The sequence below is a fragment of the Miscanthus floridulus genome, chromosome 15 (assembly GCF_019320115.1).
Source record: "Miscanthus floridulus cultivar M001 chromosome 15, ASM1932011v1, whole genome shotgun sequence".
NCBI lineage: Eukaryota > Viridiplantae > Streptophyta > Magnoliopsida > Poales > Poaceae > Miscanthus > Miscanthus floridulus.
Window position 1 is genome coordinate 64144278 of NC_089594.1, and position 144179 is coordinate 64288456.

Genomic DNA, 144179 nt, shown 5'->3' on the forward strand with positions numbered 1-144179 from the left:
CGACGTGGGAGGTGCTGCCGCATGGCCATGGAGGGTAGAGGGTAGAAGAGAGGGAGAGAGGGGAAGCAGTGGGGCCAAGAAGCTTTAGGAGTTCGCCCGCGTCCTTATCCACTTGCCGCCGGGGTGGAATGGGTGGCGGCGCGATCGAGGCGACTGGCCGTGATGTGGTATTCTTGCCGCTGTGCAAGGTAGATGACGGTGATGACAAGGTGGCCCCATGCGTCAGCGAGTGAGAGGAGAGGAGAGGGAGCGGGGCACGTGCGGCTGGGCCATGGCTGTTGCTGGCCCAACGCGGAAGAGAAGGGGAGGAGCAGGTGCGCGCGTATACAACTGGGCTAGGCTAGGCTAGTGCTGGCCCGGTGCGGGGAGGGAGGCGGGTGCGCCACGGGCCGAAGGGAGAGGAGGAGGAAGTTTGAGCCCATGAATCCTTTTCCAATTTCTAATTCCCTTTTCTTTTTGCAGATTCATTTATAGTATGGTTTTGAATTGTGTTTGAATTCAAATTTGAGTTGGTTTTCAAATAGGGGTTTACCACCATATGTTCAACAAGGTAACCAAGCAACCGAGCATTGTCACACAAGAAATTTTTATTCTAGGTTAATTTGTTTAGGTTTTAAATAAATGATTCCTAGGTTAATTTAATTTCTATTTGTGTTATGATTATTTGTTCTTATGGAAAATTTTAAAAGGTTCAATTTTTTAGTGATTTTTAAATGTGGTCAAAATTTAGGGTGTTACAACGCACAAGCTTCATCCGAGGGTGGAGATTAGCTTGGGGATGCTTGGCATGGATTGTGGTGACATAGAGTGGCTGGTGGGCCCATAGGTAGGGTCAGCCGACCCCCCCCCCTATGTGGGTCCACCAGCTCACTTTTCTTGAATTTGCTCATATCTGCATAGAAATACTCAAGTACAAGTGGAACCTATTATTTATTAAAATATGCTCATGATATGCTTATCTCCCTTTGATCCGAGGTTGTTGACAGTGATTTTGAGTATATAAAAGTGTGACATTTTCACCGTCAACAAGATCCCCCAAGCTTAACCTTTGCTCATCCCCGAGCAAACAATTAAAACTTAGCCTTGATGGATTAGGAGTTGCTACTATGCTTCACATTTCAATAGTACCATGTGTACAACAATATATTTCTCCTTGGATGAAAAAATTAGCAATGTTGAAAACTCACCTGTATCACCCTAGTCCTCTATGGGGCTTATGGCCTTTACCTTGTCTTGGGTGGTTGAGAGATAGAAGAGTTTAAACTTGAGCACTATTTTTCTTATCCCGCATAAGTTTCATATCGGAGGTTTTTGCAATATTTTTCAAAAGAAAACTCAATGTTCCTCATATGGTACTCTCATTCGCTCAAAAGGTGTATGATTCCTCACCAAGGCATATTTCAAATTGCCTTCTTGTCCTACTTCTAATGGTATATGTGGAGTTTTGGGTAGGATAAAAATGTAGCATACTCACCTCGCATATGTTGTAAAGCCAAAGCTTGGTTCCAAGGAGAGAAGTGTCATACTCTTAGATCAAGATGTGCATGTGTGTGGAACATGGTGTATGAAAAACATGATACTCCTTGATATAATCTCTCCCACTTCTTCATTATTATTTTGAGACATGGCTATCATCCTTCTTTTTCTTCTTTTTTCTTTTCTCTCTCTTTTTTTCATACTTTTGCATAGCCATATGTCTCATCTACTAAAATATATCTAGAGAGAGATCAAACTTTAAAACATGGAGTATTTATTTGGTGGAAATGGATGGCATGTTTTTGCGTACTTCCAGTGTAGAAGCAGCATATATATGTGGTGTGTACGTGATCTTGATCTTGGGAGCATGATAAGTCTCTCAACATGGGTCAACAAGACTTGACAAAACTCAATACTCAGCAAGTAGCATATGTGGAAGGTTTGTATCATGAAAGATCATATATGGCTTTGGTAGGAAAATATCACCATTGAGGAACAATAAGGTTTTTATTATTTTTAAGAATAAAACTTCGATAATCATACTCATTTCGAACAATATTATAGCAGCCCTTGTCTTTGCTATATCATGTCTCACAACAACTTAGACTTAGTTTAGCACTTGCAACCCACAAAGTTTTAGGTCCATGATGGTTTCATATGAGCTAAGAATTCCAAACTTAGAGAAATACCAAGTTGTATACTAGGGACTAGAGAAACATTAACAGAGCAATTATTCATCATTTCCAAGAGAGGATAATCATTCATGAAGCATATGAAAGCTAAAGGGAAATATTTTTGGTATTTTTTTTATATGTAGATTTTTTTAGATGCAGTAAATAAATGAATTAAACTAAACTAAGATGCAAATGCAGGAAAAATAAAAACTTACCTTGGTGGGGGAGGGAACCTCCCCCAAGCTGATCTTTTTGCTCATGGTTGTGGTGGATTGAGTGGATCCATCCCATGGTATGCCTAGAAAGCTCCCAAGTTGTGGGCTTGCTCTCGTTGCATAGCCATGATGAACTGGCGGTTTTGGGCGGCATCACCTCATGTGGCTTGCTACTCCACATGCATCTCACCCATTTGATGGGTGAGTTGGTGCATGTCCCGCCTCAAGCCGGGGTAGTCCTCCTCTTGTGTGGACGAGCAAGAAGCTCGTGCACGTCATGTGTGTGAAGGTCATAGTGGATGTGTCCCACTTGAGCTCATGCTGTACCTAGAGCTTGATGTTATATCCTCACCTACAAAGCACAGCCCTGGACCTTGGGATGCGCCGCCTTGTGCACATTTTGTGGCGTTTGTCATGCTGCGTGTCATCCGTCGTCTTGTGCTAGTTCTTGCAAAATTTCCTTGCACCTCTCCTTGGTCCAAATCAAGGGTTAGTTGACCGACCCTATACAACCAAATATCCTCACATGGAAGTGGGATAGTGGTTGTATGGCCGAGATAGATCATTTTCACGGAATTATTTGGACCTTTTACTAGCATGTGAGCTTGCTTAAAATATTTTTTAGTGATTAAGCTCCTAGATGTGGAAATGAATTGCACAGAATTATTTAAGAACACACTCGATGTCTCAGCAATTATAGAAATTAAAGAAGTAAATTCAACTAGTCCTTTTCTTTCCAACACACTTAGCCAATGTGCAACCAAAGCTTTCATAGGTGCAATATGAATTTTGCGAACCATAGCATACATCACTCTTAAATCATCATTTTTAACAATTCTGACATCTTCTCGTGCAAAGAGAGTTACACCTATCCAATGATGTAGAAAACGTAGAGTTGGATTATGAATGTCATTGGTTTGTGGTTGGTCACAGTTATTAAGCCCAGTGATGTCATGCTAAAATTCAAGCTTGTTAAAGTTACGAGTGAACTCAAGATCTATGGAGCAATTTTGAGCAAAACCTAGAACAGTTTTTAGTTCTTCCCATTTGAGACTATAATCATAATTGCACATTCGAAAGTAAATCCCTTCATGAGAGGCTTGTAAGGTGCTCAAAAATTCCAAAGTGAGGGTTTCGCTCCCTAGATTATGAGTGAAATCCCAAAAGGCTCCCCATCCAATGGCAGTAAAGACAGAATCAAATTCTACGCCCATTCCTCTTTTAGTGAGAAGTGATGAGTCGAATACCTTAGTGTGTTCAAAGGTGCGTGTTTGGAGCTTGGCGAAGATGTGATACTCCTGTGGCATGAACCATAGTCTCGTCTCAGAGTCTTGCACCCATGTTGGAGAAGTATCTTCTGCTTCCATGTCATCACTTGGCGGTACATACTCATGCTCACCAAAGTAGTTTTGACTACTTGGTGGCATTGGCCCATACACGCCATAGTGTTGACCTTTATAGCTTTCTCCATTGCTTGGCAGTATTTCAGTTGCTCCTGAGTTGTGAGCAGATGCTCCTTCATCTCGTGACCCCGAGAGTTGCATCTCGATGCCACGAGATGATCCTCCCCCTCGTGAGCTCTCATGAGAGCTACAGGAGCATCTAGATGAGCTCCCTCCTACAGCTTCCTTTAACTTCTTTGCCACCTGCTTGAGTGGGTTTTTCATCCTGCACAAGAGAAAATACAAGAACACCACTAGAACGATAGGGTATTAGCGTTAGTCGTTAGTCGTTTGTTGTTCTTGCAAGGCATGGTTGCCTCCACAAACCTTCTTGGAAGAGCAAGACAAGCTTAATAATGCAACTAAAAGGGGAAATATTTTTTTGGGGTTTTCTTGATTTTTGGCTAACTAAAAACTAGACTTGGGAAATGCTTTTCACATGAACATGAGAGAGAGGGAACTTGAGCAAGAAGAAGCATGAGGGAATGAAAGTTTCAGGGTGGAGGAGAGACAACCCTTCATGGCTTGATATAGCCATGAAGGCTGGTGGGGTGAAGCCACCAAGGGGGCGTTGAGCGACCCCCAAGCTCCTCAAATTCAAATTTTGGCATCTCACACTTCTCTAGATTCTAGACAAAAGCAAAAGGCAAAGTTGAAAATTTCAAAACCCAAGGTGAGGTGGTCGGCCAACCAGCCCTTATCCCATCTCCTTTCACTTTTTGTTGTCATGAAAAATGTTTTGTTCCCCATGCATGAAAAGTGAGACAAGTGTGTAAGAGTGTGGTCGGCCGACCAACATCTTACACAATTTGCTTTTGCTTTTCTTTTTGTCTTGTCCCCACTTTATGCAAACATGCCTCCCAAAGTACAAGATGTGTAAGAGGGTGTCATAGGGGGGGGGGGGTCGGCCGACCCCCCTCTTCCCTTGAAAAATTCAAATTTTATCAAAAAAAAATAATTTCTCAAGTAATTTTATTTGGAAAGGAAAAAAGGTTTGTCAAAAATTCAAACATGAAAATTCAAAATGAAAACACAAAAAGTAAATGTAATTAGAAATAAACATGAGATAACTACCAATTACCTTTCGGCGAGGGCTCCGGATTTTAAGTCCCTAGAGCCGAACTTCTTTGTCGGTGTTCATTCTTTGGGTGCCTCGGTCAGTCCCGGGGATGGAGACCGGGGTGGTGGCACCACCTTCTTCTGCCAAACCCATTTGGGTTTCAATCGTGGTTGTGGTTTCACCTTCTTCACATTAGAGAGAATAACACATGGTTCTACTTCCCTTACCTTGGTAATTGAGCATTGCTCAACTTTTGGCTTGAAGGCAAAGTTTTCCTGAGTTCCATTGATGTTGAATTTGATTTCCCCTACTCCTACGTCGATGTGTGCATTGGCAGTGCTGAGGAATGGCCTCCCTAGGATGAGTGGAATCTTCTTATCCACCTCCATGTTCAGCACCACAAAGTCCACAGGGATGAAGAAATCTCATATCTTGATAGGAATATCTTCAGCTATTCCCATGGGGTAGCTGACCGATTGATCCACCACCTGCAAGCACATTGGTGTAGGGGACAAGGTAGTATGATTGAGTTTATCGAATACTACCTGGGGCATGACGCTAACGCTTGCTCCCAAATCGCATAGCGCATGATAGAAGTGTTGTGTCCCAATTGAGCAATTGATGGTGGGACACCCCGGGTCTTGCTTCTTCAATGGGAGTTGGTTGAGTATCGCTACGCTACACCCCTCGGTCAGCTTGATGACTTCGGTTGTTGGCATCGGGCGTTTGTTGTTGAGGATGTCCCGTAGATACTTAGCATAAGTTGGGACCTGCATTGCATCAAGTAAAGGAATATTGACATATAACTTTCGAATTACCTCAATGAATTTCCCGAATTGTTCATCGGTGGAAGGCTTCCTTGGGTTGTTTGGAAATGGTAACAACACATTTGTGTCATAGTACTCGTGTGGAGCCGTCTTCCCATGGAACTTGGTGTTGTCATCTTGTGTGGGCAGCTCATCCTCTTCCTCTGTGTCATCCGTCTCATCCTTCCTTGATGATTTTCCTATCATGTTAGGATCTGGCGGATCATGAGTGGCCTTACCTCCCCTCATGGTCACCGCACTCACATTTGCAACTTTATTGGGTTGACCAGGGATCTTACCTTGTTCGAAGGATGGGATAGCAGCTGCTATTTAAGCTAATTGGGTTTCTAACAATTTATTAAAGCTCAATTGAATTTTGATAGCAGAGGCAAAACTATCCATCTTAGCATTTAAATTTTCTAAGATCTTGTCATTAGCAACTAACTTTTTATTAATATTTTCATTGATTTTAGCTTGGCCTAGCACAAGATCTTTTAATGATGGTTGGTTATTAAAATTATTGCCATTCTAAAATTGCCATTATTAAAACCATTACCTCCATTGTTACCTTGATAGACGGGCCGTGAATTCCATCCTCCTTGTTGTTGTCGATATCCATTAGAGTTGTTCTTGTTGACAAAATTCACATCTTCCCTTGTTTCAGGGCAATTGTTGCCCAAATGATCATCTCCTCCACATATCTCACACCATGGATCAGCTTCAATTGCGTGTACGGTGGAGTAGTGTTGGATCGCCTCTTGATCTTTCTTGAATGTGGCTCTCTCATCAATCTTCTTCATCAGGGCATCCATCTTGGTAGAGAGTATGCCCACCTCGTTAATGGTGTGCATCCCTCTCTTCTTGGGTTGGAGTCTTTCTTCACTCCATTCTTGATTGGGAACTATCTTGTTGATGAGTTCCCCAGCTTCTCTTACTTGGACTGATAAGAAAGCTCCTCTAGCGATAGCATCAAGGTGACTACAGGCTAATGGTGTCAAACCATGGTAGAAACCATGAATTAGGAGCCAATCTTCGATTCCATGATGTGTGATGTGAGTAGGCTCAAAGGTGACTGGAGGCATTCCCATGCTTTAGGAATTGACTTGTCCGCTTGTTGTTGAAAGCTTGAAATATTTCCACAAAGGGCGGCGGTTTTGCCCAACAGGAAGAATTTCTTGAGAAATGCGTTGGCACACTTATCCCTGGTTTTGACAGCTTCACGGTTAACATAGAACCATTGCTTCACCTTCCCCAGCAATGAGAATGGGAAGAGGCGAAGATGGATGGCGTCTAAGGTGAGTCCTTTGATAGTGAAGGTGCCACACACCTCAATGAAGTGTTGACGGTGTGCGTTCGCATCCTCATGGGGCTTTCCATAGAATGGGTTGGCTTGCACCATGTTGACAAGCATGAACTTTATCTCAAATTGGGCATCTCCCAAGTTGACTTCAGGTCCCATGGCCACATTAGCGGCCAATGGAGCCAACAAAGTTAGAGATTGTCTTTTGAGCCATAGCTTTTTTTGGAGGTGGTGTTGAGCCTCCTTCCTTGAATGGGTCCGAATCTAAGATGAACTTTTGAGGGGGTACTAGACGACATCTAGAACTCCTCAGAAGCTTTTTAGGATTTTCAACAAAGTTGCTCGGCAATTGGAAACCGCTCATACAATGCCTAGCTTCACAATAAAGAGAAACATAGGCAAGGGTAAGCCCCTACAACTATTTGATAACTAATTTGATGATAAACTTAGGATTCAAGTTTATTAAAATTCCTTGGCTATTGCTTTCCCCGGCAATGACGCTAGAAATGCTTGTTGATATTTCTTATGCTCGAGTAGAGTATTCCACAAGTGCACAAAATATACCGTTGTAGCACTTCACCCAAGAGTATTCTAGGGTATCGTTATTTATTTTATCCCAAGGGAAAGCGGTTGTGTCGGGTTCATAAACTCGAGGTCCCTCATGGACCTGCTTCCTAGCAAAAGCTTGGCCCGGTAGACGACGTTGCGAATGACGTGCAACTCTTGGGCTGGCCCAAATACCTAAATGATAGGCCAGAAGGGTGATCCAATCTTCGACCAGAAGGCCTAGCCAAGAGGAACGACAGCTACTTCTGACTCCGACCTGCCTCTTCGACCGAATGGCTTGGTCGAGAAGGAACAGTGCTCGCTTCCGACTCCGGCCTGCCTCTCCGACTGGAAGGCCTGGCCAAGGAGGAACGTCGCTCGCTTCTGACTCCGACCTGCCTCTTCGACCGGAAGGCCTAGCCAAACACTGCTTCTGACTCCAACCGGCCTCTCTGATCGGGGATGCACCGAACCTTTGCTTATAGCTCTTCTCCAACTGGCATAGTCAGAGCCGACTAGGACCAACCGACCGGGGACGCCCGCTCGGTGAGGACCCAGGAAATGGACAGAGCAAGTAAGGCAGCATGCTCAAGTCAACTGAATACCAAGGACCATACCCTGTACACCTATAGTACTAACAGGACATGTTAGAAGGGTGCCCTGCAACCTTCTAGGCATGTTAAAACCCAAGCAGTGTTGTGGGTTTGATGTTTTGCCCTACAGTGTTATGGGCGCCATCAATCCCCATACCAGGCAAACACGGTAAGACCCCCCACATGCCTCTGGGCATCAACAGTGTTATGGGCGCCATCATTTGCTATACATGATGAATGCGGTAAAAACCTCCCACATGCGTCTGACATAAATAGTATTGTGGGCGCCTAACATCATCTCGTACTCAACAGCATGAGCAACAAGACTTAGTAGTAGACATACTCTCTCTCTCTCTCGCTTGTAAGGCTATCCCTTCATCTATAAAAGGGGATGCGCTCTCTCTAATATAGAGGATCGATCCATCGACAACTCTCCAAGGGAGGTCTCGAACAATTTGAACAACCAACGATCGATTCATCCTCTGCTAGCTTTAGACACTCTAAAGCTACATAGAACACATGCTCGAATACTTAGCACACGTAGGAGCTCCCATCACTCTTGGCCCTTCAGTCCATAGTCCGACCGTACCTCTTGCACCCCCATCTTTCTCCCTCTTGTTTGTAACCCCATAGCAAACTTTGAGCACCTAGGCTCAGGAATAAAGTCATCGACCGACTCAAACTAGACGTAGGGCATGTTGCCTAAACCAATATAAACCCTATATCATTGAGTGCTAGGCCACATCCAATCACAACGTATGGCAAAACTACAAATATTTACGTGTTGGTCACTTTCTGCACTGACAGGTTGCTAGGAATGATAATAAACAGGAGATCCTAATGTTTACCACAAACTAGTATCAAGTAGTCTAGGGGGTAATCGAATAATGGATAGGAAGGGTGATGAAACAAGTGCAAAGAGCTAAAAAGATAACTTAATAGGTATAGCTAGGTGGGAGAACAACGAGAGAGTACAAGGTTCCTATGTTTCTTACTTTACTCCTATGGTTTGTTTTAATCACACAGTTGCAACATAAAGATTGAGTCCTCACAATAGGTACACTAGGCGATAGCCAAGACAATAGGAGGACAAAACTCCTACCTGAAACGACCACCCTGCTTAGCTTTACTCTTTAAAGACTTGCCTTAATAACACGTGGTGGGATACAAAGACTAGACAGGGCTGTCACCACTTGCTAGCTACTACAGTCTATCAGTGCAACAAGTGGTAACCAAAGGCAAGATCGAGTATAAGCACGACGCATACACCGTCTCTCACTACTCTACTTGTGATCACATAGGCCAAATAGAGCACCTAATTAAAGGCAATGATCGCGTACAGGTGTGTTTCTAGGATCATCAACTATCATAAAGCAACTATGTGTATTAAGACTAACCACAACAACACTATACTAGTATATGTTGCACAAGGTAAATGTCATAGAACCGTCCAATTTATAAGAGCACAAGTACAATAGCAATCACTGAAGCGATCAAACGGTCATACTTGAGCCCATATAAACCCAGTAGTCCAACAAAATTGCGAAGGATCTCAAACAACCAACATACAAACCAAGATCGTAGAGATTCAATGTAACCAGTCATATGTTACATCACTGTTCACAAATATTTCTCATACATTAGAGTTCGAATAATTATTACAAACCAAGTTTGAAAGTAGCGGAAGCAAAGTAGTTTAACATCAACATCACACGTAGTTTAATACAAAGCCAGTGTCATAGTCATCTCCAATCAAAAGCACAAGGGTGAGATGATATATAGAATGACCATTGCCCATGGTCCTAGTCCTCATCCACTACAGGAGCAAGGCAGTTCTTGCAGTAGCCATGATACATAACGTTATCTACAACAATGGGAATAAAACCTTGAGTATGAGAATGTACTCAGCTAGACTTATCCGTCCAACTAATATACTAAGACACCAAGGAGTATGCAAGGCTTTATAAGTAGAGCTGGTAGACATTATTTGCAGAAAAAGCATAAGTTATCCAACATATCTTTAATTGTGAATGACTAGTTATTAATCCTATCTCATACTAGATTAGCACTATCCTATGCCAAACATGTTAGTACCATTAAGTCATCACAATAATAACCATATCCAGTTGAGTTCTTGCATAATCTCATAACCAACATTTCCATCATTTACTATGATGAAGTGTATTCCTGTCAGTTCTCACTATCGGGAGAGACGGCGATTCAAATTGATTCCTACCCAGCTGGAGAATTATTCCTAACACACACCCATACTTCCCCCGTCGGGGTTGCATTAGGTCAACTCAAGTACAATCATGGGTAGGACCAGCGCCGCACCCTCAAAGATACAACCCATCTACCAAGGGTGCTCGGGACTCTAACCCACCCTTGGGCTTACACCATTGGCTCTTCGCACATCCTTACTGCCTCTAGGGTGTGCACTTTAACTGCTCGTGTCCCCGACCTGAGTTGAGCTACTTGGCTTTGCGGTCGAAACGACTTATCCAACCAACTATGTGAGAGGCATGCGTTCAACATGACAGGATGAACCTCCAACGGCCGGTCCTTAAATGACATAGACGGAATCACTATGATACCACAACATAAGACTCCGCTCGGTCTCCATTTATTCAATAATACCAGGTTATGTTCCACGATAGCACAATATAGCCAACCGTGATCAAGTGATCACCTATAGCTCGCAGGTGATAGGAAATCACCCGACTTCTACCTGTCTAAGCATAGCTAAGCATGATAAGCGTTCTTGGACTTAAATAGGATTCATGGTAGATATTTCTGGTCAAGGAAGGTAATATGCAGTAAGTGTTTCAAAACAACTCCTATGACGTAATGCATCAATACGAATAACTTTAAGTGACATTAATAAAGTAGGGAGGCTTATAATGCTCCGGGGCTTGCCTTTCACGAACGTTGCTGGCTGATAATCAGAGCACTTCAAAAGATGGTCAACCTCAGGCTCGCCTTTGCCGGGAACCTCCTGGTGCTGCACTTCGGGGTTCTCCTTTTGTGGATCGTCGTCTAGCTCCACCAACATGATCTCCTCGGTGGCACCTATTGCATGCATATGCATAAGTAAGTCTCATGAATGCATACGAAGGATCATAGATAATGTGATATGGAAAGGTACATGCTGTGATAATGATGTTAAGTTACACCATGATAGAAATGCTAACTCCATACTAACTGAGTAGGTGCATATCTTTTCTCTATCAACTTACAAATTTCACACAATGCAAATGTCTAAGCTACACATGACAGTTATAATATTACAACATAACTGAAGTTCTACTTATACAAATGTTGTGATCTTGGACTTTATGGAAAGCTTATAAAATTGTATACAACTCTTATTTTATCACCAAAAACTAATTCACAAACTATTCTAACCAAAACAGACAATCTACCCAGTGTTGTCCAGAAATTCTAGAGAACAAGCATTTCGGAAAACTAACTTTAAATAGCTATAACTCCTAAATCCTTTGGCCTATTGCCCTAAAATTTTAACACAAGATAGATGAATAAGTTCCCTACAACTTTGTTATTAACCATTTCTACAGAAAACATTATTTTAACTATGCCACATACCAAACCACAGAATCTGTCCGAAAATCCTTCTAACTCGAATTATAAAGCAATAATATTTATACTGCATATAAGCATTCCAGATTTGACATCACCAAGTATACCAACAGTTCAAGAATACCAAATACACTGGCAAAAACATAATGGTCAAACCCAAACTATTTATTTAAATGCCTTTATCAATTTAATTGGATAATTAGGGAAAATGACAAACATATACCAAATGTGCACAATAAATTCTCAGAAAATTACAGCGGCTTCCAAGTGCTAACAATAGACTACTGTAAAAGGCTCATGCCATTTTAACATGTATAACATCCTCTATAAAAATGACAAGCTAGTAAGGCCTATTTAAGTGAAAATAGTAAACCCTATAGAAAAGTGTCAAACAATAGATTATATATTTTTTCTAGCTTCATATTAGTGACATACTACTGTACAAAATTTGCATATCAATATGTTACATATTTTTATCCCTACAATTTTCCTCAGAAAATACCATTTATTACTAGATAAATAGAAAGACCCTACTTGAACTAAATTTACAGCAAGTTCATTATTTTTCTAGCTAGAGCATGTCAATACAAAACCAACAAAATTGGAATCACAATTTTATCATTTTTCTAGATCAAGATATCTATTTTACAAGATTACTAACATTCAAAAGGCACTTATTTAAATACATTTTAATCACCAAGAAAATTACTAGAAAATGTACATTTGATATTTTTATAAAAAAACAACACTTTCTAAGGATTACAAGAAAATTTGGTTCACAAGAATTGGACCTCTAGAAGTCTACTTATGGTTTTTAAAAGTTGCATGAAAATCTAAAAATAAATGAACTATCTTTCTAACCCTAAGCCGCTGACATCAGGGACCCACGAAATAGATGGGCCCACGAGTCAGAGGCACAAAAACATAGCACAGCGCGGGACGGCCAGAATTCGCTGACGGTGAGCTTTTTCGGTGATGGCACCGAGACCACAGTAATCAGCAAGACATCTTGAACACACCGAGCTAACTAATTGGGTCGATTGGCGGAGCTAAGCATGACGGCAGCGGTCATGGCGGTGCGGCGGAGCAGGCCGACGGCGAGGCGCCAGAGGTGACCGAGATAGCTTGATCAAGGGTTATGACGAGTATCTACATACGACGGCGGTTCTAGCGTAGATCCTATCACGGCGAATGATGGACGGAGGTGTCCTAGCCACGGCGACAGAGCACGGCGGCGAAACACCGGCGAGGGCCGCGCATGGCACGACGGCTTACCATGTGCTTCTAGATATCAATGTGGGTGCGGTGATGCGGTGGGATCACGAGGGAGCTGTTGTGGTGGTGAAGGAATGACGCGGTGCGAGCTAGGGCCAGCAATGGCGACGATGACGAGCTCACACTGCTGTGGCTACTGCGTGGAGGCGAAGGAAGAGGCAGGAGGGGGAAATGCAAGCGTAGGAGTGCACGGGCGTGTGCTGGGCAGGTGAGGGCATTCTGTGGCCTAACATGGCCTAACTAGCCAGGCCAATGGCGATGCGTGGCCTCCACATGGTGGCTAATTTCTGAGCACGGTCGCCCACTGTTGGCCGAGCTGAACAGGCCATCAACGCCGGGGATGCAGCCTGACAGCGCATTTTTGTGAAGCTCGATCTCCTAATTCGAAGCTTAATAGCGCAAACAATCTTAACGAAAGTGGTAGCCCTATATACCATCTACAATTCCTCTTAAAGGACCAAGTTCTAATTCCCAAAGAATGAGGAGTAAAATCATCCCAAAGTTGAGCCAATCAAACTGGAAATCAAACATGACTTAGAAAAATGTCTAAGTGTTGGAAATTGTGTTTTTTAGATTTTTGTGAGCTCAAAAAGACCAGGGTATGCACTAAATTAGCTCATGACCCAAAAATAAAGTTGTTGCTCTACTCAAATACTACAACTTTGCTTAAGGGTTCTTTGCCATGCAAAGACTCTATGACAGTTCAAACTAGGTCAAACATACAACTTAAATTTGATGTCATACACCATATCAATGACTTAGAGACTAAACTAGCCTTAGTCATGAATACCAAAGTTGTTCCTCATGCTAATATAAACATGTTTAAGGTATTCCCAAGGTTCCACACACATTTCATACATTGGTTACATGTAAACACTAATCTAGGTAAGGCAATTAAGTAATCACACATGCAATATAAGCCAACTTAGATAGAATACATGATATGCTTATGATCATGAATGCTCAATGATGCTTGTGATCATGCAATGTCAAGGTTAAATGCATGCTTAACACCTAGGGTGTTACAACACTTCCCCCTAACAGAAATCTTGTCTCGAGATTGCACGACCTACCATTCCTTGTAGAAACTCGGATAAACCTCACGAAGATAGTCCTCACATTCCCATGTAGCATCTTGCTCATTATGATTATTCGAAATCACCTTGTAGAACTTGATGAATTTGCTACGCGTCACTCTTTCCATTTCTTCAAGCACTTTAACAGGTCTCTCCTCATAGGTCAAATTCAACTGAATCTTGATACTAGTAGGTTCAATAGCTTCTTCGGGCACACGAAGACATTTCTTGAGTTGGGAGAAATGAAAAACATTGAATATAGCTTTCATTTTCAGAGGTAACTGGAGTTTGTAGGCTACTGGCCCTTTTCATGCAATGATCTGGTATGGTCCAATATACCTAGGAGCAAGTTTTTGCTTCACTCCAAATCTTTGTACTCTCCTCATTGGGGATACCTTCAGATACACATAATCTCCAACTTGGAACACAATAGGATTTCTCCTCTTATCTGCATAACTCTTTTGTCTTGATTGAGCGGCTTCTATATGTTGTCGAATGATTTGGACTCATTCTTCAGCTTCTTTGACAAAGTCAATTTCATAATACATTCTTTCTCTAGGCTCAATCCAATTTAGGGGGGTCCTACACTTGCGACCATATAAAGCTTCAAATGGAGCCATCTTGATACTCTCTTGATAACTATTATTGTAGGAGAATTCAACCAAAGGTAACCAATCCTCCCATGAACCCTTGGAAGAAATCACACATGCTCTCAACATATCTTCCAAGATCTGATTCACATGTTCAGTTTGATTTGTGGTCTGAGGGTGATAAGCGGAGCTGCGAATCAATGTGGTACCTAAGTACTTGTGCAGATGTTCCCAAAAATGATAAACAAATTGGGGCCCTCGATCTGATACAATACTCTTAGGTACACAATGCAATCTGACAATTTGTTCAATGTATAGCTTTGCATATTGATGAGGTGTATACTTGACATTGATAGGAATAAAATATGCAGACTTGGTGAGACGGTCAACAATTACCCATATAGAATCATTACCCTTTTGGGTATTTAGAAGTCCGACAATAAAATCCATACTAATGTCATACCATTTCCAACTTGGAATGGACAGTGGCTGAAGTAACCCTGCTGGTTTCATATGAATGGCCTTAACTCGGCAACAGTTATCACATCTTGCAACATATGCCGCAATTTCTTTCTTCATTTTTGTCCACCAAAACCTAGTCTTCAAATCTTGGTACATCTTGCTGCTACCCGGGTGAATGGATAGCTTGGAAGAATGAGCTTCCTGAAGGATTTGGTTCCTCAACTCCCTATCCTTCGGCACTACAAGTCGATCTTTAAACCATAGAACACCATTCTCATCTAACCGAAAATGCTTACTTTCTTCTTCTTTCATCTTTCTCTTGATATGGAATATACCAACATCAATCTTTTGGAGCTCAATGATCTTTGACTCTAGAGAACAACTAACTATGATATTGTGTAGGACTGCCGGATGTAATAAGTTGAAACCATCTTCCAACAAAGAATTACCATGGTACTTGCGACTTAAGGCATCGACAACTACATTGGCCTTTCCTAGATGATAATGCACTTCTAGGTTATAATCTTTGATCAATTCTAACCATCTGCGCTACCTCATGTTCAACTCAGGTTGAGTGAAAATGTACTTAAGGCTCTTGTGATTAGTGTAGATATGGCAAACATTACCAAGCAAGTAATGTCTCCAAATTTTTAGAGCATGGACCACTGCAGCAAGCTCTAAATCATGCATTGGATAGTTGACTTCATGCTTTTTCAACTAGCGTGAGGCATAAGCAATGACTCAGCCTTCCTATATTAAAACACACCCTAAACCGATACCTGAGGCATCATAAAATACATCAAATAGTTTCTCAATGTCAGGTTGTGCTAACATAGGAGCAGTAGTTAGCAAAGTCCGTAAAGTGTGAAAAAGTTACTTCACACTCTGGTGTCCACACAAACTTCTCATCTTTTCTGAAGTAACCTTATCATAGGCTTGGATATCTTGGAGAAATCTAGGATAAACCAATGATAGTATCTAGCTAAACCAAGAAAACTTCGAACTTCATGAACTGAGGTAGGAGCTTTCCAATCCATCACTTCTTGCACCTTGGATGGGTCTACAGAAATTCCATCCTTAGATAATATGTGACCTAAGAAAGGTACCTTCTTCAACCAAAACTCACATTTACTAAACTTTGCATATAACTTATGCTCTCTTAGTCTCGACAATACCGCTCTCAAGTGCTCTTCATGTTCTTCTGCCATCTCAGAATAAATCAAGATATCATCGATGAACACAACCATGAACTTGTCAAGTTCAGGCATGAACACCGAGTTCATCAAGTACATGAAGTAGGTAGGAGCATTGGTCAATTCAAAGGATATGACTAAATACTCATAAAGGCCATACCTAGTGGAAAAAGCCATCTTAGGTACATCTTCCGGTCTAATCTTGATTTGGTGATAACCTGACCTCAAATTAATCTTAGAGAACACTTTTGCTTTTAACAATTGATCAAACAAGATATCAATGCGAGGCAAAGAATACTTGTTCTTGATAGTAATAGCATTGAGTGGCCAATAGTCCACACACGTCTGCAAAGACTTGTCCTTCTTCTTCACAAATATTGTGGGACAACCCCATGATGACAAACTAGGGCGAATATGACCCTTCTCTAAAAGTTCATGCAATTGAATCTTCAACTCTGCTAACAGCCATAATCATGGTTGATGCATAATGGATGGTCACCATTGAAGTCAGCAGAAAGGGGTCACACCAAAGAAGGTTGGTTGATCATCTTGCACCTAAAGATCTAGGCTAAGATAGAAAGCTCAAATGTCGTAGGTGACCCATCATAGGACATAATATCCTGGTCCATTTATTATTCAACTGATAACTTGTCCAACTTTTAAATATTGTGTAGCCTTCTGATCCAATGAGGACAACATAAGTTGCTCACTAGATGACCGATGTCATTACAGGGACAGTCACGTAGAGTCACTTGTCCACCATCTCTTGTAGTCTGCTAAGTTCATGCTAGTGACCTGATCTTCAAAGGTTATCCTTTGGATGACTTTAGAAGGGAGTCCTATTGCATCTAGTTTGATGTATAGATCTTTAGACAAGATAAGGAGAGATAACCAAGGAAGAGCTCATGTGAAAATAACACATCGGTGTAGTTTTGCATTGGGTCATAACTAGCAACCTCGATACTAGTGCACACCTAGCAGCACAACCATGTGTCGGTAGACCACAAGGAGGCCCTAGGTTCCATCACGACACCATAGTTGCTACTCATAACACCATTACTGAACATCAACCCACTCGAATTTTCATGTGGCACAAATTTGGTTGCAAGGAGCAAGCACCATGAGAAGGAGGGATAGCAAACAAAGGTAGTCACAAGGTTAGGAGTCAACAAGGAGGTGATCTAAAGATCAAAACATAGCGTAAGAGAACATAGCCTAATTGCCGAAGACAACTAGGCAGGGGACTCTTGCTTAATTTCCATATACGCCTTATGTCCACCAAAGTGATTACCAGGTAAAGATTAACATGAGATTTTGTCTTGCCGAGGAGCAACATGAGATCAAGACTGATAAACATCTAGAGACTTGAAAGAGTTGGAGACAAAATACATGAGATTCGAGGGATAGAGCCAATGCACTAGCTAGGGATTTAGTTGATAAAGCAATGACATGAACTACGAGGAAAAGGTTCCAAAGCCAGGGTAGATTGCGATTAGCATTGCACTAGATCATCTATAGAAGAAGGTGCAATGAGACCAAACAAGGATTTTAGAGCAGGGTCCTCCCACACAGGAGCAGGATAACCATGAAGCATGCGAGCAAACAAGGGAAATAAGTAGTACATGCATAGTTCCAACAACCTCCCAAGGGTACATCATGAAATAGAGACGTATGTTACGAGTTCATTACATAATGATCAAGAATAAAGAGCTAAGACATCAAGCTCGCTACTACTACAGCTAAGCTACTCTAGGGAGTGGTCGTCCTCCCAAGGCTCCACCTCTTCATCTTTGGGCTCTTCTTCCTCGGCATCCATCTCCATGCCATCATCCTCATCAATCAACACATTAGGCTCGTCTTCCACCGCTGGAGCTAGAGGAATAATTGGGTTGATTATGTTGTTGAGGCGATGAACATCAATCTGAAGCTCCTCGATCTGGCGGATGGGCTCCTGCTCCCTTTGCTCAAACTCAGTGGCCTTCCTAGCAGCCTAGAATACTATCCTGATCCTAGCTGCCTCTCTATTTTCAGCAAGACGAATGACCTTGTCTCACTCAGCACGGACACCCTATAATTCATCCCTGTCTCTGCCTAAAGCATTACCACCTGGCTGGGTACAAGTAGTCTGTGATGCATCGACGCGGGGAAAAGATCCAACAGTACCATTCACAAGCTCATCCCCAAATTCCTGACAAATCTCACTTAGAACCTCAAATGCTACCACTTGGGCACCTTCCCACGAGGTCTGCCCATCTGACTCTACACTCCACCCATGCCACTAAGGATTGTCCTCGTGGGCTGCAACAGTGTCTCGCACATCATACCACCTCTGTCCTTCAGTTACCACTTTGCTCTAAAAGTAGCGAGGCGGTTCCACATACCCAACAGAGTTCAGCACCTACCACAGTAAGGTGGGAGTCCCAAACAATGCCAGAAAAGTGTCGCTAGCAATAGGGGCTCCAGGGGCTGCCATCTGTAATAAAAGGATACAATTACATGAGACACGCATTATAGAAACGGGTTACTTAACAATAAGATCATTTCAAGGGGAAACAATGCAGAAACATGAATGAATGGTGTATCATGATGTATGCTCGTTCTGTACGTCCTCACAAACTTAAAAAATAATTCCTAATGACATATGCAATGGCATACATACGTTCTCTCAATATAATCATAATTAAACGAACTACATGTTTCGTTGTTAGTGTACCTATAGAAAATTCATTTTAGCCCAACCCAACAGATATAAATATAGAAATGTAAATTTGGGCTCTAGGTTGCAACTAAATACTTCCATATATGTATACCCATACATATACTTCCGTATCAAAGCTACCTGATGACAATTTATACCCACAATTAAATACGCACCCTACACACAAGCAAGCATGCATATACAACCGTATCAAAACTAGCTCTCCCCGACCGCACGCTCACATCTTACGGTCATGCCACTCATCAACTGACCTTCTTACCTTGGCATAGAGGCATTTGATCCATACATTACCACTCAAGTGAATGGCATCCATACAATAGCATGACGTATGGACGACGAAAGTAAAAACCCCCATGTTAGTACTTAAATAGCCACCTAAAAGCCCTTAACTAGGCATAAAGAAGATGACCACTGGCACAATTTAGATTTTTATAACACAAAACCTTTCTTTTTAAATACACATATGACAAGTTTAATGTTGAATCCTTGCTCTGATGCCATCTGTCATAGAACCATCCAATTTATAAGAGCACAAGTACAATAGCAATCACCGAAGTGATCAAACCGTCATACTTGAGCCCATATAAACATGGTAGTCCAACAAAATCACGAAGGATCTCAAACAACCCACATACAAACCAAGATCAAAGAGATTCAACGTAACCAGTCATATGTTACATCACAGTTCACAAATATTTCTCATACATCAAAGTTCAAATAATTATTACAAACCAAGTTTGAATGTAGCGGAAGCAAAGTAGTTTAACATCAACATCACATGTAGTTTAATACAAAGCCAGTGTCATAGTCATCTCCAACCAAAAGCACAAGGGTGAGATGATATACAGAATGACCATTGCCCGTGGTCCTAGTCCTCATCCACTGTAGGAGCAAGGCAGTTCTTGCAGTAGCCGTGATACATAATGTTATATGCAACAATGGGAATAAAACCCTGAGTACGAGAAGGTACTCAGCTAGACTTACCCATCCAACTAATATACTAAGACACCAAGGAGTATGCAAGGCTTTATAAGTAGAGCTAGTAGACATTATTTGCAGAAAAAGCATAAGTTATCCAACATATCTTTAATTGTGAATCACCAGTTATTAATCCTATATCATACTAGATTAGCACTATCCTATGCCAAACATGTTGGTACCATTAAGTCATCACAATAATAACCATATCCAGCTGAGTTCTTGCATATCTCATAACCAACATTTCCATCATTTACTATGAAGTGTATTCCTATCAGTTCTAACTATCCGGGAGAGACGGCGATTCAAATCGATTCCTACCTAGCTAGGGAATTATTCCTAACACACACCCATACTTCTCCCGTCGAGGTTGCATTAGGTCACCTTTGGGACAACTTAAGTACAATCGTGGGTAGGACCAGCGCTGCACCCTCAAAGATACAACCAATCTGCCAAGGGTGCTTGAGACTCTAACCCGCCCTTGGGCTTACGCCATTGGCTCTCCACACATCCTTACTGCCTCCAGGGTGAGAGGCATGCATTCAACATGATAGGATGAACCTCCAACGGCCGGTCCTTAAATGACACAGACAGAATCACTATGATACCACAACATAAGACTCCGTCCGGTCTCCATTTATTCAACAATACCAAGTTATGTTCCACGATAGCACAATATAGCCAACCATGATCAAGTGATCACCTATAGCTCGTAGGCGATAGGAAATCACCTGACTTCTACCAGTCAGCATGACAAGTGTTCCTGAACTTAAATAGGATTCATGGTAGATATTTCTGGTCAAGGAAGGTAATATGCAGCAAGTGTTTCCAAACAACTCCTATGACGCAATGCATCAATACGAATAACTTTAGGTGACAATAATAAAGTAGGGAGGCTTATAATGCTCCGGGGCTTGCCTTCCACGAACGTTGCTGGCTGATGATCGGGGCACTCTAGAAGATGGTCAGCATCAGGCTTGCTTTCACTGGGAACCTCCTGGTGCTGCACTTCCGGGTTCTCCTCTTGTGGATCGTCGTCTAGCTCCACCAACGTGATCTCCTTGGTGGCACCTATTGCACGCATATGCATAAGTAAGTCTCATGAATGCATACGAAGGATCATAGATGATGTGATATGGAAAGGTACATGCTGTGATAATGATGTTAAGTTACACCATGATAGAAATGCTAACTCCATACTAACAGAGTAGGTGCATATCTCTTCTCTATCTACTTACAAATTTCACACAATGCAAATGTCTAAGCTACACATAACAGTTACAATATTACATCATAACTAAAGTTCTACTTATACAAATGCTGTGATCTTGGACTTTATGGAAAGCTTATAAAATTGTCTACAACTCTTATTTTATCACCAAAAACTAATTCACAATCTATCCTAATCAAAACAGACAATCTACCCAGTGCTATCCAGAAATTCCAGAGAACAAGCATTTCGGAAAACTAACTTTAAACAGCTATAACTCTTAAATCCTTTGGCCTATTGCCCTGAACTTTTAACACAAGATAGATGAATAAGTTCCCTACAACTTTGTTATTAACCATTTCTACAGAAAACATTATTTTAACTATGCCACATACCAAACCACAGAATCTGTCCGAAAATCCTTCTAACTCGAATTATAAAGCAATAATATTTATACAGCATACAAGTATTCCAAATTTGACATCACCAAGTATACCAACAGTTCTAGAATACCAAATACACTCAAGAAAACATAATGGTCAAGCACAAACTATTTATTTAAATGCCTTTATCAATTTAATTGAATAATTAGGGAAAATAACAAACATATACCAAATTTGCACAATAAATTCTCAGAAAATTACAGTGGCTACCAAGTGCTACTAGTAGAATATTGTAAATGTTCCATGCCATTCTAACATGTATAACATCCTCTACAAAAATGACAAGCTAGTAAGGCCTATTTCAGTGAAAATAGTAAACCCTATAGAAAAGTGTCAAACAACAGATTATATATTTTTCTTAGCTTCATATTAGTGCCATACTACTGTTCAAAATTTGCATATCAATATGTTACATATTTTTATCCCTACAATTTTCCTTAGAAAATACCATTTATTACTAGATAAATAGAAAGACCCTACTTCAATTAAATTTACAGCAAGTTCATTATTTTTTCTAGCTAGAGCATGTCAATACAAAACCAACAAAATTGGAATCACAATTTTATCATTTTTCTAGATCAAGATATCTATTTTACAAGATTACTAACATTCAAAAGGCACTTATTTAAATACATTTTAATCACCAAGAAAAATACCAGAAAATGTACATTTGATATTTTTATAAAAAACTATACTTCCTAAGGCTTACAACAAAATTTGGTTCACAAGAATTGGACCTCTACAACTCCACTTATGATTTTTCAAAGTTGCATGAAAACCTGAAAATAAATGAACCATCTTTCTAACCCTAAGCCGCTGACATCAGGGACCCACAAAACAGACAGGCCCGCAAGTCAGAGGCACAAAAACATAGCACGGTGCAGGATGGCCGGAGTTCACCGACGATGAGCTTTTCCGGTGACGGCACCGACACCACAGTAATCAGCAAGACATCCCGAACACACAGAGCTAACTAATTGGACCGATTGTCGGAGCTAAGCACGACGGCGGCGGTCATGGCGGTGCGGCAGAGTGGGCCAACGACGAGGCGCTAGAGGTGACCAAGATAGCTTGATCAAGGGTTATGATGAGCATCTACATACAAAGGCAGTTCTAGCACACATCCTATCACGGAGAACAATGGACGGAGGTGTCCCGGCCACGACGACGGAGCACGGCGGTGAAACACCGGCAAGGGCCGCGCACGGCACGACGGCTTACCATACACTTCTAGATAGCAAAGTGGGTATGGTGATGTGGTGGGATCATGAGGGAGCTACTGTGGTGGCAGATGAATGACGCAGTGTGAGCTAGGGCCAACAATGACGACGGCGATGAGCTCACGCTGCTACGGCTGCTGCGCGGAGGCGAAGGAAGAGGTAGGTGGGGGAAATGTGAGCGTAGGAGTGCACAGACGAGTGCTGGGCAGGTGAGGGCACTCTGTGGCCCAACGTGGCCTGACTACCCAGCCAACGGTGATGCGCGTCCTCCACACGGCGGCCGATTCCGAAGCGCGGTCAGCCACTGTTCGCCGAGCCGAACGGACCATTAGTGCTGGGGATGCAGCCTGACAGTGTGTTTTTGTGAAGCTTGATCTCCTAATCCGAAGCTTAATAGTGCAAACAATCTTAACAAAAGTGGTAGCCCTACATACCATCTACAATTCCTCTTAAAGGATCAAGTTCTAATTCCCAAAGAATGAGGAGTAAAATCATCCCAAAGTTGAGCCAATCAAACTGGAAATCAAACACGACTTAGAAAATTTTCTAAGTGTTGGCAATTGTGTTTTTTAGATTTTTGTGAGCTCAAAAAGGCCAGGCTATACACTAAAATACTACAACTTTGCTTAAGGGTTCTTTGCCATGCAAAGAATCTATGACATAGTTCAAACTAGGTCAAACATACAACTTAAATTTGATGTCATACACCATATCAATGACTTAGAGGCTAAACTAGCCTTAGTCATGAATACCAAAGTTGTTCCTCATGCTAATCTAAACATGTTTAAGGTATTCCTATAACACCCTAAAATTTGAATTTCTAGAAATGGACCTAAAAAGATTTAATTTGGAATTGTTGTGCACACAAAATATAGGACAATAAAAAAAATCATTAAATTAAAATTCATCATAAGGTAGCAACATGTTTGAGCATACATGCCATTGCATTTCATTTATTTGGTTGATTGGTTTTGATTGAAAATTCAAAATGGTTAAAATTGCTTTTGCAAACAAAATTAAAATGGCTTTGAAACAAAAGAAAAGAAATTTAGAAAATGAAAGAATTTAAAAAGTTATTCTCGGAAAACTTACCCAAAATTTGTTCATTTATGTTTGAATTAAAAAGTGTATTTTAAATCATATTTATACTCGATTTGGTTCATATTTGAATTTGTTCTGAATTAAGAAAAGAAAAAGGATTTGGAAACAAATAAAAAAGAAGAAAAACCTCCTCTCCCTCATTTTGGCCCGAAGGCCCATGCTTCCTCTCCCCTTGGCCTGCTCCACGCCTTCTCTTCTCGGCTTCGGCCCACTCGGCGGCCCAGCGCGCGCCTCCCCTCCTTCTTGCCTCCCCGCACCGGCCTGCTTCGTCGCCCACGTGCGCGTGCCCGCAACCCACCAAAGCGGCCCACTCAGCGCTACCGCTTCGGCCTTTACTATGACCGCATCACGCCCACTCCTTCTCCTTCACTGTGACACAGGACCCGCTTGTTAGCGCCCACGCTCCTTTCCTTCCCCGCACCTTCTTTCCTTTCTTCCTCACCGATGATGGCGCTGCCACCTACGGCAAGTCGCTGCCATCGCGCATGCAAGGAATGTGACCAAATCCACCCGCCTCCTGCTCCCCTTCCTTCTACCATAGCACCCGCGCCTACAAAACCTGAGTTAGACCCCCACCCTCTCTGCCTCTCCTTTTTCCCATCCGCGCTCAAGCTCTCACCACCGCCACAATTCACCTACTCCCGCACCTCAATCACCGTCGCCACCGACTCCTGAAGCTCCGTTGTGCTTCCCCATGACTATAGGTACCCTCAATTCATCATTTTGGTCATGGATTGCTTGGATTTCCCCCAACCCATGCCGTTGTTTCTCTCTCTAGCCATCGTCGTTGACACCCCACCCCTCGGAACCATCCCGAACACCGCAATCTTTGTTGATCGACTCACGGTGAGCACCTAGTTCTTCCCATGCCCTCCATTCATTGATTTGTGCATTGGAATGCCATACCAGCGAACTCCAGACACCGCCGGCCATGGCGCTGCCATGGGACGTCGCTCCGGTGTGAACCCTGCCCTCGGTTGTGCATCCATCGTGTTTGTGTGTGCCTGTAGATCATCCCAGTGGGTTTGGTTTCGATCGGGGAGGTCCAGAACATCGTATTGGTGTTCGCCGCCATGATTGCCTCACCGTCGGCCATGGTGGGCTCGCCGGAGGTGCCATACAGCCGCCGGAGGTCGACCCATACATGCCTGCATCGTCGGATCTACTTTGAACGGCCATGATTATATCTTACCCTTTAGGATCATAATCAGTCCACAGCGAGCCATGGACTCAGCCCATGGTGCCACGTCAGCACGTGCCCACGTCACATGGTGCACCGAGCCACGTGTCACCCAGTCAGCAGACGTGGTCAACCCACAGTCAAGCCATGCTAATTTTGTAGATAAGCCCCTCTGTTTTCGATGAATTTACCCACAGTCCATAACAGTTCAAAATAAATACAATTTAGTCCTATTGTTATTCGTTTAGGTCCCTATAGTTTCCTGAAATAGTACATGCAGTCCAGTAGCCATGTAAATTCATATATTTAATTGTTTAATTCAAAAATAAGTTCAGTTTATTTATAGAAATGCCGTTAAACCTTATTTCATGCATAACTTTTGTGTTTTAACTCTAATTTGACCCATTCGAATTGCGTTAGGACTGCATTTATGTTTTCTACGTGTTTATACTATTGTTAGGCATGTTTTCAATTTTTAAAATTCATGGGTAGATTTAATCTATCATTTAACTAAAGGAAAACTTGTTTAAATGATGACTTATTCATTTTAACTCTGAAATAGTCCATTCAAGTTGCGTTAGATTCATAATGACATGACCTACGCATTAGTATCAATGTTTTCTATGTCAAAATCTCTGGAATTTCATGGTTTAAATCCCAACTTGAATAATAATTATGTCACTAGATTTATAAATAAAATGTAATAAATTCCACTTCAATTTTTAAAACCAAATATAAGTTTGATTTAATTAAACTTAAGTATTTTCTCTAAAATATAATATACATGCTTTTATATAATAAAATAAATAAAGCTAATGGTTTCCTGTTTTATAAGCAAAATCTTCTAGTAGATGTATTTTTTCAACCGTAGCTCCGATTAGCGTGCTTCCCGCATTTGTGTGTTCATAGCAATACGTAGATCTATTTCAAATCCTTTTTTCACTAGTTGGTGTAATGTTCTAATATAGCTATGTATGTATGTTATGCATGTCTGTTTGGATGCTTGTGTGGTGTTCTATGATCAAGTCCAGTCGGTGGGCTATACGTGGTGAGTCTAGAAGTAGTTCTTGGAAGATTTGGACCAAAAGAAGATCTGATCTGAGTTTAAGGCAAGTATAGCATGGGACCATCCTTGATACCTATTCATATTTAATCATTTAATTCATGTTGCATGTGTCTACCATGGTAACTATAGTAATTTCCCTAGCTAATTGATACCCTGGATTCCTTGATACCCTTGGGTTATTGCATTGGGTAGTTTTTGCTAGTGCACAACCAAAACCATGATCTTGTAACTTGACTAATAGTATATGCAATAAACATTAAAACATGACTTTTTAGCAACATGGAAATAGGGGGTTGTAGTGTTTAGCTACTTTCTAAATCCTCTAGATTCCTCTTCCTAAGGACTTATCTGTAAGTGATCATCCGGGACTTATAGTACAGCTGTGAGGGCTATATGGCTCTGGCTTTAGCTCAGTATGAGGACCTTTTCTAGCTTGTTAGTGGTTACCATTATGGCACAAGAGGGGCTCCGATAGGTATGATCTTAGCCTACCAAGATGGTGCACTTTGTTAGTCACTCCTTGGAGGGTGGGTTTATGCCTATTGATGGCGAAACCTTAGCGGCCGTAACTTGTTAGACGAACCTTTGAAAAGCTTCATAGTGAACCCTGCCGACCTTCCTTGGTAGTGGGTTAAGAGGCTGATCACCTCAGGTGAAAGGATAAATCATGACTCATAGTGAAAGTGTACAACATCTGTAGAGTGTAAAACTGTTATAATGACCATGCTCACGGATACGAGCGGCCTTAGAACTCTTATGGAATAGAGATGATCACTAATGGTTAATTGTTTATGCTATTCATTATTCATGTTTACCTGATCATGTGTTTATGGGCTTATGATAAATTCATTGCTACTCAATTACTTAAAAAGATGACCTATTAAAAGCTAATCGCAGTAAACCAGTGTCCACCTTTTGAGCCTCATGAACCCCATGTTATATTGCTGAGTACGATATGTACTTATGCTTGTTTTACTTTTCTATACTTTGGATAAAAATTCTAGATGGGTACTAGATTGCTAGTCTGGAGGAGTTAGGCTTGTGGTCAACCAGTCAGTTGTTCCTGTGGATTTGGAGTCTTCGCCTAAAGATCGGAGTTTTCCTTCCGCTGTCTATACTCTGAGGTTATATTCCTTATACTAATATGTTATGTAATAGGTATTGTCTTTTGATATTACTCTTATTTGTGGCTATATATGAGATTTGACTTCTTGGGCTCACATATAGTGTGTATCTAGTTTTGTCTTTAAAATCGGGTGCTACAAAGTGGTGTCAGAGCAATACTGACTGTAGGACACAAGCCTAGATAGAACTAGATGTTTTAGCATGCTTTCATCTTTGCTTAGTTCTTGCTTTCTCTCTAACCTTGTTATTTGCAAAAAGTTATGCTCACTTCAGCCTCTGTTCTATTATGAAAACCTTGTCTCTATTCTAAATCTTCTCTTCGTCTAAATAGATGGGTCATAATGAGGAGACCACCAGCATTAGAGGTCAGGAGGATCAAGCTACATTGTCCTTAACTGCATTCGATAAGGAGAAGCTTGTAGCTATGCAACAACAAGTACTAGAAGGAATGACTCAACATAGGAGTTTTCAACAGTGCTTGTCACAAGGTCAAACCAACATACAAAAGGGACCAGTGAAGAGACAAGTGGCAGAAGCTTGGAAGAAGATGAAGTCCAATGAGGGTGTTCATAGCAAGACTCTTGGAAGTCAGGATCCATGTTAGTGCTGTAAACATTATGGTTTTCCCTATTTTCAGAACAAGTCTAATAAGAGGGAAGTTAAGGTGAACTTGAGTTGTGAAGCTAATGTGGATAAGAAGAGAAAGGAGGTCTCAACAGAGCAAGTATTGGGAAGCAATCAACATTTGGATTTGTCACATCTAGCTCTGATCCCTAGTCAGATGAATCTAAACTATAAAGAATTAGAAGCTTATAAAGCTGAAACTACTTCACATGAGGTATGCATAGAGGGGTGGACTATCACCTATAAGGAGTTTCAACCTCGAAAGACCAAGCAAGATTGAAAACGGATCAGTCAAACCAAGATGGATCTTCAGAGTCACAAAGCTGACAAAACACCAAGCAACAATTCCATCTTTAGTGCTTTGTTAATTTGTCATTATGTTTATGCTTATTTTGCATCATTGTAATGATTGCAATGATCTTGTTGGGTATTCCCATAATTTCATTTAGTTTATAGGGCTAAGGTATAAGGATCAGCGTAATAAATAGTTAGGTTATGGTTTTCTTCTGTTTTCCCTATCCTGTCTTCAGAGCAGCCTGTCTTTATCGATTCATATCTCTAATCTTAGATGACCAAAAATCATGAGAAAATTCTAGACAACAGTAGACTTCAATATCATTCTCTAAGCGCAAGAATCATCCTGATAGCTATTTTGGTATGGAGATATGAAAATCACAAGGTGATGCATCTGTGCTATTTGGAAACAAGAATAGTTTCTCTTGTGCACTGTTTTCGATCCTCTAAACTGTAGAATTTGGAAAAGTGTTCTATAAGAAAGTTACAGTGGAATTGATGAGCTTTCCAATGGTATGAGCTAAAACTCTATTGGATTAATAGAATGAAAGTTACAACTGTTTTATTGCACTACTATTTTCCTGCTCTTGAGAATTCTCAGACAAGATGTCCTTGCTTATGTAGAGGAGTTTCTCTAGAATGTCAGAACATCTTTATGTTAGTTAGCTTATTTTTAAGGAAGTGCAAGCTACCCTTTTGTGTGCCCTAGTTGACTTTTCTTAAGGGGGTAGCCAAGTTGAAGGGTTTGAAAGTTGAAGTTTTCTTGCATTCTAGTGTTTCATGTGGAAGAACTAGATATCTCGATGGTTGGGGTTTTCTCTAGTCTTTCATACTATCAATCCTATCTTGTCATCTCTTGAAACTACACTAAAGAATGCTGTGAATGATTGAATCCTAATGCATATATGTTGGAAATAGATGGCCTCTACCAGGAGAAGTTCTTCACAAGATGTTGGAAGGAATGTTCCCACTTCTAATCCATCGCCATCAAGTCCCCCAACTATAGAGCAAGCTTTGATGATGCAGACTCAGCTATTACAGACCACTGCTCTAAGTGTGTTGAATAGTCCACAAGAAACACCACCTATTAACAAGCGTGGTGAATTTCTGATGGGACACCCACCGACATTCTCTCATGCAAGCGACCCACTAGAAGCTGATGACTGGCCTAGAGCTATGGAGCGACAACTGGACATAGCCCATTGTGATGACTAGGAGAAGGTGCTTTTTGCATCTAGCCAACTTCAGGGTGCAGCACAAGACTGGTGGGAGTCCTACCAGTATGGATGTCCCAACAATGCTAGACAGATCACTTGGCAGGAATTCATGAAGAATTTCAAGACGTACCACATTCCCGTAGGTGAGGTAGAACTCAAGCAAGATGAGTTTCAGGCTCTCAAGCAAGGATCCATATCAGTGTGTGAGTATCATAATTAGTTCACTCAATTGTCACGCTATGCTCTAGGAGAGGTAGATAGTGATGTTAAGAAACAGAAATGCTTTTTGAAAGGACTGAATGATGATTTGCAACTACGTCGAGAGATGGAAGAGAAGAAGAGAAAACATGATCTTCAATGCAAGTTAAGAAACACTCATCCTCGGTTCGCTACGCAACCAGAATATCAGTTACATCCTATGAATCAACTTGTGAGTATAGATCAGAATCAGTATCAGCAACCCAATGATGAAGTGCAACAGGTTAGCTCTCAAGAGCCATGTTTGTCATCTCCTACTATCACCTTCATGAAGACAAATACACCTACTAGTGAGAAAGGTTATGATTGTGGTGAGATTGAACATTATGAGAACAATTATCTTGAGAAGTTTGTCGAAAACAATCAAGGCTAGAATCAACCACAACAAGAGCCAGAATAGAATGTCCATAGGAAGCAGGTGCATGGAAATAAGTTAAAGTGAAATTACATCCTTGGAAGTTTGAATAATGTGGATATGATTACCACTCATGGAGCTAAGGAGGTCGTTTATGATTTGATTGCAGTAAGCTCAGCCACTGCTATGGTGATGTTTGACCCTAATGCGTCACATTGGTTTATCTCTAGTGCATACGTAAAAGATCATAAGATAACTATGCTTCCAATGAGGAAACCAGTGATAGTTAAGTCCCCAGGAGGAGAAATGAAGGCAAACCTCATTTGCCCAAGAGTTAGTCTTGACATAAAGGGGGTAAATTTGAAGCAAACCTTATTGTATTAGAGTTAGTGGACATTGATGTTATTCTTGGAATGGGATGGATGTCTACATGTAAAGGAGTGATCAAGTATGCCCAATATTCGGTGCTTCTAACCACACTATTAGGAGAAAGAATTGAGTATGAGGGTATTCAACCTTCACCGGAGGAATATGACAATGGGAATGATCTATTAGAAGGTGTCAACACTGAGGATAGTAAAGTGGACTATGAGTTTCCAGATGATGGTGTAGAGGAACAAACACCCTTGGAGGAGCTCTATCCGACAGATGATTATACTTATGATGATTATCCAATTAGGATCTTAGAAAGAGCCTAGGGAACTCTTATGGGAAGAGTGCTTAATGTGTGTAAAGTTCAATGGAGTAACCAATCAGAGGAAGATGCAACTTGGGAAAATGATGATCAAATGAAGATAGATTTTCCTCGTCTCTTTGAGGTGTAACACAATCACGTTAAAAGTCAAGATGGGCTTTGGACAGTCAAGAAAGACAAAAATTTTTGGTTATGCCCATGAGTTTAAAGTTTCTATATTCAAGACAGTTGTATCCCTCAACTTAAGGGGGTAGTCCGTGCAGCCAAATCTTTTTGTTCTTGAGCTTTGGAGATGAGACATATGTAACTTGTTAAGCTAGTTTACAATGCAAGTTGAAATGTTGGAATGTTTATCTGAGTTCTATTCCTAGTTCTGTCTCCCTTCCTTGTTTCTAGCCTTTTTCGAATCTTGGGACGAGATTCATCTTAAGGGGGTAGAATTGTAACACCCTAAAATTTAAATTTCTGGAAATGCACCTAAAAAGATTTAATTTGGAATTTTTGTGCACACGAAATATAGGAAAATAAAAAATTTTCATTAAATTAAAATTCTTCATAAGGTAGCAACATGTTTGAGCATACATGCCATTGCATTTGATTTATTTGGTTGAGTGGTTTTGATTGAAAATTCAAAATGGTTAAAATTGCTTTTGCAAACGAAATTAAAAATGGCTTTGAAACAAAAGAAAAGAAAATTAGAAAATGAAAGAATTTAAAAAGTTATTCTTGGAAAACTTACCCAAAATTTGTTCATTTATGTTTGAATTAAAAAGTGTATTTTAAATCATGTTTATACTCAATTCGGTTCATATTTGAATTTGTTTTGAATTAAGAAAAGAAAAAGGATTTGAAAAAAATAAAAAAGAAGAAAAACCTCCTCTCCCTCATTTTGGCCCGAAGGCCCATGCTACCTCTCCCCTTGGCCTGCTCCGCGCCTTCTCTTCTAGGCTTCAGCCCGCTCGGTGGCCCAGCGTGTGCCTCCACTCCTTCCCACCTCCCCGCATGTGGCCCGCTGCTCGGCGGCCTGCTCCGCGCCCTTCCTCCTTCTCCCGCACCGGCCTACTTCGTCACCCATGCGCACGCGCCTATAGCCCACCAACGCGGCTTGCTCAGCACGCCCGCTTCAGCCTTTACCGCGACCGCATCACGCCCGCTCCTTCTCCTTCGCTATGATGCGGGACCCGCCTATCAGCACCTACGCTCCTTTCTTTCCCCACGCCTTCTTTCCTTTCTTCCTCGTCGGCAATGGCGCTGCCACCTACGGCAAGTCACCGCCATTGCGCATGCAAGGAAGGCAACCAAATCTACCCGCCTCTCGCTCCCCTTCCTTCTACTGTAGCACCAGCCGCCTACAAAACCCAAGCCGAACCCCCTCCCTTTGTCCCTCTCCTTTTTCCCATCCGCGCTCAAGCTCTCACCGCCACCGCAATTTACCTGCTCCCGCACCTCAATCACCGCCGATGACTCCCGAAGCTCTGCTGTGCTTCCCCACGACTGTAGGTACCCTCAATTCACCGTTTTGGTCACGGATTGCTCAGATCTCCACTAACCCATGCCATTTATTCTCTCTCCAGCCGCCGCCATCAATGTCCTACCCCCTAAGAACCGTCTCATATGCCGCGACCTTCGCTGATCGACTCGTGGTGAGCTCCTAGTTCTTCCCATGTCCTCTATTCATCGATTTGCACACAAGAACACCGTACCGGCAAACTCTAGACACCACTGGCCATGGCACCACCATGGGACGTCGCTCCGGCGTGATCCCCGCCCTCGGTTGTGCGTCCATCGTGTTCGCATGCGCCTATAGATCATCCCAGTGGGTTTGGTTTTGATCGAGGAGGTCTAGAATGTCGTATCGGTGTTCGCCGTCATGATTGCCTCACCACTGGCCATGGCAGGCATGTCGGAGGTGCCATATAGCCATCGGAGGTCGACCCATACACGCCTGCACCGTCGAATCTGCTTTGAACAGCCATGATTAGATCTTACCCTTTCGGATCATAATCGGTCCACAGCGAGCCATGGACTCGGCCCACGGTGCCGCATCAACACACGCCCATGCCATGTGGTGCACCAAGCCAGTCCACGCACACCATGTGTCACCCAGTCAGCAGATGCGGTCAACCTGCAGTCAAGCCATGCTAATTTTGCAGATAAGCCCCTCTATTTTTGGTGAATTTACGCGCAGTCCATAACAGTTCAAAATAAATACAATTTAGTCCTGTTGTTATTTGTTTGGGTCCCTGTAGTTTCCAAAAATAGTACACGCAGTCCAATAGCCGTGTAAATTCATATTTTTAATTGTTTAATTCAAAAATAAGTTCAGTTTATTTATAGAAATGCCATTAAACCTTATTTCATGCATAACTTTTGTGTTTTAAGTCTGATTTGATCCGTTCGAATTGCGTTAGGACCGTATTTATGTTTTCTACATGTTTATACTACTATTAGGCATGTTTTCAATATTTAAAATTCATGGGTAGATTTAATCTATCATTTAACTAAAGGAAAACTTGTTTAAATCATGACTTATTCATTTTTACTCTGAAATAGTCCATTCAAGTTGCGTTAGATTCATAATGACATGACCTACACATTAGTATCAATGTTTTCTATGTCAAAATCTCTAGAATTTCATGGTTTAAATCCCAATTTGAATAATAATTGTGTCACTAGATTTATAAATAAAATGTAATAAATTCCACTTTCATTTTTAAAACCAAATATAAGTTTGACTTGATTAAACTTAAGTATTTTCCCTAAAATATAATATACATGCTTTTATATAATAAAATAAATAAATCTTATGGTTTCCTATTTTATAAGCAAAATCTTCTGGTAGATATATCTTTTCAACTGTAGCTCCAATTAGTGTGCTTCCCGCGTCTGTGTGTTCATAGCAATACGTAGATCTATTTCAAATCCTTTTTCCACTAGTTGGTGTAATGTTCTAATATGGCTATGTATGTATGTTATGCATGTCTGTTTGGATGCTTGTGTGGTGTTCTATGATCAAGTCTAGTCAGTGAGCTATACGTGGTGAGTCCAGAAGCAGTTCTTGGAAGATTTAGACCAGAAGAAGATCTGATTTGAGTTTAAGGCAAGTATAGCATGGGACCATCCTTGATACCTATTCATATTTAATCATTTAATTCATGTTGCATGTGTCTACCATGGCAACTGTAGTGATTTCCCAAGCTAATTGATACCCTGGATTCCTTGATACCCTTGGGTTATTGCATTGGGTAGTTTTTGCTAGTGCACAACCAAAACCATGATCTTGTAACTTGACTAATGGTATATGTAATAAACATTAAAACATGACTTTTTAGCAACATGGAAACAGGGGGCTATAGTGTTTAGCTACTTTCTAAATGCTCTAGATTCCTTTCCCTAAGGACTTATCTGTAAGTGATCATCTAGAACTTACAGTACAACTATGAGGGCTATATGGCTCTAGATTTAGCTCAGTATGAGGACCTTTTCTAGCTTGTTAGTGGTTACCTTTATGGCACAAGAGGGGCTCTGATAGGTATGATCTCGGCCTGCCAAGAGGGTGCACTTTGTTAGTCACTCCTTAGAGGAGGGTTTATGCCTATTGATGGGGAAACCTTAGCGGCCCTAACTCGTTAGACGAACCTTTGAAAGGCTTCATAGTGAACCCTGCTGACCTTCCTTGGTAGTGGGTCAAGAGGCTGATCACCTCAGGCAAAAGGGTAAATCATGACTCACAGTGAAAGTGTACAACCTCTGCAGAGTGTAAAACTGTTACAACAGCCATGCTCAAGGATACGAGTGGCCTTGGAACCCTTATGGAATAGAGATGATCACTAATGGTTAATTGTTTATGCTATTCATTATTCATGTTTACCTGATCATGTGTTTATGGGCTTATGATAAATTCATTGCTATTCAATTACTTAAAAAGATGACATATTAAAAGCTAATCGCAGTAAACCAGTGTCAACCTTTTGAGCCTCATGAATCCCATGTTATATTGCTGAGTACGATATGTACTTACGCTTGTTTTACTTTTCTATACTTTGGATAAAAATCCCAGATGGATACCAGATTGCTAGTCTGGAGGAGTTAGGCTTGTGGTCAACCAGTCAGTTGTCCCTATGGATTTAGAGTCTTCGCCTGAAGATTGGAGTTGTCTTTCCACTGTCTATACTATGAGGTTATATTCCTTATACTAATACATTATGTAATAGGTATTGTCTTTTGATATTACTCTTATTTGTGGCTATATGTGAGATTTGACTTCCTGGGCTCACATATAGTGTGTATATGGTTTTGTCTTTAAAATCGGGTGCTACAATTCCCAAGGTTCCACACACATTTCATACATTGGTTACATGTAAACCCTAATCTAAGTAAGGCAATTAAGTAATCACACATGCAATATGCTTATGATCATGAATGCTCAATGATGCTTGTGATCATGCGATGTCAAGGTTAAATGCATGCTTAACACCTAGGGTATTACAGTAAATACTAAGTAAAGTAGAGCAAGAATAATATATTAAATAAAGTAAAAGTCTTACAAAATGGAAAAGATACAAGAGCTTTACCAGACCGGAACACTAGCTTTAGGAACCCGAGTAAAGCTCGACTCTACTTCTCACTCCCACACTAACTATCCTAAGAAGAGTGGAATTAACTAAGCTTGAGCTTCTTTACTTCCTTGAGTCATGAATGGAGAGGGGGTGCCCCTCTATTATACAAGAGGTGAAGCCATGGGAGCCACCAGAAGCACCATGTCAGCGATCTGCACCACCTTCATCTTGAGCCCTAGGATCAAACCACCCTTGATTGGAGGGCTTGGATGCTCCAATGTGCAATATACCATGAATGAAAGGATGCTAAAGTCGATGGAGAGCCAAAGCATCCAATAGGGCATCGCCCAATGTAGGAGGGGTCGGCCAACCCCTATGATAGGTGGGCCACCCCCTCCTTACTTGTGGGACCTCCTAGCTTGCTCATGAGTGGGTATGAGAGCTTGTTGGCCTAGCTTGAGGTCAGTTTTGCTGAGATGCGGGCCATTCAATCCATGGTTGTTCATCTCCCATCGTTGAGAGGAAGCACAAGCTTCATCCAAGGGTGGATATTAGCTTGGGGATGCTTGGCTTAGATTGTGGCAACATAGAGTGGCTGGTGGGCCCATAGGTAGGGTCGGCCAAACCCCCTATGTGGGTTCACCAGCTCACTTTGCTCGAATTTGCTCATATCTACATAGAAATACTCAAGTACAAGTGGAACTTGTTATTTATTAAAATATGCTCATGATATGCTTATCTCCCTTTGATCCGAGGCTATTGACGGTGATTTTGAGTATATAAAAGTGTGACATTTTCACCATCAATAGGGTGTACGTACCTTGGAAATGCCCAATGAAGATTGAACAAAGGTCGTCCCAGCAGCGGATGCTGCTAGGCTCTAGCTACTCGAGCCAAGCTCTCATTGAGCTCGACAGGAGTAGGGGAATGTACTGCATGGTGAAGTCATCGTCGGACCCCCTAGCCCTCATGGCAAGGCAGTAGTCCTCTAGCCAATGGTCGGTGTTGGTCTCACCGTCGTACTTGGCGATATGTGTTGGTGGCCAAAAGCACATGGGGTAGGAGGCCGCCTGGATTCCGGCCTCGACCGCTAAGGGGCCAAATCAATCCTAGGTGGGGCTCCCTTCCCGCCGCTCAGGAGTCCATGACTGAGCCTAAGCGTGGCACCTGTCCTCGATGGTGTCGCACATGTCCCGGTCATCGCCAATCAGTTGTGCATGGGTGGACGGCGAGGGGAAGGCTTGCGCCTTCGCTCTTGTCGGGGCTTGGTGCCCCTAGTTCTTGGGCCATCTGAGCTATCAGTGGAGGTGTCATTGCTGCAGTCTCCCATCGGTGGGGCACGCACGTCGGAGTTGTCCCTGTTGATAGTGGGCATCGGCTAGGATGGCCTAGAGGCAACAGCGTGGCTCCATGATGCTGAGCTCTTGGCTTGCTACTTGAGGATGACATGAAGGAGTTGCCTTGCCTCATGAAGCCTCTCGTTGGTCTTTGGGTCCGATGTGTCAGAGATGCCCTTAAGGCGGCAGGCAGTGACGGCCATGTTGTAAGCGGCATGGGGGAAGCAGAGGACACTGGGAGCCCCTGTGTGATCGTTGTCGTCCAGCCACATAGCCCGCTGCAGCACAAGCTCTCCCTCTTGCTGATCGAGCTCAGCCTTGGTGGCCTTGAGGTCCACCTGCCAAGACACTGTTAGCCCCTCATTTTGAGAGTCCTAAGTGCATCTGTATTTGTGCCAGGATCACGCACAAATACGCACAAGATACAGAAATGGCACACAGATGTATTATAAAATACTGAGCTTTTATTGATATCTAAAATAAGGTCTTCTGCCATGAAGCGGTATTTTATTACAGTGGGGTTGTAACTATTACAACGATAATCTATAGCGTAGTGACACTCTATTTCACAGGCATCCTTGAGCGTGGTCGAATCCTAGGTTCTAAGACTCCTTCTAGTAATCCATAAGTCCTTGTGTGACTCTTAGTCCTCGTGGTTCACCTCCTCATCGTAGATGCAGTCCTCCTCGGGGTTGAAATCTGTGAGTTAACAATGGGTGAGTACATATGTACTCAGCAAGCCCTAACCATAGGGGTATGGTGGAGTGGATGGTGGTGGCTATTTGTGGAGGTGGAGAGTGATGGTGGTGATGGAATAGTGAGGTGGTGTAGTTATATTTATGGGTTTTGGGCCCTAGGAGAGTATTACCCTTCTCGCCAGTTCTTGGGTTATATTAAAGGTTCATTAATCATATTAGCACAGTTCCATTACACATAAAAAGATTCTAATCATAAGAGACCTCATCCCAGTGGTTGTCCATTCCAAGGACGTGGCTATTCAAATAGATTCAATATGCTCTGCAGAGGGTGTACGCTTTTCCCCACATGATATGCACAATCCCAACCATGATCAGTGGAAGAAACAGGCCTAACGAGATTTCGTACCCCGAATGATGCGACCTTAGATTTCCATATAATTCTACCATGGCTTCTCAGGGGTCAGAAAAACACATAGCACTTTGGATGATCACACAACATCCAATTTCAATAATTCATATAAAAGGTGCTCGCACATGGCACAACAATAATTTTATAGGGAAGACCACATTGCAACCATGATGACTAGACCACAAAAGATCACCAAGCATCTGTGTCCTCTCCTGATAGTCCGTTGCCACTCCAGCCTCATAGTAAGAATTATACTTCTATCTAACGCGGTGTGAGATCAAGTCTACCCATATAGACATGTGGCTATATGAATTATTAGGCTAGACGAGATGGCTAATGAACCGGTCCTTCCGGGCCCTCGAGTAGTCCGAGTCCTCGACATAGAATCATATCATGCGAGCTCATAACATATCACAATTCGTATATTCAAGTAGAGACAGTATAAATTGAGTTTATTAACTATTTAGTGGAAATGGAAAGCGGAGGGTTTTATGGTGGAGGTAGCAAGATATGGTGGTGGTGGAGGGGGGAGTTAGAACTTGCCTTCGTTGTTTTCTCCTTCTGGATCCTCGACGTAGTCCGGGTCCTCACTTTCTTGGTACTCATCGTCCTCTGTCGATCGTCGCTAATAAATAAGACTACCGCCAAACACAAAAACAAGAAGCAAAAACAAGCATAGAACAATATGGTGGTACTAGGTAAAATAAATAGAGCTAGATTTTAGAAGAATTTTGGAGGTGGTTTCACGGGAAACGGAGCTAGGATGGAGAGATATGATTTTTAGAAGTTTAAATATAGTTTGAGAATTTGTGGAATTTATGGAGATATTTGGTTGTACGGAAAGTGCATGGAAATTGTATGGGTAGGTTTCTGAGTGTCTCTAGTTTATTTAGGAATTTTTTGTGAATTTTTCTAAGCAAGGAAAATAGGCTTTTGAACCTCTATGTACATTAGCCGGGTGTCCCCAGCAATAACCGGGTGTTGTGCGCTGTGTGAGTGGAGTGTGTGTATGACCAGTGGGGTCCGCGTGTTGGTCTCGCATGACACTAACACGTGGGCCAACTCTATCCTTCAGCCTGGATGGAGGGGGACGGTGCCAAAGCACCGAGACCACTGGTAGAGAGAGGGACAGAGATGGAGAGATGATGGCTGATGATGGAACGACGTTAGGTTGCCAGACCCACATGACAGAGAGAGAAGGAGGGAGACAGGGGTGATGACGTCGGACGGTGATGACCGGTGCGGTGGCAGAAACATGGGAAAGGGCTCGAGCTTGCTGGAGTTGCTCCCACCGGCGGTGTCCTTGCCCAGAGTTGGGTGTGAAGTGGTGAACGGTGCTCGGGAGGCCTAGCCACAGCCGTTGCTCAGGTTTCTGACGGCGGTGGGTGCCCATGGTGATGGTGGAGGCTCGTCGGAGGAATCGCAGCGGCGTAGTGATGTGTAGGTGTGCACAAGGCCTATTATAGTAGGTTTTCTTAGCGTACGCAAGCACAATGGTGATCTGGCTGTGCTAGGACGTAGTGTGGTGCTCGGCAGAGCCTTGCTGATGATAGTCGGTGACCATGGCGGCTTGGCGGAAAGTGCTTCCCTGTGGCAATGCAACACATTGTGAGATGTAAAGGAATCTTGTGATCTCCCTTTGTCCTCCCAACTTAGCTTAATTGCTCTTTTTTCTTACCATGGAGTTCTCCTATCTGTGTCACTATACAAAACTCCTATTTTATCATTTACCCCCACATTAGTCTAGTTGGTATACTAGTTAGTAGATACATGATGGTTAGCTATCAACTTCTTTAACCATTGCTTCCTTGAGGATAAATACGATACCCTAGAATACTCCTGGGTGAAAGCTACAATAGTATCCATGCGCTTGTGGATTTCTCTATTTGCGTTAACTAATACCAACAAAGAACTACACCACACTTGAGGAATACGAGCACCACTCCAAGGGCTTAGGCCCTAGTTAGCTAGAACAAGGTAGTAGGGAGAGATGTGAGGGAGAGTATGGGGAAACACCAGGATTGTCGGTAGTCTTCCCCAGCTTGTACCTTGATGAACACTAGCTCTGTACCTCAATGGATTCTTCCGCTAAGTGAGTGTTCGTGATTCTTATGATAATAAGTCTCTTGATTAGTTAAGCTATTACTCTTATTTGCTTGCAGGTTCATCGTCTGTTCTCATAGTAGATACTCTAGTAGAGGGCTCCTGATAAAGACGGATAACCCTATATGACGCTAGAGTAGTAGTCGATAGCATAGACATGGTGTCTAGGAGAGAGACTACCTTCGTTTGCCTCGTTCCCCATGGTTGAGGGGTCGGCAGCAGGTGGTGACAACCCTATCCATCCCTCGTAATCCCCCACATTTAGGTTCGGTGTAGAGCTACAGGCCGACATCGCTTGGTAGACCAGGTGCAATCCGGCACCCGAAGTAAGCAAGTAAAAGTAGAGTTTATCTTTCCATAGACCCTAAAGCCATAGGAATCCATCTCTATCCTTGCCAACTTTATCCTTGTGTTGTCCTTGGATGAACCAGTTAGAAGAGTACACACGTTCCCTGTGGATTCGATACCCTTGAATACTCTTAGGTGAAAGCTATAGCGGTATCCATATGCTTGTGGATTTATTCATGACGTAAGAAATACCAACAATATCCAATGTGTTGCTAGTTGAATCTCTCAATTTCAATCTATTATTGGTAGCACAACTATGTTATTTGTGGTTCAAATGCATATTTGGAGTGGATGATGTAGAGATCATAAGTGTATATGGATCTAACTTGATATTCAAAGGTTTTAGATATGAGAATCTATACTTGGTTGATTTCAATGCTAGTGAAGCTCAACTCTCAACTTGCTTGTTCACCAAAGCTAGCATGGGTTGGCTTTGGCATAGAAGATTGGGACATGTTGGAATGAAACAATTGAATAGATTGATTAAGCATGATCTAGTCAAGGGCTTGAAAGATGTGGTATTGGAAAAGGATAAATTGTGTTGCTCTTGTTAGGCTGGTAAACAAGTAGGAAACACCCATCCTAAGAAAAGCATGATGAGCACTAGCAAAGCATTTGAGTTGTTGCACATAGATTTATTTGGACCAACATCATATACTAGCATTGATGGAAACAAATATGGCTTTGTGATAGTGGATGATTACACTAGATACACATGGGTCTTCTTTCTTGCTGACAAAAGTGAAGTATTTGATATATTCAAGACATTTGTCAAAAGATGCCAAAATGAGTTTGAAACTAGAATCAAGAAAGTGAGAAGTGACAATGGTAGTGAGTTTAAGAACACAAGAATTGATGAGCTTTGTGATGATTTTGGAATTAGACATCAATTCTCGATTAGACATCAATTCTCAGCCAAATACACTCCACAATCAAATGGCCATGTTGAGAAGAAGAGTTAAACACTCATTGATATGGCAAGGTCTATGCTTAGTGAGTACAATGTGAGTGATTCTTTTTGGGCCGAAGCTATCAACATGGCTTGCTATTATAGCAACCGGCTCTATTGTCACCCTCTAATGGAGAAGACACCATATGAGCTATTGAATGGAAGAAAGCCCAACATTGCATATTTTAGAGTGTTTGGTTGCAAATGCTATATCTTGAAGAAAGGCACTAGATTGAGCAAATTTGAGAAGAAATGTGATGAAGGGTTCTTACTTGGTTACTCCACTACAAGCAAAGCATATAGAGTATGGAATCTGACTCATGGCATAGTTGAAGAGGTGCATGATGTTGAGTTTGATGAAACCAAAGGCTCTCAATATGAAGATGAAAACTTAGATGATGTGAGAGGCACTCAATTGATCAATGCTATGAAGAACATGGATATTGGTGATATTTGGCGTAGAAAGGTAGTTGATGTTGATGATGACAAAGATCAAGTGCTCCCTCCACCAAGTGTGCAAGTAAATGAAAATCAAGCTAGTACAAGTGGTACTCATGATGAAGCTCAAGTCCAACAAGTGGCTAATTCATCTCAAAATCAAGCAAGTGATCAAGTTCAAGTACTCCAACAAGTTTCTATTGCAAGAGATCATCCATTGGATCAAATTGTTGGGGACATTAGAAGTGGTGTGCAAACAAGATCAAGATTGTCTTCATTTTGTGAGCATTACTCATTTGTGTCATCATTTGAGCCAACCAAGATTGAGGATGCATTAATAGATGTTGATTGGGTTAATGCTATGCATGAAGAGCTAAACAACTTCACAAGGAACCAAGTTTGGGAATTGGTAGAAAGGCCAAAGAACTACAATGTGATTGGTACCAAGTGGGTGTTTAGAAACAAACAAGATCAAGATGGGATAGTCATAAGGAACAAAGCAAGATTAGTAGCACAAGGCTATACACAAGTTGAAGGTCTTGACTTTGGTGAAATATATGCCCCGGTTTCAAGATTGGAAGTAATAAGAATCTTATTAGCTTATGCTTGTGCCCACAACATCAAGCTCTATCAAATGGATGTAAAGAGTGCATTTCTCAATGGCTACAGCAATGAGTTGGTTTATGTTGAGCAACCACCCAGTTTTGAAGATGACAAAAAGCCCAACCATGTTTACAAGTTGAAGAAGGCAATATATGGTTTGAAGCAAGCACCTAGAGCATGGTATGAGAGGTTGAGGGATTTCCTACTCTCTAAAGAGTTCAAGATGGGAAAGGTTGACACCACTCTCTTCACCAAGAAGATTGGCAAGGACATGTTTGTGTTGCAAATATATGTTGATGACATTATCTTTGGATCAACCAACCAAGATTTTTGTGAAGAATTTGGAAATATGATGGCTAATGAGTTTGATATGTCCATAATTGGAGAGCTTAGTTACTTCCTTGGTCTTCAAATCAAACAAATAAAGAATGGCACATTTCTGAGTCAAGGCAAGTACATCAAGGACATGATCAAGAAGTTTGGATTGGATGAGGCAAAGGCAATTCACATACCAATGGGGGCAAATGGTCATTTGGACCTTGATACTAGTGGCAACATGGTGTATCCAAAGTTGTATCGGTCTATGATTGGAAGCCTACTCTATGTGACCGCTTCAAGGCTGGATGTCATGTGTTAGTGTATGCATGTTTGCAAGGTTTCAAGCTTCACCAAGGGAAAGTCATTTGAAACCCACAAAAAGGATATTAAGATACTTGAATCATACACAAAATGTTGGATTGTGGTATCCCAAGGGGTCAAACTTTGAGTTGATTGGATATTTGAACTCTGATTATGTAGGATGCAAAGTGGATAGAAAGAGCACATCGGGCACATGTCAACTATTGGGAAGATCACTTGTGTCTTGGTCATCTAAGAAGCAAAATAGTACTGCACTATCAACCACTGAAGCCGAATACATATCCACCGGTAGTTGTTGTGCTCAATTGTTATGGATGAAAGCAACATTGGATGACTTTGGAATCAAGTACAAACAAGTGCCATTGCTATGTGACAATGAGAGTGCCGTCAAGCTCACCAACAATCTGGTTCAACACTCAAGAACAAAGCACATTGACATTCGCCATCACTTCATTAGAGATCATCAAAACAAGGGTGATATTTCAATTGAGAGTGTAGGCACCGAAGATCAACTTGCCGACATATTCACTAAGCCACTTGATGAGAAGAGGTTTTGCAAGCTAAGGAATGAATTGAACATACTTGACTTCTCAAATATGTGTTGATGCACCCCACTTATATGACATGCCTCTCCTCCAACAAAGCAAAGGTAAAGTTGTTTGGCATATGCATACATACCTTGATAAGGACATGTTTAGTGCATCTCTACCCATACCAAGTATTAATTAGGCTCATTCATGAAAATCAAATGATATTGATGCTTATATGGTGCCACTATTGCTTCTATGCTTGATATGATCTAGTGGTAGCATATGACATGTTTGTGAGCTTGTGAACCTAGTGTTTAATCTAGAAAATGAGCTACAAGTGTTTAACTCAACATTGGCAAGATAACCATTGAAAGATGAGTGAAGAAGCTTGTCATTGGATCAAACCAAGTTAAATATCTTACGCAAGTTGCCTACATTGAACCAACTGAACAAATGATCCTCACCTTAATATATCCATCCCCATTGATTCAAGTTGACTAACTCTACCTACATATAACCTTTTGTGGTAATTAATGTCAAAGGAGGAGAAACAGTCACGAAGATAGTAAGAAAGGGGGAGAAAACAAAGATAAAGGGGAGAAATGATAATAGAAGGGGATCAATTAATTTTTTGAGCACACAAGTAGGGGGAGCTAGCTCATGAACTTGGTTGGTGCATTTGAATGTGCATTTACATATGCTTGCTTGCATTTCACAAGTTCTAAACTTGATATACATGCTTGTGTGGTGTATGCTAGTAATATAACTTGTATGATGATTTGAATACTAGCACGCATAGGATGATAGCTAGATATATTGTACTAGAGCCTTGTTTCTAATGTTGATCTCATGAGGTATCTAGCGTTTTTGGTATATCTAGCTAACCATGGTGCTAAGGATGGTGTTAATGTGCACTCCGATTGGTATCACGCTTCAAAGGTCCATTCTTTATACCTTAGCATCATTTGGTAGCTATTACTCTCCCACAACTCCAATTCATGCATATGTGCAAGCTTTAAACCAAACACACTAGCACATATGTAGGGGGAGCTAATACTACCAAAATAGAATTTGTGGTGATTGTCCAAATCTCATTCATGAACAAAATGCTTGGGCAAGAAACTCAAATTCAAAATTGAATTTAATTCATATCTTTGTGAAGGTTGTCATCAATTACCAAAAAGGGGGAGATTGAAAGCCCTAGTTTGGTTTTGGATAATTGATGAAACCTAGTGAACTAACCCTTTGCTCTAAGTGTCATGAGAAAGGTTGGTTCACACCAAGGTGGAGCTAGGTGGCACTCAAGGATGATGGAGATGGCCACATGTGATGATGATCAAGTGCTCTACTTTGGAAAAGAAGAAAGAGAAAAACAAAAATGGACTCAAGGCAAAGGTATAACCATAGGGTCATTTTGTTTTGCCGGTCAAGATGCAATAGAGTGCATGATCGGGTTTAGGATAGATAGTCGTACTATGAAGAGGGGAAAATCATGGTAATTGCGGTTATCAAGTGCCACTAGGTGAAGTCTTTCATGCATTTGCATTAGGACCTAGTGTGTGACTAACAAACCCTTGGAAATACTTTGAAAAATGCTAACACAAGTACCTAAGTGTTGGACATGGAGTGGTGTTGGCACATGGAAGCAAGGGTGGAAGAAAAGAGAAGAAAGAAGTAGTAGGGGGCGTCGGACCCTGCTCAACGTGGTCGTCGGACCATGCTTCCCCAGTTCGACGAGCAACCCTATTCGAGCAGTGAGGCAATGCGAGCATCGGACCCAGGCCAGCCAGGGCATCGGCCCTTAGTCTCTGAGTCTGACAGCTAACCCTAGCTATAGGTTGAGAGGGAACAGGGGTGTCAGACCCTGGTGCTTGGTCCTACAGCCAGCGTCGGACCAGCGTTCGATGTTTTTGCCCTCTCTGCATACTCTCTGGACAGCGTCGGACCCTAGTGGCGCATGGTCCGATGGTGGCACTATGGAGGTCTGATGGTGCGTTCGAGTGCATGATCAAGTAGCCGTTGCGTGCGCCAATGGTCGAACGGTTTGAGTGGGACACATGGCGGCACAGCGGTGGTTGTGGTAGGGCATTGGACCCAGTCTCGTTGGTCCAACGGTCCCGTGCCAGAGGGTCCGATGGTCGGTTTGGGGCTCGAACGGCTAGTGTGGGGGTATTAACCCCTATACCCTTACGGCTAAGCTTGGGCTGGCCCGGATCGATGGGTTCAGTCCACCCGAAAGGCGACGTGCGGCCCAGTTAACCTGGTCGGAGTCCCGCACAAGGAATCAAGGCAGATTTGGCGACCAAGCAGGATCCTGGTCGGTTAGAATAGGAATCCTTATCCGGCCACATATGGCAATTGTAACTGACTAGGATTAGTTTCCAGATCTGTAACCCTACCCCCCGGACTATATAAGGCGGGCAGGGGACCCCTCTAAAAAACATCTCTCATTGACATACAGCAATACAAATCAGAAGCAGGACGTAGGTATTACGCCTTCTTGGCGGCTGAACCTGGATAAAACCTCATGTCTGTCTTGCGTCACCGTCTTGTTTGGGGCTTGCGCATCTATCTGCCGATAATCTACTACCTTGGGCATACCCCTAGGTAGACTGCCGACCATATTTCATCGACAGTGGCGCGCCAGGTAGGGGGTGTGCGTACTGCTCTCCAAGCAAACAAGATGGTCATCATCTCCGGCTCCATGGCTACGCCCAACGGCTTCACGTTCACCGTCGGCCAGATCACTTGGACCACCGGCCCTGGCGTCTCCATCGCCATGACCGCGGAGGAGGCGTGGATTCAACCCGCGCCGACGACTACTTCACCTGCATCAGCTATGGCTCCGACCACGGTGAACGCGGCTCCGACCACGGTGAACACGGCTCCGACCACGACGAACACGGCTCCGACCACGATAGATCTGGTTCCGACCATGGTACATCTGGCTCCGACCACGCCCACAGCCACGCCGACAACCCGTCATCCGCTTCCCCGCTACAGAGGAAAGCAGATCGACGACACCAACCTGCACGACCCCATCGATCGGGTCGGCATCAAACTCGCTAAAACCCTAGCTCTGGTAAGTACGATTCAAAGCCAACCTAATGAGCAGGTAATAGCTCCCCACAACAGATCTATCTGACCAGCTCGGGCCAGTCGTCCTGCATGGTTTGGAACAGATCTTGTGGTCGTATCTACTCCTGAGGGGCGCTCCGCTCGTCGCCAGCCAGCCTTCGCGACGGGTCTCCGACTCTGCGAGTACGAAGTCCCGACGGAGAACCACCAGGTCCAGCCCTATGGCCTGCGAAACGCTGCCTCCAGCTATGCGTACAACCTACGACGCCACTCGGACCTATGTCCTATCCACCGATCTCGGCCAAAGCCATGCAACATCGTCAACATGGTCCGGATTGAAGATTATCAAGAAGGATCCGTCCACACAGTCCGAGAGGGTGACTCCAGCTCCTCATCCGGCGTCGCATCCAACGCATCTGTCCACACTGAGCTTCAGCGTCACGAAGATGAAGGCGTCAAATACGATCTGGATCTACCAGACCACGCCCCGGGTTTCCCCCGATTTCCGTCTTTCCCGCCAAGACGAGGGGATTTGATCCATGTTGTCAGCAATGACGAGCCGCCAGCAGTTGGCGAAACAGAACAAGAAAAGACTGCACGCGAAGCACGCAATATTGACCGGTTTAATCGCCGGCAAATTGAAGCTGAAGCAGACCAGGAGGCACGACGCATAAGGCTCCAACCTCGTGACCTCAACAATGCTTTCGACAGGGTGGGGGACAAACAAGTCTTCAAGACCCCAAGCACCAACGTAGCCGTCGCCATGGCGACAATGCAGCGGTTGCCCAACACTCCCGAGACCCAAGCAGTCCATGATGACATACAAGCTTATCTAACAGCTGCTATGGCTCAGACCGCAGAGATGAATCAAGCCCGGGCTCCATCCGTTTCTGTCGAATCAAGCCATAGCCGCCAATACTCGAGTCGCTCACAGCCACTCAACCAACGTGGCTCGCGCAATAACGACCCATCAGACAACCGTCAAGGTGGAAACGGTGGTCATGATGGTGCTCGGGACGACAACCGCCGTCGGGAGGATAACCGCCACGACGTTCGAGGCGACAACCGTCGAGATAACCGCGACAATCGCCGTGATAACCACGGTCGCAGGGCTAATCCAGATGGCAATCGAGATCACCGCAACGGCAATAACGATCTCCGCCATTACCTCGGCGGACGTGATCTACGTGCTCGCATCAACCAGAGAGCCGACGATCGTGCATCCCATGAAAGCTATCGCCGTATGGAGTATGACACCGCCCACGGTCCGCCGGGTCTGAAGCAGTTCACTCCACACCTGCGCCAAGTCATATGGCCCAAGAATTTCAAGCTCAAGAAGCTTCAGAAGTACGACGGCAAGGAAAACCCTGAATTATGGGTCATGCTCTATGAAACTGTGTGCCGCTCAGCCATGGCCGATGAGCACGTCATGTCTAACTACTTCCCAGTCGCCGTTGGTCATGCAGGTCACCAATGGCTGGTTAGCTTGCCAGTGAACTATTTTGACTCTTGGCAGGAGCTCAGGCAGGCCTTCATCGACAATTTCATCGCTACTTGTGAACAACCCGGCAACAAGTACGATCTGCAGCGGATCCGAGATCAGAAGGATGAACCACTGCGCGAGTACGTTCGGCATTTCTCGGAGATGCGCATCAAGGTCCCATCAATCTCCGACAACGAAGCAATCGAGGCTTTCGTCACCGGCCTCCGCTTCCACGACGCCCTAAGAGACAAGCTCCTCCGGAAGAGACCCGAATTAGTCACAGCGCTTTTGGCCACCGCTAAGAAATACGTGGACGCTGACGACGCTAAAAAGATAATCGTTGAAGAAGCAGCAAGGGTTCCACGCTCCGACCACCCTCCACACCGCGACGATTACCGCAGCAATCGTGGTCGGAACGACAATTTTGACCGCCGCAACCAGCGCAACGACTCCCGCGACCACCGTGATCAACGTAATCAGCGGCGCAACCGCCGTGACGATTACAGAAGCAAGCGCGCTCGGGAAGACGACGGCGAGGTCAATACCGTGAAAAAGGGCAGCGGACGTCGAAACTACGAGGATGACTACGCCAAAGCATTGAAGGGACCCTGTCAGCTCCATCCCAAGTCGAACCACACCATGGAGAATTGCCACGTCCTCAAGACTATCTACACGCGTCAACAGGCTCCGGATACGTCCGACAAGCCTAACAACGCGGGGGAACAGCGCAACAAGGACAACGACGACGATGATGCAGATCCTCGTCATAAATACATCAAGCCGACTGATCGCGTGCACACCATCATCGGCGGCAAGGTGTCCATTGAGACCAAACGAGAACGCAAGCTGCTCGCCTGCGCTTGCTTTAACGTGGCAAAGACCGACAACCTTCTCACCGATCTGCGGCTTCCTCCGTGGTCTCACCGTGAAATCTGCTTCAGCAGGAAGGACCAATGGGCCGCCATACCCGAGCCAGGGCGTTTTCCCCTGGTCCTCGATCCTTGTATCAACAAGGTTCAATTCGACAGGGTACTGATCGATGGCGGCAGCTCCATCGATATACTGTTCAAGAACAGCCTGCCCGCTCTGAAAATAGCCCAGGCGGACCTGAAGCCGTACGAGGCACAGTTCTAGGGCGTTCTCCCCGGACAGAGCTCCACACCTCTCGGGCAGATCACGTTACCTGTGCAGTTTGGGACTCCGGACCACTTCCGCACCGATTACGTCAACTTCGTGGTCGCTGATTTTGATGGCACCTACCATGCTATTCTTGGTCGACCGTCGCTCACCAAGTTCATGGCCATACCTCATTACAGGTATCTGGTGCTCAAGATGCCTACTGAGAAAGGAGTTTTAACCCTCAGGGGCAACGTATACGCAGCTTATACCTGCGAGGACGACAGCTTCAAAATAGCAGAGGCCCACGACCTCTCTATTCGCATGGCCGAGACCATGCTCGACGCTAAGAAGACCCCGGCCGACCACTTGGAGATCCCAGAGCTCAAGGCTCCGCGCAAGAACATCAGATCCAAGGAGCACAAGACGATCTAGCTGGTCGAGGGCGATCCCAGCAAAACGGCCCTCATCGGGGCCGACTTGGATCCCAAATAGGAAGACGCGCTCGTCAGGTTCTTGAGGGGCAACATGGATGTGTTTGCATGGAAACCTTCTGACATGCCCGATGTACCTCGGGACTTGATTGAGCACTCCTTAAATGTCAACAGCAAAGCCAAACCAATCAAGCAGAAGCTACGACGGTTCGCTCGCGACAAAAAGGAGGTGATTAGGGTAGAAGTTACACGGCTTTTGGCAACCGGATTTATCAAAGAAGTGTATCATCCGGAATGGTTAGCCAACCCGGTTTTTGTACGCAAAAAGAATAATGAATGGAGAATGTGCGTTGATTACACTGATCTCAACAAACACTGCCCTAAGGACCCCTTTGGCTTACCTCGCATAGACAAGGTCGTAGATTCAACCGCCGGTTGCGAGCTGCTTTCCTTTCTTGATTGCTACTCTGGTTATCACCAGATCGCTCTCAAAAAGGACGACCAGATCAAGACATCTTTCATCATGCCTTTTGGCGCCTACTGCTACACGACCATGTCGTTCGGGCTCAAAAACGCCGGTGCTACCTATCAACGCGCTATACAGGCCTGCCTCAACGACGAGATAAAATTCGGCCTCGTCGAGGCTTACGTCGACGATGTAGTTGTCAAAACCAAGGAAGCACATACCCTTGTTGACAATCTGGAACGCACCTTCGCAGCCCTTAATACGTTCCAATGGAAATTAAACCCAAAGAAGTGCATCTTTGGTGTCCCTTCTGGCATATTGCTCGGCAACGTCATCAGTTACGACGGCATACGCCCTAACCCGGAGAAAGTCAAAGCTGTCTTAGACATGAAGCCCCCAAAAAAGGTGAAGGATGTCCAGAAGCTCACCGGCTGCATGGCTGCTCTAAGCCGTTTCATATCAAGATTAGGAGAAAAAGGACTACCGTTCTTCAAACTGCTCAAATCGTCCAAGAAGTTTGAGTGGTCGGAGGAAGCAGACGCTGCCTTCACGCAGCTGAAACAATACCTCACGTCACCTCCGGTACTTACTGCTCCTAGAGAAGACGAAACTCTCCTACTTTACATTGCGGCAACCGATCGGGTGGTTTCCACTACAATGGTGGTCGAGCGCGATGAGCCGGGCCACGCCTACAAGGTACAGCGGCCAATTTATTTCATTAGTGAGGTACTCAACGAATCCAAGACCAGGTACCCACAGATTCAGAAACTGCTCTACGCCATACTGATAACATCCCGAAAGTTGAGACATTATTTCGACGGATATCGTGTGGTGGTCATGACCGAGTATCCTTTGGGGGACATCATTCGCAATAAGGATGCGAACGGGCGCATCGTCAAATGGGCAATGGAGCTATGCCCCTTTTCCTTGGAATTTGCAAGCCGTACTACAATCAAGTCTCAGGCACTCGTCGATTTTATCGTCGAGTGGACAGACTTAAGCACGCCCGCCTCTCTGGGATCCGACGAATATTGGACGATGTACTTCGACGGTTCTCTCAACATTGATGGTGCGGGAGCAGGAGTTCTTTTCGTATCACCATCCAAGGAGCAGCTCTAGTATGTCCTCAGGATTTATTTCCCAGCATCTAATAATGCCGCCGAGTATGAAGCATGCCTGCATGGTCTACGCATTGCGGTTGAGCTTGGAGTTAAACGTCTCTATGTCTACGAAGATTCGGCTCTGGTCATCAACCAACTCAACAAAGACTGGGACATGACCAGTGAAAAGATAGACGCATATTGCAAATCAATAAGAAAGCTGGAAGGCAGGTTCTATGGCATCGAGTACATACATGTGGTCCAGGACAAGAACCAGGCAGCGGATGCGTTGTCAAAGTTAGGATCATCCCGAGCCAAAATCCCACATGGCGTATTCGTCCAAGACCTGCTCACGCCTTCCATTGAAGACGAAGATTCAACAGCCGACAAAGTTTCAGACCAGCAATTAGTGGCTACGGTTCTGGCGCCGACCACAACCGAGCCGCTTCCGACCACTAATGAGCCGGACTGGAGAACGCCTTTCATCAAGTACTTGACAGATGGTAGCGGTTATGTCGATCGAACAGAAAATGAGCGCCTGATGCGTCGTAGTAAGCAGTATCTGCTCGTCGATGGCAAGTTATGGCGCAAAAACGCTAAGGAGGAAATCTTGATGAAGTGTATAACCCAGGAGGAGGGCGAGCATCTCCTAGACCAAATCCACTCTGGCTCCTGCAGCAACTACGCGGCCTCAAGAACACTGGTCGGTAAGGCTTTCCGAGCAGGTTTCTATTGGCCGTCAGCAGTGGTCGACACAGAGAAGCTAGTCCGTCGCTGCGAGGGTTGTCAGTTCTTCTCCAAGAGAATCCATGACCAGCACATGAGATCCAGACGATTCCAGCCTCTTGGCCCTTCGCATGCTAGGGACTGGACATGATCGGGCCTTTCAAACCAGCTCCTGGAAAATTTACATGCGTCTTCGTGTTAATTGATAAGTTTTCTAAGTGGATAGAATACATGCCTCTGGTACAGGCATCTTCAGAGAAAGCTGTCACATTCCTCGACCAGGTCATCCACCGTTTCGGCGTGCCCAACAGCATCATTACTGATCTGGGAACTCAGTTCACCGGGAACGCTTTTTGGGACTTCTGCGATGAAAGGAGCATAGTTGTAAAATACGTCTCGGTGGCGCATCCTAGGGCTAACGGACAAGTCGAGCGGGCAAATGGCATGATCTTGGATGCATTGAAGAAGAGGATGTACAGAGAAAACGATAAAGCTCCTGGAAGATGGCTCAAGGAGTTACCAGCCGTTGTCTGGGGCCTCCGAACTCAGCCCAGTCGTAACACCGGCGTCTCACCATACTTTATGGTTTACGGCGCTAAGGCAGTCCTCCCACCAGATATAGCTTTCAGATCAGCACGGGTAGAAAACTTCGACGAAGGCAAGGTCAACGAAGTACGGGAGCTAGAAGTTAACAGCGCAGAAGAGAAAAGACTTGATTCTTGCGTACGCACGGCCAAATACCTTGCTGTTTTGCGCAGGTACTACAACAAGAACATTAAAGAGCGTTTCTTCGTGGTCAGGGACTTAGTCCTGAAGTGGAAGACGAACCAGGCCGGTGTCCACAAACTCGCAACCCCATGGGAGGGACCCTTCATGATCAAGGAAGTCACACGTCCAACGTCTTACAGGTTAGCTCACCTAGACGGCTCGGACGTACCGAACTCATGGCACATCGACAAGCTTAGGTGCTTCTATACTTAACTACTGAGATATGTACTCTACTTGTATTTTCGATTTACTTTACTAAAGCAACTATGATTTCTTCGACCACTCTAATGTGTCACTCCGAATTTCATGGTTATTCTAACTTAAGCCAGTACAAGCCGACCACCACTCCTTCTACGGTTTTCGGAGCAGGCCCTGTCTCCGGTTCCTCCCAACACGTGCACGGGATCCGCTCTCTACGTTGCGGGTGATCGGCAGGTCCCCCCTGGTTTGACTTGTCTGCGTCCACGTGTGCACAGGTCATAGTACCTCATACTCCGACCACATGCCAGACTAGGGCCGCACAAACTTTTCAGGATGACGTGTCGAGCAAAACGGTACAACTAAACAGAACGTTAACACGTTCCCACTTAGTTACACCAACAAAAAATTTCAAGCTTAAAGTGCGTTTTGTATAAAACAAACAAGCTTATAATGATATACAGTTACGTTATTACAAGCTTGCCTGAAAAGGCTCAAGTTTACAATAACACAACTATGTCCTCCTTCTACAGCTCTAAGCCTATTACATTGGCTGGTCGGGGCGCATGGCATTTACTGCTCGCCGCCTCTGATACCCTACTCGAGTCTCGGGGACTCTAGAGCTAGTCAAGCTGAAGGGGATGGCCCCGCCGGTGCCTGGCTGGTCGAGACCGCAGGCTTCGTTGGTTGGCTTGCAGCTGGTGGCATTTCCAGCTGGCTTGTCGATGGCATACCCTGCACAGGTGCTGTCCCACCTCCGCACAGGTTAATATCGCCAATTATTTTTGACGACAAGTCCAGCTAGGCCGTCCGAAGCTCTTCGGCCTTGTCTGGGTCTATCTCCTTCGGGTACCCAGCCTCCAAGCGTTTGAGATCGATCAGGGGGTAGTGAGCACGCACCATGCTTAGCACATGGGCACCCGTGTACTCACCCGCCTCCTTCACGAAGTCTTGGAACCATCCCCATGCTTGCTTGCATCTCTCGACCAGTCCGAGCTGAGGCGTCCTTAGCTCTTCCTCTGTGAGCGCTAGGTCGATAAGGTCGAGGATGGGCACAATGCCAGTTGCCATTTCTTGGCACCGCTTGCTCCATGTGTCCTGCTCCTCGGTAGCCTTAAGGCATTGTGTTTTCCAGTCGTCACGCTCCTTGATCACGGCCTCAAGGTGCCTCTTGGCATTGACTTTCAAAACTGAAAACAGTACAAGACATCAAACGTGATGACACGACAAGGCAATGTGGGCAATTGAATGAGAAAGGTGGTCTGGAGTGCTTACTTTTCAGGTCGTCCTTCATTCTGTTATTGTGGTCTTGGAGTTCCGACTGGTGGCTTGCCAGTTTCTCGTTGTCCTCCTTCAGGCGACCACATTCTGCAAGCGCACGGCTGTTCTCCCCCTGGAGGCGGGTCACTTCAGCTTCTAAACCTACATTACAGCTATTACTGTCAAGAACAAAATAACACAAAGTCCCGCACTTGTTATGATACGGTGAACACTTACCTGTTTTCTCCTGCTCTTTGTTTTTGAGCTGGTCGACCAGGTTTTGGTTCTGTGCTTCTCGGACTGTCCTCTCCTGGTCGGCGGCTTCAAGTTGGTGCCGTAGGCGTTCCACTTCAGCCGTCAGCTCCTTATTGGTCGTCGTGATTCCTTCTATCTGGTCGAAGCACCTTTTTCGATATCTGGCAGTTTTCATCAAGTCCTGCATTCAGACAAGCTACGTCAGACAGTTCGACTACACAACAGGGTCAAAGGACTCAAGCCAAATATACCTGGACTTCCGTCACCAGACGCTTGGCCGCCCGTTCGACTCTTAAGGTCTCTTCGACCTCTGGGATTTCCTCGTGCATGACCCATTCGTCGTTCCGATAGCGCGACACATATATATGTTGTCGCCTATCTTGGGGACGGCCCAGGACTTCTTCCACTTCTTCCTCTTCAGCCTCCTATTCGGGAGGCGGCACTGGTCTGGAGTTCTCAGACTCCACGACCACAAGGGCTTTCCCACGGGCCGTCGCGTCGGCAACCATGTTCTGGGCAACTTCTGGCTGCTGCCCCTCGGCTAAATCCAGCTTCCTGGGCGCCGTGGTATCCGCCTCAGCAGGTTTCGTGCTTGGAGCACTTGTATTCTGCTCGGTTGTCTTCCCGACCAGCTGCTCGGGGACTGGAGTCTGGTCGTCCGCCTGCTGAGGCTCAGGCGGAGTCCCTGCCATGGGCTCCTCCATGGCTGGTTGCTGAGCAGTTTGTCCTGCTATTGTTGGCGAGGACGTTCCGCACCCAGTTAGCTGGTCGGGGCGTTCGGTGGAAGCCGATCTGATGAATTCAGAGACAAATTCAGAAGACAATAGCATCCAATGCAAAATGCAAAGCTTACATAAAAAATATAGATACTTATAGTTTCGACTTGCGGAAGGATGTGGCGAAGGAACGTCTCCTCGACCGCCCCTGCTCCGCTTGCTCGGCAGTTTCCACCGGGACTTGTTCAACCTCCGGTACAGGCGTCGGAGTATGATGTGGCATGTTTCCTTCATCTGTCCTCTGTGTCGCAGTGGTCGGTGCTGTGACCACTGCTGGCCCAGAGGAGCCACCCTGCTCCGACGGTCCCACCTGCCTTCTCCTTTTTCGGGGGACGAGCCGGAAGATGTCCGCATCCTCTGCTTCGTCATCCGACAGGGGGAAGATGGCCTGACGTCGTTTGCTGGCAGCAGGACGCTTGCCAGCGGCTCTGGTCGAGGCGTCCTCTACGGTCTCGAGAACCGCCCAGTGAACGTCGTCTGTCCTGGCGCTGGTCTGGGCGGCTGGGCCGGTAGCTTGCGGCCATTCTACACCGGGGGGAGGCGACACGAACACTTCTGCTCGGTCACGGCCATTACACTGAGACACAAAATGAAGGAAAAGACAGTTATTTTCTTGATACAACATGACTCTACAGTTAAAAGGAGGCATCATTTACCTTTGGGGGAGGACGAGCCAGCTTGAAGGCGTGCTCGATGGCGTTCAGTGCAACATAATTGGGATCAGCCAGGTTGAACAGCTCTCCAATTCTGGCCTTGATCTCCATCTTGTCGAGCGGCTCCTTCCTGGTCCTCGTTGGATCAGCGCCTCCTTGGTACTCGAAGCCAGGATGAATCCTTTTCTGGCAGGGTTGAATTCTTCGGCTGATGAAGTTGCCGACCACGCTCGGGCCATCAAGCCTTCCCCACGGGATCATCCCGAGCAGTTCGGCGATCTGCTCCAAGTTTTCGGGCTTCTCCGACCAGCTACTTTTCTTCTCTGGAATCAGCCCCACATCGCACAGAGTGATGGTGTTCGGCTCTTCACGGATGTAGAACCATTTCTTGTACCACTCGTCCAGTGAGGTGTTCCAGGGGCAGTGCAGGTATTGAGCCTTCATGCCGTCACGCAGGTTCAGGTAGACGCCTCCGGCGATCTTCGAGCCACCGCTTCCTTTCTTCCAAAGACAGAACAGGTGGCGGAAGAGGTCGAAATGGGGCTGGAAGCCACCATAAGCCTCGCAGAGATGGATGAAGATAGAGACAAGGAGAATCGAGTTGGGATGCAGATTGCAAATCCCAATCTCGTAGTACAAGCAGAGACCCTGAAGGAAAGGGTGCACTGGAATCCCAAAACCTCGTTTGAAGAAGTCTTCAAAGACCACAATCTCACCTGGTTGTGGATCGGGGAAGCTTTCTCCTTCCGGCGCACGCCATCCCGCAAGTGTCTTGTTGTGGAGCACTCCCATGGCGACGAGGTCCTCGATGGTCTGCTCGTTGCTCCGTGACTTCCACCATTCCTTCGCCATGACCCCGCCTTTCTTCTGGGCGTCTCTCTTCGCCATTAGTTTGTCCTTACTAAGTGGGTGGATGCAGGAGACCGAGGGGATTGGCGATGATTTTTGGGGGAATAGGGTTTCGGCAGGAGGAAGAAGAAGGTTGTGGCGGCGGATGGCAATGGGGAATGGTGTGAGTAACTTACCAGATCTACATTATATAAAACAAAGAGCACCGTCGTTTCGTCCGCCCGAGAATATTGGGAGTCGTGCGCACGCGCCGCAGACGGTTGTTCACACAACCTCGAAATCTGCGCTAATAAACGCGCTCCTTCGTTAACAGTGTACGCGCCTCTTCGTTGATGGTGTAAGAGGGCCCACACTGACACACCTCAATACAGGTGTCAACCGACTGTTTGCAAAAAAAAAAGACAGAATGATGTACTATACCTATTTACTTTTTTGACCAGACGTGTCAGACTGGACTTGGCAAAGAATAGAAAAATAAGTACACCAAATAATAGTACAAGCAGCGCAAGTGATCGTGGATTTGCCCAGACCACTACTGTGCTTGGATACTTCCCAGACCACTTTTGTGCTCGGGGACTGCTCCGATCACGGCCGTGCCCGGGAACTACTATGACCGCCGCCGTGCTCGGGGACTCTCCCGACCACTTCTTATGGTTTTCCTCTCCTCAGCTACATGTGATTTGTACTCGCATACAGTTGAGAGACATTTATTTAGACCTTGCTACAAGGCTTATATTTCGCCTTCCAGCAAGCTCGGGGACTAAGTGGGCACACTTCACCTTGCGGTGAATGTGTTTGTTTAAATCGACCCCTGTGCTCTGAATTATTATACGGATTATTAATATGCTCGGGGACTGCCCCGACCACTGCTTGAATATTGGTTCTCCTTGGCTACATGTGATTTATACTCACATACAGTTAAGAGACATTTCTTTAGACCTTGCTACAAGGTTCATACCTCGCCTTCCAGCAAGCTCGGGGACTACATCGGTACGATGCACCTGTCGGTGCATTTCGTATCGCCTGTACGACGATTGGGTTCTCAATTTAACTGGGAATTCTTTTTAGACCCTGGCACCACGTGCCTAAGTCACCTACTACCAGGCTCGGGGACTAAGTGGGCACACTTCACCTTGCGGTGAATGTGTTTGTTTTTTGACCTCTACGCTTCTGATGTTCAAGGACGTTATGCTTCAAGACCACTTACATTTCTTATCAGAAATACAAGTGGGCACACTTCTCAGGACAGAAATCTTTTTCTTTTTTCTTAAAGAGCACCATACATTCTTCGGACAACCTACTTCTCCGGTGATGACGGTGGTCGGAGGCGTCAAGGATTCAAGCCTCGTTTGTCGGAGAAGGTTAAAATGGCGTGTCGCAGCATAATACATGATGCTCGGGGACTAGCTGTGGGGGTATTAACCCCTATACCCTTACGGCTAAGCTTGGGCTGGCCCGGATCGATGGGTTCAGTCCACCCGAAAGGCGACGTGCGGCCCAGTTAACCTGGTCGGAGTCCCGCACAAGGAATCAAGGCGGATTTGGTGACCAAGCAGGATCCTGGTCGGTTAGAATAGGAATCCTTATCCGGCCATATATGGCAATTGTAACTAACTAGGATTAGTTTCCAGATCTGTAACCCTGCCCTCCGGACTATATAAGGCGGGCAGGGGACCCCTCTAAAAAACATCTCTCATTGACATACATCAATACAAATCAGACGCAGGACGTAGGTATTACGCCTTCTTGGCGGCCGAACCTGGATAAAACCTCGTGTCTGTCTTGCATCACCGTCTTGTTTGGGGCTTGCGCATCTGTCTGCCGATAATCTACTACCTTGGGCATACCCCTAGGTAGACTGCCGACCATATTTCGTCGACAGCTAGTGGAGCTTGGGGCTCCCTATTTAAGCCCCTTGGCCGGCTCTTGCTCTCTCTCTTGGACATTTTTACATGTGATACATCCCTCTTGAGCTAAGCAATCCTCTCCCACTCATCTCCTTGCTTGATTGTGCATCCAAAGTGAGTTGGGAGTGATCCAAAGTGCATTTGCTTCAGTGATTGCATCTAGTGGCACTTGGGAATTGTTCTTGCTGCGGTTTTCTTGTTACTCTTGGTAGTTGCCGCCACCTAGATGGCTTGGAGCAGCGGAGGAGTGTTGGCATGAGTTGGCGTGGACACACCCGGTGTTGTTGTGAGGGGTTCTTGTGCCTTCCCTGCAGGAGATTCGCAAAGGCAACTCTAGTGGATTGCCTGTGACTTGTGTAGCCTCACTCGTGTGCTTCTTACGGTGCCCTTATGTAGGGCTAGGCATGTGATGCCTATTAGCGCGTGAGCCACCTAGTGAGTGTCTCGCCACAACATGTACTAAGTTGCCGGCAATCAACTGAACCACGGGATAAATCTTTGTGTCAATTGGTATTCTTGTGATTGACGTTTGCCCGGTTTGGTTTGCATCACTCTATCCCTCTCCGTGCATTACTTTTGTTGATATACTTGTGTAGAGGTAGCTTGCCTTACTAGTTGAGTAGCTAGAAGTAATTAGTTGTATCTTCTTTTCTTGATAGCTCACTAGTGTTAGAAGTAGCAACCTAGCTTGTTTGTGTGACATAGAGATCATAATCACTAGCTTGTGGTACGTGGCTTGCAACACTTTGTAGAGCAAGAGCAAAACTTTTTTATCGCCTTATTTGTGTCTAACACTTTGCTCTAGTGTTTTGTAGAAAATTTAATTAGGCTATTCACCCCCCCCCCCCCTCTAGCCATTTAGTACCTTTCAGCGTGGCAGCCACGGCGGCCACTCAACATTGCCACACACATGAGGGGAGATGAAGGCAAAGATGGGGTTTGATAGAGGAGGAGGTGAGGGTTTGGGAAGTGGAGGAGGTGGAGTGTGCAAGGGGGCGCTTAGACTGCGCTCAGATTCCATTAATTATTAGTACCCTCTACAAATTGTTCTTCAGTGGTGGCTTACGTCATCAGATGCCTCTTAAATAGAATCATTTTTCAGAGACGGCTGGTGATGTTAGCCGCCTCTGAAGAACCATTTGTAGAGGTGGCTCAATGAAGCCGCCTCTACAACTGCCTCTATAGAGGTGTCTTGGTTCACACGGCACTATAGAGGCGGCTCCTGACTGAGCCGCCTCTGTCCAAAATAGGCTCTGTTGCTACAAATCAAATATGTAGTAGTGTGATGCATTTAGATGGCTTGCTCTAGTTGCTTCTTTGTCTGTCCTGATCAAAGCAAGAAGGTCACACACACTAGGTCAACAATATAGCCTCGAACAAAGAGTACCGAAGAACGTAATGACTGATTTAATCCCTCTCTGTATCTATTATATACTCTCTATATATAATATTAAACAATGAAAATTTCTTCCTCCGAATTTCGTCCATCACACACTTTCTACCTGACTATGTGTCCCTCCACTCTCCAAAGGAGAAGAGTACAAGCCTATTGTACTAAAAGTAGAATATGTGAAGAATTACATATTAGAGTTATAACTAGTTTATTATCTTGTCTGTGATCCGAACGCAGTGGGAAAGTCAATTCCAAAATGTATAGAATAAATAATACAAGATGTAGATCCTGTTATAATGCACGGGCATTGCTTGCTAATAAATTATCAAAAAAAACAAAATATTTTTTGTCCTTCATCACTCACAACCGTTCAATGAGGATCCGACGGACCTAAATCTTTCCCGTACCAATAAAGTTAGAGAAGAGTGTTTAGATATGTGCGGAGTCGTCCAATCTCAAAACAAGTTAGAGTAGCCTAGGAACAATATGGAGTTTAATTCCAAGATGAATTGAAATGCATGACGTGATTGTTATATCAACCTTCGAGCCACAAATTGTCTAGTAATCATGAAACAAACAAAACGACTGTTACCGACAAAGCTACAAAACACTCTCAGGACAATGCATTCCTATCTATCTCGTCTTCCCCATGTGGTCTTATCCCTTCCTTTTTCACACGAAATAATGGGCTATTATTATTAGGTTCCACCAATGTGCACGGGAGAGCCTCCGATTTGCATCACGTGGTAGCTCATTTTCATAGTGGGCCCAATGTTTTTCTTCATCGCTCTACGGTTGGCGATAGAGTGCTTCCTAAAATAAATTCCACATACAGCGAAATAATTAGATAATACTCTCTTCATTCCAAACTGCTTATCAAAGCTATCACTCTAGGGTTTTTCAGCTCTGTGACATACTTCACTGCCTCTTTATATGCCTAGATGACTTCATGTTATTCCAAGAATTGTTCGCTGTGACAATCACTGTTGATTCTCATAGTGCATTGAAATAGCTGGTATAGGTGTCTTAACCAATGGCAAATCCATAAGGAGTCCAAGAAGTCGTTCGGCCTCGTTTACATCTGGCAGCTTTTCTAGAACATAGACTGCCCTCACAGACCCACACAAGTCTTTTCTACGCACTTTGTCCTCACTCATGCGCACCCGAGAAGGACTTCCCGGTTTGGTCACCTAAACTGAAATTGCTCTAGGCTAAGCACGCTTAACCTTAGAGTTCTTTAGAGATGGGCTTCTGAAAAAGAAGTTGCAACTTGTTGGTATGAGTATCCTATTAATCCTGTTAAGCCCTGGGCCGGGATGTTACATCCTCACCCCCTTAAGAGACCGACGTCCTCATCAGTCAATCCCAAGCCAGGAACGTCCCCTCTTGACCACATCCGTGTGTCCAGTGCTAGCGCATGTGCCATGTTGTGTGACCACTCTAGGACCACTCCAGCCATGCGCACCATGCCTGCGCAACTATGACACACGCGCCTGTGAAACCGCAAGAGTCGGCGCTGATACCATTCTGTAACGTCCCGCCTCTACAAGGCCGGGCCCGCTTACATCTGGCAGCTTTTCTAGGTCATAGATTGCCCTCACAGACCCACACAAGTCTTTTCTACGCACTTTGTCCTCACTCATGCGCACCCGGAAAGGACTTCCCGGTTTGGTCACCCATTCTGAAATTGATCTAGGCCAAGCACGCTTAACCTCAGAGTTCTTTAGAGATGCGCTTTCGGAAAAAGAAGTTGCAACTTGTTGGTATGAGTATCCTATTAATCCTGTTAAGCCCTGGGCCGGGATGTTACAATCTACTTGCAAGACATCCATGAAATAGTACCACCTCCAAATGTAAACACATATCCACTTATAGCGTAAATCTCATTAGCATCATATATCCTATATTTGAGTCACTATAGCCCTCCATTACCCTCAGCTACCCAGCATAGTGAATTATATAACTCATAGTGCCTTTTAGTTAGTGTATTGCTCTCCCAATGGCACACCTGTGATCATCCCAAACCCGAAACAATACGGCTTAGTAGTTTTCTCAAAGAAAATGAGATGTCAAGTCTTTTGGCGCTAGCTAGATAATAAGTGAGCCTATGATCTTGGCAGTGTTCGCCTACACGGCCGTGTAGGCCGATTACTCGCCGTGTACACGTTACTCAGCAACTTTGCGTGCAGTTTAGGCCATAAACGATATGGTACACGGTCAGTCCGTGTAAACGGTCAAAAACGGTCCTACACGGACTGCACGGGCGACACGGTTCGGAGCTGACACAGTTCTACGCAGCGAGTGAAGCGAGTAGGAGGACGTTTAGGCGATTGGAGACATTTTGGCTGCAGAACGAAAATTTTAGACCTCATCTCGCGCGCATCGGCCCAGTCAATTGTGATGACTATAAAAGCCAACCTGTTAGGATTTGGCCTTTCTATCCCCAAAACATTTCACAGCCGCCGCAATTTCCAAATCCCCTACACGGCTGCACACACACCGTCCACCGCAGCTGCTGCGCCCGTCGCTCCTTCGGCCGTCGCCGCCGCTCCAGCGGTTGCCCCCTGTTGCTGCATTCCAAGTCTTCCTCCACCCCATTCTCCATCCAGGTCGAGCTCCTCTCTGCCTCTGCTGTCTACTCCAGGTTGAGCTCGTCTGCATCTCCGGCACAAACAAGTTAAGTGCTCCATGTACTCTCTTTGATTTATGCTCCAGAATGTACATACTGTGCAGTGCATACTAGACTACTAGTACTAGAGCTCCCTTCTCCTCTCCAAAAATCAATTGATATATCATATATGCTCCAGCGTGTGTAGATGCAGACTAGTACTAATGTTCCATTCTTTTCTATAGAAATCAACTCATATATGCTGTGCTCTAGCATGTGCGTACTAGTAGGCTGGTGTTGTTTTGTTCTCCAGAAATAAATACTGTGTGCTCTAGTAAAGAATAGAGATTTTTGTTTAGAAAAAAAGTTTAAAGAATAGAGAAAGGGATTGCAAGAATTGCTTTGTATGCTACAGTTCCAGATGCATTTGTTAAATTAAATCACTTAATTATGTTAGCTGTGGCCGTGTTATTATTTTATTATGCACTTAGGCTATTAGATCTGGCATTTAGGTTCCTAATTCTGAAAGTTTGAAATATGAATATAGCAAGTACGCACTTAGATGCTTCTTGTCACCTATTGTTCTGTGGCAATGGCTCTATTCTGTACTTTACAGTTTACATGAATGTTCTTGTGCCCTGTGCTGTACAGTGTACACCTGTACTAATAATTTATAATTTGTGCTATGCTGTTTTCAGGATGTCTTCAGCTGCATCCGTTCCTTCCATAAACCCCAGCAGTAGCCTCAAGAGGAACTCAGGTGACATTGGGTGGGACTATGGAGTCCTGGTGGACCCTAACAACCTGAATGTGATCAAGTGCAAGTTCTGTGATCTTGTTGTGAGGGCGGGGATATATAGGTTGAAGCAACATGTCGGTGGGATTCGTGGTGAGGTTAGACCTTGCCTCAAGGCACCGCCTGAGGCCATAGACAAGTGCAAGAAAGTTGTTGATGACTCGAAACAAGCTAAGAAGGCAAGGCAGGAGGAGAAGCAAGATGTCAGGGATGTTGTGATCCTTGATGATGGTCCAGATGTTGAAGATACCACCATCAATGGAGAAGGGCTTGATGATGTTGGAGACTCGACACAACGCAAGTTGGGGCCTATGGATAAGTTTACATTGCCTATGGATTCTAGCTCATTGAGCAACACAAAACTGGTGAGGCAACAAAAAATCACTGAAGCATTATGGAAAGAGAGAATGCATGCCTTGAAGAGATATATTGCAAGATGGGTGTATGTGCATGGTAATAAACTGGTCCATTGCTCCATTACTGAAATAAATGTTGTAAATTTCTGGAGTCCTAACCTTGCTGAATTATTTGTTTCTAATGTCTAACCTTGAATTCTTGTAAATTTTAGGAATACCTTTCCATGCCATCAACAATGAAGAGTTTGACCAGTTACTAGAAGCTGCTGGACGCTTTGGCCCTGGTGGACAGAAACCAAATCAGCATGAGCTGCGGGAGAAATTATTGTATGAGGAAGTGGAGGACACAAAGAAATTGCTGAAGCTACAAGAGCAAGAATGGGCCAAAAATGGGTGGTCCATTATGACTGATGCATGGACAGATCAGAAGAGGAGAAGCATAATGAATATGTGTGTCAATTGCAGCATTGGTACAACTTTTTTGGAATCAAAGGAGGCCTCAGCTGAGTCCCATACTGGAGAATTCATCTTTCAGTATGTGGATAGTTGTATTGAGAAAATAGGTGCTGAAAAGGTGGTGCAAGTAGTCATAGATAATGCCTCCAACAACATGGCAGCGAAAGCCCTGTTGTCTGTGAAGAGGCCCAATATATTTTGGAGCTCATGTGCAACACATACTCTCAATTTGATGCTTGAAGGCATTGGGAAACAGAAAAGATTCAAGACCATCATTGATCAAGCAAAGGCACTAACCATCTTTATCTATGCACACCATAAAACATTGGCTTTGATGAGGAAATTCACAAAAAAAGAGACATCATTAGGCCTGGTGTGATCAGATTTGCTTCCTCTTTTCTCACCTTACAAAGCTTGTATGAGAAGAAGAATGAGCTAAGGGCAATGTCTCAAAGTGACGAATGGGAGACAATCAGTCATGTCAAGAAGACCCCAAAAGGTGTGCAGGCCACAGCCACTTTGGTGAAACCTAATTTTTGGGCTGGTGTTGCTCTTTGTTTGAGTATTTGAGCCATTGGTCAAAGTACTTCGCATGGTTGATGGGGATGTGAAGCCATCAATGGCTTTTCTTTATGGAGACATTCTTAAGGCTAAGAAAGAGATCATGGTGGGCTTAGGGAATATTGACAAGGCTGGGACTCTCAATCTATACAACAATATCATAGAAATCATTGATGAGAAGATGAAGGGCAGGTTGGATAGTCCTTTGCACTTAGTTGCATACTTCTTGAATCCCTATTATAGCTACAATGATTCTTCCATTTTGGAGAAGAGGAAGTCATGGATGGGTTCTTTACAGCTGTTGAAACTTTTTATCATGGTGATTATGACAAGCAAAATCAAGTCCTCAATGAAGATCTGCACAAGTTCAAATATCAAACCGGCCACTTTCCAAAACCTGCAGCAATGGCTGGCTGTAAGGATTATAATTTCTTCCCAGGTATGCAAGTTTGTAGTTTATTTTAGATCTAAAATGTTGTATCTAAATTTCTGGTTACATGTTTAACACTGTAACAATTATACTTGATTACTTGTGGAGCCAAGTGGTGGGGAAATTATGGAACACAAGTTCCAACTCTACAAAAGATGGCTATAAGGATTCTCTCTTTGACTTCAAGTTCCTCAGACTGTGAAAGAAATTGGAGTTGCTTTGATGGGGTAATTCACTAAGTCTCCAAATCTTAATTAGTTGTGAACTGCGATAATTTTTGTTCTATCCAACAATTTAATACTTAAGTGCACATGTGAATCTAAAATTTGTAGGTTCATACCAAGAAGAGAAACAGGCTCACTTGTGAGAGAGTTGAGCAACTTGTCTACGTTCGCTTCAATAACCTTCATTCAAAGAAAAAGGCAAAGGCAAAAAAGAACAATAAAGTAGATCCTCTAGTAGCAGCAAATGCAACTTGTGCCCAAGGGTGGATGGTTGATGGTGGAGATGATGACAACTCTGATGTTGATGCTGTTATAGGGCTAACATGGCAGCAAATTGTAGATACATGTGGGCCTGAGGAGGTAACAAAACTACGTAGGAGCGCAAGGTTGGCTCACCCGAGACAGATTGAAGAGGATGTCCAATCTGAACCTGAAGAGCTACCAAATGAGGAGGAAGAAATCGAGTTTGAGTCTGATCAAGAAGAAGTGGTCACAACTGGTTATGAGCAAGATCATGACACCGCAAATGATGATTGAGCTTGAGGCCTTAGGCCTTTTCATGAACCATTCTATCACTTAGTTAATTTATCTTTACCAGATATTCCTAAGAACTTTTAGATGTTGATGTATTATTGTGAGAACTACGTGTTTATGTGTGTGTGTGTGTGTGACTACGTGTCTATGATGCTATGCATGTGAGAACTGAGAACTGAGAACTATGTGTGAGTGTGATTGTGCCATTTAGTCATTCACTCATTTGTCATATCTGAGAACTGAGAACTGTGTTGTTAACCTGTCATGTTTGTGAGTGTGCTGTTAACCTGTCATTCACTGATTTGTATTCTTTATTATGTTGTAGGAGTAGGAATATATCGATTTATGATTACTTACATGTCAAAATAGTTATTTTTACAAATATAATACGAAAACATGTAATCCGTGTAAAACTGTGTACACGCCGTGTACACAGTATAAACGCTACACGAGGCCTTGCCGACCGTGTACCGTTTACCGTTTAGAAAAACATTGGATCTTGGAGTATCTCAATTGATCCCTTGTTATTCTTCAATTTTTCCTTAATAACATACTAGGATCATAAGGCATTGGAGCAGGCTTACAATCACTATACCCAAAGTGACTACATAATGGGATTGCAAAAGTGTAACCCAACCATTACCTTCTATTAGCATCTTATGAATAACATTAGGCACACCCAAATCTTTCATCTCAAAATTTTTGGACAAGAAGTCATTCACCTCCTTAATCACATTAAGGCTGGTTCCAAAGATGATTAGTATGTCATCCACATATATACAAACACAAGATCACATCTTCTCCCCCGCCATAGTGATAGTACACACAGTACTCAAGTGGGAATAATATTGTTTAATTAAATCAATGGATAGTCCAGCTAAGAAACGTGAGCACCGGACAATTGGACACCCAGTGATAGATGCTAGTGTTTGAAGGCGCTATGGAAATGCATTCAACAAACAGTCAAACGAAGAAGATTTGTGAGCACTGGACAATTATCACGTCATGTGTTGATAGTTAAACTTGACTGTGTAGAACGGAGCAAGGGATAGTCCAGTGATGTGATGAATATGAGCACTAGACCTTCTGTAGATAGGTCACATCAACTAGCCATTGGGGTGTCAGAAATAGCCATTGGAGGTGCACTATATAGATAAATGCGCCGAACAATCTAGTGGTGTTGAATGGACTGTCCGACCTGTGTTTTGCATGTGATTATTGGAGCACTTTTGACATTATTTGGCAACGGCTCTCTATGGGGGTTTCAGATATAAATACCCCCAAGTGGTCTTCCTGGGGCCTTTTGGAAATGAGTTCAGTGGAGGGGAGTATGGAGCTCGAGGAGAGAGAAATGTGAGGATCAAGTGAGATGTAGTGTGTTAGGGCCATATGTTGGCATGAGAGGAACAAATATGTTAGTGATCCCTGTACTTATGTGTGTGAGACAGCCATGAGAGCTGAAGTTCACGAGCCGAAGTGCTTGAGATAATGTGTGACTTCCAACGAAGGCGGTGGTCTTCATGGCGGCACCCTCCAAGAGTGATGTGGAGCGGCACTGTATTGGTGTGCTGGGGACAAGGAGACCCCTTCCCTCAGTGAAGAAACTCAATAGTGTACATGACGCCATGGTGGTTAGTATATCGGGTGGAGGTTGGGAAGTGAGACTTAGTGACTTATGACTGCTTTGGTTTGTGATCCAATATTGTCACTATATCAGGTGATAGTGGTGTCAATTGTGAGACTTAGTGACTCACGACACTATCTTTAGTTGGGTAGAGTCCAACACCGAGACCTAAATAGTCAGTGGTATAGGGAGACTATGTGGCTCCATTGTCTCTAGTTGGAAGAAAACACCATGACTAGGAGATACATGGTGACTAGGAGCGTACCAATGTGGAGATCTAACGTGGACTAGGGGTTGCACCGTGGCAGCCGATACCAAGCGATAAATCAATTTGTCTCTTTCTCGTATTTATGTCTTGCATTACTTGTTCTAGTTTAGGTGTTAATGCTAGTTTGTGTTCAGGAACTTTGAGTGTAACAACTAGGATTGCATGCTAAATTATGCTTAGAAATAGTGTTCTATTATGCAACTATGGACAATATCTTAGTGTGTTCTTTGCTAAGGACATGTTTAGAGTGATGGACCTAAGGACTCGCTTTTAGTAAGAACCTTCTAGTCCTTAGGCTAAGAACTACAAGTGTGGAGTGATAGTTCAATAGGGTAAAGTTTGTCTTGATAATTTTTAGAGCCCTAATTCAACCCCTCTTGTGGCAATCCAGTCCTTACAGGAGTTCAACGCCATGGAGAAATACACTAAGGCACATGGCAGGAAGGTCAACCATGCCAAGAAGGATCTGCCATAGGGTGACGCTAGTAGGTACTAGGCTCAGGACAACATCTTCATGATCTTGGAGGGCTCTGATGCATAAGAGTGGAAGCGCAAGCAGAAACTCATATCTTTAGAGGTCAATCTATTGATATTGCAACTCCACAATACCTCCTATGGCCCAAGTAGTATGTCTCCTATTGTCGCTTGGATCATATCGACCACGTCGCCCACCACGAGAGGAACCCTCTGCTGGTGGACTCCATTGTCTACAGCATCCGATTGACCAGGTCCTCATGGACAGAGGGAGCGCGCTCAATGTTTTTATGCCGAAATGCTCGATGACACGGAGATTCTTGTCTCCAAGCTATGGCAAATCAGCACACCTTTCCAAGGGGTTATGCCTGGGAAGTCCGCCATTACCACTAGGAAAAAATACTTTGCTCATCACTTTCACACTAAGACCCTCACCTTCGAGGTTCCCGGCCATGATGGGACAAACCATGATATTCTAGAGACCCTGGTAGGCCATGTTCATGGCAATCCCAAACTATACATGCCTGAAGCTGAATATGTCAAGCCTTAATGGGGTACTCATGTTTCATTGCAACCACCAATAGGCTTACGACTACGACATGTACCAATATGCTTACGACAATGACAGGTAGAGTTGTGACTGTGAGTTCGCACTGGCCCAAGTTGTGGCCACGCTGAGTTGGACCAAGGTCTGGACCAAGGACGAGATCCTCACCAAGAACTCTATAGTGTCCTTAGCATTCAAGCCAGCTAAGGAGACCAAGAAGCGATAATGAAGCTAGGAGACTCCACCCAAAGGGCCTTGGTTGGGAATGGGCTTGGCGACAAACAGGAAGCTCTCGACACCTTCCTCCAAGAGAACAATTAAGGACATCTTCGCATCTAAGCACACTAACATGACGGGTGTCCTGACGGAGGTGATCAAGCACTCTCTAAATGTAAGGCTGGAGATGCTAAACCGGTCAAGCGGTAGAGGCGTTGCCACTTCGATCGGGATAGGCATGAGGCTCCAGGAGAAGAGATATCTAGGCTCTTAGCCATAGGTTTTCTTAAAGAAGTGTACCATTCCGACTAGCTTCCAATCCTGGTACATATGCATCTTCGATATCTTTGATTTCCCATTTTTCCTCCTTCATCTAACATAATAAAAGACGAAATAAAGGAAGAAGCCCTATTGAAATCTAACTAATCCAAATCAAATAGGAATCAAATCAAGATATACAATTGATAACAATATGCTGCATAGAACTAGATATGGAATCTAGCTAGTTCCATAAAGAAGGGAATTCTATATATCGGATTAGATGATGAATATATATATATATATATATATATATATATATATATATATATATATATATATATATATATATATATATATATATATAGGGAGAGGCTATTCAGTAGCCGGCTACAAAATAAGTTATTCTGTAGCCACCTTCATTTACTATAATTTTATATACTAATTTACCATAATATCAATACATATTTACGATAGTTGGGTTACTATAACACATGGAGATATTTACCATAACGTTATATTAAACCACTTAGTAAGGAGTTACTATAATCTCGTAAATTAACATAGTAATTATCGTAACTCAAAGTGGCTACAGAATAAGTTATTCTGTAGCCAGCTACAGGACAGTAGTTCTATATATATATATATATATATATATATATATATATATATATATATATAAAGCCAGAACATATTACATTTGCACACATGACTACGTACTATTTGTATGTATATCCCTCCATATGGACATGGACAGATACAAATATATATGGTACAGAAGCAAAGGAAGCTACGCATGCATGCATTTCCAATAATGCAACGCGAGGTACTAGCGCTAGCTAGGCAGCCACCCGCCTCCTATACGTCACCATTACTTTTCCTTTGGGCGATGGCACTAGCTTGCTCCAGTCTGTCTCAGGGAATGGGGACTCCAAGTTGAGCTCAAAATTTCTGAGCAAATAGCTCCATATCACCTTAATTTGCATGTACGCATATGCTTCGCCGACACAGCTATGCCTTCCACCACCAAACGCCGTGAAAGAGAACTTGCCACCAACTTTATCTTCCTCTCTTTCAAGACTAAACCTGTCCGGGTCATACACACCAGGGTCCTTGTAGATGTATGGCAGGTAGTTGTTGAACAATGCAGGGCTTGCGAGGGTATGCCCTCTCGGAATCTCATACTCAGCGCCGTCTTTGGTCCGTAGCGTGAAGCTCTTGTGTACCTTGCGGAAAAACACTGATACCAAAGGGTGCATACGCAGGACTTCCTTGATGCAACGGTGCAGGGTATCCATCTGTAGCAGCGCGTTGTAGTCTATCCGGTCACCATATACCCTAGCTATCTCCTTTTGCTCCTCAATGACAGCAGCCAGCCATTTTTCATGGGTGAGCAGGCAGGCTCCGGTCCAGGTACTAGTGACGGAGCTGGTGTGCTTCCCGCCGAAGAGCAACATGATGACCAGACCAGTGACCTCCGCTTCAGTTGTGGGGCGGCCGTCCTTGTACTCGGAATCTATCAAATTCTGTAGAACATCCCCTTCAGTCCGGTTGGAGCTCTTGCGTGATCTCACGATCTCAGTAAATAGCTTGGAGAGTTTGGCCCGTGCTCGGTCACGCCTGCGGTTCGTCGGAGTTGGGGCGTAAGGGAACAAGACGCTGGCTAGACTCATGCCGCCGTTGAGTTCACGAAACAACGTGTGAACCTCATCGAACATGTTCTCCCGAATCTCCCTCCCAAGTAAGCATCGGCTCGAGATTAACATGAGTAGCTGCTCAAACTCATGTTTTAAATCAACTGTACCGTGCTGGCCCCATCTTGTGAAGTAGTCCTGTTCATTCAAAAATACATATAACAATACTGTCGTGAGTGTTTAAATTAATGAATGCCTCTTTCATTCATCTAAGTAGCAACAAACATACATGTACTGAGTCAAAATATATAGAGGGGCATTATTGTCATTTAACATTTTGATACTGACCTCTACTTCTTGAAGCATGGGATCCGTGTGACTTCGCAACTTTGACAGTTTCAGTGCATCATTGTGGAACCGCATCTGCTCATTGCGGGTGGCGACATCTACACCAAAGCCAACCTCTTTGCCAAGCATGGGCACCATGAACTCAAGCGTATTACCATGACTAATCTCTGACTCTAGCCCTTGATAGAAATGATCCAAGACCTCAGGCCCGACTAAGAATGTTATCTTCACTCCAAAGAAACTTAAGGTGAACACACTCCCCAACGCTCGATATTGGTCACGGATCATTTCTCGCAGACCCTTGGTAAGGACCACATGCACAAGTTTTATGAGAGAAGGACCATTCACAACAGGTGGGTGTGCCCTACTACATACTGCCTGAAACGCAGCCCTTCTTCCAGTTACAATAATCTTGGTCACTACTGCGGTGATGAAAATAACAACTACGGTAGTAACCCATGTGGCAATATTTGTCAGATCCATGGAGCCAACTACAACCAGCTTGGCAATAGGATATGTAGCTGCAAGAAAATGAAATTAAAATTCGTTGGAATTAACATCTAAGATCCATGGTGCTACATAAGAAAGAGGATGTGCTTTGCAAAGCAATGGTTTCATGCAGCTTGTGATTTTTATATTTCTACTAGTTCATCTAATTATATATACTGTAGATGCTATAAAATTACTATATCTATCTAAATATTTAGAAGAGTAGAGAGCGTAGACCAGTTTCTTAGATGGATTGTGGTTTACAATCCAAAGTCCTAGACTTAACATGGACGTGCTAAAAAAATTTCAAAAAAATATTGTAGTAATTAAATTATGCTATTCGTTATTGGTAGGTGATATGCCTGTTTACGGAGAGACTCTATTGATACTATACTGAAATAAAAATTCCCATAAGAAAATAAAGAGAAAACTACTATAGAACTTTATACGTACGTACCTTCTTCAATCGATTGAAAGGAGCGCTCTCCTCTCAGAGCGGGATGATGATGATGTGAAGCAATGACGAGGAAGAGAAAGCATCAATGTGCATGGACCGCAATCCCACATATGTTTCCTAAACTCCCTCTAAACTGAAGGTTTTGCAGCTGTTAGTATGTCAACACATGTGACTTATATAGAGGGATCGACGAGCTAGTCACCAATGAAACAACAGACAACTGGTGTCATCTGCTCCATATATAATATAAACCGATGCCCTATATTTTGATATATAAACAGCTGCGTAATAAAAAATGGGGCTGGTAAGCTGGCTGCACCTTCTGGCGCCTCGTCAACTACCAATTTCCTATAAAATAAAAAGCTCGCCGGCTGCCCTCTCCGGCCCTCACCAGCTACCAAATAAAGTACCTGTTGGCAGCAAAAATATGCCGACAAGAATAATAGACTCTACAATCAAATTTCTGGCGTCAAGATGTTGAAGAAATATATTTAGGACATTAAGTTTGGAGTTCAAACGAAGAAAAGACAGTCTGAGCTTAATCTGCCAAAACCGGTCTAGCCGGATTCCCAAATTGGCACCCTGCAGCCCCAAGAAAACCCGCTAAGCCGGTTTTCAGAACCGGTCAGGTCGGTTTTACTGTTACGAGTTCAGTTCGTTTCCAGCTTGGTTTTAATCTATTTATGGCTGTGCGAACTTGAAAATTGCGTCTTGCAGATGTTTTCTTCTGGGACAAGAGCATTATATATATATATATATATATATATATATATATATATATATATATATATATATATATATATATATATATATATATATATATATATATATAGAACTACTATCCTATAGCTGGCTGCAGAATAACTTATTCTGTAGCCACTTTGAGTTACGATAATTACTATGTTAATTTACGAGATTTACAGTAACTCCTTACTAAGTGGTTTACTATAACGTTATGGTAAATATTCCCATGTGTTATAGTAACCCAACTATCGTAAATATGTATTGACATTATGGTAAATTAGTATATAAAATTATGGTAAATAGAGGTGGCTACAGAATAACTTATTTTGTAGCCGGCTGCTGAATAGCCTCTCCCTATATATATATATATATATATATATATATATATATATATATATATATATATATATATATTGTCAAAAAAAAACACATCTACTATGCTCCTTTTACCCTAACTTTTCCATCCCTTGGTGGGCGGCATTCTAGGTGGCCTTACCGATCTTAGAGCAACCTCACTGTGCCCCTCACCTACCGGTCTTCCTGAGAGGTGTTCAGAAGTCTACCAGGTGAAGAACGGGTGACGAATCGGCCTGACCGACTTGCCGGTCAGTCTCACTCGTTTTACCATGTTCTTGCTCGTGTGCGACCTCGGGCGTGCTAGTCCTTGCTGGTGTGTGACCCAATTCGGCGTCAACACATTTTTTGACGACTTCACTAGGAAAAGAAAAGAAGAATAGATCTACTAGCAACATGTCAGACAACAACAGCAAAAAGACAGATTATTTGACCGATCCAATGAATCCGGTCAACATTACCTCGCCATTGTCGATTGAGAAGCTTCTCGATGATCTTCGCCAAAAGATACAAGTCAACCTTGTTGGCGATCTAGAGGCCTTCCTTGCGGGCTGCTCCAAACATGGGCGGGGCAACATTACTCAATACCGAGAGTCTGTCTTTGGCGAGCCCTCTGCATCTACGTCCGCTGCACCTGAGGTAAAAACTAATGAAGAGGTTGAAGATCCTAACTATACTCATGTCGATTATGCTAAGATGCTACATGATAATGAAAATATATAACCGAAAACAATCTTATGACTATTGTTAACATGGTCATGTCTCCCTTTGATAGACTAAAGGGTAAGAAAGTCAATTATGTTGATGCATCTACTAGTGAATCGGCTTCTAAACAACCTCAATATGGCATGCCTTATAATTTTTATGAGAATCGGAGTTTATACACAGCAGCTAACCAAGCCAAATTGGCCACTTTGGCAATTGAAACCAGTAAGGCAAATTTAGCTGGGGTTAGCATAACTTTGCCAATGGTCACTTTTTGCTCCGAATTTAGCTCATAACGCACGAACCAATAAAGGACCAGCAGTGAATCACCCTTTCATTGGGGTACAATATGGTTTTGCCTAACCCACCAAAGTCCCTAAGCATGATTCCTATGCTTGGCGGCGCACCCCACTGCCCCTTCTTCTACCGATTTTAACGAATCTTTTGAATCGATTCAAGGATGAATTGTCCAAGTCTATTGAGAATATCTTGGGTGTGCAAATTAAGCCTAGCAGGAACACATATCATAAGTTGAAACCTGTGCACTTTGATTTCTTAAAAGCTCCTGATGGTTGGAGGATACCTGATTTTTATAAATTTAGTGTTGAAGATAGTAAATCAACTATGGAGCATGTAAGGAAAATGGACCCTTGGCCATTTAGTTTAGATTTTTGGTGTTTGATGATCAACATGACCAAGTTGGACTAATGAATTTGCAAGTGTTTTGTTTTGTAGTTCAATAGGATGGAAAAGTGGCTTGGACTTAGGCGACGTGATGATCCAGATGATCAACACCTCAAGCAAGACATTTGAAGTTGTGTTGAAGACATAAAAGATCAAGCAAAAGTCCAAGGCACAAGTTGGAACCAAGCCGGGCGTTAGGATTGCGAAGGAACAAAGGATAAGGAGGTTCAGCAGGGTGTCGGGCCATCTGACTCTCAGCAGACCCTAGCTAGGGCAATCGCGGGAGCGTCGGACCCAGAGAGAAGTAGGCATCAGACCGAACAGAGATATTGTTCATGGAGCAGAGAGAAGATGAAGGCATCGGACCCTGCTACAGTAGGCATCGTCGGACCAATTGAGGTGTAGTCTGATGGGTTCTAGCAAGCATCGCGAGAGGGATTTGGGCGTCAGAACGAGTTCGGAGCAGGGCGTCAGACCATCCGAGTCACTAGCCCACATGCCAGCCGCAGTAGGGCGGCAACGGTCGGCTCAATGGTTGAATTCAGTAGGTGACCATTGGGGCGTCGAACCATGTTAGAACACTACACCACAACCCTAAAACAGCGACTGACTTGGAGTTGCTGAAAGGGGTGTACAGTGACGGACAGTCAGTTGCTAAATGTTATAGCGATGGACCCTGCAGTTGCTAATGAAGCCGTCATTATATGTAAACAGCGACGGACATGATCTTTAGCGACCAACAGTTCGACGGTCCAACTTTTAGCAACCAACAACATGTTAGAGCTTTTAGCGACCGACAATTCATCGCAATAAGAACTTTTAGCGACTAACAATCCATCGAGCTCAATTAAATAGGTAAAAAAAATAAAACCTTGTATATCTAAAACTTATGTACATTGGATCAAACGTTTCACATCAATGCAATATTGAAATGATTTATGATGACATACACAAATGATCACATTAGACATACTCATTCAATTGTCAAACTCAAGTACATATGCAATCATGTCACTTAAATCAAGCTATCCTTGTCTCAACATATATATATATACAACTGATGAACAAAAACAAACTAGCACTTGTTGTCCATGGAAGCCATAAAAAATTAGGTAAAAGCTCAAAATACACAACCATCAGTACTTAGTTGGGTTCATGTCCACAAGTTTGCTACAAGCTTGATGCTTAGCACCTCTGAGAAGATCTTGCAATTGAGAAGATTTGCCTCCAAGAATATTCTGCAACACCTTGAGAATATCGCCTCTGAGAAGTTCCAGGAACACCTTGAGAAGATCTTGATTGCCTACAACATGCATAGGGTACAAGATTATCAGAGTGGAACTGCATTAGCAATCTTAGAACTAGGCAAAAAACGTTCTTGTGTAGATTTTGAATCATGCAATTATTATTGGCACATTCATGCAATTATTTTGAATCACAGCTACCAGTCAAGTAATTGTGGAGGTTGTGAGCAGCTCCACAGCTTCCTGCTCAACGCATACTCTATGGTCAACTACATGTATTACTGCATGTATTCTGAATTGTTTAACCAAATAAAATAGAAGCATGCCGTTGTTAGGGTATGGCAGGGGCCTATTGGGCCTGGGCTGGATGTATAGCCCATTAGTGTTAGGGTTAATTAGAGATAAGGGTCGCTTGCTTAGGAGTCAAGTAAACCTCTCTATATAAGGAGAGGATATGTATCAATCTAATCAAGCAAGAATTAAGAAGGAAAACCCTTCCCTCTTGCCCGGCCGTGGGCAAACGCACCGCGGCTGGCTCTCTCTCACCCTCGCAGCCATAGCCGTGAACAGTACCCGTGGTACTGTAGTGCTGCGGGTACTGTAGCTCGTCAGCCGCCGTCGCTCCCCTCGACTCTCTTCTCTCAATCCTAGCAGCCACATAACAATTTGGTATCGGAGCTCTCTGGTTCGATCATGTGGTTCGATCTTGTCCACCCGCCGGCCATGTCGATCCCGCTTCCCTCGACCACCATGCCCCCGCTCTCCGCGGCGGACCCGCCAGGCACCACCGCACCGTTGTCCGCGGTCTCCACGTCGGCCAGGGTGCCGCAATCCTCACTGCAGATGGCCGCGGGTGCGTCGTCCTCCGCCGTGGGCGTCATGACGAACGAGCAGTTGACGGCGGCTGTCCTTGACCTCGGCAAGATGGTGGCCAGGATTCATAGGTTCCTGCTGGGGCCACAGCCAAACCCGACGCCGACGTCCCAGCAGCAGCTGCTGCCGCCGCCGTCGCCCCCAGCGTCTTCGACCGCCCCGATTCCCATCCACCAGTCGTGGATGCCGCCCTCTCCTTCGCCGATCCCGTCTTATGCTATGGCATCAACGATGGGGCCGGTGTACACGATGGCGAGCACCACGGCGGCCACGACGAAGGTCACTCCAGCGCCCACCATCGGCGCTGTTGTCCTTTCCGGTGGACCGAGCCTCCAGCACCCATTCACCGATGGCATCTTCTATAGGGGCTCCGGCGTCCAGCAGATCCAAGATGCGGGCGAGAAGTTGCGGCAGATCGAGCAGCCGACAGACATCGCGATGGAGCCAGCGGGGAAGATGCTTACACACCAGGTGTCGGCGGTTTCCCCCACAGGTGATGGGCATGCTGTTTTTCTCACGAGCGGCGAACTCAAACTCTGCGGTGGTGGCGGTTGGGGAGGCACTCCCCTCGTCGTTCTCCGTCGAAAGCCATCCGCTCTTCTTTGTGCGGTGCAGACCAGCATCCGTCCGGCGGGGAGAAGGCATGGTGTCACCGGCGGGAGCGCACTGCCTAGCACCGCCGCTTTCCATCACCGACCACCGCGAGGGCGCCTTCGCTGGCCGTTGTTGCGACTACTTCTAGGTGGCCATATACATGCACCCCTTTCGTCAAGATGGTGTCCATGGGATCCAGGTGGTTGTCTACGTGCAGCTTATGCGTCGGGCTGGTGTCCGCCATCAATTGAAGAGGCTGCAAAAATAAAGAGTTCACATCTATTTTCGGTTGATAATAATAAAATAAGCCGAGATGTAAAAGGCTTGTTTTTAAGTGATAGGTTTGTGTCGAGACATCGTTATAAGTTGGTTAGGTTGTAGCTCGAGGACGAGCTGCATGTCCAGGTGGGGTGTAGTGTTAGAGTATGGCAGGGGCCTATTGGGCCTGGGCTGAATGTATAGCCCATTAGTGTTAGGGTTAATTAGAGATAAGGGCCACTTGCTTAGGAGTCAAGTAAACTTCTCTATATAAGGAGAGGATATGTATTAATCTAATCAAGCAAGAATTAAGAAGAAAAACCCTTCCCTCTTGCCCGGCCGTGGGCAAACGCCCTGCGGCCGGCTCTCTCTCACCCTCGCAGCCATAGCCGTGAACAGTACCCGCGGTACTGTAGCTCTGTGGGTACTGTAGCTCGCCAGCCACCGTCGCTCCCCTCGACTCTCTCCTCTCAATCCTAGCAGCCACATAACATCCGTTGTCTATATAAAGCTGCTGATCAAAACGGCCCTCATACTAGGGAGCTTGTGCTTCTCTCTTATGGATTACAGTTCCTACTATTTGAAGATGTATGCCGCAGCGCAAAACAAGTAATTAATATTATTCCTGGTATTACTTCAGTTCCAGCTTATCTTTCAGCCATCGTTTGCCAAAAGAAAATGAAATAATGCTTTCTGATTCTCACATCAAACCAAAAAAATTGTAATTGCAAGATATAAACAGACATTGTAATGCTATTTGATTCTTAGCTGCATGGAGTAATTGTTTAAGCTAAATAAACATTCATAAATCTGTAGCTAAATAAACATTCAGATGCATATCTTAATTGTGTTTCAGCTAGGAAAATACAGAGTCATTGGTGGTGTTGTCCTGTACATACAAATAGAATATATCTAAGATCAAATCACTTCTTGTCCACTGATAACAACAAAAATAATCAGTTTCCAGTAGTCAATGCAAGTGGATGTTCCTGTTGTGAAGTTATCTAAAATCAGAGCTAGCATACTCGGCAGGGTGAATTATATATCTAAAACCAATGTCTCTTGCTGTCACAGTCTAGACAGAGGAGAGTGCAGGAGATCATCTTACCGGTTGTGATCTGCCCAACACTAAATCCATCATGGCTCGCCACCAACCACACACAGCTTTGTCGCCTTCACCCCAACTTCACTTGCTGCTTCATGGAGGATGTAGATCTGGGAGAGGGAGATAATGAGGGAAAGGGACAGAGGAGAGAAGGAGATGATAGAGTGAGTAAAGTGCTCACAACGACCTGAAGTTGGGTGCGGCGGGGATCTTCCGCTCTCGGCACCCGCCAGACGTACCTCCAAGTCAATTAAGTGGTTACCTGATCAAATGATGAGATGGCAAACAACACTTGCTACAAGGTGCCCACAGCTACCAATTTTCTACCCTGAAACTAAATTAAATTAGATCAGTACTTGCTTGAACATGTTTGCAAATAGCGAGGCCTGATAATGGAACAAGATGTTGCTCCAACCCCACTCCAATCCTAAGGCGATTAAGCACCAGATTTCAAAGAATATATGCAGTGAAGCATGGCTGATTCAAAAGGTCAATTTCATATTCAGATGCTGATCAATTTCAAATTATGCGGTGAAACCCAACTGCTGAACACTAGTAGTGATTACTGAATAAGCATTTGCTAACCTGAATATGCTAGGAACATACTGCATATGAATTACCAGCGCGGGTTGAATTTAATAGGTGGAATTCATTTATCAGGAAGATGAAATCATCTTCAGAAAGGACAAATTAATTGAAAATCAGGGAGAATAAAACAAAAAGGAAGAAGTATCATGTTAGGATTCTGCCTAGATTTTGTCATTTGAATGCCTTACACCTATTCCAACAAAACTAACGACCCCTCTTAATCATGTATAACTTAATTAACTGAGCCACTTGAACCATCAGATTCAAATACCTCCAAAATGAGATGATGCACAATTTCAAGGATTTAGTAGCAAGGCAGTCGCATCTCAATGACCATCACATTCAAATACCTCCAGAAAGAGATGATGCACAATTCCAGGAAGTGCATATACAGTTTGAAGATAATAAACATACAGATAGAATACAGTTCACAAATATCATGTTAGGATAGAAATATATTAGCATTACAGAATTAAGGTATGGTCAAAGCTATCATCTATCAGGGATCCAGGTGATCAGAAGCTGCTAAGAATAAAAATATCAAACTCAGGTCTCATACTATATATCGACTGAAAAATAGGAGAGCATTTTCACTTGGATAATCACTTCATTTCACCAGTAGAGCGAGAAAATGTACAGATATAACGGAAATAGGAAGGGAATTAACTAACCTTTTGGGCTCCATTGAACACATAAAGCTGCTTCCATGGATGATTCTAACTACTGAAGTAGTACATAACTGTGAGTATTGAGTAGATAACCATCCTCTCGTGCTGACTGAAATCACTGTACTGTACTATATTGAAGTGTTGTACACCTTTTGAAATGTGCAACTATAGAAGCCAAGGACCCACTACATGGATAGGAAGAGCACCTGCGCAACCAAAATAGATAGAAACTAAATGAGAAATTATGTGTCAATTTCTTTTTAGCCTGTGTTGCTTAGTGCTCGAAAGTAGTTTCAGCATCAAATCTGTATAATTAAGTACAACTTTTGAACTAAATCATGAAAATTCCTGGACCATTTTTATGCAGTAGTCTAAGAAGCATCAGTTTGCACTTGGAAAGGAAAATCTTCTCCTCGAGAAGTGTGTTTATTTAATCTGCTATTTTAAGACTAAACGTGTGATTGTTCTTCGGTGTCTTATCAGTCACAGTCTCTGGCTGTGGTGTGGCCTATCAAAAAGTCAAAGTTATCTTCGTTTTTCCCTCTACATGAATCATATGATGCATCGCTTCTCTGACTGAAACACCTGGCTGACGATCAGCTACTTTGAATTTCCATCTTGCAGTACTAAAATTCCATCTGTTAGCGCGAGAGTACTAAAATATCATATGATGTCATAAGATGCATCCTCTCTGAATATATCTGTCAAAAAACTTACATATTGATTGCAGAGAATTTTCAGAACTCTAACCATTAGAGATCAAATTGTTTTCTTTATTAGACACTTCCCTAGTACCTAGCGAAGTGAATTAATGTTGAGTTCCAGCTTCTTCAATTCGTCATTCATGCTCAAATTAGTGGCTGTCTATCTCATAGATCTAATGAATTTCTCCCCCATCCTAAGAACTGATTCAACTGAATGAGCACGTGCATGGATAAAAATGAGCAAACAGTTCAGGAATTTTAGTGTGGGAAGGGAGAAAGAAAGGACCTTGCACTACTTCTAGGAGAGGAACTAGCGAACTGTGCTAGGGAGATGGGCTGCGCCCTTGCCATGGTCGCGGGCTCGTTGGCGGCATGCTGTGGTGGGGGATTACCCTCGGCTTCCGCTCCCATCCAATGCTCGCATCAGACCCAGAGAAGATCGAGGCGGCACATCCTACACTCGAATCAACGAATCAAGTCAAGAAGGGAAGGGAAAGAAGGAGACGATGCAAATGAGGGGATAGAGAAGGGGGTCTCGAGGAGGGGAACCTGGATCTGCCACTCGGGCGCCTAGGTGGCGGGGTGGCTGCGGCGGCTGGTTGGAGTCACTGGGTCATGGAGTAGCAATGCTCGAGCGCCGGGAGCGTGCTCCGAAGCTCGGGGATCTCGTCGCAGCTGAAGCCGAAGCCTAGGTCAACGCATCCCTTGAGCTCCTCTAGGTAGTCGTCCGTGAGGCTCTTGGACCTCCCCACCGCGTCATCTCCACCCACGAGCACGACGGGCTTCGGGTCCCACCGCCCTGGCCACGCCGCCTCCCATGCGCCCTGCGCCACACGTCCTCCGCCTCGAGCTCGTCGACCGACTCGACAGCCACGGCCACGGCGCTGCGTCGGGGTGGTGGGTGCCGGTGGCGGCTGGCCAGCGTAGGTGCCATGACGCCAAGGTGGCGGCGACGGGCGTCTTGCCCGTGCGCTGGGGTGGAGGCGGCAGATTTTCGGCGGCAGGGCACCGGGGGACATCAGGCGGGCGGTGACGGCGGCGGGCGTCACGCAGACGGGTGGGCGGGTGGCAGTGGAGGCGTCATGTGGGTGGGGAGCGGGAGTGAGGTTTCCAGACCGGGGGTGACTTCGAGTTTAGAACTGAGTTTTGTGCCAAAGTTTTGGGCGAGCAGGCCAAAAACATCGCACAAATGCTAGCGACGGACGGTTCGACTCGGTCAGTAATATATAGCGACTGACGATTCAACCTAAAAGTAAAATATTTATAGCAACGGACTATCCATCGCAGTATTCAATATTAGCAACTGACGGTCCGAGAAAAACCTTTAGCGACTCACCGTTCAACGGTAATTGTCAACTTTTAGCAACAGATGTTAGATGCTATTGTAATGTTATGGTGTAGTGGAAATGGTCCAACAGTCTAGCCAGTTCAGTCCGACGGTGTGCAGTTTTGCACAACCAAGGGACCAACGGCTATGTGGACTTGGGGCTATAAATATGACCCCAACCAGCCAAATGAGTGTTGTTGGAGCTCAAGGAAGGCTTGTATGAGTTGAGGCTCATGTTTAGTTGCTCTAGCCATCAAAGTGCTTAGTGATATACTAGGTGATTAGCGTAGGTGTTTTGTGAAGTGCTTAGGTTGATTAGACCACCACTTATGCTCTTGCTTTAGGCTTAGGCTGAGCACTTAGTGAGGTTTGCACACCTCTTGCCTTTAGGTGCTTGCGCGCACCGTATCTGTACTCAGCGGGGCTTGTAGTCTTGCGATACCACACTAACCGCGTTTATGGTGTGACCGCCATACGTATCGGAGGAAACAAGGCTCGTGATGTTTTGACCAGAAGCTTGATAGTGGAGACGGTAGGAAACGGCTAGGGAGAGACTCGTCGGAAGACATATCAGAGACCTATTTATACGTGGGGAAGGTCTGAAGCTGTCGACGGAGTTTCCTGGCCGGGAACTTCTTTGCTTCCTTACGAGAGGCGCATCCACGGACTACTCGAGCAGCCTGTCCATGTCCTAGCGGGACGCATCCACGACATCGATTGGCTCATCGATGAGCCGGCGCCACCATCACTACCACGCCATCGCTGTCAAGTGTCAACCCAATGAGCTATGCCTTCGACACGCCCTGTGAGTCAGCCATTGATAGGCGCAACCACCGCCACCGACTGCAACTCCATGCCAACTCGACACCGACGCTGCTCAAGCCTCCTCGATGAGCACCGCCGCCATGGAGCCCGCCCTCAATGCTACCAGTGCCATTGCGACACCCTCAGACATCTCCATCGAGCCCAGGAACCTCAAAAGTGGCGCACCCACCAACTGCTCGACAAAATGTCCGGGAGGTGCTGTCGACGCAGTGGAACCCGCTGCGATGTTTGCTGTGACCGAGGAGTTCGTCATCAAATCCACCTGTGCTGCTGCTATGCTCACTGCCATCCGTGTTGTGTGCAGCGACAACAACATCGGCACGCCACCATGTGCTTGACAGTGTGCCTCACCTGCTCTGGTGATGTCACTGCCATGCCCACGACATCCCTCATTGCCAACAAGGTCGCCCTCAATTCAGTCCTTGTCACTGCTATGTCCTCAGTGGCCGACGCCACAACTAGCGACACCAACATGTACGTCACCTTAGATGTTGACTACGAGGGTGCTGCTGCTGCATCCCTATTGATTGTGGGTATGCCTGAGATTTTTCCAGACCGCTTGAAGGTTTGGTTGTGGAGCTCATTCACTGGTCTCTGTAATTTCAACTTGATTGATGCGCTGGTAGTGTTTGTGAGGAGCTGTGATGTGAATGTGGTGAACTCGTGGCTTTTGTCTTCATCGGATTGGGTTGAGCAACAACCATGGCCACCACCACCTATGCAAGTTGGGCCCCGTTCGGCTTACCTTAAATTCGACTTGTTTGGCTTCTTTTTCAGCCAGAATAGTATTTTTTAGCTAATTTCAGCTAAGTTTCAGCAAGCCGAACGGAGCCCATGTGTGTGGCAGTGCTGCTATACGACCAACTCCATGGCCTCCACCTAAATGCATAATGGCGGTGCTACAGCTATGTGTTAATTGTCTACCTAGTTGGCCCAAGAGTTCGGGCGACACCAGTCAGTCCCTTGCGCTCCTGTCTGCTTCTTTGTGCTTTTGGTGCTCCATTCTTGCATATTTTTATATAGTGTTCGCTGCATCCAAACATTCTCAAGTACAAGTGGAATCGCATTAGTTTAAAGCAGAATACTACACTTGATGTTGATTTATACGTGTTTTGCTGCATTGTTGATGGGTGAATTTGGCATTTAGTATCCATCAACAGTGGCCAAACTCATCCTAGTGTGGTCGGGCAAGGTCAGACCTAGGGCGATCTTGTCCCTGGCGCACAGGGAGGCAAGTGCCAATGGCGGCTGCAATGAGGTCAAGGTCAGGTGGGGGTAGATTAGGTGGGGCTAGGGTCAAGCGAGGCTGGCCGCGCCGTGTTGAATGGGGGCAGCGACAGGCAAGGCAACCAAAGCCGGCAGACAAAGCTTGAACCTATGAAGGTGGTAGACGGGCAGATTGGCCAGACAGGGTTGTGGGCGGATAGGCCTGTAGCACATGGAGGAGGTAGAAGAATGAAGACGAAGGTGTTAGAAGATGACATGTGGGTCCCACTTGATGGATATCTAAAAGATCACGGACGGTGATGTATCATATTTATCCCTAACCCTCTAACTAGACACAGAACAAGGATGTCACCATCCCCCAATTAGACGTAAAGATAGAACCATTCCGTCCTAGAAAACTGAATGGATCCATCCTGTCCCTCTTTGTCCTGAAATCAAACGAAACCCAACTCGGTCTAAAAATATTTGACCAAATCCAAATTTGGTCGAAAAAAAATATATCACCATGGTACTTAGACGGTCAGTGGATCCCACACAAATTAAATCAACTTTGGCATGTTTGGAATGGAGGAATATAAAACAGGGGAATGTATAAAAATAGAGGAAAGAAATAGGAATGAGATTGCAAAACAGATGAATAGAAAACGTGGGAAGAAGACGAAAAGTGGTGTTTGAAACATAGGAATCTATGACACAGGAATAAAAAATGGGAGTGATACACTAATATTAGCATCTCTAATAACAGTGGATCAACTTAATTGTGTTTTATAATTACTTGTGGCATTTAATAGTTTGGGACTCTTACATATGGGCCTCCGACCCTGTGTCCGTTAACTCTCTCTCCAATCATTCACTGTAGACAAGCAGCTCATTAATTCAAAGTATTCCTAGCAAGGGAGAGAGACCCTGAATGGCCGTAGGAAAGTTTCCCTGAGCTCAAAGCTCATTTTTCTTATTCCTGCGAAAGCACAAGTACACTTGCCGTTCCTCTGGAAAGTAATGTATTTTTGCTGCTTCCCTTGTTCCAAACGATGAGAGAGGAGATGATTCCTTTGAAATGACTTTTCCCTACGTTTCCTGCGTTCTTTCTTCAATCCAAATAAGGCCTAATTTTAAGGGCGTGCATACATGCTATTATCTGTATTCCAAATTGTAAGTCGATTTGTCATTTATATAGATTTTACAACGTTTCTAAATATCGTGTATACTGGTGTATAAGAAAAGTTACCTAGAAAATCTAAAACGACATACGATTTAGAGCCACAACCGATAGATCAGATGCTCCATACGTCTCTTTAATTACGTGGTAAGTAAAACCAAAGATAGACCCTATCGTAATTCACCTTCACCTGAGAGCAGAAATGTACCAGATTAGCTGACGTACAAAACACTATGCCCTATTTGGTATCCATTTGCATCCTTAGTTATAACCACGTCTGGTACCTAGTTTACTGAAACGGAGTCATAAGCCCATGCCATTGTAATTTTTTTTCGCTTCAATTCTAGTCATAAGCCACGTCTGCTATAGTGGATAGAGCTGAACTTGAAAAAAACGTCGCGAGCAATAATCTATACCTACCTAATAAGTAATAATGAGGAGACAAAATTTCTGCCTCTTTTTTAGTCTAGGCTTTTTTTTTCTAGCCCATTCAAATGTCACCTAACTGTTCAGTTCCCGGCCCCCTAGCTCGCGGTCCTCTCCACTCACTCCCAGCCCACTCGCTCGCGGCTCGAAAAAAATCGCTCGCTACCCACTCCAGCCACAGTCCAAAAAAAAATTCCCTGCAGCGTGGGACAAAAAAAGTGCCCACTCCAGCCACAGTCCAAAATAAAAAGTCCCTGCAGCCTGGGACAAAAAAAAAAAGTGCCCACTCCAGCCACAGTCAAAAAAAAATCCAAACAATACCTTTTCTATATTTATGGCCAGAACTTCTGTCATATAAATTTTTTCGTCCAGCTCTAATCCCCTTCCAAGTTTAGATTTATTGTCCGGTTATGTCCCTGATCCTCTTTTCCGTGTCCATGTTTGGTTCAGTTTGGGTCTAATCAATATTAATTTTCTTTCCTCTGTTCCTTTGGGTGCACTTCAGTTCTGTTTGATTTTTTGTTGGCCTTCCGTCGGATTTCTTTATTTAAGATTTCTTTTGTTTTTCGTTGCATACGTTCTCCTCTTAGGTGATTTTTTCCATCGATTTTATTTTTTAAAAAATAAATAAATATTATGGACCTTTGAACCGTTGATTTTTCTCTAAGAAAAAATTTTCTGTAGCCAAGTTGTTACATAATTTTGATCAGAAACATATTCTTATTCAAACCTGGATTAGGAGGTGATTCAACTAATCAAAATGTGAATAGAAAATTTAAATAGTTTATTGTCAGCCCAGACCAGAAAAATTTCCCCGCAGCCTGGGACAAAAAAGTGCCACTTCGGGGGTTCGAAGCCTGGCCACCACGATTGGAGAACAAATTACCTACCACCACACTACACGGGGGTGTTCGGCTAATGGTTTTTATGGCTGATAAGTCGGCTGATGTTGTTTTATTGTGAGAGAAAAATATTGTACCATGGCTGATAAGTTCAAGAGAACAGGGCGATGAGCCTAGGTTTTAAATTTTGTTGCTGGTGAAACATAAATAATACCACCCTCTGTCCCAAATTATAGGTCATCTTGGATTTTTTTGGTACATAACTTTTGCTATACACGTAGATATATGAAAATGGCTAGATGTATAATAAAAGTTATATATCTAGAGAAGTCAAAATGATATGTAAATTGGAAGGGACGGAGTATGTACCATTCTATCGTCGTTCCACGCAAGGGCATAGTTGCTAGTAAACAATAAACGAGAAAAGGTCAGTTTTGCTCAATGTTTGGTTTTCTCTCTCCAATCCAAAAACTGGTACCTTTCAAAAAAAATCGAAAAACTGGTATTTGTACCCATTTTGCAATGGCGTTTGAGCCCACCTTATCCAGGGCCCATATTGTTATGCGTTGGAGCCCCATCACCATCAGCCCAATTACCAGACGCAGCACTGCAGCAGGAGCACAGCAGTAATCAGTTCGCTGCGCGATCCTTCGGCGTTCTCTAGGTAGCGTACCCGTGTGTTGCTACAGAATAACTAACAATTTATACTAAAAGCACATAGATCGTATGATAAGATAATAATACTGTAAAAATTAAATACCAACATTAAAGTGACATTTAATCCAAAAAGTAAAGTTTATGAATTTAACACAGTCATGGAGTGCGTGGCGTCGCAGGCTCACAAACTCTACTTTATAGACCTTTCCGTGATGCGGCTAAGATAATGTTTTATAGTGGCAGGAAGAAATCTCCGATATCCATTTCTTTCATTATAATCCATTTATATGGACAATGTTTGAGGTGAGGGCACGGTTACAGTTTTTAGTAACTTTGCGATATTGTCCGAAGCTATGAGATGATTGATGTCTTGCAATGATCCTTTCATTAATTTAGTTTTCTATCTATGTTTAATTGTTTATTCAGTCAATTTTATAGGCACGCCCGTAGATAATAGATGATAAAATTCAAGCATCCATAATTTATCTCTTTGACTTTGAGCATGAGTTTTGTTTTTATTTTTTAATTGATATATTATCCTTTTATTTTTATCGTAGCGTTAGCACGGGCATGCATGAAAAACGAAGATGTCTTTACACTGCAGAAATCTTTCAAGAAGATCATGCATAGATTATTCTTGTATTGAATATTATATATATACAATCACCTAAATATTCTAATTAAACTACAAAATTTTGAATTAGGATACGAGATAAGACATGCAAGCAGATATTTCAAAACTACCTGTAGAGTCCAAAGAACTTAATAAATAATCCCTTCCGGAGGCAATGCAAATTATCTCTAATCTTTCATTTGGTGTAGTTAGTATTATCATAGTACCCGCATGTATTTATGGGAAATAAATCATGGACAAAACGTGGATACTTTTTGGTGCAACATTCTAACATGGGTCCATCGTCCTGCCAATATCCTTGAGGCAGATCACATAAAGGATGAGATTCCCTCTATGAGATTGCTCACAAGAGACTTAAACTTATATCTGATCATGGTAATGTTGAATTGCTTTGCATCAAAAGCATCGACAATGATAAACGGGGACATAGGTTTTAGTATGCATAGTGGAGGAAACTCAACATTGGCCTTCTTGACAGCTTTTCTAAGCATTTGCAGTGCTAACTTGTCCTTACTTAGATAGTCAAGAGGTGCACCATAAAATTATGCACCACTAAGAAAAATGTCACCATTGGTTGCCTTGACCTGAAAAATATGTCGAAATTAAGAATTACAACACCTAATTCAACATCTTGGAACAGACACTCAAGTGGATACCTTATTCTACAATATATGTCTATGTGGAATAGTTCTAAAGCCACACATATTTATACAGTGAGTATAACATACTTTGTTTTAAAATTTTATGAGAGATTTTTTAAGACACGCAGTATTATTCATGTGACAGGCACTAATATTTACATATATACTCAAACCTGTGTATACAGGATTATATGGAGATGTAGCGGAACTTATTCAAGGATTTATTGGCGCACGAAAGAAATGGATATCGGAGAATTCTTTCTGCCGTTATAAAATATTATCTTAGCCATATCACGAAAAAGTCTATACAGTAGAGTTTGTGAGCCTGCGACGCCGTGCTCTCCTTGACTCTGTTAATTTCACGAACTTTGCTTTTTAATTAAATGTCACTTTAACGTCGGTATTTAATTTAATAGTATTGTTATCTTATCATGCGATCCGTGTGTTTTTTGTACAAAAAAATTTAGTTGTCCGGTAATAAAAAAATAGGGCTGGTAAGCTGGTTGCACCTTCTGGCGCCTCGTCAACTACCAATTTCGTATAAAATAAAAAGCTCGCCAGCTGCCCTCTCCGGCCCTCACCAGCTACCAAATAAAGTACCTGTTGGCAGCAAAAATATGCCGACAAGAATAATAGACTCTACAATCAAATTTCTGGCGTCAAGATGTTGAAGAAATATATTTAGGACATTAAGTTTAGAGTTCAAACGAAGAAAAGACAGTCTGAGCTTAATCTGCCAAAACCGGTCTAGCCGGATTCCCAAATTGGCACCCTGCAGCCCCAAGAAAACCTGCTAAGCCGGTTTTCAGAACCGGTCAGGTCGGTTTTACTGTTACGAGTTCAGTTCGTTTCCAGCTTGGTTTTAATCTATTTTTGGCTGTGCGAACTTGAAAATTGCGTCTTGGAGATGTTTTCTTCAGGGACAAGAGCATTATATATATATATATATATATATATATATATATATATATATATATATATATATATATATATATATATATATCACTACCACAGAACGGAATTTTCTTGGCGGCTAAAAACCGCCAAGGAATATAGGAAAACCGCCAAGGAAATGTTTTTTTGGCGGTGCACCGCCAAGCATGAACCGCCAAGTTTGGATTGCAAGGAAAATAGAGTTTCCTTGGCGGCTGGCCCTCAAGCAATGTTTTCTTGACTGCCAACCTGCCAAGAAAAACATGGACATGTAACAACCGACAAGAGGACAGGAAAATGAGTAGACCGACAAGTAAATACATTTTCTTGGGGGTGAATAACCGACAAGTAAATACATTTTCTTGAGGGTCATACACCGTCAAGTAATCATATTTCCTTGGGGGTGCTTGACTGCCATGTAATTGCATTTTCTTGAGTGCTACTTACCGCCAAGTTAAGGGTGTATTACTTGGCGGCCTTAAACCGTCAAGAAACCTTGTTTTCCTTGTCTGTTGTCCCGCCAAGAAAATTAATTTTCCTTGCTCCCTTCTCAGCCAAGGCAATACATTTTGCACAAATATGGTAGCCAAGGAAATATGATCTCGCCAAGGAAAAGGCAGAAATATTTCACCAGAACAATTAAATCGAATGGATCAAACAATATCCATTAATGATCCAATAGTCATATAGATAATAACATCAGAAAATCATACATAACATGCAACATCCGATGGTTCATTACAAGACCATTTTGCAGATATATACAAAATCTATATGGCAACATTGTTTCATGCCTTCATGTAGCAGTCATGCTTAAGGCAACATTGCTCACTACATTAGCAAAAGGATAGCTGGCACCAGCACCAGTCATGCCTACATGTCAGCAACACATGCTTAAGGCAACATTGCTTACTACATCGATCAGCAAAAGGTTAGTTGGTGCGCACTTGCATTTGGAGGGTACCAGCACCAATACACTACAACACTGTTGGTTTCTACCAAATTAGACCAAAAGGAAATCCAAACTGCAGCCTACCAGTCACTTGGAGCCATTGGCGTTACCATGTCGTGTGCCACTCCCATCTGTTGCCACTCTCATCTTTTTGTTGCGTGCATGGCCAGTTAAGTGCTCATCGTCACCTTGGACATTTTCAACATCTCTGCAGCCATTGCCATCATTATCCAGTTCCCAGTCAGCATTCTGTAGATTATTGGCTTCATCATAAATGTCATCATGATCATCTTCCTCGTACATGCCATCATCACCTGACATGTCCTCATCAGCTTCATCATCAGTGCTATCCTCATCAGTGTAATCCTCCTCATCAGCGCCATCAACAGTGTAGTCATCATCAAATTCATCATCATTGTAGTTGTAGTTGTACCAACCATTATCAACAGATTCAGAGCCTCCAAGTGATAAACTTGTAGTCTACAAGAAGCAATATAGTTGTACTCAATATACTAGTTTTCTATTATTAGCAAAACTCAAGTGAACCAATACATATTCCCTAAAAAATATCTTTTTTTATAAACACCTAAAAATATCTGTGCAAACAAATTGTGTCATTACTGTTTTTCTTGCTTATTCACATTACACTTTTTGTTTACTCAGTAAAGCATAGAAGAATGAGTTGTCAAGATAAAGGATGATCTTAAGGCCTTATATCAATGTTACTGTTTACATAAAGATTCTCTTTTTGTCCATTTTTACGCCAAGCAAAACTGATCTTGGCTACCTTACCATCAACATAAAACTAAGAATGGCATTTCTAATCAACAAGAAGCCACTTGTTCACTGCTGCAACTCGCATTGCCATTCTGCCACCAAACATTATTAAATCTCTAGATGAAATGTCCAGAAAATACAAAGTATGAAACCTGCAAGATAATAAAATGAATGTTGTAACCTAGTTGCGGCGGGCATCAATGTTTGCTAGGCGCTGCAGCAGATCAGCAGGTGGTTCTTTTTTGAAATCCGCATAAATTCTCTACAGTTAAAAAGCACCCACATAAAAATGCATGCATAGGGCGAGTTAAATGGTGTAAATAATAAACAATTTTTACCATGACAAGGTCCTCAATGAGTAGCCCATTAGTTTCTTTCAATCGCTCATTTTCAGCGATCACACTTCGATACTTATCATGATTGGGTGGCATAACCGATGCTGATTTGGCATGTACTAGAACACATGCCTTATCCACAGCACCATCGCCTATTAGAACACGGCCATGGGGCATTCCACGTGCCATGGTGTACAATGCTTTCCCATCAAGTACTTTTGAATTCTCATTTGGAGCTAGTGCTTTGTAGTCATCCTAAAATGAAGATAAGATGAAATTAAGATGGGCATGTGAAATAAATTATGTTGTAATACATTCAGGAAGTAAACAATCATGCAAAAAAAATATCAATAATAGATAAAAGTATGAAGAGCAGACCAAACGTTTCTGTGCTTTTTGGCTAGGGATTGGACCACTCCTTCCAGTGCTATCCACATTCTTAATTTCGGATTTCATTACAGCAAATGTGTTTATAGTGCCACTCTGATGCCCAGGCCCAAAAGTATATTCCTGTAAAACCAATAAGAAATTATGCATGAAAAAATGTACTGCAGGTCAATGACTTCAGTAAGACAAAAATGATTTCTCCTACCAGGAATTGTTGTGTCTCTGTAAAATTTCTTGAACCTCCTCTATCAGCTCTAACCCTTGTGGCATTACTTCTGCTGGACTGAACACCATTTGGACTGCTCCTATTAGAGTTGCCACCATCAGCCCCAACCCTTCTGGACTGATTTGTATTGGATTCAACACCTTGAGGATTGCTTCCGGAGTTTGCACCATGATTACTTCCAGTGTTACTCTTGTGCTTTTTGTGACGAAGAGCATACATCTCCTGCATTATTAGTAAAACAGTTAGTAAGTTGTATATCGCAAGCACAAATGACAGTTAGCATATTTTCAAGAACACGCAACCACACATGCGAATAACATTTTGAGCGCAAACATGGATATGCAATAAGGCATAACAAGTGCACAGTTTTATCCCAAAAGGTACACTTGTTTCAAGGAATACAAACTGCTTGCACAACCCCTAAGTAAAGAAAAAGAAGTCAATAATCATTAGGGTCATAAGCTAGATGTTCAGGCAGATCATCAGGGTCCTCTTCATCTTGATTGTCTTCATCTTCGTCATATGTATTTTCACAAGCTATATCTTGTTGGCCTTCATCTAGAGTAGTTAGTTTGGAGAGAAATTCCAAGTCCGTAGGATCAGTTATCTCATCGGACACAACAGAAGTTGTGTTGTCTAGATCCATCCCCAAATCAACGACAAATGTTCCTTCCAAGCCCTCCTCTTGAAAAAATAAAACTTCTTGTGCTGGACCAGCAGGAGGATTTGAGTCATCGTTGCTCTCATCTGGAGGAATATATCCACATGGAGTAACATGATATGCAACCCACCACTCTGCTAGATCTTCTCTTCTCTGACACGCATAAGGTAAATAATAGACTTGTTTAACTTGACTTGCCATAACAAATGGTTCAAAAACAGAAAGCCTGGCAGCATGTTTAATTTCCACTAGTCCCAAACTTTCAGTGTGCCTAGTTCCACTTGGTGTTGGATCAAACCAATCATAGTCAAACAAAACCATCTCTAGCCTCAAGCTTCCTTCCCATTTTATTTTAAAGATATCCTTGATAACACCATAATACTCCATCTCATTGTTGCCATCATCAACACAAGTTACACAAATGCCACTATTAATTGTAGCTAATCCTGGTTTAGTTCTCTCATGCTCCTTCGAGCGAAATCTGTAACCATTCACGTCATAACACCCATAGGTAGCTACTCTTCTACGAAAACCATAAGATATTTCACACAAGGCAGTACCAATGCCTTCTGTTTGCATGCACTGCAAGTTCATGATAGTAGGATATGTTAGTTATTGTTTGAAGTAGATTGCTGCTAAAAGGTAATGCGAAGTGTTTCAGTAGGATTACTTTTTCTTTGAACCATTCAAAGAAATTAGGACCACGTTTTCCTCGGCTACTCTTCCACCCATTTAACCTTAAATCCTTTAGTTGTTCATCTGTTGGACTAATTCTGCTCTTCCATTGTTCTTCCCTAAATTTACTAAAGGAAACAAGTAAATTAGAATATGGTCAACACATATAGAAAACAAATTCAGCTTGTAGGATGGGTGTATTACTTGAAGTGTTCATCCATCTCTTCCATGTTAGTCAAAACGTATAGGAAAGCAACCTCATACTCTTTTGTTGAGAGAAGACGAGTGCCTCGAGGGCTAGTGCACCGTCCAGGGCGTTGAAAGATTTGAAGATTGCATGAACTTTGGAAGGTATAGGCACCATCATCATATCGAGGAGATTTGTTTCTAACTGATCGGGCATTGGACCTAAAATAAAGGGATAGTTGATTTGTAGCCTCCTCAACCAATTCAGCCTCAACTATGCAACCCTCAACACGTGCCTTATTTCGTACTTTCTTTTTAAGTTGCTGAATTTTCCTACGGATTATAAACAGAAATCAGAAAAGAAATATATACAGAAACAACAGATTATTAGATGATTTTAGTTATATTTTTACCGCTCAAATGGATAGTTCCAACGAGCTTGAACAGGACCTCCTAGTCGAGCCTCTTGAGGAAGATGAATAATTAGATGCTGCATAGGATTGAAGAAAGCTGGAGGAAATATCTTCTCCATCTTGCAAAGAAGAACAACAATCTGTTGTTCCAATGAGCATATGGTATCCTTTTTCAACTCTTTCGCACACAATTGCCGATAGAAAAAGCTAAGCTCTGCCAAACACTTCCATATATTTTCAGGCAGGAACCCTCGAAATGCAGTAGGAAGTAAGCGTTCCATAAATATGTGGTAATCATGACTTTTTAGTCCCAATATCTTCCTTGAAGTTAGGTTCACCCCTCTCTTAATGTTGGCTGCATAGCCGTCAGGGAACTTGAGTTCTTGAAACCATTTTAGGATTGTTGGCTTGTCATTCTTGTCAATGCAAAATGGAGCCCGAGGCCTGTCCCACTTGCCATTTGACTTTTGCTTCAAATGTTGAGAGGGACGATTGCAGATTTCAGCTAGATCTTTTCGAGCCTTAGCATTATCTTTAGTCTTCTCAGGAATGTCAAAGCATGTATTCCATATAGCTTCAGCTATATTTCTCTCATTGTGCATCACATCTATGTTGTGTCGCAATAGCAATTTATGGAAGTATGGAAGTTGCCAAAAGCAACTTACATGGGTCCAGTTGTGCAATACACCATAGTTTGCACTATTAGACATAAGTGTGCTCATTTGGGTTAGGATTTCCTCTCCTGTTAAATGTCTCGGAGGCTCATCATGGATCATTGTGTTCTTTCTAAATGCATTTGCTTCATATCTAAAAACATGGTCACTGGGTAAGAAACGACGATGGCAATCAAACCAGCAAGCTTTGTGACCATGGTGACGGTTGAAGGCTTTACTATCACACAAGCATATTGGGCAAGCAAGCCTACCATGAGTGCTCCATCCAAAAAAATTACCATAAGCAGGGAAATCATGGATTGACCATAGATAGGCTGCTCGCATTTTAAATCTCTTTTTGATTGAAGCATCCCATGTTTCAACCCCACTCCACAAGCTCAGTAGCTCATCCACTAAAGGTTGCATTAGTATGTTCAATTTCTTTCCAGGATGCTCTGGACCTGGGACTACAAGGGCAAGAAATATGTACTCTGACTTCATGATAGCACAAGGAGGGAGATTCAATGGAGTAACAAAAACTGGCCAGCATGAATAAGGCGCTGCATTTATACTAAATGGTGTAAAACCATCTGTTGCCACAGCAAGGCGAACATTTCTTGGGTCACTAGCAAAATCTGGAAAGTCCTCATCAAATTGTTGCCATGCTTCACCATCACATGGGTGTAACATCTGACCAGATCTGGACCGTTTGTGAGACTGCATCATCTTTGCTGTCTTTTCATATGCATATAACTTCTGTAGTCTATCTGTAATTGGAAGGTACCGCAATACCTTACGTGGGACTCTACCCGGGCCTTCCACATAGCGTGAGGTCTCACAAACATCACATTTGTCTTTCTTTTCATTTTCTTTATAGTAAAGCATGCAATTATTGTAACACACATCGATTTTCACATATCGCATGCCTAGACCTTCCAATAATTTCTTTGACTGGTAGAAGTCCTTAGGAATCTTAGATTATGGAGGCAGAATTTCATTCAATAACTCTAAGTTTGCTTCGAAATGTGCAATTGACATATTGTAGTGTGATTTCAATGCTAACAAACGTGCCACGGCAGAAAGAGTAGTGTGTGTTGTGCTCTCATGGACTGGTTGGTCTGCACTAGAAACCATCCTATAGAAAGCCTGGGCTGAGGTTGTAGGCTCATCATCAATTGTAGGTGGGTTGGCATTAGCAAGGTCAACCAACATATCATCCATGCGATCAGCTTCATCTAAATTCTCATCACTTCCAGCTTCAATATGACCCTCTCCATGTGATGTCCAGATTCTATAGTCATCTCTAAACCCATGTTTACACAAGTGCATCTCCACATCAAACCTTTTATGCCTAACATAGTTTCGGCACTTGGCACATGGACACTTAATGGTGTCATTTTCAACCAGACTAAGCATAGAGAATGCACGGTCCAAAAATATGTTTGTGTTTTCAATCCACTCATTAGAGGGGGCCTGTCCAGGAGACCAACCACTATACATCCATTCCCGGTCTGTCATTACTTTTATTCTGTTTTAAAAAGATGACAAAAATTATATATATTTCAGGTTCTTGAATATTGACACAATTATCAACCAAATATGGCTAGTAGGGCAGAAAAGAAAGAGAAACACAATAATTATCAACACTGTGTCCAGCTTACTACAAATATGCACTCTAACTAATGTCAAACACAGAGTTGTTAAGAAAGAACATGATACTTACTGTTACTGTATTTCAGAGTTGTCCACAGAGAATTCCCTTGCACTCCTCAACAATGGAAAACAGATCACATCTACTGAGATCAAACCTGGTAAAAAAAGGCATGATCAGTTTACACATGGGTTCCCTAAAGACGAACACAATCAAGACGAACACATGGGTTCCCTGAAGACGAACACCAATTTCCATGTGAACTATCTAAAGTCCAACCAGATGTTTCAGATAGCAACAATTAATTTGTTTGAATCGAAAGCCTCAAAAGTTTAGAATATCCAATGTCTCTCACAACTAATTTCAGACCTATGTCCTAGCGCACAGTATGTGTACTAGTAATGATGAAGAAAAACAAAAAAAACAAAATAAGAAAGCCATCCTCACCAGGCTCTGAAGTGTTTGTCTGGATCTACAGGATATTGACCTCCGGAGCTGTCCAGACCATGGACCAGTGCGAACACCAGGGCAATAGCGTCTAGGCCAACTTGCTACAGAATCCCCACTACAGCAGCAGCGTCCACGACAACACACTGCAGAATCCCCACCACGGCAGCAGCATCCACGGCACTCAGCACCAACATAGTCCAACACGCTGAAGAATCCCCACCACGACGCCAGAGATAGGCTTCACATCATCACAGATCTTGCACGTCTGGGCGTGGGAACAGAGGGGATGAGTGGAGAAGCTGACGATGTCAAGCCAAAGGGTGGAGGACACTGATTTCAGAGCTAAGCCATGGAGATCTTGGGACGAAGGTTCGAGGGGGTGGAGAATGGAGAGGGTGGTGCTGAGGGGGGGTCGGGAGTGGAAGAGAAGGGCATTGAGAGGAGGCGGAGGGCGTCGAGGAGAGACGACGGAGGAGGTTGCGTCAAGGGGAGGAGGTGGCGTGGGCGGCAGATGGGTGGCGGCGGCAGGGGGAATTTTGGTCTGTGTTGGGGACGTCCCTGTGTTGGATGAGTTGCCTTTGGGGCGGCGGCGGGTTAGGGTTACGCGCGGGAGCCAATTTTTTCGCGGGAGAGCGACGCGGGACTTGGCTAACTTTGGCGTTGGCACCCAAAACATTTCCTTGGCCGCCGGCAGTCAGAAAAATTTATAGTTTCCTTGAGGGTTTTGCGAAACCGCCGAGAAATATCTATATTTCCTTGGCGGGTCTCACCAACCTTCAAGAAATATATATTTCCTTGACTGTTTTATAGCACCACCAAGGAAATACCATATTTCTTGGCGGTTTCAATTTGGCCTTCAAGAAAATTCCTAGCCCTCAAGAAATTTCAGGATTGTGGTAGTATATATATATATATATATATACTATGCTCATTTTACCCTAACTTTTCCAACCCTTGGTGGGTGGCATTCTAGGTGGCCTTGCCCATCTTAGAGCAACCTCGTTGTGCCCCTCACCTACAGGTCTTCCTGAGAGGTGTTTAGAAGTCCACCAGGTCAAGAACGGGTGACGAATCGGCCTGACCGACTTGCTGGTCAGTCTCACTCGTTTTACCATGTTCTTGCTCGTGTGCGACCTCGGGCGTGCTAGTCCTTGCTGGTGTGTGACCCAATTCGGCGTCAACACATTTTTTGACGACTTCACTAGGAAAAAAAGAAGAATAGATCTACTAGCAACATGTCAGACAACAACATCAAAAAGACGGATTATTTGACCGATCCAATGAATCCAGTCAACATTACCTCGCCATTGTCGATTGAGAAGCTTCTCGATGATCTTCGCCAAAAGATACAAGTCAAGCTTGTTGGCGATCTAGAGGCGTTCCTTGCGGGCTGCTCCAAACATGGGCGGGGCAACATTACTCAATACCGAGAGTCCGTCTTTGGCGAGCCCTCTGCATCTACGTCGCTGCACCTGAGGTAAAAACTAATGAAGAGGTTGAAGATCCTAACTATACTCATGTCGATTATGCTAAGATGCTACAGGATAATGAAAATATATAGCCGAAAACAATCTTATGACTATTGTTAACATGGTCATGTCTCCCTTTGATAGACTAAAGGGTAAGAAAGTCAATTATGTTGATGCATCTACTAGTAAACCGGCTTCTAAACAACCTCAATATGGCATGCCTTATAATTTTTATGAGAATCGGAGTTTATACACAGCAGCTAACCAAGCCAAATTGGCCACTTTGGCAATTGAAACCAGTAAGGCAAATTTAGCTGGGGTTAGCATAACTTTGCCAATGGTCACTTTTGCTCCGAATTTAGCTCATAACGCACTAACCAATAAAGGACCAGCAGTGAATCACCCTTTCATTGGGGTACAATATGGTTTTGCCTAACCCACCAAAGTCCCTAAGCATGATTCCTATGCTTGGCGGCGCACCCCACTGCCCCTTCTTCTACCGATTTTAACGAATCTTTTGAATCGATTCAAGGATGAATTGTCCAAGTCTATTGAGAATATATTGGGTGTGCAAATTAAGCCTAGCAGGAACACATATCATAAGTCGAAACCTGTGCACTTTGATTTCTTAAAAGCTCCTGATGGTTGGAGGATACCTGATTTTTATAAATTTTGTGTTGAAGATAGTAAATCAACTATGGAGCATGTAAGGAAAATGGACCCTTGGCCATTTAGTTTAGATTTTGGTGTTTGATGATCAACATGACCAAGTTGGACTAATGAATTTGCAAGTGTTTTGTTTTGTAGTTCAATAGGATGGAAAAGTGGCTTGGACTTAGGCGACGTGATGATCCAGATGATCAACACCTCAAGCAAGACATTTGAAGTTGTGTTGAAGACATAAAAGATCAAGCAAAAGTCCAAGGCACAAGTTGGAACCAAGTCGGGCGTTAGGATTGTGAAGGAACAAAGGATAAGGAGGTTCAGCAGGGTGTCGGGCCATCTGACTCTCAGCAGACCCTAGCTAGGGCAATCGCGGGAGCGTCGGACCCAGAGAGAAGTAGGCATCAGACCGAACAGAGATACTGTTCATGGAGCAGAGAGAAGATGAAGGCATCGGACCCTGCTACAATAGGCATCGTCGGACCAATTGAGGTGTAGTCTGATGGATTCTAGCAAGCATCGCGAGAGGGATTTGGGCGTCAGAACGAGTTCGGAGCAGGGCGTCAGACCATCCGAGTCACTAGCCCACATGTCAGCCGCAGTAGGGCGACAACAGTCGACTCAACGGTTGAATTCAGTAGGTGACCATTGGGGCGTCGAACCATGTCAGAGCACTACACCACAACCCTAAAACAGCGACTGACTTGGAGTTGCTGAAAGGGGTGTACAGTGACGGACAGTCAGTTGCTAAATGTTATAGCGATGGATCCCTGCAGTTGCTAATGAAGCCGTCATTATATGTAAACAGCGACGGACATGATCTTTAGCGACCAACAGTTCGACGGTCCAACTTTTAGCAACCAACAACATGTTAGAGCTTTTAGCGACCGACAATTCATCGCAATAAGAACTTTTAGCGACTAACAATCCATCGAGCTCAATTAAATAGGTAAAAAAATAAAACCTTGTATATCTAAAACTTATGTACATTGGATCAAACGTTTCACATCAATGCAATATTGAAATGATTTATGATGACATACACAAATGATCACACTAGACATACTCATTCAATTGTCAAACTCAAGTACATATGCAATCATGTCACTTAAATCAAGCTATCCTTGTCTCAACATATATATATATATATATATATATATATATATATATATATATATATATATATATATATATATATATATATATATATATATATATAGGGAGAGGCTATTTAGTAGCCGGCTACAAAATAAGTTATTCTGTAGCCACCTCTATTTACTATAATTTTATATACTAATTTACCATAATGTCAATACATATTTATGATAGTTGGGTTACTATAACACATGGGGATATTTACCATAATGTTATATTAAACCACTTAGTAAGGAGTTACTATAATCTCGTAAATTAACATAGTAATTATCATAACTCAAAGTGGCTACAGAATAAGTTATTCTGTAGCCAGCTACAGGATAGTAGTTCTATATATATATATATATATATATATATATATATATATATATATATATATATATATTCGTCCATGGAAGCCATAAAAAATTAGGTAAAAGCTCAAAATACACAACCATCAGTACTTAGTTGGGTTCATGTCCACAAGTTTGCTACAAGCTTGATGCTTAGCACCTCTGAGAAGATCTTGCAATTGAGAAGATTTGCCTCCAAGAATATTCTGCAACACCTTGAGAATATCGCGTCTGAGAAGTTCCAGGAACACCTTGAGAAGATCTTGATTGCCTACGACATGCATAGGGTACAAGATTATCAGAGTGGAACTGCATTAGCAATCTTAGAACTAGGCAAAAAACGTTCTTGTGTAGATTTTGAATCATGCAATTATTACAGGCACATTCATGCAATTATTTTGAATCACAGCTACCAGTCAAGTAATTGTGGAGGTTGTGAGCAGCTCCACAGCTTCCTGCTCAACGCATACTCTATGGTCAACTACATGTATTACTGCATGTATTCTGAATTGTTTAACCAAATAAAATAGAAGCATGCCGTTGTCTATATAAAGCTGCTGATCAAAACGGCCCTCATACTAGGGAGCTTGTGCTTCTCTCTTATGGATTACAGTTCCTACTATTTGAAGATGTATGCCGCAGCGCAAAACAAGTAATTAATATTATTCCTGGTATTACTTCAGTTCCAGCTTATCTTTCAGCCATCGTTTGCCAAAAGAAAATGAAATAATGCTTTCTGATTCTCACATCAAACCAAAAAAATTGTAATTGCAAGATATAAACAGACATTGTAATGCTATTTGATTCTTAGCTGCATGGAGTAATTGTTTAAGCTAAATAAACATTCATAAATCTGTAGCTAAATAAACATTCAGATGCATATCTTAATTGTGTTTCAGCTAGGAAAATACAGAGTCATTGGTGGTGTTGTCCTGTACATACAAATAGAATATATCTAAGATCAGATCACTTCTTGTCCACTGATAACAACAAAAATAATCAATTTCCGGTAGTCAATGCAAGTGGATGTTCCTGTTGTGAAGTTATCTAAAATCAGAGCTAGCATACTCGGCAGGGTGAATTATATATCTAAAACCAATGTCTCTTGCTGTCACAGTCTAGACAGAGGAGAGTGCAGGAGATCATCTTACCGCTTGTGATCTGCCCAACACTAAATCCATCATGGCTCGCCACCAACCACGCACAGCTTTGTCGCCTTCACCCCAACTTCACTTGTTGCTTCATGGAGGATGTAGATCTGGGAGAGGGAGATAATGAGGGAAAGGGACAGAGGAGAGAAGGAGATGATAGAGTGAGTAAAGTGCTCACAACGACCTGAAGTTGGGTGCGGCGGGGATCTTCCGCTCTCGGCACCCGCCAGACGTACCTCCAAGTCAATTAAGTGGTTACCTGATCAAATGATGAGATGGCAAACAACACTTGCTACAAGGTGCCCACAGCTACCAATTTTCTGCCCTGAAACTAAATTAAATTAGATCAGTACTTGCTTGAACATGTTTGCAAATAGCGAGGCCTGATAATGGAACAAGATGCTGCTCCAACCCCACTCCAATCCTAAGGCGATTAAGCACCAGATTTCAAAGAATATATGCAGTGAAGCATGGCTGATTCAAAAGGTCAATTTCATATTCAGATGCTGATCAATTTCAAATTATGCGGTGAAACCCAACTGCTGAACACTAGTAGTGATTACTGAATAAGCATTTGCTAACCTGAATATGCTAGGAACATACTGCATATGAATTACCAGCGCGAGTTGAATTTAATAGGTGGAATTCATTTATCAGGAAGATAAAATCATCTTCAGAAAGGACAAATTAATTGAAAATCAGGGAGAATAAAACAAAAAGGAAGAAGTATCATGTTAGGATTCTGCCTAGATTTTGTCATTTGAATGCCTTACACCTATTCCAACAAAACTAACGACCCCTCTTAATCATGTATAACTTAATTAACTGAGCCACTTGAACCATCAGATTCAAATACCTCCAAAATGAGATGATGCACAATTTCAGGGATTTAGTAGCAAGGCAGTCGCATCTCAATGACCATCACATTCAAATACCTCCAGAAAGAGATGATGCACAATTCCTGGAAGTGCATATACAGTTTGAAGATAATAAACATATAGATAGAATACAGTTCACAAATATCATGTTAGGATAGAAATATATTAGCATTACAGAATTAAGGTATGGTCAGAGCTGTCATCTATCAGGGATCCAGGTGATCAGAAGCTGCTAAGAATAAAAATATCAAACTCAGGTCTCATACTGTATATGGAATGAAAAATAGGAGAGCATTTGCACTTGGATAATCACTTCATTTCACCAGTAGAGCGAGAAAATGTACAGATATAACGGAAATAGGAAGGGAATTAACTAACCTTTTGGGCAACATTGAACACATAAAGCTGCTTCCATGGATGATTCTAACTGCTGAAGTAGTACATAACTGTGAGTATTGAGTAGATAACCATCCTCTCGTGCTGACTGAAATCACTGAACTGTACTATATTGAAGTGTTGTACACCTTTTGAAATGTGCAACTATAGAAGCCAAGGACCCACTACATGGATAGGAAGAGCACCTGCGCAACCAAAATAGATAGAAACTAAATGAGAAATTATGTGTCAATTTCTTTTTAGCCTGTGTTGCTTAGTGCTCGAAAGTAGTTTCAGCATCAAATCTATATAATTAAGTACAACTTTTGAACTAAATCATGAAAATTCCTAGACCATTTTTATGCAGTAGTCTAAGAAGCGTCAGTTTGCACTTGGAAAGGAAAATCTTCTCCTCGAGAAGTGTGTTTATTTAATCTGTTATTTTAAGACTAAACGTGTGATTGTTCTTCGGTGTCTTATCAGTCACAGTCTCTGGCTGTGGTGTGGCCTGTCAAAAAGTCAAAGTTATCTTCGTTTTTCCTTCTACATGAATCATATGATGCATCGCTTCTCTGACTGAAACACCTGGCTGATGATCAGCTACTTTGAATTTCCATCTTGCAGTACTAAAATTCCATCTGTTAGCGCGAGAGTACTAAAATATCATATGATGTCATAAGATGCATCCTCTCTGAATATATCTGTCAAAAAACTTACATATTGATTGCAGAGAATTTTCAGAACTCTAACCATTAGAGATCAAATTGTTTTCTTTATTAGACACTTCCCTAGTACCTAGCGAAGTGAATTAATGTTGAGTTCCAGCTTCTTCAATTCGTCATTCATGCTCAAATTAGTGGCTGTCTATCTCATAGATCTAATGAATTTCTCCCCCATCCTAAGAAATGATTCAACTGAATGAGCACGTGCATGGATAAAAATGAGCAAACAGTTCAGGAATTTTAGTGTGGGAAGGGAGAAAGGAAGGACCTTGCACTACTTCTAGGAGAGGAACTAGCGAACTGTGCTAGGGAGATGGGCTGCGCCCTTGCCGTGGTCGCGGGCTTGCCGGCGGCATGCTGTGGTGGGGGATTACCCTCGGCTTCCGCTCCCATCCAATGCTCGCATCAGACCCAGAGAAGATCGAGGCGACACATCCTACACTCGAATCAACGAATCAAGTCAAGAAGGGAAGGGAAAGAAGGAGACGATGCAAATGAGGGGATAGAGAAGGGGGTCTTGAGGAGGGGAACCTGGATCTGCCACTCGGGCGCCTAGGTGGCGGGGTGGCTGCGGCGGCAGGTTGGAGGCGCTGGGTCTTGGAGTAGCAGTGCTCGAGCATCGGGAGCGTGCTCCGGAGCTCGGGGATCTCGTCGTGGCTGAAGCCGAAGCCTAGGTCAACGCATCCCTTGAGCTCCTCTAGTTCATCGTCCATGAGGCTCTTGGACCTCCCCACCGCGTCATCTCCACCTACGAGCACGACAGGCTTCGGGTCCACTGCCCTGGCCATGCTGCCTCCCACTGCGCCCTGCGCCACACGTCCTCCGCCTTGGGCTCGTCGACTGACTCGACAGCCACGGCCACGGCGCTGTGTCGGGGTGGTGGGTGCGAGCGGCGGCTGGCCAGCGTAGGTGCCAAGACGCCAAGGTGGCGGCGATGGGGGTCTTGCCCGTGCGCAGGGGTGGAGGCGGCAGATTTCCGGTGGCGGGGCACCAGGGGACGTCGGGCGGACGGTGACAGCGGCGGGCGTCACGCAGACGGGTGGGCGGCGGCGGTGGAGGCGTCATGTGGGTGGGGAGCGGGAGTGAGGTTTCCAGGCCGGGGGTGACTTCGAGTTTAGAACTGAGTTTTGTGCCAAAGTTTTGGGCGAGCGGGCCGAAAACATCGCACAAATGCTAGCGACGGACGGTTTGACTCAGCCAGTAATATATAGCGACTGACGATTCAACCTAAAAGTAAAATATTTATAGCAACGGACTATCCATCGCAGTATTCAATATTAGCAACTGACGGTCCGAGAAAAACCTTTAGCGACTCACCGTTCAACGGTAATTGTCAACTTTAGCAACAGATGTTAGATGCTATTGTAATGTTATGGTGTAGTGGAAATGGTCCAATGGTCTAGCCAGTTCGGTCCGACAGTGTGCAGTTTTGCACAACCAAGGGACCAACGGCTGTGGACTTGGGGCTATAAATATGACCCCAACCAGCCAAATGAGCTCAAGGAAGGCTTGTATGAGTTGAGGCTCATGTTTAGTTGCTCTAGCCATCAAAGTGCTTAGTGATATACTAGGTGATTAGCATAGGTGTTTTGTGAAGTGCTTAGGTTGATTAGACCACCACTTATGCTCTTGCTTTAGGCTTAGGCTAAGCACTTAGTGAGGTTTGCACACCTCTTGCCTTTAGGTGCTTGCGCGCATCATATCTATACTCGGCGGGGCTTGTAGTCTTGCGATACCACACTAACCGCGTTTATGGTGTGGCCGCCGTACGTATCGGAGGGAACAAGGCTCGCGATGTTTTGACCAGAAGCTTGATAGTGGAGACGGTAGGAAACGGTCAGGGAGAGACTTGTCGGAAGACATATCAGAGACCTATTTATACATGGGGAAGGTCTGAGGCTGTCGACGGAGTTTCCTGGCTGGGAACTTGGTCTTTGCTTCCTTACGAGAGGCGCATCCACGGACTACTCGAGCAGCCTGTCCATGTCCTAGCGGGACGCATCCACGACATCGATTGGCTCATCGACGAGCCGGCGCCACCATCACTACCACGCCATCGCTATCAAGTGTCAACCCAATGAGCTATGCCTTCGACATGCCCTGTGAGTCAGCCATTGATAGGCGCAACCACCGCCACCGACTGCAACTCCATGCCAACTCGACACCGACGCTGCTCAAGCCTCCTCGATGAGCACCGCCGCCATGGAGCCCGCCCTCAATGCTACTAGTGCCGTTGCGACACCCTCAGACATCTCCATCGAGCCCAGGAACCTCAAAAGTGGCGCACCCACCAACTGCTCGACAAAATGTCTGGGAGGTGCTGTTGACGCGGTGGAACCCGCTGCGATGTTCGCTGTGACCGAGGAGTTCGTCATCAAATCCCCCTGTGCTGCTGCTATGCTCACTGCCATCCGTGTTGTGTGCAGCGACAACAACATCGGCACGCCACCATGTGCTTGACAGTGTGCCTCACCTGCTCTGGTGATGTCACTGCCATGCCCGCGACATCCCTCATTGCCAACAAGGTCGCCCTCAATTCAGTCCTTGTCACTGCTATGTCCTCAGTGGCCGACGCCACAACTAGCGACACCAACATGTACGTCACCTTAGATGTTGACTACAAGGGTGCTGCTGCTGCATCCCTATTGATTGCGGGTATGCCTGAGATTTTTCCAGACCGCTTGAAGGTTTGGTTGTGGAGCTCATTCACTGGTCTCTGTAATTTCAACTTGATTGATGTGCTTGTAGTGTTTGTGAGGAGCTGTGATGTGAATGTGGTGAACTCGTGGCTTTTGTCTTCATCGGATTGGGTTGAGCAGCAACCATGGCCACCACCACCTATGCAAGTTGGGCCCCGTTCAGCTTACCTTAAATTCGATTTGTTCGGCTTCTTTTTTCAGTCAGAACAGTATTTTTCAGCTAATTTCAGCCAAGTTTCAGCAAGCCGAACGGGGCCCATGTGTGTGGCAGTGCTGCTATACGACCAACTCCATGGCCTCCACCTAAATGCATAATGGCGGTGCTACAGCTATGTGTTAATTGTCTACCTAGTTGGCCCAAGAGTTCGGACGACACCGGTCAGTCCCTTGCGCTCCTGTCTGCTTCTTTGTGCTTTTGGTGCTCCATTCTTGCATATTTTTATATAGTGTTCGCTGCATCCAAACATTCTCAAGTACAAGTGGAATCGCATTAGTTTAAAGCAGAATACTACACTTGATGTTGATTTATACGTGTTTTGCTGCATTGTTGATGGGTGGATTTGGCATTTAGTATCCATCAACAGTGGGCAAACTCATCCTAGTGTGGTCGGGCAAGGTCAGACCTAGGGCGATCTTGTCCCTGGCGCACAGGGAGGCAAGTGCCAATGGCGGCTGCAATGAGGTCAAGGTCAGGTGGGGGTACATTAGGTGGGGCTAGGGTCAAGCGGGGCTGGCCGCGCCGCGTTGAATGGGGGCAGCGACAGGCAAGGCAACCAAAGCCGACGGACAAAGCTTGAACCTATAAAGGTGGTAGACGGGCAGATTGGCCAGACAGGGTTGTGGGCGGATAGGCCTGTAGCACATGGAGGAGGTAGAAGAATGAAGACGAAGGTGTTAGAAGATGACATGTGGGTCCCACTTGATGGATATCTAAAAGATCCCGGACGGTGATGTATCATATTTATCCCTAACCCTCTAACTAGACACAGAACAAGGATGTCACCATCCCCCAATTAGACGCAAAAGATGACGCAAAGATAGAACCATTCCGTCCTAGAAAACTGAATGGATCCATCCTGTCCCTCTTTGTCCTGAAACCAAACGAAACCCAACTCGGTCTAAAAATATTTGACCAAATCCAAATTTGGTCGAAAAAGAATATATCACCATGGTACTTAGACGGTCAGTGGATCCCACACAAATTAAATCAACTTTGGCATGTTTGGAATGGAGGAATATAAAACAGAGGAATGTATAAAAATAGAGGAAAGAAATAGGAATGAGATTGCAAAACAGATGAATAGAAAACATGGGAAGAAGACGAAAAGTGGTGTTTGAAACATAGGAATCTATGACACAGGAATAAAAAATGGGAGTGATACACTAATATTAGCATCTCTAATAACAGTGGATCAACTTAATTGTGTTTTATAATTACTTGTGGCATTTAATAGTTGGGACTCTTACATGTGGGCCTCCGACCCTGTGTCCGTTAACTCTCTCTCCAATCATTCACTGTAGACAAGCAGCTCATTAATTCAAGGTATTCCTAGCAAGGGAGAGAGACCCTGAATGGCCGTAGGAAAGTTTCCCTGAGCTCAAAGCTCATTTTTCTTATTCCTGCGAAAGCACAAGTACACTTGCCGTTCCTCTGGAAAGTAATGTATTTTTGCTGCTTCCCTTGTTCCAAACGATGAGAGAGGAGATGATTCCTTTGAAATGACTTTTCCCTACGTTTCCTGCGTTCTTTCTTCAATCCAAATAAGGCCTAATTTTAAGGGCGTGCATACATGCTATTATCTGTATTCCAAATTGTAAGTCGATTTGTCATTTATATAGATTTTACAACGTTTCTAAATATCGTGTATACTGGTGTATAAGAAAAGTTACCTAGAAAATCTAAAACGACATACGATTTAGAGCCACAACCGATAGATCAGATGCTCCATACGTCTCTTTAATTACGTGGTAAGTAAAACCAAAGATAGACCCTATCGTAATTCACCTTCACCTGAGAGCAGAAATGTACCAGATTAGCTGACGTACAAAACACTATGCCCTATTTGGTATCCATTTGCATCCTTAGTTATAACCACGTCTGGTACCTAGTTTACTGAAACGGAGTCATAAGCCCGTGCCATTGTAATTTTTTTTCGCTTCAATTCTAGTCATAAGCCACGTCTACTATAGTGGATAGAGCTGAACTTGAAAAAAACGTCGCGAGCAATAATCTATACCTACCTAATAAGTAATAATGCGAAGACAAAATTTGTGCCTCTTTTTTAGTCTAGGCTTTTTTTTCTAGCCTATTCAAACGTCACCTAACTGTCCAGTTCGCGGCCCTCTAGCTCGCGGTCCTCTCCACTCACTCCCAGCCCACTCGCTCGCGGCCCGAAAAAAATCGCTCGCTACCCACTTCCAAAAAAAATTTCCCTGCAGCGTGGGACAAAAAAAGTGCCCACTCCAGCCACAGTCCAAAATAAAAACTCCCTGCAGCCTGGGACAAAAAAAAGTGCCCACTCCAGCCACAGTCAAAAAAAAAATCCAAACAATACCTTTTCTATATTTATGGCCAGAACTTCTGTCATATAAATTTTTTCGTCCAGCTCTAATCCCCTTCCAAGTTTAGATTTATTGTCCGGTTATGTCCCTGATCCTCTTTTCCGTGTCCATGTCTGGTTCAGTTTGGGTCTAATCAATATTAATTTTCTTTCCTCTGTTCCTTTGGGTGCACTTCAGTTCTGTTTGATTTTTTGTTGGCCTTCCGTCGGATTTCTTTATTTAAGATTTCTTTTGTTTTTCGTTGCATCCGTTCTCCTCTTAGGTGATTTTTTCCATCGATTTTATTTTTAAAAAAATAAATAAATATTATGGACCTTTGAACCGTTGATTTTTCTCTAAGAAAATTTTTTCTGTAGCCAAGTTGTTACGTAATTTTGATCAGAAACATATTCTTATTCAAACCTGGATTAGGAGGTGATTCAACTAATCAAAATGTGAATAGAAAATTTAAATAGTTTATTGTCAGCCCAGACCAGAAAAATTTCCCCGCAGCCTGGGACAAAAAAGTGCCACTTCGGGGGTTCGAAGCCTGGCCACCACGATTGGAGAACAAATTACCTACCACCACACTACACGGGGGTGTTCGGCTAATGGTTTTTATGGCTGATAAGCCGGCTGATGCTGTTTTATTGTGAGAGAAAAATATTGTACCATGACTGATAAGTTCAAGAGAACATGGCGATGAGCCCAGGTTTTAAATTTTGTAGCTGGTGAAACATAAATAATACCACCATCTGTCCCAAATTATAGGTCGTCTTGGATTTTTTTGGTACATAATGTTATACACGTAGATATACGAAATGTCTAGATGTATAGTAAAAGTTATATATCTAGATAAGTCAAAATGACATGTAAATTAGAAGGGACGGAGTATGTACCATTCTATCGTCGTTCTACGTAAGAGCATATTTGCTAGTAAACAATAAACGAGAAAAGGTCAGTTTTGCTCAATGTTTGGTTTTCTCTCTCCAATCCAAAAACTGGTACCTTTCAAAAAAATTGAAAAACTGGTATCTGGACCCATTTTGCAATGGCGTTTGAGCCCACCTTATCCAGGGCCCATATTGTTATGCGTTGGAGCCCCATCACCATCAGCCCAATTACCAGACGCAGCACTGCAGCAGGTGCACAGCAGTAATCAGTTCACTGCGCGATCCTTCGGCGTTCTCTAGGTAGCGTGTCCGTGCGTTGCTATGGGATAACTAACAATTTATACTAAAAATACACGGATCACACGATAAGATAATAATACTGTAAAAATTAAATACCAACATTAAAGTGACATTTAATCCAAAAAATAAAGTTTATGAATTTAACACAGTCACGGAGTGCGTGGCGTCGCAGGCTCACAAACTCTACTTTATAGACCTTTCCGTGATGCGGCTAAGATAATGTTTTATATTGGCAGGAAGAAATCTCCGATATCCATTTCTTTCATTGTAATCCATTTATCTGGACAATGTTTGAGGTGGGGGCACGGTTACAGTTTTTAGTAGCTTTGCGATATTGTCCGAAGCTATGAGATGATTGATGTCTTGCAATGATCATTTCATTAATTTAGTTTTCTATCTATATTTAATTGTTTATTCAGTCTATTTTATAGGCACGCCGGTAGATAATAGATGATAAAATTCAAGCATCCATAATTTATCTCTTTGACTTTGAGCATGAGTTTTGTTTTTATTTTTTAATTGATATATTGTCCTTTTGTTTTTACCGTAGCGTTAGCACGGGCATACATGAAAAACGAAGATATCTTTACACTGCAGAAATCTTTCAAAAAGATCATGCATAGATTATTCTTGTATTGAATATTATATATATACAATCACCTAAATATTCTAATTAAACTATAAAATTTTGAATTAGGATACGAGATAAGACATGCAAACAGATATTTCAAAACTACCTGTAGAGTCCAAAGAACTTTATAAATAATCCCTTCTGGAGGCAATGCAAATTATCTCTAATCTTTTATTTGGTGTAGTTAGTGTTATCATAGTACCCGCATGTATTCATAGGAAATAAATCGTGGACAAAACATGGATACTTTTTGGTGCAACATTCTAACATGGGTCCATCGTCCTGTCAATATCCTTGAGACAGATCACATAAAGGATGAGAGTTCCTCTATGAGATTGCTCACAAGAGACTTAAACTTATATCTGATCATGGTAATATTGAATTGCTTTGTATCAAAAGCATCGACAATGATAAACGGAGACATAGGTTTTAGTATGCATAGTGGAGAAAAACTCAACCTTGGCCTTCTCAGCAGCTTTTCTAAGCCTTTGCAGTGCTAACTTGTCCTTACTCAGATAGTCAAGAGGTGCACCATAAAATTATGCACCACTAAGAAAAATGTCACCATTGGTTGCCTTGACCTAAAAAATGTATCAAAATTAAGAATTATAACACCTAATTCAACATCTTAGAACAGACACTTAAGTGGATACCTTATTCTACAATATATGTCTATGTGGAATAGTTCTAATGCCACACATATTTATACGGTGAGTATAACATACTTTGTTTTAAAATTTTATGAGAGATTTTTTAAGACACGCCGTATTATTCATGTGACAGGCACTATTATTTACATATATACTCAAACCTGTGTGTACAGGATTATATGGAGATGCAGCGAAACTTATTCATGGATTTATTGGCGCATGAAAGAAATGGATATCGGAGAATTCTTTCTGTCGATATAAAATATTATCTTAGCCATATCACGAAAAAGTCTATATAGTAGAGTTTGTGAGCCTACAACGCCGCGCTCTTCGTGACTGTGTTAATTTCATGAACTTTGCTTTTTGAATTAAATGTCACTTTAACGTCAGTATTTAATTTAATAGTATTGTTATCTTATCGTGCGATCCATGTGTTTTAGTACAAAAGATTTAGTTGTCCCATAGCAACGTACGGGCATGCTACCTAGTTGAATATAAAAGGAGAGAACTGGCTACATTCGTACATATAATGAACATCAGTTAAGGTTTTGTTTGAATTAACTCAGTTCGTGAACTAATAATAATAACTAAATGTGGCATATATCGAATTCTTTTAGCCACCGCTTGTGTGCAGAAGCGAAAAACATCCCAACCGTGCTTGCCCTAATATGAGTATTTGAAGTAATAAACCTTTGAAGAACATCAACGTACCTCCCTTCTAGAGATTGGGTTGAATCCAACCTAAAGCCTCGGAACCCTGCATCTTTTCCTGGACGGGCTTCACTTCGAATGCGCCGGTAGCAATATCAACGATCTCCAATCGATGGACCAAGTCGTATGGATCCCCATACAATGGCTCAGACTTTTAGATTTTGTTCTCCTGTACTTGGATACACTTGTTCCACTGAAGCTTTCATTGAAATATTTAGACACGAACAGTGTCTGATCATCGATGTCCCTCACCCTGGACCACTCCGGCGTACGGTCGTGGAGGTTGCACTTGTAGATCGCGCTACTATAGGTGAAGCTATGTGTCTCAAGGAATGTGCTCACCATGGCACCCACAATGTGCAGCTCACCATTTGATTCTAGGTAGCTATGGTGGCAGAGCCCCGCAGGTGGTAGCAGCGTCGCGGTTGGATTAGCGCTGGCGGCGTTGCTGCTGTAGACGGAGATTTCTCTAGTATAGTCGATCGCCAAGAACTTGTCTTGGCAGTGGACGATGGACCCCATGGAGAACTCCAGTTTGGTGTCGAGCAGCGTCCATGCGCTGTCGACTCCAAGCCGGTAGAACGCGACCTCCATGGAGCACCCAAGCATGGCCATGACCACGCACTCGCGGCCGACGATGTCAGGCGGCGCCGAGAGCACAATCTCATGGAAGAACACGTCCCTCATGTCTTCTAGCTTGATGGCTCTACCTGAGGCATCAGTGTCCCCATAGCCATTAGTGGGATGGAGGACCCACCGACCGTGGACCCTAGGCACACGTTCCGATGAGGATGTCGCCGCGACGTGTTCGCCTGCTGGCGGGAGCTCAACGCGGGGGGGGGGGGGGCACGGGCACCGGCGAATGGATTTTGTAGCATCATGGATGCCGCCTCATCCATGAGCGCCAGCCACCCACACGAGGAGCCGCACGCCACCTTGCCGCGCACGTTGGGCAGCGTCTTGGACAAGACCTTCTTCTCTGGGACGTAGTAGAAGCCGACGCGGTCCGAGTCGGGGTCGAACGGGAGCAACAGGAGCGGCCCAAAGGTCGCGAATGGGACGGTGGTGCTCCATGGGGAGCAAGCGGACTGGAAGGACGCCGCGTTGTGGCCTGACGTGAGACGCTGCCCGATGGACTCAAGGAGATCCTCTGGCAGGCTGGATCTCCAGTTAGGGAGAGGTAGGGACCTTCTCTTGGAATTGGGAGGCTGAGCCAAGGAAGATAGATGACATCAACTATGGTTCACGCAAGAAATGGTGTCTGGTGTCTACTGTCGTGATGGACCATGGATTGGGAAACGAAGATATGGGGAAATGATTCAAAATGAACAGACCTAAGGGCAATTTCAGCAAGAAACAGCAAGCGAGGGCGATGGAACATGTGAGCGTGAAACCAAATAAAAGGAGGAAAAAGCTATACCTTTTGCAAATGCAAAGAGGGGAAGTAATTAAATGTAGGCAGATTTGGCAAGGTTCTCAGAAATGCAAAGAGATTCCTTTTGTCTTAATTCTCTTTTCTTCTATGTTAATTCTCTTTCCTTTTGCTCATTGCCATGTATGCTAGTACATGCAAACATGCAATGTGTATATGAATAGCACAATAATTTTCTACTTCCTATTTTGTCATGATTTCTCTATCACATGACAGGCAATATTCAATCAAGGAGAATGGTGTGGGATCGCAGGCGTGGATAGATAGACGAACCAAAACAAATGTCGCACCAAACCAAAACAAATGTCGCGCAAAAACATATCCACGCTTTGTTCTTTTTAGTTGTAGGAGATTCCACTCCCGTCCCCAAATTGCTCGCCTACCCAAACCCTAGCCACCGACGACCATGGCGGCGCTACCGCCACTAGATATGGTGGTTCTGATGGACGAGCTTGTGGAAGAGTTCCTCCTCCGCCTACCGCTGGAGGACCCCACGCTCCTCGCTCGTGCCGCCCTCATCAGCAGGCAGTGGGTACCACGTCATCACCAGCCCCTCCTTCTGCCGTAGATTCCGTGAGTTCCACCGCTTGACACCATTGCTGGGCTACATCCTCAATCTCACTGACTCCATCCGCTTTGTCCATATGTCATCATTTTGCCTGCCCCATGCACACCACAGCGGTGTGCGAGCGGTCAGCTCAAGCCATGGCTACGTCCTCCTCCATCGTTCCGCTGGGGAGAATCTATATGCCCTTCGTTCCACCAGGAAGGATCCGGATGTCCTCCTCTCCGTGTGGGATCCCATCACAGACGAGCAGCAGGACCTGCCCATGGTGCCACTGCGGCTGTCCCTATGCCTCAGCATGGCTAACTAGGAGGCAGTCTTCATATGCGCCAATGACGAAGGCTACAACCATTTCAAGGTAATCTTCGTGGGAAAACATCGAAGGACATTCTCTTGTTTCTACTCATCCGAGGCTGATAGCTAGAGTGATCCCGTCTTTGCTTTTCAGGGGATCGGCTCTTTTATCCCGGGAAACTTGGGGATTCTACTCCAAGTGTGTAGCTAGCTATGATATCTTCAAATACGACATGCACTACGTAAAAAATGATTTTTAGCAACGGGTCGAATTTTTTGTAGGGGCGGCTGGTGATGGAGTCGCCCCTATAGTGGTGTGCTCGGATGCCCAGACACTAGCTGCCCCTACAAATGGAACAGCAGGGGCGGCTGGTGATACAAGCCGCCCCTACAAATAGGATTTGATTTGTAGGGGCAGCTCAATCACCAGCCGCCCCTAGAATTTCTATTTGTAGGGGCGACTGGTGATTGAGCCGCCCCTACAAATGCCCACATATATATAGCTTGGATTTGTAGGGGTGGCTCAATCACCGGCCGCCCCTACAAATGACCCACATATAAAACAACTGCAACACTTCTTCCTCCTCGGGTCACTCACTCCAACCCGTGAAAGAAAGGTGGGGAGGCCTTGGGCACCTTCCAAAAATTGCTCTACTAAGGGGGAAGGCTTTGGTCTCAAATCCTTTGGTGAAGAGGTTGTAGAAGGTAAGAAAATACTATTCCACACTTTTTTTGAAGTTTTAAAGGTTGGTTAGTGAGTAATTAGAGTTTTGTTTTTCTCTCTCTTCTATGGTGCTTGAGCTACTTATGAAGCAAATTAGAGCCAAGTTTTTAATGTACTAGGGTAAATTAGGGAGGAGAACAAGATCAGTACCTTATTTGATCCATGTTTTTTGATTTTAGTGAACAATTAGTTAGTTTTATGGATGTTTGATGTGCATGTGGATCTAGATCTAGGGTTTCGTTTTTGGGAAAATGGTGTTCTTGCCCCTTACACAGATGCATAATTGTGATTTTGCCCTCATTTTTCTAACTTTGTGTTTTTGCCCTTAACTGTAGCAAAGTCAACGTGATTTTGCCCCTGGTCAACGCGAATTTGCCCCTCTTTTTACCGTTGACCAGGGGCAAAATTGCGTTGACTTTGCTACAGTTAAGGGCAAAATCACAAAGTTAGAAAAATAAGGGTAAAATCACAATTGCACATCAAAGTAAGGGCAAGAACACAAGAGCCCCTTGGTTTTTTATTAATTTCATTTTTGTAAATTTATGTTTGATGAAATTGGACTAGGGTTTGTATGAAAGATATTAGGTAAAGTATAATTGTTGCTAATTATTGTCTTTGAAATTGTTTATTGTAATCAATAAATATGTATTTTAATTATTTATGGATAAATGGGCCATTAATTAATTTTCCTCTACCATGGCATGTTTGTATGCTTCATGTAATTATATTAGATTTATATTCATATATATCTGAAGTATATACAATTATTCTCAAGTAATTATTAATTTGATTCATTTTTATATATATCTGAATAAGTAGTCCTTTAATGTTTGTTTTATTGTTGTTGTAAAAGATGGAGTACAGGAACTCTTGGATGTATGGTTCATTAAGGTTCAAGGCAGGTTTTCATGAAGAGGTGGATAAATTTATTGAAGCCACAAAGAAGCATGCAACGACATTGAAAGAGAATAAGGATACAATTATTTGCCCCTATAAAGATTGCAAGAACCGTATGGCATGGAGAGATATGACTATCATCAGATCACATTTGATTATGCGAGGATTTGTTGAGGACTACACAGTGTGGATTCATCATGGTGAAACAGTTATTGTTAACGACAAGGATGAGGAGGAATACGATGACAAAATCATAGAATCCCTGTCCCAATATTCAGTAGAGCTTGATGCATGAATGGATTTCGAGTTTGGCAATGAACAAGGTGATGATGCTGGTGGTTGGGATGGTAACGACAAAGGTGGTGCCAATAATGATGGTGGAGCACGTGTCGGGGATGAAGATGATTTGGAGGACATGATTTGAGCCCTTGGACCAGAGATTTTACTAAATAGCCCGAAAGGTTTAGAAAATTTGGAAAGGGTGACAAAAGCATCGAAGGAGACTGTGTATGGTGTTGAAAAGGGTTGTCCGACACATTGGACATTGCTACGTTTTGTGCTTGAGCTGCTCATCCTGAAGGCTTAGTATGGCTGGTCAGACTGTAGTTTCAATGATCTATTGCATCTCCTATCATGGGTGCTGCCGCAACCAAACTCAGTTCCCACCAACACATACCAAGCGAAGAAGGTCATAAGTCCATTGACAATGGGGGTTGCAAAAAATCCATGCATGCCCCAACCACTGTATACTTTTTCGTGGCGAAACGTTCAAGTCATTGGATAAATGTCCCCGGTGTGGGGCTAGTCGGTACAAGAACAATGACCTTTACGGTGGGGACGAACCCTCCACGAGGAAAAAGAGGAATAAGAAGGGTACAAAAAAGGTGGTACAAGAATCTCAGCCCCCAGAGGACACTCCATTAGGCAACGATGCAAAGCAGAGAAGAATTCCTACCTTGGTAATATGGTACCTGCCAGTGACCGACCGCTTGAGACGTATCTTCCTAAACCCTAAAGAAGCCGCACTCATGACATGGTGGGATGATGAGCGCAAGGTAAATAATGATAAGATTGCACACCCGACTGATTGTAGTCAGTGGCAAAGGTTTGATGAGAAGCACAAAGAATTTAGCGATGACCCAAGGAATGTACGGTTTGGCTTGAGCACCGACGGGATGCTTGGTTTGCTTGGATGGTACTACATGGGTGTACCTAGATGCATCCAAGAAGATAGTTTACCTAAGGACCAACGCTTCTTAAAGACAAGTCACAAGTACCGCAGCAAATTGTTCTTTAGATTTTATGACAATGCCCCAGAGACTGAACCCCCTCCGGAGAGACGTCATAATGGAGAACACGTGTATAGAATGATGAAAAACATACGCGTCGTCTATGGAAAGAAGAATCCGGATGGGACAAATAGAGATAGAAGCACACCTCCTGTCAAAGGCGTACCTTTCAAGAAACAATCGATCTTCTTTCAGTATCTGCCTTATTGGCCAGACTTGGAGGTCCCCCATGCCATTGATGCTATGCACATGTAGAAGAATGTCTTTGAGAGTCTCATTGCTACCTTGATGGACACAGGCAAATCAAAGGATGGTCTAAAAGCACAGAAAGACATGGTGCAGCTAAACGTGATGCCACAACTTCACCCGGTACCTGAGGCTAATGGAAAATACACTCTGCCCACGGCGTGCTTCAACCTAACACCAGACGAGAAGAGAGCTATATGCACTTTCCTAAGGGGGATCAAAGTCCCGACTAGGTTTTCAACAAATGTTAAGAAGCTAGTGTCGATGAAGGACTTGTCAATAACACACTGCAAGGCTCATGATTGCCATATGATGCTGACAGTGTTTCTACCTATTGCAATCAGGGCTATAAAGCCAGAGTTCTTGAAAATGGCCATCACCTGCATGTGCTACTTCTTTTCAAAGATCTCACAGAAGACGATTGGCAAGCAAGAGCTAAGTGACCTACATGAATTTGTGGTGGAGACATAAAACCAACTAGAGATGTGTTTACCTCCTGCTTTTTTTATATAATGCCATGTCTCATGATTCACATGGTTCATCAGATACAGGCGCTGGGCCCTTGCTACTTGCATGAAATGTGGTCCTACGAGCGGTTCATGTCGGTTCTAAGTCGATATGTGCATAATCGAGCATACCCAGAGGGCTCCATGATAGAGGGTTACAGTACTAAAGAAGTCGTTGAGTGCTGTCAAGAGTACCTAAAAGTATAGAAAGGGATTGGTAAACCCAATTCTCATCACAAGGGTAGGCTGGCCGGGAAGGGCACCAGTGGTAGAAAAGTGTTCATCGACCATGGTTACAAAGAGGTGAGTCGGGCACATTACAGTGTCTTGCAGAGTATACAACTAATGCAACCGTACATTGATGAACACTTGGCTACCATTATGGCGGAGAGAAATGGCCGTTCGGATGATTGGGTCATGAAACAACACAAGCAATGACTAACTACATGGTTGAAGGACCAAAACATACCGCCTAGAGAAACCACAGACTCTATTACCATCAGTAGGTTGGTAGAGGGGCCATCGAGACAGGTGACATCTTGGAATGCTTATGACATCAATGGGTATACATACTATACCCACACAAAGGATAGTAAATATGTGAACCAAAACAGTGGCGTTCGAATAGAGGCTCTCGATGGATTGGGGTGAAAGATCCAATACTTTGGCGTCATCGAAGAGATATGGGAACTTGACTATGGAAGGGATATAACTGTGGCCCTGTTTTGATGCCGCTGGATCAAACAACACCAACTGAACGAGATCGGATTGAGAGTCATGGACCTCGAGAATCTAGGCTACCAAGATGACCCTTGGGTGCTCGCTTCACGTGTTGCACAAGTTTTCTATATGTCTGACCCACAAAGTAACCTCCCCCCAAAGAAGAAGACAAAGCATGTGGTTGCCTCTGGGAAACATCACATTATTGGAGTTGATGGCATGGACGATGTTGAAGCTTACAATAACTACGATGAGATGCCGCTATTCACAGACTTTCCTAAGAAGATCAGTGTTGTGGAAAAGAACCTCCCCAAAGACATATTGCCATGGGAACAAAAAGGTGTCAAGGGAAAAGTCATTACAGCGGGCTAGCTAGTTGTTGAACGTGGAGTGTTTGTATAAGTGTGTGTTTGTAAGACTTCATTTATGCATGCGTGTGAGACTATATATTTATGTACGTGTGTAAGACTACATATTTTTGTATGTATGTGAGACTACATTTATACATGTGTGTGAGACTACCCTTTGCAACATCCAGATGACTCTATTTGAACATCCACTCTATTACTACTAAAACTTTATGAAATCACTTAACACTTTATGAAATGAAAAAATGACCAAAATAAAAGTAGGAGATCTTGATGAGTTATACAATTTTTATATTCATCACCTTTACAGCTGAAATTATTTAGTGTTTGAAAATCAGGTTTGAAGCTATCATTTTCTGAAATTTAAAATTTGAATTGTTCAAAATTAGTGACAAAGATAGATGATTAGACTAAAATGATAGAGCATGATTTTAGAAAATTTTAGGGAAAAAACCATCACATTTGGAGTTAGTATGAGGGAGAAAAACTAGTTACAAGTTTCAGCCACAGATTAAAAAGAGAAATCACACTTGTTCATCATTGATCATCATGAACAGTTGTGATTTTTCTTTTTAATCTCTGGGTAAAATTTGTAACTAGTCTTTGTCCCTCATACTAACTCCAAATGTGATGATTTTTTTCCTAAAATTTTCTAAAATCTTGCCCTATCAAGTTAGTGTGTTGATTTGGTCATTCTTTTCATTTGACAAAGTTTGAGCACTTCAAATTTTTAAATTTAAAAAAATGACAAGTTCGAATGAGATTTTCAACCATTAAATGATTTCAGCTGAAAAAGTGATAAATACCAAAGTTGTATAACTCATCAAGATCTACAACTTTTATTTTGATCATTTCTTCATCTGACAAAGTGATAGTAAACATTGTTTACAAATCAATATGTTTCTCGTATAGTTCATGAAACTATGAGTCATATGTGAATTTATGAACAATGTTTATTAATACTTTGTCACATGAAGAAGTGACCAAAATAAAAGTTCTAGATAGTGAGGAGTTCAACAACTTTTATGTTCACGACTTTTATTGTTGAAATCATTTAAGATTTCAAAATCTTGTTTGAAGTTGTCATTTAGTGAAATTCAAAATTTTAACTGTTCAAATTTGGTCAAATGAAAATATGATCAAAATAAAAGTTGTACATATTGATGAGTTCTACAACTTTGGTATTCATAAGTTTTTCATCTAAAATCATTTACTCTTTCAAAATATTGTTTCAAGTTGAAATTGTTTGAATTTCAAAATTTGAATCGTTCAAACAAAGTCACATGACAAGATGACCAAAATAAAAGTTGTACATGTTGATGAGTTATACAACTTTTATGTTTACAATATTTTCATTTTATTTCATTTAATGTCATAAAATTGTAGTCGAAGTTTTAAAATTTAAATTTTTTATTTTTGTTTTTTTGTTTTCTATATTATTTTTACCACAATTGTTTATATATATATTTCTTCATATATAGAATAATACAAAATATTATATTTGTGCATATACATAATTTTTTTATATTACTTTGTGTTTTTATGATATAAAAATAGAATTTATAATTTAAAAAATAGAAACTATTTATAGGGGCGGCTGGATGAGAAACTGCCCCTACAAATGTATTTTTAGGGGACGCTGGATCAGGAACCATCCCTAGAAATGCATTTGTAGGGGCGGCTGGATCAGGAACTACCCCTACAAATCATGTCGACTATATATTCAAGGCCGCACACGGGAGTTGCCTATTGGGCACTCTCTTCTTCTCCGACATCGTCAGGCTACCTCCCGGACCTATTGAAAGCATCTAGGCCCCTTGTTGAGTTTCGGTGATTAATAATAATACAAGATTACTATGACTAACGTGTGTTTTGCAGAGGCAATTAAGTTAGGTCATGATAATGGAGATCAATTGGGCAATCAAGGTGGCCATGCCCCTACGATGGAAACCGTTTTGGTTTTTAAAGGATGGACGACAAGGTTAAGGATGACTAGTTCTAAGTGTCGATTGGAGTTGGAGAGACACTTAGAGTAGTTTAGGACTTTGTTTTTTCTTTGGCTGTACTATTAATGGGGGTATGGATGAGTAGCTTGACCTAGATGAGTCTAGTGAGTTAGGTGTGGTGCACACTTGTTAAAACTAGCACTAGGTAGCTCCACAACAACCCTATGATCCTATGGAGCAAACTTCATTCACATATGTTCGAGAGTTAGAAGTGAATGGAGGGTCAAATGCTGACCGGACGCTGGCCGCAGGGTCCGGTCAGTTCATTTGACCAAGGTGATTGCGTTCGGTGCGACCGGACGCTGAGTGGTCAAGTGACCGGATGCTATGGTCCAGCGTCCGGTCGACTCCAGTAAGGTTTCAGAGAAGGAAATTTGTGACCGGACGCTTCTGGTCAGTACTGACTAGACCCTGGGGGTTCAGCGTCCAGTCGAGTACAGTAAGGTTCCAGTGAGGGTTTAATGCGACCGGACGCGTCCGGTCAGTGGTGATCGGACCCTGCCAGTGTTCGGTCAACACTTAAACACTGGTGTGCGGGTTAAACTAACCGGAGCGTCCGGTCAACATGACCAGAGTGTCCAGTCACCCCGCAGAGGCTCATAACGGTTCGTTTTTTAGGCTGCCTTATAAATAGAAGCTCCACTCGTGTGTGGAGTTACTTTTGCTCATTCCAACAGCTGAGAAACACGTTTGTGAGTGCCAAGAAGAGCAAGGTCCTAGTGAGGTGATTGAGATTTGAGAATCCAAGAGAGTATCCTCATTAGTGAATCAAGAGTAGCAAAGTGTGCATCCACCATTGTCATTAGGCTTCGCGTGGTCAAGTGAGAGTTCGTGCTTGTTACTCTTGGTGATCGCCATCACCTAGATGGCTTGGTGGTGATTGGGAGCTTGGTGATCACCCGGCGAAGCTTGTGGGTGACCCAACTCAAGTTATGAGCGGTTTTGGGTGATTCACCACGATGGAGTGTCAAAGAATCAACCCGTAGAGAGCACTTGATCCTTGCGTGGATCAAGGGGGAGCTACACCCTTGCGCGGGTGCTCCAATGAGGACTAGTGGGGAGTGGCGACTCTCTGATACCTCGGCAAAACATCGCCGCGTTCTTCTCTCTCTCTATTTACTTTGAGCAATTACTTTGAGCATTTACTTTGAGCAATTCAATATGTGTTTTTACATTCATAGAATTGCCATGCTAGAGTAAGTTTGGAACATAGGTTGCAAGTCCTTTATACGTTAGATTAATAGAAATACTTTTCTAGGCACAAGGGGTTAATTGGGCTAACCGTAGGATTTAATTATTGCAAGAAAATTTAGAATTAGCCCAATTCACCCCCCCTCTTGGGCATCTTGATCCTTTCAATTGGTATCAGAGCCTTGTGCTCATGTTTTTAAGCTTAATCGCTTAGAGCAAGATGTCTCACGGGGATAGACCTCCTCCTATCTTTGAGGGCGATGACTTTCCATATTGGAAAATCCACATGGAGGCATACTTAGAAGCTCTAGACGTTGGTATACTTAGAGCCGCCTCACAAGGCTTCCCAAAACCTCGGGATGCTACTAACTTACAAGGCGATGAGGTTAATTATGAAAAGTGGAATGCAAAGGCTCAAAACACCATCTTTAGAAGCTTTTGCAAAGATGTGTTCAACCGCATAAGGAACCACAAAGATGCCCATGCACTATGGTCGGACGTTTGTGCGCTCCATGAGGGAACCAAGAGTGAGCATGAGGAACGCTATCATCTTGTAATTAAAAAGCTAAATTCATTTGAGATGCTTCCCAAAGAAAGTGCTAATGAGATGTATTCACGTTTGAATGTTCTTGTAGAGGAAGTCAATGGGCTTGGACTTACTCAAATGTCACCATTCGACGTTGTGAGAAAGATCTTAAGTGTCCTCCCCATTGACAAATATGGGCATATTGTGACCGTGCTACACCAAGGTGATCTTTCCGCCTCTACACCGACACAAATCTTGGGAAAGATCAATGCCCATGAAATGTATATGCACATCACGCCACAAGATGGCCCATCCTCTACCAAGAAGAAAGACAAAGACTTAGCATTCAAAGCTAGCCAAGAGAAGGGCAAGGCAAGACTTGAGTATGAAAGCTCAAGTGAAGATGAAGTTGATGATGAAAGCCTTGCTCTCATGGTGAAGAAGACCGCCAAGATGCTAAAGAAGCTCAACAAGAGTGGCATCAAGTTCGATGGCAAGAAGAAGAAGTTCTTCACAAGCTCAAGAAGAAAGCCAATCTACGAGATGGATTGCTACAATTGTGGAGAACTTGGCCATCTAGCCCATCAATGCATAAAGCCAAAGAAAGACAAGTTCAAGAATAAGAACAAGGGCAAGAAAGATGACTCAAGCAATGAAGAGGTAGATGGACAAGAGAAAATAACATTTGGAGATAACTCAAAGGGCAAGGTTAAAGGATTGGGCAAAGTGGCAATATCAAATGATTATTCCATCTCCAATGTGTTATATGTTGCTTCATTGAGTTTCAACTTGCTATCCGTTTGACAATTATGTGATCTTGGCTTCCAATGCTTGTTCACCGAGAAGGAGGTTGTTGTATCCAAGGTAGATAATAATCAAGTGATATTCAATGGATTTAGATACAACAACTTATATCTAGTGGACTTCACCTCCGAAGATGCAAATTTGAAGACTTGCCTATTCACCAAAACAACACTTGGGTGGCTATGGCATAGAAGACTTACTCATGTTGGGATGAGCTCACTCAAGAAGCTTATGAAGAATGACTTGGTGAGAGGGTTGAAGGATATGAAGTTTGAAAAGGACAAGCTTTGTAGTGCATGTCAAGCCGGCAAGCAAGTTGCAAATACTCATCCAACCAAAGCTTTCATGTCAACCACAAGAGTGCTAGAACTCCTACACATGGATTTATTTGGACCAACAACATACAAGAGTTTGGGAGGGAATCTCTATTGTCTTGTGATTGTTGATGACTATTCAAGGTATACATGGGTATTCTTCCTTTATAACAAATCTGAAGTTGCATTTTGCTTCAAGAAGTTTGCTAAGAGAGCTCAAAATGAATTTGAAGTGAAGCTCAAGAAGATAAGAAGTGACAATGGAAAAGAATTTGGCAACACAAACATTGAAGCTTATTGTGATGAAGTTGGGATCAAGCATGAAGTCTCCGCAACTTATACTCCTCAACAAAATGGTGTAGTTGAGAGGAAGAACCGGACATTGATCACTCTTGCAAGAACAATGCTTGATGAGTACAACACCCTTGAAGCTCTATGGGTGGAAGCAATCAACACCGCATGCTATGCATCCAACCGCCTATTCCTTCAAAAGTTCCTTGGCAAGACACCTTATGAGTTGCTCAATGGCAAGAAGCCGGACGTCTCCTTCTTTAGGGTGTTTGGTTGCAAATGCTACATCTACAAAAAGAGGCAACACCAAGGGAAGTTCCAAAGATGTGATATTGGTTTTCTTGTTGGTTACTCATCAAAGTCCAAAGCATATAGAGTATTTAATCATGCCACTGGCTTGGTTGAAGAAACATATGATGTGGAATTTGATGAATCTAACGGCTCCCAAGGAGCACATGAGAATCTTGATGATGTAGGTGATGAACCATTGAGGGAGGCTATGAAGAATATTTCAACGGGAGACATCAAGCCAAAAGATGATGAAGATGATGTACAAGTCACTGATCAACCTTATTCATCAAATGTGCCACAAGATGGTGAAAAAGATGGGAGAATAGAAAATAAAGATACTCATATCTCCCATGAGTAAATGGTGGTACAAGCATAAGATGTTGATTGTCGCAGAACCGACCAATTTATAAGAGTACAAGTACAATGGCAGCCCGCAAGTGGTCACACTGTCATATTTGAACCCATATAAACCCGGTAGTCCGTCGAGTACCACGACGGGTCTCGACAAATGATTTACAACAACCAAGATCATACAGGATTCAACATACATGCCACATATTACATAAAGTTCACAGATACATTTTCATCATCAGAGTACGAATAAAAGTTATTACAAACCGAGTTTGATAGATAAAGCGGAAGCAATTTAGTTCAAAAATAAAGTTTCCAACATAGTTTGATACAGTGCCAAGTAGGATCACGGTCCACAAAAGCAAAGATAGGGATTAATAAAGAAGCCTACCCAAGGCTTACTCCTCATCCACGGCGGGATAGAAGCAACTCTTGCAATAACCATGATACACAGTGCCATCTGCAACAATGGGAAATAAAACCCTGAGTACAAGAAAGTACTCAGCTAGACTTACCCATCATAAACCAGAAATAAAATGACTCCAAGGATTATGCAAGGCTATATAAGTGGAGATAGCTTGACAACATTTTGCACAAAAGCAATTGACTTAGTTGTACAATTATGATTCCTTTATCAGGTTGATTATAACTATCCATCTCTAGATTAGCAACTATCCTGTGCCAAACATGTTGGTATATCAGTTTAAAAGCATACAATAGTAACCATAATAGGTATTGTAATTCCATATTCATTCGAACCATCATGTTCCATAACACAGTTACTATGATGTTGGGACTAGCCAAGTTTCTCACTATCCGAGAGAGACGGCGATTCGAATCGATTTCAACCAGCTGGGAATTTATTCCTAACACAAACCCAGGCATACCGTGCGAAGGCAGCCTTAGGTCACCTTTGGTACAACTTAGGTCCACATTTCGTAGGTCTGTACTGCGCCGCATAATCTGGGACACCAGATGCCAGGACGTTCAGGCCTAGCCTGCCCTTGGGCTCAGTCTGATCGCCCCCCCCCCCCCCCGCAAGGAGCGCACAGCAGAACGGGTCCCGGCCTGAGTTGAGCTACTTGGCTTCATGGTCAGAATGAGTTATCCAGCCAGCTAAGTGATAGGCATGCGTTCAATCTTGTCAGAAGCGCCAACAATGGTATGGTCCTTAATCGGCTCAGACGGAATCACATGAGTCATCCTACGCATAGACTCCGCCCGGCCTCTATTTCTTTTACCTCATGGTTTTGTTCCACGATAGCAAATATAGCCAACCGTGCTCCAGTATCCACCTATATCTCGCAGGTGATAGGACATCACCCGACTTCTACCGGTCTAAGCATGGCTAAGCATATATTCGATCCTGGACCTATACCGGTTAAAGGTGTAATATCTGGACAAGGAATTTATATGCATCAAGTGGTTCCATTCAACTCTTATAACCTAATGCATCAATCATAAGTACTTAAGTAATCATTTGTAAAATATTGGGAGACTTAGAATGCTCTGGGGCTTGCCTCGTAGAAAGGAAGTGGGCGGTGGTCAGGACACTCCGGAAGTTCTTCAGGATTCTGCTCCTCGCCTTCGGGAGCAGCGACTTGAGGATTCTTCTGCTGGTCCCCTTCCTCTACCTCGTCGAATTCCAGCAACATTATTTCTTCCTCTGATCCTAGATGCATGAATATGGCATAAGATATTGCGAATGCATATATGTTAACAAGTGCATCATGTTCTACTGAGTAGGTGCATATCTCTTCTTGATTATACAATTAACTGCTTCAACAATTCATCAACTATTTCACAAACAGCAGCTACTTGTTTTACTCATAACTGGAGTTCTAATTATCGAATTGCAGTGATCCTGGACTTTCTGGAAAGCTTATAAAATTATCTACAACTCTTATTTAATTCACAAAACTAATTCACAACTCATCTTAGCCAAAATAGACAATCATATCAGTGCTGTCCAGAATTTCCAGAGAGCAAGAAATTCGGAAATGTTAACTTTAAACAACTATAACTCCTAAACCGTTTGACCTATAGTCCTAAAATTTTAACACAATACATATGATGAAGTTATCTACAACTTTGTTATTAACTATTTTTATAGTAAACATCATTTCTATCATGCAACGCATCAAACTACAGAATCTGTCTGGAAACTATTCTAATTCGCATTATGAAGTAACAATACTTCTACTTCATATAAGTATTCAAATTTTTACAACCCAAAGCCTACCAACAGTTCAAGCATACCAAAAACACTCAAGAAAACCTAATGGTGCAGCCAAAACTATTTATTTAAGTGCCTTTATTATTTTACTTAGATACATAGGTTAAATAATAAACATATACCAAATGTGCATCATAAATTCTTACAAAATTATAGTGCCTTACTAATACTACCAAAAGACTATTGCAAAAGTTTCATGCCATTTTATACAGTAAAACATTCTATACAAAAAAGACAACGCAGAAAGGCATACAATAGCAAAAATAGAAAACCCTAGTGAAAAGTGTCAAGCAACAGATTTCCTATTTTTCTTATCATCCTTATGGTACTAGGATAACCTCCAACAAATTTCATGAATATTGGATTACTAAATAATTTATAAAAATTCATACAAGGATTACCTATTTATAAAAGAAAAATCTATAACTACAAATCTATACATGCACTGATCCTCAAATTTTTACCAGAGCTCATACATGTCAAGAATAGCTTACCACAAAAATTTCACAATTTTTTGGAGCACATGAACTCTAGATATAAAATAAAAAAGTTTGCATGCATTCAAAAACACATTTCAAATCTCCATTTAAATCTGCCAAAATTTCTACTGTAAGTGTCAAGATAATATTTTTCTTAAATACTTCACTTCCTAAGGAATACTACCAAATTTATTTCACAATTTTTGAAGCTATACAACTGGAGATCTAAAAATCACAAAACACACGAAATCAGGATTTAAATGAACTATCCCGCATTACTACTGTCGCTGACCGGTGGGACCCGCGAACTAGTGACCCCACACGTCAGCGAAACGAGAACAGAGCAGGCGGCGCTATGCTACTGGCACGGCTAGAGCTCGCCGACGGTGAGCTTGCCGGCAGTGACGTCTTCACAACACGTTCTACAGAGCAGTGCACGTCAAACGACCTAGGTGGTGGCAGTGGAGGGTGGGTGGAGCATGCTTGTCGTCGGTGATGGCGGCGCTGCGCTGCGGTGTGCCGGCCATCTCCGGCCACGGCGAAGCTCGGCGAAGGGCGCGATAGCACCACGGCATCTATGTGAATATGACTAAGCAACCTAGGTGGCAGGAGGTACTCCGACAAGGTTTGGCCATGACAGCGGCCATGGCGGCACTCCGGCGAGAGCGTTCCCGCGACGGCGCAAAGCGAGCAGTGGCTCACCTAGGGCGCTCAAGGTGGAGACGGTGGAGAAGGTTGAGGCGGAGTTGCTAGCTCAACTGATTGGCCACTGGAGCGGAGGTGAGCGCTGCAGATGGCGACGGCAGAGGCGGGGAAAAGCTTGGCTTCGCTGCGGGTGAGGGAGGAGGCCGAGGCGAGGTGAATGGCGTGCACGGCTGAGTGCGGGCGGGTGCGGGCGATGTTAAGGCGCTCTCTGGCCCGCCTTGGCCACACGCGGTGGGGCACCAGCGATGCGTGGCCATTGCCAGCCACCACACGGCGCATGGACTCTGTTCGGTGTCGGCCACTGAATAGCGTTGATCAGTTCATTCAGTCACGCGAGCATGACCTGACAATGAGTTTTCATGTCGATGTAACTGCTAATCCGTGGCTCCAAAGCATAAACAATCTTAACAACAATCATAGCCCTATGTACCAGCTCCAACTCTTGTTAAGGAATCATGTTCTAATTCGCAACTAAAATCGAGTTAGATCATTCCAAAGGTCAGCCTGTTAGGCTGTTCAGTTAACAAGGACTTAGTAAAATTGCTAAGTGTTGAAATGTTGGTTTTGCTGATTCTTGTGATCCAAATTCAAGCATGTTAGGAGCTAAATCAGTCAATGACCCAAAAATAAAAGTTGTTCCCCTTGCCAAATACTACAACTTTACTTTAGTGACCACCTCCATGCAAGGTCTCTAACACATAGTTCAAACTTGGTCAAACATGTCACATTTAAATGATGATACGATTCAAACTATGGCTTAATGACCTAATTACCCTTAACCATGAATATCAAAGTTGTTCATAGTGATACTCTAAACATGTTTAGGCTAATTGCAAGGTCATATAATCATTTCATGTATTAGTCACTCATAGTGCTATTTAGTTTAATCACATGAAATCTTAAGTGTTGGTTCATGAAAGGTGACCTTCATGAACAATGTCCTATTTGCTAACCTAGGTGGTCGCTACATGTTTTTGTGACTCCCATCCACCAAGTACATGTGTACACTCATGATCATTTGCGTATGTACAAGGAAACATGCAATAACAAGCAAATGTTGCATATGTTTCAATCCAATGTTTCAATTGTAAATGCTTGTTTATGAATGCCTGATGATCATGCTCATGCTATGCAAGTCAAGTTATGCAAGGCTAACACCTAGGGTGTTACAGCCCCTCCCCCTTATAAAAATCTCATCTCGAGATTTGCATGACCTACCATTCTTGGAAAAAGGCGGGATAAACTTCTTGTAAATAATCCTCTCGTTCCCATGTAGCATCTTGTTCACTATGATTGTTCCATACCACCTTATAGAACTTAATAATCTTACTCTGTGTTACTCTTTCCATCTCCTCTAATACTCGAATTGGTTTTTCCTCATAGGTCAAATCCGATTGAAGTTGTACGTTGGTGGGTGCAATAGCTTCATCAGGTACTCGAAGACATTTCTTTAACTAAGATACATGGAAGACATCAAATATTGTACTCATCTCAGGTGGAAGTTTGTAACTTATAAGCAACATTCCCTTTTCGTTCCAAAATCTTGTATGGCCCCACATATCTAAGTGAAAGCTTCTTTTTCATCCCAAATTTCTTCACCCCTATCATGGGTGATACCTTCAAGTACACATAGTCACCCACTTCAAAACTCAGTGGTCTCCTTCTTCTATCAGCATAACTCTTTTGCCTTGATTGAGCTGCCTTCATATGCTCTTGGATGACACATACTTGCTCTTCAGCTTCATTGACAAAGTCAATACCAAAGTATCTCCTTTCACCGAGCTCAATCCAGTTCAATGGAGTTCTACATTTTCTGCCATACAAGGCTTCAAATGGAGCCATCTTGATACTCGCTTGATAACTATTGTTATAGAAGAACTTAGCTAAAGGTAACCATTTCTTCCATAAACCTTTTGAAGATATAACACAAGCTCTAAGCAAATCTTCTAGGATTTGGTTCACTCGCTCCATCTGTCCTAAAGTTTGTGGATGGTACGCCGAACTTCTGATTAGCTTGGTTCCCAAAGCCTGGTGTAAGTGCTCCCAGAAACGAGCTATGAACTGTGGTCCTCGATTTGAGATTATAGTCCTGGGTATTCCATGCAGTCTCATGATCTAAGAAACATATATCTCAGCGTATTTCCCAACTATATACCTTGTGTTCACGAGTATAAAATGTGCTGACTTGGTGAGACGATCAACAATAACCCATATTGAATCGTGACCTTATGGTGTCATTGGAAGGCCTATGATAAAGTCCATGCTGATTTCCTCCCATTTCCATCCTGGAATAGGCAATGGCTAAAGTAATCCGGCAGATTTCATATGAACAGCTTTTACTCTACTGCAGTTATCGCACCTAGCGACATAGGCTGCGATCTCTTTCTTCATTTTAGTCCACCAAAAATAGGTTTTCAAATCTTGGTACATCTTACTACTACCCGGATGGATAGACAATTTGGATGAGAGAGCTTCATCTAAAATTTGGTTCCTCAGCTCATGGTCTTTTGGTACCACAAGTTGGTCCTCAAACCATAACGCACCTCTTTCATCCAATCTGAAATGCTTGGTCCCTTGCTCTTGCATTTTTCTATTGATGTGACTTATTCCTACATCTGTCTGCTACATCTCTATGATTTTGCTCTCAAGCGAACAACTGATCATGATATTGTTTAGTACAACAGGGTGTAACAAGTTGAATCCATCTTCCAATAATGCTTCTATAGTGTTGCAATGAGACTTTCGACTGAGTGCATCTGCTACTACATTAGCTTTTCCTAGATGGTAATGCACTTCTAAATTGTAGTTCTTAATTAATTCTAACCATCTTCGTTGTCTCATGTTCAGCTCTGGTTGGGTAAAGATATACTTGAGACTTTTGTGGTCAGTATATATATGACATACATTGCCTAACAAATAATGTCTCCATATCTTTAATGCATGAACAACTACTGCAAGTTCTAAATCATGTGTAGGGTAGTTGACTTCATGCTTTCTCAATTACCGAGAAGCATATGCAATAACTCTTCCTTCTTGCATAAGCACACATCCCAAACCTATTCCCGATGCATCACAAAATACATCAAAAGGCTTTTCAATGTATGTTTGTGCTAGCACAGGTGCTGTAGTCAACAAAGTTCTGAGGGTGTGAAAAGTTGCTTCACATTCTGGTGTTCATTTGTACTTCTCATCTTTCTGAAGTAGTCTAGTCATAGGCTTAGCGATCTTTGAGAAATCTGGAATGAAACGATGATAATATCCTGCTAACCCTAGAAAACTCCGAACTTCATGAACCGAAGTTGGGGCTTTCCAATCCATGACCTCTTGTACTTTTGATGGGTCTATAGAGATTCCATCCCTTGATAAGATGTGACCTAAGAAAGGTACTTTGCTCAACCAAAATTCACACTTGCTAAATTTCGCATATAGCTTATGCTCCCTCAATCTGGATAAAACAATCCTCAGATGCTCTTCATGATCTGACTCATTTTCTGAATAAATCAATATATCATCGATAAACACAACCACGAACTTGTCGAGCTTGGGCATGAATACCGAGTTCATCAGGTACATGAAGTAGGCTAGAGCATTCATTAGTCCGAAAGACATAACCAAATACTCGTATAAGCCGTACCTAGTAGAGAAAGCAGTTTTAGGTATGTCCTCCAGTCTGATCTTTATCTGATGGTAGCCTAATCTCAAGTCAATTTTGGAGAATACCTTTGCCTTCGCTAGCTGATGGAACAAGATGTCGATGCGGGGCAATGGGTATTTGTTCTTGATGGTCACAGCATTGAGTGGTCTATAATCTACACACATTCTTAGTGACTTGTCCTTCTTTTTCACAAATAAGGCTGGACATCCCCACGGAGATGAGCTAGGTTGGATAAGACCCTTGTCCAATAGATCTTGCAATTGAACCTTAAGTTCCACTAACTCATTGGGTGCCATTCTATAGGGCCTTCTTGATATGGGTGCCGTACCTGGCACTAACTCGATCTTAAATTCCACATCAATCCCTATCAGGTGGTAAGCCTGGTAATTCCTCTAGAAATACATCCAAAAACTCACAAACCACTGGGATATCACAAAGTGTGGTGGTTTGGATAGCACAAGCTAAATGTTGGAGTTCAAAATTGTGGGAGAGTGGTACTAGAAAAGCATTCCCTCCCGTGGGTTCTCTCAACATAATAGTATGGGTGCTGGTGTCAATAAGAACACCATGATACTTCATCCAATTCATGCCTAAGATTACACTTATCGATAACCCAGGCAATATTATCAAATCCGTTGTGTACTCCCTCCCTTGTATAGAGATGAGCACATTTTTTACTATCTTATTTGTAGCAATAGTTGCCCCTACTGAACTTATATTATAACCCCCTTTGCTTACTTCAATTATTTCTTGATCATGTCTAGATGCAAATGCTTGACTCATAAATGAATGAGAAGCTCCCAAATCAAATAAAACAACAGCGGGATGCTTGTTGACGAGAAACATACTAGCCATGACAACTTCTCTAGTGGGCACTTCCTCAACAGCGGTATAATGCATGTATCCTGGACGTGCTCTTGCGTTCGCCTGCCTCTGATTGTTCTGATTTGGGTTGCCATTCTTCTTGGGGTGGGGGCATTCCTTGGCCCAATGACCCATTTGATTGCAGTTGAAACATGGCTGATTATTCCTAGGTCCTGTGGAGCCCCCCTGACTGCCAGTCCCTTTTGGTAAGGCAATAGTGAATGCCTTACAGAATGGTTTCTGAGGTCTGTTGTTCTGAGCTTTAGGTGGTGGAGGCCTAAACTTGGGTGCAGGTGGACGAAATTGTGGCCTAGCTATGATAGACGCTCTTGCCTGTGAAGATCAAGAGGCACCTGCCTCATATGCCCTCTTGCGACCCTTAGCAACCGCATGCATGTTATTGTGGTTTTCTTGGGTCAAGGCATCACTAATAAACTCATTATATGTGGCGCATCTAGAATTGGCCATGGTCTTCATCAGTTTGGTACCCAGACCCTGCTTGAAACTCTCTATCTTTTTCTCCTCAGTATCCACAAAACCTGGAGCATATCTGGATAGGTTGTTGAATGCGTGCATATATTCTATGAGGGTCTTCGTTCCTTGAGTGAGCCTCATAAATTTAGCCGCTTTCATGCGCATTAGGCCTGGGGGAATATGATGTCCCCTAAAAGCAAGCTTGAACTGCTCCCATGTCACTCACGCATTAGCAGGTAGAGACGACAAGAAATGTGTCCACCAGATCCCTGCTGGTCCTTGCAGCTGATGAGAAGCATACTCAGCTTTTAGATGCTCGGTGACCCTTAGCAGACGAAACTTCTGCTCAATGGTGTTGAGCCACTCGTCAGCCTGTAGTGGTTCCTTAGCCACCTTGAAGATAGGAGGCTTCATATCTAGAAATTCCTTGAATGTACTGTGCTGATTTGGCTCGGCCCCTGGTTGATGTGGGTGGCCACAAGCGGTGTTTTGCGCAATGAGGCGCAGAGCTTCTTCCATTATCCTTTGGCTCCCCAAGAACTGGGCAAAGAACTCCTGAGTGGACGGCGGCGGTGGTGGTGGTAAGTCATCATTATTGCCATCATGACTGCTACCAGCTCCTGCACGGGTGCACGTTATCTGCGAAGTTGCAACAATAAGCGATTATTGGTTGATGCCACAAGATTGCAGATGAATCATAATCATGCCAAACTGAAATTACTAGAGAAAATTCTCAAATTCACAATAAAAACAGAGGCATAACAATTTATTCTCACAACATGACACCACCAATTTGATCGCTCATCAGACTCATAGCACGTTAATATCCAAATCATGAGCTCAGATAGATCAACTGGAATTAGAGTTTTAACCGAACATGCATAGTCATGCAAATAACAATATCACATGATAGTTCAAATCACCAACACCAAATCCAAACTACAGGTCCATTACATAACCAATGATGATACATTAAGTACTTATACTAAGTACTACGCGATCTAATCCTCATCATGATCACTATCGAGGTCAGAGATAGGATCATCTCCTTCCTTAGGCTCCACCTCTTCCTCTTCATCATCATCATCATCATCCTCTTCCATATTTGGACCATCCTCTTCCCCATCAAGGATAGGGTTCAGCTGGTTGTTCAAATAGTGCACTTCATGATGAAGGTTCATTACTTGAAGTTGAGCTTGTGCAAGCTATTGACGTAGGCCCCTTTCAGCACGATCCTGAGAGTGGCTCATGTCGCGGTGCCTATCTCGCTCTATCCTTATGTTAGCGACACGGTTTTCTGCTGCATCACGCTAACATCTAGCTATGGACACCTCCACACGGGCGGTCTCCAACTGCTCCCATAGTCCTGCAAGTACTGCCCGATCATTAGCACTAGCTTCTTGAGCCGCTGCTCTCTGCTGATCCACTTGTTCCATTTGGGCATGAAGAGTGCCCAAAGCTGCATAAGCTTGGTCAGATTCCCTTTGGGCTTTACTTGTGGCTTTCTTTTGCTTGCGCACACACTTCTTGAGCTTGTTTTGCACGGCTTCAGCTCTCATGAGTTTGTCCATGCAGGTGGTGTATGATTCCTGCCAGAAATCCCTAGTGTCCTGGTGTGCACAAAACATCTTCGTCACGGCAAACATTGCACTCATGGAGGGACTAGAGCTATTTGCACGCTCATTCCAATCTCCGATCAAAGCATTTTGGCTATGTTGTTCCCAATTTGTGGTGGATGGATCCACCCAAGGAAACATACTCGCTGCACTACCAGTGAGTGCATCCCCATGCTGTTGGTAGATCTGCCTTAGAACCTCAAAGGCCACAACTTGGGTAGCCTCCCAAGGAGTCTTCCCTTCCAATTCTGCCTTCCACTCCTGCCAGAAGGGCGGTTGTGTGCGGGCTGGTATAGTGAGCCGTAGCTCATACCATGGCTATCCTTCGAAGTACTCTTCAATCCAATGATAAAGGGGTAGTTCATGGTACCCCGCAAAGTGCAGAACTCTCCACAAGAGGGTAGGTGTTCCAAAAACAGTCAGGAAATTCTCACATCCAACGGGTGCTGCCATCTGTACCATCAACATGTACACTTGGTGAGACAAGGCCATAATGGATAAGAGTTACATAACTGAGTAAGAAATTTATAAGGGGAGGAACAATTTAATTATGTGAATGGTAATTATCATGATGCATGCTCGTTCCGTACGTCCTCACAAACTTAGGAAAAAAATTTGTTTCTAACAGTAGACACGGTGGCATACACATGTTCTCTCATATATAGCGTAACTAGTCGAGCTACATGTTTTGTTGTTAGTGTACCTGCATAAAATTTCATTTCAACCCAAACCCATAATGAAATATGCAGAATGTAAATTTAAATACTTTCATATATGCATACACATACATATACTTCTGTATCAAGCTACCCGATAATAATTTAAACCCACAATTAAATACGTACCATATACACATGCAAGCATGCATACATAGCCATACCAAAGCTAACTCTCCCCGACCGCACGCTCACATCTTGCGGTCATACACTCATCATCTTACCTTGGCGTAGAGGCATTTGATCCATACATGACCATTCAAGTGAATGGCATCCATACAATAGCACGCCGTATGGACGACGAAGTAAAAACCCCTATGTTAGTACTTAAATAGCCACCTAATAGTCCTTAATTTGGGCATAAGGAAAGTGATCATTGGCACACTTTAGATTTCAAATACCTACTAATATAACTATTAGTTGCTAGAGAATGGTTTTTGGAAAACAAAAACTTTTGTTTTAAATACACATGTGACAATTAACGTTGAATCTTGCTCTGATGCCAGCTGTCGTAGAACCGACCAATTTATAAGAGTACAAGTACAATGGCAGCCCGCAAGTGGTCGCACTGTCATACTTGAACCCATATAAACTCGGTAGTCCGTCGAGTACCACGACGGGTCTCGATAATGATTTACAACAACCAAGATCGTACAGGATTCAACATACATGCCACATATTACATAAAGTTCACAGATACATTTTCATCATCAGAGTACGAATAAAAGTTATTACAAACCAAGTTTGATAGATAAAGCGGAAGCAATTAAGTTCAAAAATAAAGTTTCCAACATAGTTTGATACAGTGCCCAGTAGGATCTCGGTCCACAAAAGCAAAGATAGGGATTAATAAAGAAGTCTGCCCAAGGCTTACTCCTCATCCACGGTGGGATAGAAGCAACTCTTGCAATAACCATGATACATAGTGCCATCTGCAACAATGGGAAATAAAACCCTTAGTACAAGAAGGTACTCAGCTAGACTTACCCGTCATAAACCAGAAATAAAATGACTCCAAGGATTATGCAAGGCTATATAAGTGGAGATAGCTTGACAATATTTTGCACAAAAGCAATTGACTTAGTTGTATAATTATGATTCCTTTATCAGGTTGATTATAACTATCCATCTCTAGATTAGCAACTATCCTGTGCCAAACATGTTGGTATATCAGTTTAAAAGCATACAATAGTAACCATAGCAGGTATTATAATTCCATATTCATTCGAACCATCGTGTTCCATAACACGGTTACTACGATGTTGGGACTAGCCAAGTTTCTCACTATCCGGGAGAGACGGCGATTCGAATCGATTTCAACCAGCTGGGAATTTATTCCTAACACAAACCCAGGCATACCGCACGAAGGCAGCCTTAGGTCACCTTTGGTACAACTCAGGTCCACATTTCGTGGGTCCGTACTGCGTCGTACAATCTGGGACACCAGATGCCAGGACGTTCAGGCCTAGCCTGCCCTTGGGCTCAGTCTGATCGCCCCCCCCCCCCCCCCCCGCAAGTTAACACAAGACATATGATGAAGTTATCTACAACTTTGTTATTAACTATTTTTACAGTAAACATCATTTCTATCATGCAACGCATCAAACTACAGAATCTGTCTGGAAACTATTCTAATTCGCATTATGAAGCAACAATACTTCTACTTCATATAAGTATTCAAATTTTTACAACCCAAAGCCTACCAACAGTTCAAGCATACCAAAAACACTCAAGAAAACCTAATGGTGAAGCCAAAACTATTTATTTAAGTGCCTTTATTATTTTACTTAGATACATAGGTTAAATAATAAACATATACCAAATGTGCATCATAAATTCTTACAAAATTACAGTGCCTTACTAATGGTACCAAAAGACTATTGCAAAAGTTTCATGCCATTTTATACAGTAAAACATTCTATACAAAAAAGACAACGCAGAAAGGCATACAATAGCAAAAATAGAAAACCCTAGTGAAAAGTATCAAGCAACAGATTTCCTATTTTTCTTATTATCTTTATGGTACTAGGATAACCTCCAACAAATTTCATGAATATTGGATTACTAAATAATTTATAAAAATTCATACAAGGATTACCTATTTATAAAAGAAAAATCTATAGCTACAAATCTATACATGCACTGATCCTCAAATTTTTACCAGAGCTCATACATGTCAAGAATAGCTTACCACAAAAATTTCACAATTTTTTGGAGCACATGAACTCTAGATATAAAATAAACAAGTTTGCATGCATTCAAAAACACATTTCAAATCTCCATTTAAATCTGCCAAAATTTCTACTGTAAGTGTCAAGATAATATTTTTCTTAAATACTTCACTTCCTAAGGAATACTACCAAATTTATTTCACAATTTTTGAAGCTATACAACTGGAGATCTAAAAATCACAAAACACACGAAATCAGGATTTAAATGAACTATCCCGCATTACTACTGTCGCTGACCGGTGGGACCCGCAAACCAGTGACCCCACACGTCAGCGAAATGAGAACAGAGCAGGCGGCGCTACGCTACTGGCGCGGCCAGAGCTCGCCGACGGCGAGCTTGCCGGCGGTGACGTCTTCACAACACGTTCTACAGAGCAGTGCGCGTCGAACGACCTAGGTGGTGGCAGTGGAGGGTGGGTGGAGCATGCTCGTCGTCGGTGATGGCGGCGCTGCGCTGCGGTATGCCGGCCATCTCCGGCCACGGCGAAGCTCGGCGAAGGGCGCGATAGCACCACGGCATCTATGTGAATATGACTAAGCAGCCTAGGCGGCAGGAGGTACTCCGACGAGGTTCGGCCACGATAGCGGCCATGGCGGCACTCCGGCGAGAGCGTTCCCGCGACGACGAGGTGCTGCTGGCATGTGTCAAATGCCTAAGAAGCCCAAATAACAAGTGCAAGGTAGGAGTGATCTGGATTGTACTCAGGATTGTACTCACTTTGTGCTTGGGAATTTGAGTTTGCAATCTAATTATCAGAACAATATTGACTTATGTATGAAAGTATGATGTGGAATTTAATACTGTGTATGATTGTGGCAAATTTTCCTCTTCTACTTTCGCCATGTGATTGATTCGTTTAATATTCCTTGCAAATAGGTAGTAGGGTGCAAAATAGTAAGGACTGTATTTGTATGCCATGAGAGCAGGATCGGTGAACATTGAGCATGAGCTTTTAAGGCTTTTGAGGCCTTCGACTGATGACATCATGGAGAAAAATAAGGGCAATACATCAGTTTTAGCTGCAGCCCAGCAGCACTAAAACAACGTAAGTCTACTCATTGCCTTCAGCCAAGATAAGTGCTGATGCTCGGTTTAGTTTCATGAATGTTCCAAATTCAGTGATTGCTCTAGAAGAACTTTTTGTTGCCAAGTTCACTAGATTGAGGCTATCCTTTCCAACTCAGCAGGCTTTTCCATACTGCAGAGGGTATGCTGTATATCTCTTCAGTGTTCTGTTTAATAAGGACGTGGCAAAGGCCAAAGTGTCAATCTTTCATCCCTCCATTTATCTATTTGCTGAGGCAACTATGGTTGTGAACACATTAGGTGCCAACTGCCAACTATTGGAAAACTGGAACATTTTGTGTCCAATGTGAATTCAAACAAAAGAAGAAACTTCTCTCAAAACTGTACATGCATCTCGCTAGGAATGAATATTTGGTGTCCGGTGTGAATTTAAACAAAGGAAGAAGCTTGTTTTTGGTTCACTAACCTTGGTAATGAACATGTAATAATTACCCTGAAACGAACTTGTACATCAGTTGAATTAGTAGAAGGACATGAAGTATTGTGATCGAATCTTGACTAGAGTTATATACCAGTGACAATTTGCAAATGTTGCTTCAACATATAGGCTATGTCCAGCCAAGAATGGATACACTTGCTCCAACGAGCTGGCCTGCCTAAAGGCCCAGAAATACCAGATGGCCAAGCTCACAACCAGTAGCAATTGTCAGAAGAAAGCTCAATCTTGGCCCATGCAATATTATATTATTACAATGAAAAAAGTCCACATTACCTCCTTTAACTTTTGCGAAAGTCTGTTTTTCCTCCCTAAACTCTAAAACCGGGTAAACCGTCTTCCTGAACTTTTGAAACCGTTCGTTTTAACTCCCTGACCGGTTATAAACGGTTTTCAAAGGTGGTTTTGTCTTTTTCTTTTTTATTTATTTGGCTGAGTCTTTGAAAAATCAAAGTAAATCACAGAAAAATATAAAATGAAAAATCTAATTTTGTTGGACTCCACATGAGTAGATCTACATAATGAATACATAATATGGTATGCTTTAATACAATTTTCTTGTTGTAGCTTTAGATCTATGTTTTTCTATAATTAATTCATAGTTGTAGTTTCTATGGTCCAATTATGATGAAATTTTTATAGTGGGCTAATTATTGTATGCTTGACCTGTAGTAAAAATTTATACTCATTGGATCATATATGCCTGTAGCTATGAATTAATTACAAAAAAGAATAGATCCAAAGCTATAGCAAAATATTTGTACGAAAGCATAATGTCGGGGGTCAATACTAGGGTACCCAAAGAGGAGGAACTAATGACCATCAACATTGATTCATCCAAGCAGTCAAAAGCGCGACTACAACTCCAACCAACCCCAGGCACGTAAGCTCCGCCTCGCCCGACCCCAAGGCCGCGGGTTCCGTCACGCCCGACCTCTGGGGGTGGGCTCCGCCTCGCCCAACACCGAGGCCGCGCGCTCCGCCTCGCTCGACCCTTGGGTTCGTGCTCCGCCTCGTCCAACCTCCGGGGGTGGGCTCCGCCTCACCCGACCCCGGGACCATGGACTCCACCTCGCCCGACCCCGGGACCGCGGACTCCACCTCGCCCGACCCCAAGGCCGCGAGCTCCATCTCACCCAACTCTTGGGTCGGCGCTCCGCCTCGCTCGACCCAAAGGTCACGGGCTCTGCCTTGTCTGACCCCAAGGTCACGGGCTCCGCCTCACCCGACCCTTAGGTTGGCGCTCCACCTCGCCCGACGGAGGCTCATACCGCCACCAACCACTCCAGGTCCAAGCGTATCGGCCTAGGTCAAAGCTCTAACACCAGGGAAGAGATCGGCATGCCCTGATATAACCCGTGTGAAAGGACCTAGGATGCCGCCTAGAGGGGGTGAATAGGCATTTCTGAAAATTAACACCTTTAAATATGGAAATGATTAGTAAAGGGAGTTTCTAAAATGGAAACTCCAAATAAAGAGTAATACCACCCCTCACAAGTTAGACACAGGGTATACAAGGTATAAAGAATATATATAGAAGCTACAACCCTATAACACAAAGTTAGAACAGAGAATAAATATTTTCAGCACAGGTAGAGAATACCGGACATGTCCGGTATGTATACCAGACGTGTCTGGTATGCACGGTTTCTGCAAAGCAGCCCCAAACTTGCTCCTTTCAATTTCTATCTTCAAAATAAACTGCAGGTATCTACTAGAGATGACAATATACATAGAGAACCTGCACAACAGCTAGAGCAACACAAATATCCAATGAAATGTGAATTGAGACACGATATTTGTTTTACCGAAGTTTGGACTCGTTCGAGTCCTACTCTCCGTTGAGGGGGCAACGGGTGACCCAGCGAAGGTCAGCCCTAGAGGGTACCACGAAGGTCACTCTAGCTATAGTCTTTTCCAACTCCTTTTCCTCCTTCCACTAGTTGATTCCGAGGCGGCGGAATCGACCGTTACAAACTTTCCGAGGCACACCACAATCTCTTGAGTGCTCTAGCTAGAATCTAACTTGGAGAGGCGGCTGGGTACCATGAAGGTCACTCTAGCTAGAATCTTTATGAAGGTCAAGGAGAGGGGGATGGGTTGGCTAGAAGAGAGGAAAAACTAACTTGGCCGAAGGGGTACTGGCCATTTTATAACCCGCTCATACCGGACACGTTCAGTATTTGTGGGCTGGCTGTTCTTGTTTCCAAATTTCATTCACTTAATTCCAATCCCCTTCTCTATCATTTCTTGATCCAAAACATGTAGGTCCTTGATCCAAATAAGGAGTAATTACTTTTCTTATCCAAATGCCATGAGTATCACTTCTCTTTTCCAAATATTTGGCATATATAGATTTTGAATACTTGAGAGAGATATTATGAGACATAGTGGATTGTGGACTTAAGAAAGCCATGTCATGTGTAATTAGCCAATCAAACAATCAAGGTGAGCTATAATTATCACATGACAAGGCTAGGTCATAAAGACCAAGATTCAAATAGTTTTTCAAATTCACACCACCTACACATGCTAGTTATGGGTTTTGAAAACATCTCTCCTATGTCACACAAATGCACATTCTAACATATAAAGGGCCTTATATGCACTTACAATGCATGTATATAAATACATACCTTTGCCTTGAGCCCACAAGAATACCACTAAGAAGATACATAGCATGATAATCTTTATGTTGACCTTAATTGCCAAATAATCATGCTAGATACGAAATCATTTTTTCATCCAAAGGACTACAAAGAATGCTAGATAAATGTGTTAGTCCACAAGGTGCAAAATAGAGACTGAGCTCCCCCTAAATAAGTGCTTTAAGTAATTTGAATGACTTTCATCTAGCACTTCATTCTATTAAGAATTTGGGAGTCAATTTTCTATTTTGAACCACAACCAAATAATTTGCCATATTTAAATTTGAGTTCAAGAGATGCTCACTATCCATTAAGATTTGATAAACCACAAGCTTCTGAGTAAATTAAGGATATATGAAAATATATGGATCAAAGACTCAGTTGCAATCCAATTAGTGTTCTGGTTCCTGCAATACCAGACACGTCCGGTAGGTATACTGGACACGTCCAGAATACGCAGAATAGAAATACTTTCTTTCTGTCCCCGGCCATACCGAACACGTCCGATAGTAATACCGGACATGTCTGATAGGTGCATGACAGAAACAAATAACCTGCTGCTTATGATTCTTTGTTTTAGCTATAGTATTTATTTTATGCCCTGCATCTCAACAAATAAATTGCTCTACTAGAGAGTCATTAAAAGCATCATATGGCAAAATAAGGTACTTTTCAATTGAATCTAATTAGCCACTTTCAATATTTCACAAATATGCCTATTTGTGAGTCATTGAGCACAGAACAAATAAAGTGGCTATCCTAAAAGGTTTAGGTACTTGTTACCAATGGCGAGGATGAAATAGATGATATATTCATTGAATTATCTTTGGGTCAACCATATAAGAGATTATGATAAGAATTAGTTGATAGATTGAGTGAATAATTTCAATTTACTTGCTCAACCACCCCGAAGCCTTCATCTCATCACCAAGTACCTACATCATTAACCTATGCACACTTTGGTACCCAACTCTTGTTGGGTCCTTTTGAGTTAGTAAACAACTGCTTAGGCACCCAAATGGCTTTAGTACTAGTTTATGGTGAACACATCACCTTGCTAGTGCTAACTCCATTTGTGGTCTTCCTAAGCATATCATTATAAACAAATGTGTTCGGCTTAGCAGCGTTACCATTTGGGCATTCATAGCTTAGATGCCCCTTTCTTCTACAAGCATAGCTTATGCGGCCTTTGTTTGCTCTATGCTTGTTTTGCTTGTATAGACATCTATCAACCTTGTGGCCCATCTCATTGCATCCATAGCATCTTCTTGTTGCAACTTGGGCTTCCTTTCTTGTCTCTTTGTATATTGGGCATTTCTTGGTAGGATGCCCTAATTTCTTGCTCATAAGACAAGCGCTTTGTCCATCACTTTTCTTTTGATTGACCAACTTGTTTGAGGCCTTTTGTTTGGCCGCTTCACACTTGTCGGCCCAACTCTTATGTGGACACATTGCCCACTCATGTCCGTATAATCCACAACCATAGCATAACCTTTTTCCATGTTTCTTGCTCTTGGTTGTGTTGGCCTTGCTTGAAATGTGATTCTTTTGTTAGGCTATGGAGGAAGCAAGGTTTGAACCCTTCTCAAGCTTCTTCACCATGTTATCACGGTTATCTTGAGAAGGTTGTGCTTTCTCCTTACCCTTCAACTGAATCACATCTTTCTTTATCCTTTTCACCTCTTCTTTGAGCTCTATGTTTTCTATAAGATTTAGCTCAATCAAAGATTGGCTTGCTTGAGGAGCACACTCATTAGTACAAGAAATATTTAATTGAGATGGTGTACTAGTGAGTGAATGTGTAAGAGGTTGAGAAAATTTTACCGATGTGATCACAACCTCATGAGCTACCTCAAGCATGATGCTTGATTCTACTACTTCCTCATGAGAGCACTTTAGATGAACATAGTTTGCTTGTAGCACATTATACTTGCTTGATAGTTCATCTAGCCTTGCCTTGAGCTCAAAGTTTTCCTTCCCTAATTGTGAAACACTAGAAGAGGAGTTAGTAACTAAAGCATGCTCAAATGACAATTTTTCATACCTTTCACTTAGAGCCTTTAGTTCTTCCATCTTGGAGGTGAGAAACAATTCTTGCTTTTGAAGTGATTACTCTTGCTTTTCAATCTCTTCTTTAAGCTCATTATTCTTTTCAACTATCTTCATGATGATGAACTTATCCTTGCAGTTGAGATGATCAAGGTTGTAGTTGTCTTCAACTTCAACATCACTCTTATCTTGATCATCCACTTGTGCTTTCTCCTTTTCTTGATCTTTCTTGTTACTCTTCTTCTTGCTTCTCTTGGCCATGAGACACAAGTGATGAGTATTATGAGATACTGAGG

General features: G+C 43.1%; 4 protein-coding genes across 4 annotated transcripts; 2 read left to right on the forward strand and 2 right to left on the reverse strand.

The window, feature by feature from the left end:
* The first annotated feature begins 22977 nt into the window (after positions 1–22977).
* Positions 22978–64459, forward strand: LOC136507558 (uncharacterized). Its single transcript, XM_066502241.1, has 4 exons — positions 22978–23034; positions 27985–28185; positions 63124–63721; positions 63837–64459. The coding sequence occupies exons 1-4, from the start codon at positions 22978–22980 to the stop codon at positions 64457–64459; spliced, it is 1479 nt and encodes a 492-aa protein (XP_066358338.1).
* Positions 64460–64672: 213 nt separating this feature from the next.
* On the forward strand, positions 64673–65832 carry LOC136507559 (uncharacterized). The gene is made up of 3 exons (XM_066502242.1): positions 64673–64833; positions 64885–65080; positions 65404–65832. The coding sequence occupies exons 1-3, from the start codon at positions 64673–64675 to the stop codon at positions 65830–65832; spliced, it is 786 nt and encodes a 261-aa protein (XP_066358339.1).
* Positions 65833–70055: 4223 nt separating this feature from the next.
* LOC136509573 (obtusifoliol 14-alpha demethylase-like) lies at positions 70056–72262 on the reverse strand. Its single transcript, XM_066504332.1, has 3 exons — positions 72145–72262; positions 71199–71719; positions 70056–71048 (listed from the first exon to the last, which is right to left on the reverse strand). The coding sequence occupies exons 2-3, from the start codon at positions 71679–71681 to the stop codon at positions 70056–70058; spliced, it is 1476 nt and encodes a 491-aa protein (XP_066360429.1). The 5' UTR covers positions 71682–71719; positions 72145–72262.
* A 20190-nt stretch (positions 72263–92452) lies between these two features.
* LOC136507560 (uncharacterized) lies at positions 92453–96119 on the reverse strand. Its single transcript, XM_066502244.1, has 5 exons — positions 95870–96119; positions 93949–94000; positions 93554–93757; positions 93345–93477; positions 92453–93256 (listed from the first exon to the last, which is right to left on the reverse strand). Exons 1-5 carry the CDS (start codon positions 96117–96119, stop codon positions 92453–92455), a joined length of 1443 nt encoding a protein of 480 aa, XP_066358341.1.
* Between the last annotated feature and the right edge of the window lie 48060 nt (positions 96120–144179).

What these genes read in the sequence shown, in the direction of transcription:
- LOC136507558 (XM_066502241.1), top strand. Translation starts at nt 22,978, where the DNA reads ATGACGACGGCGATGAGCTCACGCTGCTACGGCTGCTGCGCGGAGGCG. An exon ending in GCGCGGAGGCGAAGGAAGAG is followed by an intron (nt 23,035 to 27,984) that starts GTAGGTGGGGGA and finishes CCCTATTTTCAG; the next exon opens with AACAAGTCTAATAAGAGGGA. An exon ending in AAGATGGGTGTATGTGCATG is followed by an intron (nt 63,722 to 63,836) that starts GTAATAAACTGG and finishes TGTAAATTTTAG; the next exon opens with GAATACCTTTCCATGCCATC.
- LOC136507559 (XM_066502242.1), top strand. Translation starts at nt 64,673, where the DNA reads ATGGTTGATGGGGATGTGAAGCCATCAATGGCTTTTCTTTATGGAGAC. An exon ending in GATGAGAAGATGAAGGGCAG is followed by an intron (nt 64,834 to 64,884) that starts GTTGGATAGTCC and finishes TCCCTATTATAG; the next exon opens with CTACAATGATTCTTCCATTT. An exon ending in GGATTATAATTTCTTCCCAG is followed by an intron (nt 65,081 to 65,403) that starts GTATGCAAGTTT and finishes TAAAATTTGTAG; the next exon opens with GTTCATACCAAGAAGAGAAA.
- LOC136509573 (XM_066504332.1), bottom strand. Translation starts at nt 71,681, where the DNA reads ATGGATCTGACAAATATTGCCACATGGGTTACTACCGTAGTTGTTATT. An exon ending in CCATGCTTCAAGAAGTAGAG is followed by an intron (nt 71,049 to 71,198) that starts GTCAGTATCAAA and finishes TTGAATGAACAG; the next exon opens with GACTACTTCACAAGATGGGG.
- LOC136507560 (XM_066502244.1), bottom strand. Translation starts at nt 96,119, where the DNA reads ATGACAGACCGGGAATGGATGTATAGTGGTTGGTCTCCTGGACAGGCC. An exon ending in CTGGACATCACATGGAGAGG is followed by an intron (nt 94,001 to 95,869) that starts GTCATATTGAAG and finishes ATCTTCCTCAAG; the next exon opens with AGGCTCGACTAGGAGGTCCT. An exon ending in TGGAACTATCCATTTGAGCG is followed by an intron (nt 93,758 to 93,948) that starts GTAAAAATATAA and finishes CCTTTATTTTAG; the next exon opens with GTCCAATGCCCGATCAGTTA.